Here is a 138,893-nt window from a genome sequence, read left to right on the forward strand (position 1 = left end):
ACAAACGACAGAGTCCATGAGCTCCAGAACCCACGCGCCACAACTACAGAGCCCATGATCCCTGGAGCCTGCGCGCCACAACTAGAGAAGAGAAAACCTGCACACCACAGCTAGAGAGAAGCCCAGGTGCTGCGACGAAATATCCTGCATGCCTCAATGAAGATCCCGCATGCTGCAACTAAGACCTGACGCAGCCAAAAATAAATAAATAATAATCAAATCTTTAAAAAAAACAGTGGCGATTAATTCAAAACTAAAAAATAAGACCAGATACATCTGTAGTCTGGATTTAACCAGTGGGCTGTCAGTAGCATAACCAGTGGCATAACTGACTGAATGATAATAATGACACTAGCTAACATTTATGTTCACTTGCTCTAAGGTAGGTGCTGAGAAACACTTTATGATCCTTTAATCCCCCTGCCAACCCTGTGAGGTAGATGGAGAGATTTTGTTCAATATAATTAATGTCAGACAATATAAAATACTAAAATAACACACCTGAATCTAATCAGGCTTGCAGAGCTGATGTCCAGTTTACAAGAAGCTTAGGGGATATAGGGACAAATTAAATTTGGAGGAAGAAGTACCTACCATGAGGGGAGAATTCAGACACATTCACTATGAGGACATTCCTTAGGACAACTGATCCAGTCCTTCAAAAATCACACACACACACACTCACACACAGTCATACACACGGTGTCAGGAAACAAAAGCCATTGATTAAAAGGGACTAAAAAAATCCATAATTACAAAATGCAATATGAGGGTCCTTTTTGGACCTTGATTTGAACTAAACAATGATAAAAAGACATTTTGGAGATAACTGGGGGAATTTGAATATAGACTGATGACTGTCTTCTCATCAGAAACAACAGAAGCTAGAAGACAATGGAATGCCCACATTAAAGTGCTGAAAGAAAAAAAACAACAACTGTGAATGTAAAATTCTATGTCCAGCTAAGATATCCTTCAAATACAGGAGTGAAATAAAGACTGTTTCAGACACACAGGAAAAGAGTTGAGACAATCGGTCTCCAGCAGAACTGCATGACAAGATATTCTAAAGCAAGTACTTCAGGCTGAAAGGAACGATACAAGGTGGAAACTGACATTCATGGAATGGAGAGCACCAGAAACGGTAAACACATGGCTAAATATAAAACTATCTTTAATTTCCTTAATCTCTTTAAAAGACTACTGTTTAAAACAAAAATAGTGATTTTGTATTTGGGAGTTTATAACATAGGTAGAATATAACATTGATAGTGCAAAGGAGGAGGTTAAATGGAATTATACTGTTTTAAAGTATTTACTTTTTACCTGAAGTGGTAAAGTATTTATTCTAGGTACACTCTGGAAAATCAAGAATGCATATTATAATCCCTAAAGCAATATAAAAAGGTATAGCTAAAAAACTAGTAAAAGAAATAAGATGGAATGTAAAATTCTTCAATTAGCCTAAAAGAAGTCAGGAAAAGAGCAACAAAGAAGAAGAATAAATAGAAATAGAAATAAATAGAAATAGAATAAATAGAAATAGAATAAATAGAATAAATAGAAATAGAATAAATAGAAAACAAACAGCAAGATGCTAGACTTAAACTCAACCATATCAGTAATCGCATTACATCTAAATGAATGAAATCTTCCAAGTAAAGGCCAGAGGTTATCCAATAGGATAAAAACAGCAAGACTCAGCTTTGTGCTGCTATAAGTAATACACGTCAAACATGAGGACACAAATAGTTGAAACGAAAAGGATGGAAAATTACGCCTTAGTAAGCATTATAAAGCTTGTGTGGTTGTAGTCATATGAAACAATGTATATTTTAAGACGTGGAATATTACCAGAGATAAGTAGGACAGTTCATAATGATAAAAGGGTCAATTTATTTGGAAGACATAATCCTAAATGATTATTCACCTAATAACAGAGTTTCAAAGTGCAGTGAAGCAAAAACTGACAGAACTGAAGGAAGAGGACTAAAATCTTACAGAATATGTTGTCTGACCACAAGAGAATTAAATTAGAAATCAAAACAAATAACTTATCTAGAAAAGCCCTAACTATTAGATAATTAAACACTATCCTTCTAAATAACCCATGGTCCAAAGAAGAAATCAAAAGGGAAATTAAGAGCTATTTTGCAGTGTCAGTGATAATAAAAACGAACACATCAAAACTTGTGGGATGAAGCTAAAGTAGACCTCAGAAGGAATTTTGTAGCTTTAAATGAAACGTTTAAAAATAAATATTCTATTTTTCCATCTTAAGAAGCTAGAAAAAGAAGAGCAAATTAACCCCGAAGTGGGGATTAATATAGGTCATAAAATTAACTATAAAAAGTATAACCATAACATTTCCAGAAGAAAACATAGACCTTGGCACAGGCAAAACTACTTGTAGAGATAAGCAAAGCATTAAATAGAAAAGAAAATAGATAGTTCGCATTCCACCAACAGTGAAACTTCTGCTCATTATGTCAATGAGAATGAAAATAAGAAAATGAAAAAGCAAGCCGCAGACAGGGTGATAATATTCACAATACAACCATCTAGAAAAGGACTTGTATGCAGACTATATAAGGAAATCCCAGAAATCCATGTAGAAAAACAGAACCCAAGAAAAAATGGGCAAAAGGCTTGGATGGACACCTCCCCAAAGAAGATATATGAATGCCCAGTAAGCACGTAAAAGGTGCTTAACATCGTCTCTCATCAGGACAGTGAAAATTAAACCACAGTGAAATACCACCCTTTAGAATAGCTAAAATTAAAAATATCTACTTCTCCAAATGTTGGTGAAGACTATGGCATTGGCTAAAATAAAGCTGTTTATGTTAAAGTTATTATCACCAACAGATATTAAAATAGTGTGGTATTGGTGCAAAGATGGTCAAATGGAACAAAATAGTAAGTCCAGAAATAGAGCCACATATATACAGTCACCTGATGTACAAGAGTCCCATATATTAGTCAGCTAATGTTATTTTTATTTATTTATTTATTTTGCGGTATGTGGGCCTCTCACTGTTGTGGCCTCTCCCGTTGCGGAGCACAGGCTCCGGACATGCAGGCCCAGCGGCCATGGCTCACGGGCCCAGCCACTCCATGGCATGTGGGATCTTCCAGGACCAGGGCACGAACCCGCGTCCCCTGCATCGGCAGGTGGACTCCCAACCACTGCGCCACCAGGGAAGCCCTAATGTTATTTTTTAATAGATGGTGCTGTATCAACTGGACATCCAAATGGAGAAAAAGAACCTTGACACCTGTCTTACACTATATACAGAGACCAATTCCAAGTGGACCATAGACTTACAAGTCAAGGTAAAACAATAAATCTTCGAAAAGAAAAACTAGGAGAGGATTTCATGACCTTGAAAGATTTCTCAGACAGGAGTCTAAAAACACTTTTGCATAAAGGAAAAGAGCAATAAACTGGACTACATTAAAGTTAAGATCTGCTTAGACATCATTAAGAGAGTTAAAAGGTAAACCACCACTGGTTTCCCTCGTGATGCAGTGGTTAAGAATCCGCCTGCCAATGCAGGGGATGTGGGTTTGAGCCCTGGTCCGGGAAGATCCCACATGCCGCGGAGCAACTTAAGCCCATGCGCCACAGCTACTGAGCCTACGCTCTAGAGCCCGCGAGCCACAACTGCTGAAGCCCGTGTGCCACAACTACTGAGCCTGCGCTCTAGAGCCCGTGAGCCACAACTGCTGAGCCCACGTGCCACAACTGCTGAAGCCCGTGCGCCTGGAGGCCGTGCTCCACAACAGGAGAAGCCACCAAAATGAGAGGCCCACACACCATAGCGAAGAGTAGGCCTTGCTCACCGCAGCTAGAGAAAGTCCGTGCACAGCACTGAAGACCCAACGCAGCCAAAAATAAATAAATAAAATAAATTTATATAAAAGAAAAACTACATGGAAGCATCTAATGAGGCTGGACATGTACATGTCCTATGATCCAGTATTTCCACTCCTAGGTGCATAACCAAAAAAAAGTGTGTGTATACATATGTACCAAAAGACATGGACAAGAACATCTACAGCAGAATTATAACATAAAACATCCCAAATGGGGGCTTCCCTGGTGGCGCAGTGGTTGAGAATCTGCCTGCCAATGCAAGGGACATGGGTTCGAGCCCTGGTCTGGGAAGATCCCACATGCCGCGGAGCAACTAGGCCTGTGAGCCACAACTACTGAGCCTGCGCGTCTGGAGCTTGTGCTCTGCAACAAGAGAGGCCACAACAGTGAGAGGACTGCGCACCTCGATGAAGAGTGGCCCCCGCTCGCTGCAACTAGAGAAAGCCCTCGCACAGAAATGAAGACCCAACACAGCCAAAAATAAATAAATAAATAAAAAATTTTTAAAAATTGGATCATATATTCACCTTCCTCTTTAAAAAAAAAAAAATCCCAAATGTCCGCGAACATTAGAATGGATAAATTGTGATACATTCATAAATGTAAACACAGCGAGACAGAACCACAGAACACATGACTATGTGGATGAATCTTCCCAACTTGATGCCGAAAATAAGAAGACAGGCACAAAAGAGTATACACTGGTGATTCCATTTTTATAAATTCCCCCAATAGGCAACATGAATCAATGATGACAGAAGTCAGAATGGTGATTACCCATGTCTGGGAAGGGCCATGAGAGGGACTTCAGGGTGGAGGTGGGGTGGCTGGAAATGGTCTATATCTTGATCTGATTCACTGAAAAATCCACCAAGATGGCTACTTTCTGTATGTTTCTTTCAGTAAAAGAACATTTTCTACGTGTATAATGTTTTAGCACCAACACAAGGATCAGGTGATGTATGGTAGAATGATGATGATATATTTGTGGGCATTCTTATATAGTATGTTCTCCACTTTTATGATGTTTGACATTTTTATAATAGAAAAATAATGTAACAACCATGTGACACGGTCACCAGTCAGAATTGACTCTTGGCTGTGCCAGCTGGGGGATCAGGAGCCCTGGGTATGTGCCGTCACAACCTCTATATCAGAGACAGGGAAAGTGGGGCTCAGAGAGGTTAAGTAACTTGCTCAGGGTCACACTGCTGATCGGTGATGACCAGGACAGGCTGTCTGGCTCTGGAGGCTGCCTGCTTAACACTCCAACCATGCCTCTCCTTTTGTGGCCTGAACAGTGGAAGGTGGTCAGGAGGACTGGGTCCTGGAGACCTCCATCTAGGCAGAGGGCTGTGGACGCTGATGGTTACGACTCTGGTTACAAGCGTCCCTCCCTCACTGGTCACAGCCATGGTCCATGTGACCCTGTGTGTTGTGTGTGGACACAGGATTTGACACAAAGGACATGCTTGATAGATGTTAGCTGTGGGGAACAGCCTGGATCTCTTCCTTTCCCTCCCTAGGGCTGAGCTGCCTGCTTCTCCTGGGTTCCTGAGGCCAGTCACCCCAGACAACCCTCAGCGGAAGCTCTGTGGACACTTAGGCTGGGAGAGGGAAGATAGGGGAGGTTTATAGTGGCAGTGGCCACAGGCTCATTAATAGTCATGATTGTTGTGAAAATTTCAGGCTGATCAGAAATAGAGATGACATGAGGCTCCAGCTGGCCTGTCCAATCTTCTCTCTGGACTCAAACAGCCAGGGCATTGTTCAGAAAATTGCCTTGTTTCCATGATACAACAATTAGCCAACCTTCCTCCTAGCCTGGCCCTCAGCAGCTGACACGCCTCCATCTATCATCCGTCCATCCATCCATCCATCCATCCGTCCATCCATCCATCCATCCATCCATCCATCCATCCATCCATCCATCCATCCATCTATCCTTGCAAGGTCAGGCACCTACCTTGAGCTCCAGGTGCAGCTTTCTGAGGTTCTGGCAGGAGGAATACCCACACCTGTTTATAGGGTCAAGTATAGGACTAATCTCCTGAGAGGCAGCCTGGCCCTGCTCCCTGCCTTCCTTCATATCTCACCCTCAATTCCCTCAAGTGGCCAGGGATGATGACATGCTCTGGGGATGCAGGGTCCGCTGGAGATGCTGCTACAGTATCTCCAGCAGGTGGCGCTGAAAGGCCTCTCTTCACCTGGGTGACACTGCCCGTTCCGCCCTTGCTTCGGGAAGCAGCAAGCGGGCCAGATGTGGGAACCCAGGGCAGTGGCTCAGCCCCAGGCCAGCAGACCAGGCAGGGAAACTCTCATATGAAATTTTCGTCCTTGCGTGGGCATTCCTAGAAAGTGCAGGAGGGCTTGTCTCCCTTCTGGTCTGGGATCAGCTGCGTAGCGCTCAGAGCCAAACTCACCCTGTCTCCCCTGAGAGTCATGCCCGGTGCCCTGAAAAGGCATAGAGCTTGCAGTTACACAGACCTCAGTTCAAATCCCAGCTCTGATGTTAAGGGCTGTGTGACTGTGGGCAACTTGCTTCAGCTCTCTGAGCCTCAGTTTAGTCACCAGTCAAATGGGGTAATAATGCTCAGGTTAGCGTCAGGATTAAATGCGTCAGCATACAAAAGCACCACATCGCTACAGGTCATCGGCAAGTATTGGTTCTCTCTCCATCTGCAGGCCTCGTGTGGGTGACCCTGCCGGCAGTCAGAGCCCAGCATGGGCCTGCATTTCTTACTACTCTATGCTGTCCCCTGAGCCAGTATAGAACTGGGTTCCTGCTAAGAGAGAATTGAGGGGCCAGGCAAGGAAAGTCCCAGAAACTGCTTCCTCAAGCCCACTAACAGCCACACTAGCGTCTGCTTCCACTTTGGGAGACCTGGATGCATCACCTTGATTTTCCAGTAACTCTTGTTTCTTTCACAACAGGCTGGAGGGAAAATGCTACTTCAAAAATCATTGCTTTCTAGAAAAAGCCTGGCAAGGCACACATCATAATGTTAACATGTGAAGTTAAAATATAATAAAAGATCAGGGAGTTCTTTAAAAAACAACAAAACCCAGTCCTAGAGGTGGGGATTCAGTTTAGTTCCCTTGGAAAGGCTGGGTCGGCCGCACTGGTAAACCCATGGTTCTTAGGGCATGTTTCCCAGCAGGGAGAGCAGGATGTCAGGGGTCGACCGGAGGCCCCAGCGAGGAGAGCAGGAGAGTGACGGGACCCGTGACAGACCCTCGCCCGGGGCACCGGCAGTGAGTGATTACCCTGGGGAGGAGTGGGCAGAGAGCCACGAGTCCAGAGCCAGGGAAACAGGTGTTTCTGAAGTGTTTGTGTCTTGGGCGTTCAGAGGCTGGGGCCTCTCGTATTAGTGAGTTGAGCTGGTGGGGCCCCAAGTAGCTTCTCTGGGGTCTCCTTCAGGGCACCAGAGATGCCATCTGGCCTCAAAGACAGGATTCACAGCAAACGTGTTTGCTCCTGTCTTATGGAATGGATGAGTCCAATGGAAGGCACCTGGGATCTCAGGGCTGTGGGATCCCAAGAGGCAGGCAATACCCAGCGATGTAGGACCCTCTGGAGGGCGAGGAACCAGGGCTGGTCAGACCCAGGAAACCCACGGATGGGGAGGTGGCCCTGGAAGTGAGGCAGGTCTCAGCATGGAGCCCCTGGGATTGACACTGGAATCTGCCCATCACGGACGCCCTGTCCATCACCTGACCTTCTCTTCTGCATTCCTCCAGCCAGATGGGGAGGGTGAGGGCCATCTTTGAAGCTGCAAAGATCTTCGCGTCACATGCCCCATCAGCACCTCGACAACCTTATCTCCGCCTTTAGCTCTTCTCGGGGTGCTGAGAGCAGGGAACTGGGGGCTCAGGTAACAGGGTGGGTTCAGCTGTGCAAAAGTGCAGTCACCCCCATTCCCACAGGCAGCTGCGCCCCTTCCCTCCCCACACAGCCTGCATCCCTTGGGAACCAGAGAGACCTGAGTTTGAGTCCTTCTTCTGCCACTGCCGTGTGACACTTGCCAAGTGCTTCACTCATGTGGGCCTCAGTTTCCCTAATCTGTCAGATGGACACGGCAGACCTGCCCAGTGACAATTACACAAGACAATGTACTTTGTAAACAAGAAAAGCGTAATCTCACAGCAAATGCTGCCTCCTCAGGATACGGCCTGCAGACATGTTTTGTTAGAAGCTCTCAGCAGTAAAAATAATAATAATAATAATAATAACTTTGGGCCAAGATTAAAAAATCAGGTTTTTACAGAAGATTTTGAATTTACTTCGGCATCTGACAACAGAGGTGCCCCTCTCAAGACAACGCTCAGGCAGGCTGAGCTTCTCTTTCAGACAAGTTTCTCTGGGTCCCCACAGCCCTGTGACATCCTCAACACCTAGGTCAAAGGTCAGGTCCTCTTTGTCACCTGGCTTGTTTCCCTCCTTACACTACCCAGCTGGCTCCTATAGGTGATCATTTCAAAGCTTGGCCCCTGAGTGTGGGACCCGTGACCTGGTGGGCGCTGAGCTGCCCTGCTTGAGGAGAGCCCTCTGGGTCGGGTCACCGGGAACAGGCCACCGGAACATGAGTCCCTCCACCGAGACCCATACAAGGCTGTGGGTCTGCGCTCACCAGCCCGGATCACGGGGACGCAGGGGGTTCACCTTCTCCAAGGAAGGCGCAGGGACAAGAGGGAAAACAGGGAGCTATTTCGGGAAGGTGTCGAAGGCTGGGACACTAAAATTAGACCCTTGGTTCCTAAAAAGACATTGGCGCCAACCAAGGCCTTGGAGAGGGGCTCTTCAGCGCGGAATGTGACCCCAGGAAGGGCTCCGCGGGCCTGGGCAGTGAGGTCAGCCTGTGGGACCAATGGCACCGCCCGATGGCCAGTGGTCAGGACACCTCTCCCCCAGCTGCACTGCCTGCAGAATGGAGCTGGTTCCAACCACTTCCTGTCTGCGCCCGGTGCGCGGGAAGGGAGGGGGCACAGCGCCCCAGTCCCGGCGCCGTCTGGCCCTCCAGGCTGCATTTTTCCTTTCATGACTGTCCCTTTGCCTTCTGTGCGTTCTTTCTGCTCCATTCCGGGGGGGTGTGTGTGGGACGGAGATTGGGGGGTGCTCAGAAGAAGCGACCGTCTTGGAGCTGGGGCTCCCAGGCCTGGGCTGAGAGTGTGAGCCAGTGCGGGGCCTCGGCCTCCAGGCCAGGGAAGCCCACTGCACTGGGCTTTCTTTCCTTGTCTCCTTCTTTGGTCCCTGGGCTTCCCCTCAATCTTCATGGACGTGACTGCCGAGGAAGCTGGGGGTGAGGCTTCGTGGGCCTCAGGCTCTGAGACGCCTTTTCTCGCTCCCTCCCCAGCGCCCTGGCCTGGGGTCCAGGACTTTGTCATTTGCCTTTGCTCTTGTCCCAGGTTGTTTTCTCAGGCAGGGAAGGTGGCAAATTAGATCCTGTCACCGTACCTGTCTGGATTCCTTTAACGATTGCTCGCAGCCCTTGGGTCTAAAAGGCCCACGAGGTCCAGCCCTGCCTACCTCTCACCCCACTCCTAGCCACATGGCCTCTGTCCCATTCCCTAGCTTGCCAGGTTCTTTTGATGAGGCCTGCCCACCTCTTCTTGCCCTGCTGAGCCTCGTACTCTCAATTTCAATGTCACTTCCTCAGAAAGGCTTGCCCAGACCTGACCCCAGGTCAAAGCTCCTTTCTCTCTGTGACCCTGGCCCCTGTGCTAATACTCATCAGGCCCATTGCTTGTGGCCCCACTGGGATGGGAGCCCCGTGGAAACTGAGCTACAGAGCTGCTTACTTCTGTGACCCCAGTGCCTGGCACAGAGTAGCTGCTCGAAAACACCTGTAGTCGAGCTGCCATGGAACCTGAGAGGGCAGTGCCCTGGTCTCTCTTGGACAACAGGGCTCTAGAAGTCAGGGAAGTGGCTGTGTCCTTCTGCAGGCCAGCTGCTTGGGTGAAGGAGGATGGGTGCCCCGAGGGAGGCCTGAAGGGGACGTCGGGGGAGGGCGCAGCTGGAACAGGGGCTGCAGCAGTGTCCACAGGGCTCACCCACGGCGGAGACTTGTCACTTACCGGCCAGCCCAGTTCCCCTCTGAACCCACACTGTCTCCCCCAGGCGTCTCTCAGATGTGAGGACTGGTGGCTCAGAGACTGGGGGGACCCAGAGCCTGGTTTGAGGTGTGTCCCACCCCCAGGCCTCCTGTCGCCTGCTTGGAAATACGTGAAACACTCAGAAACGATGTGTTCATTCACGGATCTCTGTTCAACTTGGTTTTAGCTGGACCTTGCTCAGGGCTCCTTCTAAAACACAGTTGTCCAGGCTGTCCGGTTGACGTCCATCACCTGGTTTAATTCCACCTGTTTCATGCGCAAAAGCATCCTGGTTTGGACCTTAGGTTACATGGTTATGCCATTAGGTCTACATATGATCATGTAGAATCATCTCTAAGATAATTTGATAATTAGTAATTGTGTAGCTTAATCATTTAAGTAAAAAAGCAGAAAAATGCAAAATGCTGGAGCACAATTAGACACAGACGTGTGCGCTCATGTATGGATGAGATATCCGCGGAAGGAGAAGGAAGAAATTGATGAAGGCGTGTCCGGGAGGGGAGTAGAAATGAGGCATGAAATCGGGAGAGATGCATCCTTTTCAAAAGTTTGATTTCCTTTTTAAAAAAATATTTATTTGTTTACTTATTTATTTTGGCTGCTCTGGGTCTTAGTTGTGGCACTTGCAATCTTTAGTTGCAGCATGTGGGCTTCTTAGTTGCGGCATGCGTGTGGGATCTGGTTCCCAAACCAGGAATCGAACCCAGGCTCTCTGCATTGGGAGCACGGAGTCTTACCCACTGGACCACCAGGGAAGTCCCTGATTTCCTTTTTATTACTGTGAACATGTGTTACTTTTTCTCAAACAGTAAAATTAAAGAAAACAGAAGGCCGGTCATCTGCTATGACCTCCTCATCCCCACTCTGTCCCCTACCCCAGCCTGTGTTCCCAGTTTTTATTCTATGGTGTGGGGACTTCTCCTTGTTTTTTTTTTCTATCACTTATTTCTGGGTTTTGGCCAGAAACTTTGCATTTAGTAACGTAGCAAAGTAAAATACAACAAAAAATGTATTGGTCTTTCCCTCTTTCTTGACTACAAATTCCTTGAAACTGGGGACATTTGGGGGGTCCCTTTTGCTCAACAGAGTGTCAGGATCATGGTCAGTGTTCATGGATGTTTGCTGAGCCCCGGGGGTGGGAGAGGACCCAGCCTGTCTCCGGAAGCAGGAGGCCCCGGAGGGTCTCTTAAGGGCACCAGGCATTGACTGTCCTCCCTACCAGGACGGCAAGTACGGTCCCTCTGGTAACAGGTTCTGGTGGGAGCAGCCTGGGCCTGGTTGGGACTCTTGCTGGGATGTGGGATGGGAGAACGATGTACCATATGGGGGCAGGTTATTCTGTGCGGGGGCAAAGCCATCCTGTGTGATGGCAGCCCAGGCTCGCATCAGACTACACACTCCCCTGGGTCCCACACAGGCTAAAGAATTCCTGGAACGTGGCAGAGCTGCTGACAGCACTTCATGCTCTGTGTGTGATCACCATGTGACTTCCTCTGGGAACCGTGTGAAGAAAAGTGTGCTGGGCGGGCCCCAGCACCTCGATCCTGAATCTCCAAGGTCTTCTTAGGCCCAGCTCTGAGAAACACGGCAGAGCACTGGGAAACAGGGCAGGGGGACCCAGAGATGAATTCAGTCATCATCAACAGCCACGTCTCTCGGTCTTCCTGGGACCATACGATAGCGTCATACTAATAGTAATAATCACGATAGCAGCGAGTTACTCAGGGAGTACGATGTGTCAAGAATTGTGCTGAGCAGTTCACAAGCATGATGTCACTCAATCATCATGAAAACTCCATAGGGCAGACACTCTTTTTACACCCATTTTATAGACTGGGAAAACCGAGGCTGGAAGATCCTGAGAGATTTGCCTAAGAGCACACTGTTGGTGGGTGGTAGAACTGGGATTTGGACCTGCGTGTGTCATTCAGACCTCCAGAGTCCAAGTTCTACTCCCAATGACTCACCTACTAGTGTTCCTACGAATCACGTGGTCCTGACGAATTATTCATTACAGTAAAAACCGTCCTGCAGCAAGCAGCCTGGGGTGGTGCTTACTTACAGTGATTGTATGTTATTTAGCAGAGTTATGTTAAAAATGTTAATGAAGGAGTTCCCTGGTGGCGCAGTGGTTAAGAATTCGCCTGCCAGTGCAGGGGACACGGGTTCGAGCCCTGGTCCGGGAAGACCCCACATGCCGCGGAGTAACTAGGCCCGCGGGCCACAACTACTGAAGCCCGTGTGCCTAGAGCCCATGCTCTGCAGCAAGAGAAGCTACCGCGACGAAAAGCCCGCGCACCTCAACGAAGAGTAGCCCCCATTCGCCGCAACTAGAGAAAGCCCGTGTACAGCAACAAAGACCCAATAAAGCAAAAAAAATAAAAATAAATTAATTAAAAAAAACACAAGAACTTATTTAAAAAAAAAGGTTAACGAGCAGCAACCCAATGAAACTTCTGGAAACTGTAGCCTTACTTCAAGGGACCTGCCGAATGCTAGGGCACCTGCCCCAGAAGAAGTAATGGAAACATGGTCAGAGGCTGCCTGCAGTTGGACAGGTCTGAGCTCCACGGTGGACCCACCCCTAGGAGCTGTGTGACTGTATTAGTCTGCTAAGGGCTGCTGTACAAAGCACCACAGACTGGGTGGCTGAAACAACAGAAGTTTCTTGTCGCACAGTTCTGGAGGCTAGAAGTCCAAGATCACGGTGTCAGCAGGGTTAATGCCTTCTGAGGGCTGCGAGGGAGGGTCTGTCGTGTCTCCCCTGGCTTCTGGTGGTCTCCTGGCAATCGCTGGCATTCCTCGCTTGTAGATGCGTCACCCTGGTCTCTGCCTTTAGGTTTGAATGTGTGCATGTCTCTGCACAAATTTTTCCTTTTTTTGAGGACGGCAATCCTATTGGATTAGGACCCACCCTAAAGACCTCATTTACATTTGATTATCTCTGTAAAGACTTCCAAATAAGGTGATTCTGAGGTACTGGGGTTTGGGACTTCAACATGACCATGACAGTGACCTTGGGTGAATCAGATATCAGCTCTGAACCTCAGTTTCCTCATGTGTAATATGGGGTTGGTAATAATCCCTCCATCGCAGAGTTGCTGTTTAGAAACACAGCCCCCAGATCATAGTCGGTGCTCAGGAAAACAGCCACTGTTATTTCTTGTGTCCTTCCTAGGATGAGATCCGCCAAGGGGCTGCTAGTCAGGCTGTACCTGAATCTGATGCCTGAGGGAAGGGCGGGGCCTGGCGCCGTGGGGAGCCAGCCCTGGGGAGATGTTGCGGTAGTTTGTTGGCCTTTCCCCGAGGCATTTCGTACCTGAGGGTAGGATCCCTGCCCTGCTCTGGTCCAGGCTCCCAGGCAGTGCGTGGACTTGGCTTTTGCATCTCTGGGTGAGGCATTTGGAGGTCCAACTTCCAGGCTTGCCCCTGTGTTGTCCAGCTCAGGGTTTCTCAGTCTCAACACTGTTGGTATTTGTGGCCAGAAAATTCTTTCTTGGGGGGCTGTCCTATACACCGTAGGGCGCTTAGCAGCGTCCCTGGCCTTTACCCACTAGAAGCAGGTAGTACCCCCTCCCTAGTTATGACGACCAGTAACGTCTTGGACATTGCCAAGTCTTTCTGGGGTCAAGACCACAGCCCTGGTCTAGCTGGCTGCCTTAGGAAGGGCCAGGATGCTTCTGCACCTCCCTGTACAATCAGAATCCCACACAGACCAGTCTGCAAGTAGGGATCTGAACAACACTGGGGACAGAATACCTCCAGCACGGAGGACCCACTCCATGTCCTGAGCAAACTGTCCTTCCTGATCCTGCGGCTGCAAGCCTGGCTCCCTGGGGTCATCTCAAGGTGACTGGGGCCTGGCCTAGGCACGGTGGCCAGGGCTTGGCTGTAAACAGGCAGCAGGAAGCCCAGAGCAGGGGTGGGCTCGCAGAGGCCGGGCCAGGAGTAGGTGTGGACACAGTGCTGACAGGCCCAACTTATCAGGACTATAAGCCCAGGCTGCAGGCGAGCGGGTCGTGAGCCTTTATCAGCCGTTAGAGTGACAGAGTTTGCAACAATTCTGCTGGCCGCAGGTGCTGACAGCCAGGAGCCCGGCCCAGCGCGGCGCAGCTCAGCCTCGGGTTCCCACTACAGGGCAGAAGGTGCACATTGCAGGGACAGGACAGGAGAGGAGAGGACGGCAAGGATAAAGAGAGATGAGCAGAGGACTTGCTTTGTTTCCTGCTTTTCTTGTCTTCAAAGACTTCAACTTGTGTGTACAGTCTCAAAGCTGATGCCTGCTTACTAAAACAAGTTAAATTAGTTTAAAAGGGGTGGGACGTGTTGGGGCGCATTAGACAGAGGCCGGAGGAGGTGAGTGAGAGAAGGGTGGGGAAGATGCCCCAGGACAAAATCCGAACCTCTTCCCCCACCCCGCCGCCTCCCTGATCTGTCCTGCAAAGCTGGGCTCTGCCCACTTCCTCCTCCCGTGAGTGAGACGCTTCCCTTTGGCGTGTAGAACTGGTCAGAGCCTGTGGGACGTGCTCAGTAAATGTTAACTAGTTCTTGGCGATTTCGGACGCGTGCAGCAGTAAGGGGCAGCGAGCAGTAGCTGGAAGCGAGACCATAGTTCCCTGACCAGGAGTCCTAACCACTAGACCACAGAGGCCAGCAGCTAGGGCCTAAATCCCCAGTTCTTGCCTGCCTTGTCAAGGAAGAATTCAGACAAGGAGGCAGAAGGTAAAGAGAAAGGTAAAAAGTTTATTGGGAAAGCAAAGTACATGCGGAAAGACGCACGGGCAAACTCAGAGAGAGAGTTTGCGCCTTTGGGAAGTTTAAATCCTTTATAAGGGGGTTGTTTTCTGGGCTAAGCCAGGGCATTTCTCTCTCCTCATGTGGCCTCAGGGCTTTTCCAGGTGGGCTTGAGACAGGCTGGGACCTGGGACCTGGGACCGTTCTGTTGCAGAGCTTGCACCTGGGCAGACGTCTCCTTGAGCAACAAAATACAGAGAAACTATAAGGGACTAAAAATAACTGCATGCATGCATAGTTGGGGCAAATTATGGACAAGATACAAAAAGACCAAAAAAAAAAAAAAAAATAACCCAACTGCCACTTCTGAAGAGCTGGGAGCAAAAATCAGGTGTCAGGAGCAAAAGCAGGGCACTGCGCATGCTCCCTGCACACACCACCACCAAAGGGGCGGGCAAAACACCCAAACCACCTCTCCAGCCCGACCCCTGGACACACCCCTACCCTCATGCCCTATAAGGAAGCAGCTGGCCCCCACCTCAGGGAGTGAGCAAGGGAAATTGTTACTCGTTTTTTCTCCTCCCTGCTGCAGCAGGGGCCTCAATAAAGCCTTGCCTGAATTTCTTGTCTGGCCTCTTATCAATTTCTATTGATTGGGGAAGGCCAAGAATTCTGATTGGTATCAGGCTAGTTTGAGCTTCCTCACAACATGGCAGGCAGTCTCGGGGCTGTCGGACTCCTTACACAGCCGCTCAGGCCTCCAGTGCAAGTGTTCTGCTGGGCAAGCAAAGCAGAAACTCCTTCAACATTTTATGACCCAGCCTGAGAAGTCACAGAGCTTTACTTCTGCCATAGTCACAAGCCTGTCCAGGTTCAAGAGGAGGGAACATGGACCCACTTTTCAATGGGAGGAAAGCATGGAGGGTGGAGGATCATGTGGCCCTCTTTTGAGATTCAATCTAGTAAGGGGAGGCACTGAAATCTGAATGCTGGCAGGCTGGCTCCTGGACCCTAAACTCTGCCTTGCTGTACTGTGTTGTCCCATTAAAGGCTAAGTCCTCCAGAGACCTAAGGCATAAACCGAAGGACGCGGGAGCCCAGACCAAAGACGCTTTGCAAATACAAGATGCCCGTGTCCTTTCTTGGGGCTGCTGCAACAAAGTATCACAAACTGGGTGGCTTAAAACAACAGAAATTCATGTTATCACAGTTCTAGAAACTGGAAGGCAGAGGTCAAGGTGTCGGCAGGGCCACGCTCTCTCCAAAGGCTCGAGGCTCTTCCAGCTTCTGGTATTTGCAGGAAATCGTTGGTGTTCCTTGGTTTGTAGACACATGACTCCAATCTCTGCCTCTGATTTTACATGGCTTTCTCCCTGCATGTCTGTCTGTATCTGTGTCTCTCCTCTTCTTATGCGGACACCAGTCACGTTGGATTTAGGGCCCATTCTAGTCCATTACGATCTCATCTTAACTAATTACATCTGCAAAGATCCTATTTCCAAATAAGGTCACATTCTGAGGTTCTGGGTGGAATGAATTTTAGGGGACACTGTTCAGCCCAGTGCAATGCCCCTTTCTGATTTTCCTGTCATACCCTGGCTGTCTTCCCGGTCTCTCTCATTGCTCTGCGCAGCCTTTTAAATGCGGGAGCATGGCTCCAGGTCCCGGCCACGCCCAGGAGGATGCAGCTAGCCCGCATGGGGATGGCCACCTTCCCTGGGGAGTAGCATCGGGAGAAGAGCCAGCCAGGGCGACATCAGTGCCCTGCCAGCGCCTCCCCTACTTCCCACAGTGGGGCTGTCACAGGGCCTGCTTCCCGCACACCCAGCCCTGCTCCTGCGTCTGACCCTGCCCAGCACAGGGTGTCCTCTCCCGGAACGGCTCTATTAATATCCCTCATGTGGACGTTCCGGGACGGCCATTCATGAGCTCGTCCTCACGTGTGGGCCCCCCCAACACCATTCATGAGTGTGACCCTCCAGGCTGGGCTGTCTCCCTCCTCCTCTCCTGTGTGCTCTCTCCGTTCTCTGCTCCTTCCCTCCCTCCCCTGATCTGTTTCCAGAGCGTCTGCAGGATCTAAGCCACCGTGTGCTTATTCTTGACAATGAGGCCACCGAGTTAGAGGCACTGTGTTTACATCTTATGCTGAATGAACAGTGTCTGCCTGTATACGTGCCCCGCGCAGCCCTTCCCAGGGGCTTCAGTGTGAAAGGCGCCCCCTGCAGGTGTGCGAGCAGCAGTGGGAAGCCACTCTTGGCCCCGTGTGCAAGGTCTGCTCTTTCACAGGTGTCCGTGAGGATCCCTGATCCCATTCTCCTGACCCTCGTGAAGAGGCCGTGAACTGCTGGAGGGCCGGCCGCTGGCTGGCATCGAGATCCATGAACAGGCTCTTAGCCTCTAACTCAGTGAATCTCATTCTTGGGCGTTTATCTTGAGTAAAATATCTAAGACCGTGGCTCTCAGTAAGGTGCAGTTTTGCCCCCAGAGGACATCTGGCAACGGCTGGAGACATTTTTGGCTGTGACAATTTGGGTAAGTGGGTAGAGACCGGGGTTGCTGCTAAGTACTCTACCACACATGGACAGTCCCCCAACCCCAACAAAGGATTATCTGGCCCCAAATGTCTATAGAACTGAGGTTGAGGAACCCTAATCTAAAAGGACAAAAAGCCTACTTAGTTAAAGACTCTTATAGCAGCATTATTGAAACTAACAAAAAAAATCTACACGCTATCAAATTAGAAAATAGTTCATTATATTCCGAATATTAAACTCAGAGAACTATAGAACAGCCAGTTAAAAAGATAACTATGACAGCTCTTTGGAAACACAGAGAAGTAAATTAAAATTATACATGAATATTATATGTAATTATATATATGAATTCCTCAAACAATTGAATGAGCATTACTGTGTGACTCACCGATTCCACTCCTAGGTATATAACTGAGAGAGGCGAAAACGTATGTCCACAAAGAAACTTGTACATGGAGGTTCATGGCAGTATTATTCATAATAGCCTAAGGGGGAGGCAACTCAAATGTTCATCTGTGGACGAATGAATGAACAAAATAAACAAAACGTGATATGTCCACACGATGGAACATTATTTGACTACAAAAAGGAGTGAAGTACTGATATATAATGCTACAACGTGGATGAACTTTGAAAACATTACGCTAAGTGAAAGAAACCTACCACAAGGGGTCACAGAGCTTATGATTCCATTCATATGAAATATTCAGAATAGGCAAATCTATGGAAACAGAAAGATTAGTGGTTGTTTAGGGCTAGAGGTGATGACGGGGCGTAGGGGATAATGGCTAAAGGGCCTGGGGTTTCTCTGAGGTGATGAAAAAGTTCTAAAATTGTCTGTGATGATGGTTGCATATGTCTGCGAATATACTTAAAGCTGTTGAATGATACACTTTAAATGGATGAATCGTATGGCATGTGAATTACATTCAAATAAAGTTGTTTAAAAAATACAGACACACATGGATTAAAAGATGTAAATGCAAAAAGAAAAGTAAACATATATATGCATCATTCAGTCGTCACGTGTCTGGCGAGGCCCCTTCCATGTGTCCAGCCCTGCACCAGCCATTCCTTGTGCACCTGACTCATATCTTGTGCAGCTCCCACCCCAGCGGGGGAATCAGACAAGCCATGGATAAGGAATTATGCTCCTGTGTGAGGAGCCTGTCCATAGAGGTCCATACCGGTCTCTGGGAGGAACAGGGTGGGAGGAAGCAAAGCTAAAGAAAGGTGAGGGGTGGGGTGTGAATGGCAGGGTCAAAGCCAGGGTCATGGTGAACATGACACCAAGCTGAGCTGTCCAAGTCATTGTGAAGGGCCCGGGGACTCAGGGCCTGTCTGTCAGTCAGTTCAAGGGAGCAGCTTGTGCTGCAGAGAAGAAAAGTGGAAAGTGAGATGGGCCAAACTGTGGAGGGACTCAGGAGACTGGGTAGGAAGTCTGGGTAAAGATGAGCAGAGAGCTGGGGGCAATAAGACCAATAGTGGGCAGTGGGGCATGGAGGGTTGTAAAGGGTTGAATGGTGGCCTCCAGAAAGGTATGTCTGTGTCCCAGCCCCTGGAACCTGCAAATGTGACCTTACTTGGGAAAAGGGTCTTGAGATGAGATCATTCTGGATATGGGGTAGGCTCTCAAGTCAATGACAGGTGTCCTTATAAAAGAAAAAGAGAAGGTGATTTGAGACTCAGAGACCCAGAGGGGAGAAGGTGATGTGAAGCCAGAGGCAGAGATTGGAGGGATGTCGCCATAAGCCAAGGAATGAACGCCTGGAGCCGCCAGAAGCTGGAAGAGGCCAGGAAGGATCCTCCCCTAGAAACTTCAGAGGGAGCGAGACCCAGCCAACACCTTGCGTTTGGACTTCTGGTTTCTAAGAATGGTGAGAGAATCGATTTCTGTTGTTTCAAGCTGAGGAATTGGTGGTACCTTATTTTGGCAGCCCTGGGAAACTCATGCTGCAGTGAACATGAGGGAAGGCGTTTTCTCTCATCACCATCAAGTCATCCTCAAAGCTAGAGATTGGGTCTTGTTCACAGTGGAAGGTCCACCATCGAGGGTACAGCCAGGGGCCAGCTGAAACTGTTGCCACTCCAGTTATTTTAACAGCAAGAATTTAACATATAAAAATGTTAATTAGGCATGAAAACCTGAAAAATTAAGAGAACACTGGGTGTCAAGGAGGGAGACAAGAAGAAGCTGTGCCCCCGGACCGGAGTAACGAAGGGTTGAAATGATTAAAACTAGAAGTTTGGAGGAGGGGCCCCATGGGGCTGGGACCCAGACCTCTGAGGAGGATGGAAAAGAAGCAGAAGAGGTCCTTGGGGCCGGCTCTTTGGAACAGGCAGGGCCACACTGAGTGTGAAATCATGAGTCGGAGAGCATCCCTCTTTGGCCTTAAACACCCCATTGGCCCCATCTTACTCGGAATAAATTTAGCCTAAGTCCTAACCAGAAGGCTCTGCTCTGTCCAGCCCTCACCACCTCTCTGAGCTCATTTCCTGTCTCTCTTTTCTCACCCACTCCACTCCCTAATGCTGGCCTCTTTGTCATTCGTGGACATTCCAACACACTGTAAGGCTGCCCGACCCACTCTTCCTGTAAATATCATTGGGGCACCCTCTTTACCTCCTTTAAGTCTTTGCTCCAATATCACCTCCCTGATGAGTTCTTCCTGAGCTTCCTGCTAACAACTCAACAACCCCTAACACAGCCGTCCCTCTTCTCTGCTTTATTTTCCTCCTTAGACTTATCACCTTCTAATATACTAAATATTTCAGTTATTTAGTTTTTTTAAAATTTATTTATTTTTATTTTTGGCTGCACGCAGGTTTTCTCTAGTTGTGGCCAGTGGGGGCTACTCTTCATTGTGGTGCATGGGCTTCTCATTGCAGTGGCTTCTCTTGTTGTGGAGCACAGGCTCTAGGCGCATGGGCTCAGTAGTTGTGGCTCGCGGGCCCTAGAGTGCAGGCTCAGTAGTTGTGGCGCCCGGGCTTAGTTGCTCTGCAGCATGTGGGATCTTCCCGGACCAGGGCTCAAACCTGTGTCCCCTGCATTGGCAGGAGGATTTTTAACCACTGTGCCACCAGGGAGGTCCATAGTTATTTGGCTGTTTTGGTCTATCTCCTTCTATTAGAACATAAGCTTCCAGGACTTCTCTGGTGGTCCAGTTGTTAAGACTCCACGCTTCCAGCGCAGGGGGCATGGGTTCAATCCCTGGTCTGGGAATTAAGATCCTACATGCTGCTTGGAGCGGCCAAAACAAAACAAAACAAACAGATAAAAACTCCCCCAAACCCCATCATCTTCCCAAAGACAAGGCTTTTGTCTGTTTTGTCCATTGCTGTATCCTCCACACCCAGAAGAAAGCAGACATTCCATGAATGTTTGTTGAATGAATGAGTGAGTGAGAACTGTGCCCAGTTTAAACGCAGCTGCTATAAAAAGAGAGCGAGTGGCTTCTCACCTCTGAATGGCCCGGCTGCCTGGCCTGCCCTTCCCGCCCTTGTCAGGAAGCCGCCTGCTGGGCTTGCTCTGTCCTGGACAGAACTTGAGACTGGCCCGTCACTCCTGACCTGCAGCAATCTAGTGCCTCCAAGCCCCCACCAGCCCCGTCCAGCAGGAAGAGAGTGTGGTTTCCTGGGAGGTGTTGGCCAGAGCCTGCCAGCCCAGGGAGGAGAGCTTGGTACAAAGTATGTGTGTCACCCGTCACCCTCTGAGTCTTCAGGTCCTAGAAACCTTGTGGGAGATGGTGGCTGAGAGCAGGTGACAGGCCAAAGGGCTGCCTTAAAATAAGTTCCTCGCAGGACCTTGTGACTGTCCTGGCTTCTTCTGCCCCATTTTCGGGCCTGGGGTGTCTTCCTCCCCGTCACACAGAGGACTCAGCTGAACCAGCCCTGACCTGGACGGGCTGTGAGACTTGTCTGAAGAGCAGGTACAGCAGCTGTAACCAGGAGGAATAAGCACCCAAGGTCAAAAACATTATGTGATGATGATGGCGATGAAGATAAAGGGTATCCGTGAGGGTGGTAGCAGAAAGCAGCCGACTTAGAATAATTCCAGGAGGTTTAATAAAGGGGGCTCTTGGGACTTCCCTGGCAGTCCAGTGGTTAAGACTCCACACTTCCAATGCAGGGGGCGTGGGTTCCATCCCTGGTCGGGAATCTAAGATCTCATATGCCACGTGCCGTGGCCAAAAAAAAAAAAAAAGGAGGGGGCAGTGTATGAAGGTGTGGACACAGAGTATAAAGGCCTGCACACAAGCACTATTTACAATAGCCAAGACATGGAAGCAAACTAAGTGTCCATCCACAGAGGAATGGATAAAGAAGAGGTGGTACATATATACAATGGAATATTAGCCATACAAAAGAATGAAATAATGCCATGTGCAGCAACATGGATGGACCCAGAGATGATCATACTAAGTGAAGTAAGTCAGAAACAGAAAGACAAATACCATATGATATCCTTTATATGTGGAATCTAAAATATGAAACAAATGAATTTATTTACAAAACAGAAATAGACTCACAGACATGGAAAAGAAATTTATGGTTACCAAAGGGGAGGGGGAGAGGGATAAATTAGGAGTTGGGGATGAACATACACACACTACTATATATTAAATGGATAACCAACAAGGACCTACTGTATAGCACAGGGAACTCTACTCAATATCTTGTAATAAACTATAATGGAAAAGAATCTATCTATATAAAACTGAATCACTTTGCTATACACCTGAAACTAACACAACATTGTAAATCAACTCTATTTCAATAAAAATTTTTTTAAAAATAGTAAATTTAAAAAAAAAAAAGGCCTGCACACAGAGGAACCACGGAGAATAGCGTCCAGGGGAAGCAGCAGTGTCTGGACCACCCCACCTAAGCTGGAAGCAGCCTGAGACCGAGAGGGGGGGAGGGGGAGGGGGGTGCCAACCCTAAGAGACGGGGCAGCTGGAGCTGGCAGACAACATACCATGGCCTCCCTCTCTAGTCTTACTCCCTGGGATATTTTGCTGCCTCCACCACCGGGTGGATCCAACATGAAGCCAGAGGGCATGTAGGCCAGTCCATAAAAGTCGGCCTCCTGGGGCACTGAGCAGAGTGAAGGATGCCGGGAAGCTCCACAGGGGCACAGTGAAGATTTCCAGCACAAAAGGCAGCTATAGTTTATCAGGAAAATGTAGCCATCAAATAGATGAACTCAGTTAATACCTCTAAAGTATACTGGCAAGCTTACCAGTGAGCGCCTGCATTCACACCCCTACACACATCCTCGCCTACGTACGTAAGGTCTACAAAGGACGCACATACAACCACACGTGACCCACTTCTTCAACATTATTAGGAGACAGAGAACTCAACAAACTGAAACTTACCTGTAAGCCCCAAACACCAAATTCCAGCAGAGCTACTTTGCCCTTGTAAATCTGTGGTTGGGGACAGCGGAGGAGGGAGGCTTAAAAGATTCAGTAAAAAGAGGAGGACAGGAAGGGGGAGGACAGCAGAGCTCATGGACAAAGTGTAGACAGAGTTGTTCCTAGAAGGAGTAAGTCCAGCTGTGTGTCCAAATACTGATCCTGGGTCTGGGACCTTGTGGTTCACGGCATCAACTACAGGGAAGGGGCTTGAAAGTGAGTAGGTCAAAGGTGGCAGCTTTGGGCTTCCCTGGTGGCGCAGTGGTTGAGAGTCCGCCTGCCGATGCAGGGGACACGGATTCGTGCCCCGGTCCAGGAAGATCCCACATGCCGCGGAGCCGCTGGGCCCATTAGCCGTGGCCACTAAGCCTGCGCGTCCGGAGCCTGTGCTCCACAACAAGAGAGGCCACAACAGTGAGAGGCCCGCGTACAGTAAAAAAAAAAAAAAAAGGTGGCAGCTTCGATAAAGCAGTGTTTTTGGGAGAGAATCCCATTAACAGACATGGTGGCTTATCTCCAAGATGCTCGCCATCAATTCCTGCCCTTCCTATAGATGCATGCCTCTCTCCCATTGTATTAGTTTGCTGGGGCTGCTGTAACAAAGTATCACAGATCAGGGGGCTTAAGCAACAGAAGTTCATTGTTTCACAGTTCTGGAGGCTGGAAGTCCAGAATCAAAGTGTTGGCAGGGTGGGTTCCCTCTGAGGCCTGTGAGGAAAGGGTCTGCTCCAGACTCTTCTTGGCTTGTATATAGGTGGCTGCAACTCTTCACCTCCTCTTCCCTCTACACGTCTCTGTGTCCAAATTTCCCCTTTTTATAAGGACACCTGTCATATTGGATTAGGGTCCCCGTGAATGATTTCATTTTAACTTGATTTTCTCTGTAAAGACCCTATTCCCAAATAGGATCACATTCTGAAGTACTGGAGATTAAATTCTGAGGCGACACAGTTCAATTCATAACCCCCACTGGGAGGTGGAATCCATTTCTCCTTACATCTGAGGGGGTCTGTGACTGTTTTAACCAATAGAAAATGATGGAGGACACACCATCCAGGCCTAGCTTGTCAGAAGACTGGCAGCTTCCACCTTGGGACCACTTGCTGTGGGGAAAACCACTACTGCTGGGAAAGCTCAAGGTGGCCACACGGGGAGGGAGATGGACTCGGCTGGCCTCCTTATGCCAGCCGCTCCAGCTCAGCTAACAGCAGTGAATGAAGTCTTCAGACCACTCATCTCAGCCATCATCTTTTTTTGTTGTTGTTGTTCCTGCTGCACGGCAGGCGGAATTTTAGTTCCCTGACTAGGGACTGGGGATCGAACCCACGCCCCCTGCCGTGGAAGCACGGAGTCTTAACCACTGGACCGCCAGGGAATTCCTGTCGCCTCAGCCATCATCTGAGGATAACCCTTTGAGGCACCTCAAGTGAGAGCAGGGAAGCGGAGCCTCATCAACCCCTAGGACCAGGAGACACAATAAAATGATGGTTATTTTAAGCCCCTATATTCTGTGGGGGGGGGGCGTTGTTATGCAGCAAAAGGTAACAAAACGATAGAGAAATGGCCCTTGGAGATGCGGCAGTGACTAGAGGGAAGTAAGGGGGTGTTAGGGTTGAACTGTGTCCCCTCAAAATTCGTATTTTGAAGTCCTAACCCCAAGTACCTCAGAATGTGACTGCATTTGGAGATAGGGTCTTTAAAGGGGTGATTAAACTAAAATGAGGTCACTCAGGTGGGACTAATCGAATAGGACTGGTATCCTTATAAGAAGAGGAAATTAGGACACAGACATGCACAGGCAAAGACCATGTGAAGATGCAGGGAGAAGACGGCCATCTACAAGCCAAAGAGGGAGGACCTCAAAAGTAACCCACCCTGAATGTAACTTGATGCAGCCACTATGGAGAACAGTATGGGGGTTCCTTAAAAAACTAAAAATAGAACTACCATATGACCCAGCAATCCCACTACTGGGCATATACCCTGAGAAAACTATAATTCAAAAAGAGTCACGTGGGCTTCCCTGGTGGCGCAGTGGTTGAGAGTCTACCTGCCAATGCAGGGGACACGAGTTCGTGTCCCGGTCCGGGAAGATCCCACATGCCGCGGAGTGGCTGGGCCCGTGGGCCATGGCCGCTGAACTTGCGCGTCCGGAGCCTGTGCTCCGCAACGGGAGGGGCCACAACAGTGAGAGGCCCACATACCGCACAAATAAAAAAAAAAGAGTCATGTACCACAATGTTCATTGCAGCACTATTTACAATAGCCAGGACATGGAAGCAACCTAAGTGTCCATCGATGAATGAATAGATAAAGAAGATGTGGCACATGTATACAGTGGAATATTAGCCATAAAAAGAAAGGAAATTGAGCTATTTGTAGTGAGATGGATGGACTTAGAATCTGTCATACAGAGTGAAGTAAGTCAGAAAGAGAAAAACAAATATGGTATGCTAACACATGTATATGGAATCTTAAAAAAACCCCAAATGGGTCTGAAGAACCTAGGGGCAGGACAGGAATAAAGACGCAGACATAGAGAATGGACTTGAGGACACGAGGAGGGGGAAGGGTAAGCTGGGACAAAGTGAAAGAGTGGCATGGACATATATACACTACCAAACATAAGGTAGATAGCTAGTGGGAAGCAGCCGCATAGCACAGGGAGATCAGCTCGGTGCTTTGTGACCACCTAGAGGGGTGGGGTAGGGAGGGTGGGAGGGAGACGCAAGAGGGAGGGGATATGGGGATATATGTATACGCATAGCTGATTCACTTTGTTATACAGCAGCAACTAACACAACAATGTAAAGTAATTATACTCCAATAAAAATGTTAAAAAAAAAAAAAAAAGAAAGAAACTCACCCTGCAGACACCGTGATCTCAGGCTTCCAGCCTCCAGAACTGGGAGAAAATAAGTTTCTGTTGTTTGAGCCACTGAGTCTATGGTACAAACATACCTCATTTTACTGTGCTTCACAGATACTGTGTTTTATATAAATTGAAGGTTTGTGGCAAACCTGTGTTGAGCAAGTCTATTGGAGCCATTTTTTCAACAGTGTTTGCTCACTTTGTGTTTCTGTGTCACTTTTTGGTAATTCTCACAATATTTCAAACTTTTTTCATTACTCTGTTATTTGTTACGGTGATATCTGATCAGTGATCTTTGATGTTACTACTCCAAGTAGATTATGACTTGCTGAAGACTCAGATGATGGTTAGCTTTTTTTTTAGTAATAAAGTATTTTTTAATTAAAGTATGTACATTTTAAAAGACATAATGCTATTGAACACTTAATAGGTGATGGTATAGTGTAAACGTAACTTTTATACGCACTGGAACACCAAAAAATCTGTGTGACTTGTTTTATTGCAATATTCGCTTTATTGCTGTGGTCTGGAACTGAACCCACAATATCTCCCAGGTCTTCCTGTACTCTGTTATGGCAGCCTGAGCAAACTAATACAGAGGGGAAATTAAGGATCTTATAGAAACTAAAGAGAAACAAGATGAGCCAACCCCTGTTCCTTCCCCCATCCCGCTACCAACATCCATTTAAAAACTGCACAATACTGACATAAAGTGTGTTTTTGAACTAAGAATCTGTCCACATAATACCCAGGAATATGAAAAATTAATCTTGCTTTATACAGACTTTAAAACCCTGCAATAAAATACAAAAACTAAGAAGAAAAATGGACACAAAACAGGATGAAATGCAGTGAAAGTTGCTTGAATTCAGGAAAGACATTGAATATAAAGACAAAATCATATTAGAAATGAAGAATAAATAACAAGATGCCCAGAAGCAGATAGATTCAAATGAATATTTTAAAAACACATTGAAGAAAGGAGAGAGAGAGAGAATGAAACAAAAAAGTAAAAAGGGAAAAAGTAGTTGAAATTGAGATGGGCAAAGAAAGTCTAACATAGAGATAATTGTAGCTCCTGAAAGTAAAAACAAAACAATGCACCATGATTAATATTTAAAACCATAATGCGAGAAAATCTTCCTGAAATAAAAGAAAACTTAGATTTCCAAAAAACTGAGAATTGACCTGAAACCATCAACTCCAAGACAGTTACTGATAAAATTATTAGAAAAAATCATCAGGTCACTCAGGCTAAAATAATACACTGAATTATTTATGAGGGTAATAAATTAGACTATGATCAGACATCCCAAGAGCAACGTACAAAGCAAGGCAACAGCAGACAGAGCGACATTTTCAAGAGACTCAAGGAAATAAAGTGTGAGTCAAGAACCTTCTGTCTAGTCAAGTTGTCCTTCACGTATAAAGGGTATTGAAGAACAGTTTTGAAATCAACGAATATAGTTAACAGGTGCCCTTTTGGAGAAATCTGCTAGACAGTTAACTTGATCCAACCAAGAGGTAATTGGGAAAACCTAGGTTGAAAAGCTGATGGTGAGCATTTAATATATTTATATGCAGAGCAAAAACTAGAACAAAGTTTGGGATATGGGTGGAAGAATAGTACCAATCAATAGAGAGGAAGTTTAATATATCAAAAGACACTATTTGTACATTTCAATGCACATTAATATGAAAACCTAGATGAATAGATAAATTATTAGGGAAATGTGGTTTTCCAAGATTAACTGCGACTGAGATAAAATGAAATTTTAAATAGACCTATTTCTATAGAAGAGGCAGAAAAACTTTTCTACAAACTACCCCTGCAAAAAACCCAAAACACCAAAAAAACAAAACAGAAAACAAACAAAAAACCAGTCCCATATTGTTTCATGGGAGAAATCCTACCACAACTTTAGAGTCAAGATAGTCCCAAGGCTCCATTCATTGTTTCAGAACACAGAAAATTAAAGGAAATTTTCCATTGTTTTTACTGATATAATTCATATCCAAAAATTTAACCATACATTTAGAATGTTCATAAGGATGTGCAACCATCATGACTAGTTCCAGAACATTCTCATCACCCTGGAAAGAAACTCTGCTCCCATTAACAACTATTCCCTGTTCACCCTCTTCTTCCAGTCTCTGGCAACCACTAATCTCCTTCTGTCTCCATGGATTTGCCTATTCTGAACATTTCATATAAATAGAATTACATAATATGCGGTCTCTTGTGTCTGCCTCTTTCATTTAGCATGATATTTTCAAGGTTCATTTATGTTGTAGCAAGTATCAGTACTTTATTCTTTTATGAGTAGATAATATTCCTGTATGGCTATGCTATGTTTTGTTTATCCATTCATCTGCTGACGGACATATGAATTGTTTCCACTTTTTAGCTATGATAAAACTGCCAGCCGCCTAGCACAGGGAGATCAACTCGGTGCTTTGTGACCGCCTAGAAGGGTGGGATAGGGCGGGTGGGAGGGAGATGCAAGAGGGAGGAGATATGGGGATATATGTATATGTATAGCTGATTCACTTTGTTATAAAGCAGAAATTAACACACCATTGTAAAGCAATTATACTCCAATAAAGATGTTAAAAATTTTTTTTCTTTGGTAGATGTTACCTAAAAAAAAAAAAAGCTGCTATAAACATTTGTATACAAGTTTTTGTATGGACATATTTTCATTTTTCCAGGGTATATGATTAGGAGTAGAATTACTGGGTCATGTGGTAACTCTATGTTAAATTTTTTGGAGAGCCACCATAGCGTTTTCCAAAGGAGCTTCATCATTTTCCATTCCCATTAGCCACGTAAGAGGGCTCTAATTTCTGCACATCGTTGTCAACCCTTTTTATTTTTCTTTTTAAAAAATTATAGGGCTTCCCTGGTGGTGCAGTGGTTAAGAATCCGCCTGCCAATGCAGGGGATACGGGTTTGAGCCCTGGTCCGGGAAGATCTCACATGCTGCGGAGCAGCTAAGCCCGTGTGCCACAACTACTGAGCCTGAGCTCTAGAGTCCACGAGCCACAACTACTGAGCCCGCATGCCACAACTACTGAAGCCTGTGTACCTAGAGCCCGTGCTCCACAACAAGAGAAGCCACCGCAATGAGAAGCCTGTGCACCACAACGAAGAGTAGCCTCTGCTTGGCGCAACTAGAGAAAAGCCCGCACACAGCAGCAAAGACCCAATGCAGCCCAAAATAAATAAATAAATAATTTAATTAAAAAAAATTATAGCCATCTTAGTGCATAAAGTGGTATCTCACTGTGGTTTTGATTTGCATAATATGTATATTGTCTTTGGGGAAATATCTATTCAAAATCCTTTGCCCATTAAAAGAAAATTGGGTTATGTGTGTTTTTATCGTTTTTTTAATTTTTTCTTTTTTAAAAAATTTATTTATTTTATTTATTTATTTTTGGCTGCATTGGGTCTTTGTTGCTGCACATGGCTTTCTCTAGTTGCGGTGAGCAGGAGCTACTCTTCATTGCAGTGCACGGGCTTCTCATTGCAGTGGCTTCTCTTGTTGCCGAGCACGGGCTCTAGGCGCCCTGGCTTCAGTAGTTGTAGCATGCAGGCTCAGTAGTTGTGGCACACAGGCTTAGTTACTCCGCGGCATGTGGAATCTTCCCAGACCAGGGATTGAACCCGTGTCCCCTGCATTGGCAGATGGATTCTTAACCAGTGCACCACCAGGGAAGCCCTGTGTTTTTATTGTTGAATTGTAAGAGTTCTTTATATATTCTGGACATTTAAATATACGATTCACAAATATTTTCACATTTTCTTGATAGTGTCCTTTGATGCATGAAATTTTAAAATTTTGATGAAGTCTAACTTATCTACTTTTTCTTCAGTTGCCTGTGTGTTAGGTGTTATATTTTACCTAACCTGGGAGAGAGAAAATAAATGTGGCAAAATATTAAATACTGGTTTTATCTGAGTAAGGGGAATGTGGGACTTCTCTGAATTATTCTTGGAACTTTTTTTTAATATATTTTTTATACAGCAGGTTCTTATTAGTTATCCATTTTTTACATATTAGTATATATATGTCAATCCCAATCTTTCTTATAAGTTGGAAATTAGCTCAAAATAAAAAGCAGCTGGCCTTAGAAAGCCTTCAGTACACTGGGAGTGTAGATGTCATGTGGTGTGATGTGTTTGTGGTATAGACAGGTCCATGCATTCCTATAGCCCCCCTGAATGGCAGATACAGGCCTTTTGCCCATCTCACAGTTGAATCACTGCCTTCCCGTGTGACCCTGGGTAGGGACCTTTATCTTTCCGGGCCTCTGTTTTCCCATCTGTAAAATGAGGAGAGGGGCCAGAGGCTACATTTTCCAGGGCAAGGGTGGAGATGCACTGGGGAGAGGAGGAAGAAGAGAGCTGGGGGGCAGTGATGGCCAGAGATTCCTTTCAGCAGCAGCAGCTCCTGTTTTTCGGGGGCTGACCTGACCCAGGGTGGGTTTTTTTTTTAAATAAGTTTATTTATTTATTTTTGGCTGTGTTGGGTCTTCACTGCTGCGCGCCGGCTTTCTCTAGTTGGGGCGAGTGGGGGCTACTCTTTGTTGCAGTACGCGGGCATCTCATTGCTGTGGCTTCTCTTGTCGCGTCACAGGCTCTAGGTGCATGGGTTTCAGTAGTTGTGGTGCACGGGCTCAGTAGTTGTGGCTCGAGGACTCTAGAGCGCAGGCTCAGTAGTTGTGGTGCACGGGCTTTGTTGCTCCGCGGCATGTGGGATCTTCCCGGACCAGGGCTGGAACCCGTGTCCCCTGCATTGGCAGGCAGATTCTTAACCACTGCCCCACCAGGGAAGTCCCCCTGGGGTGGGTTTAAGGGAGGGATGAACTTAAACTGCATCCTATTCTTTATTCCGCTCCTACCCAAACATTTCCTTTGCCCAGTGGGAGTGGAACCCTGTCCCAGGCAAGAAGGTGATGGTGAACTAAGTGTGCGGGAAAAGCAAACTCCACCCTGATCTGATGCTGAGCAGAAAGTTCTGAGAAGACATTAAGCTGTTTGACTACAGAAGTTTTCGAGAATGCTCGCTTGCAAAAGGAGCCCCTCAGGACCAAGGGCCAAACATATGCCACACGCAGTTAGTTTAATAAATGTTTGGTGGTGAAGATGTCAAGTCCTAATGTGAAAGATCTCTAGGGAGAGATTCCACAGTCTTTCTGGCAAGGACAGGATGGAGGCTCCAAGTGCCCTTATCTAAGATTGAGCTGCGGGAAGCACAGGGCGCAGAGATTAGAAAACAACCAGCAGGACTTCCCTCGTGGCACAGTGTTTAAGAATCCATCTACCAGTGCAGGGGTCACGGGTTCGATCCCTGGTCTGGGAAGATCTCACATGCTGCGGAGCAACTAAGCCCGTGCGCCACAACTACTGAGCCTGTGCACTAGAGCCCGCGAGCCACAACTACCGAAGCCCGCGTGCCTAGAGCCCATGCTCTGCGACAAGAGAAGCCACCGTAATAAGAAGCCTGAGCACCGCAACGAAGAATAGCCCCCGCCCTCCACAACTAGAGAAAGGCCGCGCGCAGTAACAAAGACCCAACACAGCCAAAAATAAATAAATTTATGTAAAAAAAAAAAAGAAAGAAACAACCAGCAGAGCAGACAGAATTTCTTAGAGCTGGTACCTGCGTGGCGCTCTCCCAAGCGCTGTATGCGGGTTAATCCCTTTGATCCTCACACAGGACCATATTGTTCCCATTTTACAGAAGGGGAAGCAGCGGCACAGAGAGGTTCGTGACTTGCTCGAGGTGGCACAGCGGTATCTCTTAGAGCCGAGGGTAGGTTGGTGCTAAACCTCACGCATCCCTCAGCCCCACCTCCGCAGGCTGGGTGCGGAGGATGAGGCCCCCGTGGGATGCGGCTTCCACAGAGCCGGAAGCTCAGTGACCAGACAGGACTCGCATCAGGGGCTGGGGTCGTGAGCCTGTGCTCTTTCCTCTGATACAGGGGGAGGGATGGGGTGGGGGGAGCCTGCGGAACGATGATGACCACGAGTAGGGGAGGTGCGTTGCAGCTGCCGCGGCCCCGTAATTAGCCGCTGGGGCTGGGGTTCGGCGCCACTGGGCACGACCCTCTTGACCCTCTGAGCCAAGGGCCGCGCTGTCCCCGCCCCGGGGGGCCGCGAGGTGGCCAAACGTGGGATGTCAGCGCCTTTGAGGGCGAGCTGCGGGGGACCCTCGCAGTGAAGGCAGGCACCGGGTACCCAAGGGCCGCCAGGTGGAACGGGGTGCGGGCGCTAATGAAATTTGGGGAATGCCCCGCTCACTCTGATTCCCACCTCCAGCACCTGCGGACAGAAGAACCCCGTGCAAGGGAGAAGCGCGCAAGCCCCACCCTCCACTCCCCGTCTAGTGCTGCCAGGCTGAGCACGTAAAAATATAGGACGCCCAGTTAAACCTGAATTTCAGACAACTAGGGACTAACCTTTTAGTGTATGTGAGCCCCAGTCTACTGGGCTGAGCTGCGCCAGCAGGGATTCCGCTTGTGGGAGAGTCCCGGAGTTGGCATCTGGCCTCAGGTAGATACTCATTAATGCTCTCTCTCCCGTCCAGTCTAGATAGGAGACGTTGAATTAGGGAGTCCCAGGCGTGGGGACAGACTCTCCCAGCTGGGCACAGGACACAAGCCTGTCCATGGTCAGCTCCTCCCTCTGAGGTCAGCTGCTTTCCCCCAGTCAGCCAGGGTGGGCCAGGGAGCATCCCTCCAGGGGCTCCCCGACATGGCTGTTCCCCCTGGAGCCCAAACCAGTCCTTTAGTTGGTGACCCACTCAAACCAGACAGGCTGAGTGAAGCCAATGCCCCCATCCCCCGCTTTGAGGTTAAGAGCGGCATCCCGGGAGGACACTGAATGCAGACCCCGTGTCTCTACTGGATTAGCAGGGTCAGAGAGCAATCTCACACCCATTTCCAGGCTCCTGGCTCTGAGCTGAGGTAGTCCTTTGTCTCTTCTCCTGCAGGAAAGAGGCGAGATTCCTGGATCAGGAGGACCTTGGGAGGGAACCGCCTCAGGAGGCAGAGGGACCACTTTCCCATGGTGTCTCTGGCTCAGCATCACAGGCTGCACAGATGTCTGCTGGTGGGTGGGAGGTCAACATGTGTCCTTAGCCCTGCTTCTTAAGGAGCCCTCTTCAGCCTGCTGAAGGGGGAGGTCTGTCTGCTCATTTAGACTGTAAGCAACTTGAAGCCAGGCTTTGGACCTTCTAATTCCTCCATCTGTCCCCACTGTGCCAGGACAGAGCTCCTGTAGGATGTGTATTCTGAAGTGTACCTCTCATCCTTCCTCCTGCATCTCTCCCACCAGCTGATCCAGCTCTGACTTTCTAGGCTTTTGGAAAGTTATTGAACATGTTTTATGTTTTCTGTCTGACTATGGGGATAAACTCACATTACAAGAGGAGAGATTTAAATTAGACAGTGCTCAGCAGTTTTGTCTGCAAAGGCTCTAGACCTTGGGCTGTTACCAAGGGCTGAGATATTTTGTTCTCAAGATACATTTCTAAAAGAAAGGCATGCCGTTTCTTTCGGGGACTGTGTCGGTTAGGAATCTTTGAGACAGAAGTGATAGAAATCTAACTTAAATTGGTCTAGGCAAAAAAGGGGGGAATATTTATAAGTTCACATAACCAAAGAGGCCAAAGCAGACTGACTTCAAGCATTGCTGAGTCCAGGGGCCCCAATGATGTCACTAGGATGTCAGCTATGGGGACAAATAATGAGTACTATACTTTTTGGAAGTGGTGGAAGGGATAAGGTGACCCTTTCAGAATTCTTTTTTCCTTATGAGGTTGTAGCAATGTGAAGGAGAGAGGAAAGAAAAGAAAAAGAGAGAGAGAGAGAGAGACACTATTACCCTGCAACACATAAGCAACCCCTCCACTCTAGTCAGATGCTTTGAATATTGCTGGTGAGGCTGCACATGAGATGGGAAGAGTTAATAGCTCTTTTCTTTCAGGCTGCCAAACTCAGAGCTTCCTCTGTTAACCATCAGTCTAGAGATTCACTTCAAGAGCAGAGAAGATCCACACACTCAGACTGGTTTCTAAAGGACCCCGAGCACGCACACACACACACACGCGCGCGCCTATCACAGCTGTGAAGGATCTGATGTCCCTCTGCAGGTGGTTTCTGGCTTTTGGAGAAGGTCTAAGGGTCACAGAAGACGGAGGTATTACTGGGGGCTGGAAGCTGGCAAGCAGACCTAACCATGAACTAGGGGCAGTTGACTATAAGAACACTTTTGTGGCTGGGAGAATTCCTTATCTAATTCCTTCTTTCTACACAGGGGAAACAGAGTGCCAGGGCAGAGAAAGGACTTGCATAAAGCCACTCAGTGAGACAGCAGTGGGCAGAGGTTGGCCACCAGCTGACTCCTGGGGCAGTGCTCCTTGCTTCCTCTTTGCTACCCCATAGCTGCCCAGGGCTGGGCTAGAGATGGGGTGAGAAGGGAAGCTGCAGTACAATTGCAGCTGGGCCATTCTACCTGACAGGCCCAATTGCCCCAAACATTTCCTTCCCTGCATCTTTCTTCTGCCAAGAGCCTAGGTGCTATAGACTGAATGTCTGTGTCCCCCACAAAATTCACATGTTGAAACCTAACCCCCAGTGTAATGGTGGAGCCCTCATGAATAGGATTAGTGCCCTTATAAATGAGACCCCAGGGAGCTCTCTCACCCCTTCTACCATGTGAGGTTACAGTGAAAAGAAAGCTTATGAATGAGGAAGGGGGCTCTCACCAGACACTGAATCTGCCAGCACCTTGATCTTATATTTCCCAGTTTCCAGAACTAAAAGAAATAAATTTTTCTTGTTTCATCCATCCAATCTACGGTAGTTATTCTATTACAGCAACCTGAATGGACTAAGACACTGGGGGCTGTAGTTGAGCAGTTAACCAGTCCCCCAGCTTTGCCCAGAACACTCCTCATCTTCCCTGTCATGGCTGATTCATTCTTATCCCTCAAAGCATTAGCCCAGAACCACCTTCTCCAGGAAGCTCTCTCCTCAACGGAGTGTTCCTGCCATGTTCCCAGAGCACCCAGGTCTCCGTGCTGGATCAGTCACCACGTCACCCTAGGGGCCTGTGACTGTGTCTGTTTCTCTCCCTACACTGTATGCTCCTCAAAGGTGGGATTTGTCTTGTCCACTCTGCATCCCCACCTCCCAGCAGAAAGCTTAATGTTTTTTTTTGTTTGTTTTTTTGCATAAGGAGTGTGCACATTTTTTTTTTTTTTTTTACAGAAGATGTTGGGGGTAGGAGTTTATTAATTAATTAATTAATTTTTGCTGTGTTGCATCTTCGTTTCTGTGCGAGGGCTTTCCCTAGTTGTGGCAAGCGGGGGCCACTCGACATCGCGGTGCGCAGGCCTCTCACTATCGCGGCCTCTCTTGTTGCGGAGCACAGGCTCCAGACGCGCAGGCTCAGTAGTTGTGGCTCACGGGCCTAGCTGCTCTGCGGCGTGTGGGATTCTCCCAGACCAGGGCTCGAACCTGTGTCCCCTGCATTAGCAGGCAGATTCTCAACCACTGCGCCACCAGGGAAGCCCAGAAAGCTTAGTTTTACCTGCACAGTCCCATTTCATCTCACAGCAACCCTATGAGGTGGACATGAAAAACCATGAGAGATGAAGCAACTTGCTTGAGTAGCAAAAGACTGAGGTGGGATTGAATCCAGGCAATTTGATCCCAGGGACTGGACTGCAGACCACTGTGAGCCCAGACCTTCAATGAAGACTTGCTGAGCGAAGTGAGGGTCTTCCTTCTTCCTTTGTAGCCAGCACGGCCAGCAGCCAGCACCCCCTACCTAGGGTCTGATGCTGGAGAGAACCAACACTGCCGCCACAGCCCCCTTTATGGGGGAGGGTCATTAAGTGTCAAGCACTGTGCTCAGGATTTTACATACGTTGTAGTAGTTTCCTATTGCTACTGAAACAAATTACCCTGAACCTAGGGGCTTCAAATAACACAAATTTATTTTCGTACAGTTCTGGAGATCTAAAGTCTAATATGTATTTCATTGGGTTAAAATCCAGGTGCTGGGGCTTCCCTGGTGGCGCAGTGGTTGAGAGTCCGCCTGCCGATGCAGGGGACACGGGTACGTGACCCGGTCTGGGAGGATCCCACATGCCGCGGAGCGGCCGGGCCCATGAGCCATGGTCGCTGAGCCTGCATGTCCGGAGCCTGTGCTCGGCAACGGGAGAGGCCACAACAGTGAGAGGCCCGCGTACAAAAAAAAAAAAAAAAAAAAAAAAGTTAAAAATCAATTTAGATGTAAAAAAGAAAAGAAAGCAGATTAATTTCTCTGAGCTCAGTTTTCTTATCTGAAAAGTGAAGAACTACAATAACAATTTTCTCACTCAATACCTGGAAGATGCTATTTTTCAGGCCAGGTTTGCTTAGAAGTCTCAGCTTCTGCCCTTTGCTGCCTCTTTCTCCACTTCCGTCATGACACATTTCCTTTCCTAAACCATGCTGCCCCCTCATCCTGCTGCTTCTCAGCACAAGTTATCTGGTAGGGGTGGTGACATCAGTCATGCACACTTTAGGGGGGATTTAATCTGCAGTGTCTCTTCCCAGGGCCATTTTTCTATGGAGGCCCTTTTGTAATCGCAGACAGGAGGCACAGACCACCTGCGAATGGGAATGAGATCATGGCCGACCAGGTGAAGGAGGCCTTGTGGAAGGCACTCCTTCACACCCTTAGTGTCCCACCAAATAGATAACCGTCTTCCAGTCATCCTTGTTTTTTCCGTTATGTTGGCTTGGTGGGAGAGAGGAGGTGTTGGCACCTGCGGGAGCTGTGATAGAAGCATTCCTGAATGACTTCATCTCTGGGCCTTGCCTCTCAAAATTCCTGTCAAATCAGCTCTACACTTTAAGGGATGGAAGAAGGGTCAGCATTCCGGAAGTTCCTTGTCATACCCAGACTTTTAATCAGGTGACACTGGAGAATTAGCATCCTAGTGCAGGAGGTTGTGAGAGGGCGGAGAGGGGTCTCAGACGTCTCTTGCCCCTGCCCCACGCTTGTCTTTCTGGCAAGACCCACGTTGAGGAGAGCGAGTCCTCTTGCGTTGTTGGCTCAGAGCGATCAGAACCACGGACAGCGGTCAGAGCGCCCGGAAGACCCGCCGCCGAGCAAGGTGCGGAGAGTTACAGGCGGGGAGGGAAGACGCGCTGCGGCGCGGGGGTGGCGGCTGGGCCTGTGATTTCTCTGAGTCACCCCGTGCGCCCGGCAGTTGCGTCGGGCCTCTGATCGCTGGGGTTCCCTCTGCCCTCTCCAGGAATGCGGGGGGGAGGAACGAGAAAAGAGACACTCTAAGGCCCCGGGGTTTTTGCAGGAAAGGGGGAAGCGAGAGACAAAGGACCTATAGCGGTGTCTACCCAACCCCGCCAACTCCCCCCCGCCGCGCGCTCCCGTTGTCGGCCAGGCCCATTTCTATACAAGGCCTGCTCTCCCCGGCCTCCACCCCTCCTCGCGGAGAGGTGCATTCCCCCGCCCTGAGCTCAGCGGGCCGGGCCGGAACGCGCCGATAAATCAGAGATAACCCAGAGGGGCAGGGCCGGCCCGGCTCTCAGGACGGGGGATAAAAGGCCGCCGTTGCCCGAGGACCCAGCGGGTGAGACGTGAACCGGGACCCAGCGCAGCGGCAGCGGCGGCAACCTCTCTCCGCCCCTCCAACGACATGGACCCCCAGACGACGCTGCCCCGGGCGCTCATGCTCCTTCTGTTTTTGCACCTGTCGCTGCCACGCTGTCGTTCCTACCCGCTAGGTGGCCCCGGCCCGGCCTCGGAACTGCGCGGGATACAGGTGAGCGCTGCCGAACTGCGTAAACCCGGCTCGCCGGGAGGGCACCGACAGCAGCAATTAACGGGTCCCTACCCCCACCCACCGTCCCAAGAGGTCCCCACCCTCCCCTGGGAATTAGTGATAAGAGAGTGAGAAAGCGGCGAGGCTGGGTGCGGGGACCCCCGTCCCCAAGGCGGTCGGTTTGCCTTGGCGCCATCGAGAGCGGCTGGGCCCAGGTGCGGGTTCCTGAGGCTCCGCCTCCCCCACCCATCGCAGGAACTGCTGGGCCGTCTACGAGGCAGGGTCTTGGAGCTGCAGGCCGAGCAGATGGACCTGGACCCCCTTCAGCAGGGCCACGGCCTCGCAGAAGCCTGGGAGACCCGGGCGGCCGCCCCCGCGGGGCTCCTCGGGCCCGGCAACAGCGTCCTCCAGGCCCTGCGGGGAATACGCAGCCCCAGGATGATGCGCGACTCCGGCTGCTTTGGGCGGAGGCTGGACCGGATCGGCTCCCTCAGCGGCCTGGGCTGCAATGGTGAGCACCCACCCCCATTCCCACCGCGTGCCGCCTTTCTGGGTTTGAAGTCTCGGGACCAAACTTTGAGCAAAGGACACCTGGATATCACTCTTTCTTGCCGTCAGTCCTCAGGGTCAAGGAGCGCCTTTCTGGAAATATTAAATTTTGACAACATTCATTACCATGCCTGTGAGTTCCCACCCACCTTCTAACCCCCTCCTGCCTCTCTTACCAAAAGGGGCAGAATCGCCTTAGGATGTAACTCGGTCATCCCATGAATTACATCCGTGTAATTCGGTCAATTGCCTTGGCAGCCCCTTCTTGGCGCAGAAAGAGTATTAAACATTTTTCCTCCTGGTTTCCCCTGAACTGTCTAGAGCTGCAAGGGCGGAGGGCAGGATCACCAGGGGGACGGCAATCCCCAGTTTACAACGAGGAAAGCAAGGTCCAGGGAGGTAGAGTATTCCAAAGCCTCAGACATCCAGATGGACTGAAGGTGGCACATGGTGAGGGGGAGCTCAGGTCCTGCCTGCCTCCCGCCCAAATGTAATCATCACTCTCTCTCTTCCCCACACAGTGCTGAGGAGGTATTAAGAGAAGGTCCTGGCGGCATCCGATTCTCCCTCAACCCCCTGCTCCCCTTTGAAGCAACTCCTATTTATTTTTACTTATTTATTTATTTATTTGGTTGTTTTATATGAGATGGTTCTTATCTTTGAGCACAAATTTTCCATGATGAAATAAAGTCAATATTATAGCTTTTTCCTTTGAAATTGATTTGTCTCAGTGTTCTAAAAAATAATCCGTCATTGAAGAACAGTCAAACCCTGTGTTTTCTTGAAGATCCCAAAGATGTCCTAATGGTGGGGCGGGGACACAGCTTCAAGGGCTGGTCAAACAGTTGGGGGGGTGGGGGGTGGTGGCTGCTTTGCTTTAAGGGCTTTTCATGCTCTGAAAGGTCTCTAAATATCTCAAGCACTTGAGGCACTTCCCAGAAACTACTTTTCAGAGGCCGGCAGTTTCTCCCTGGGAGTTGAATGGGCCCTGATGTATTCCTGTGACATGAGGGTGTGTGTCAAGGTATCTGCCCCTTGACAGTAGCCTTCCCTTTGCCTGGAATTCTGCCATTAGAGGCCCTCTCCCTGTATTTGTCATTTCCAGAAGCTCTCAGAGATTGGGGGCGCTTTGTGTGTGTGTGTGTGTGTGGTGTGTGTGTGCGTGTGTGTGTGTGTGTGAGAGAGAGAGAAAGAGAGTGAGAGAAGGAGATATGCCAGCTTATTTGCATTCCTGATGGGGGTGAGCCCTCCATCTGCCCCAAACCTCAGGTTCAAGTCTTCAATTCCTGATGTCATCCTGGAAAGGCGGCTCCTAAACCCTGAGTTTAATAGCATTTTCATTTCCTGAGCCCATAAGTTTAGAAGTGCCTGAAAGAGGCCCAGCATTTCAGGGTGCCTTCCTTCGGGGCCCCACGTCTTCACTTCCTCTCTGCCTTAGAGGGAGAAGACCTTTATTCCAAGGCAGAAAAGGAGACAAGCACTAGAATCCTACTGTGTTGCCTTAATCAGCAGGGAGTCCTGGTAGAGGTCACTGCCCTCTCCTCTCAGGGTCCTCCTTCCCCTGCATCTTGGATTCCAGGCATCCCAGGTCATGCTGCAGAGCTCTCTCCTGCTTTCAGGCTCCCAGGCTTCAGCTCATGCAGTTTCCTTTGCCTAGAATGCCTTTTACGATCCCAGCTCTGCAGGAGGACAGGACTATTATTATCCCCTCTTTATGGATGAGAAAACTGAGACCCAGAAAAGGGAAGCATCTTACCTGAAAGCATTCAGCTGCTAAGTGCCAACACTGAGGTTTGAGCAGAGATCCACGTGACTCTCTTATGGCTTTTCTGCTGTTCTCATCTGATGTTTCTTTGAGTGAGAGGGAAAGAGAAGTGGTGGGTCTTCGTGTTATTTCTCATTTTAACCCAGTGTGCATTAGACATATCTAATGAGATTCAGATTTTGAAGGTAAGGTTTTAGGACCAACTTATTTTCCAATAAAACTGTGAGCCATCTTTGCCTAATTTTTTTTTGTTTTGTTTTGTTTTTTTGGTGCTACGCGGGCCTCTCACTGCTGTGAGTTCTCCCTCTGTGGAGCACAGGCTCCAGATGCGCAGGCTCAGTGGCCATGACTCACGGGAACAGCTGCTCCACGGCATGTGGGATCTTCCTGGACTGGGGCACGAACCCGTGTCCCCTGCATTGGCAGGCGGACTCTCAACCACTGCGCCACCAGGGAAACCCTGCCTAATGTTTTTGACCCAGGACAGTAATGAGTAATTAGCACAGTTAACATTTATAAAGACCTCACTATGTACCAGGCCCAGTTCCATGAATTCATATTAATCCTTGCAACAACTATGCAGGAAGGACTCTTATTATCCTTCATTTTACAGATGGGGAAATCGAGGCACAGAGAGGTAATGTGACTTTCTCAGGTCCCGCAGTTAGTAAGTGGCAGAGCCAGGATTCAAGCCCACGCATACTGGTCCAGCAGCCAGGCCCCTAACCACTGCACAACCCAACCTTTCCCAAGCCAGTGAATTAGGCTTGCTGGTGGGTTGGAAGTTCCCCCTCTTAATGGCATCACTCAGTTCCCCATTTGGGGCTGCTGCGTATTGGCAACTTTCTCCCCCTGCTCAGGTGATGAAGACAGACCTCCTCCCAGAATGCCCACTCTACAAACCCAGCCAGCACTTCAGAATTCTTCCAGCTAAGTCCAGCTCTTCCATAAGTAGGGCCCAGGCAGTGGAGTCTGTATGTATGATACAGATATATCCTGTTACTTGAACCTTTTCCCCAAGCAAAAGTCCAGGAGAGAGGACCCCAAAACAAACTGTGAAGGAAGCAAATATGTCTTCTGGAGGATGGGGAGTGGGTGGCCTGATGTACCCAATGAAGTGACATCTCATTGAGCTCCCCCTGTGTTTGGTGTTTGGGGCAGTGCTGTGGCACATGCATCATCTATGGGTGCCCTTTAGAACCAGCCCTCTCTCACCTGTGACCCTGGCCCCTTCAGACACATCCCCATGTAGCTATAGCCATGGCCTTGTCCTCCCTGACTTTCCTATTATCAAGCTCGTCCTCCAAAGAAGCTGCCAGATTACGTGTCTCCGTGGATCCTTGTCACTGGAATCTACCCAGAAAGACATGTTGGTGGACACAGGCCCAAGGATGCCTAGCCCACGGCTTCACAGCTGGAAGGAGCTTCGGTAGAGGGTAGACCGGCTTTGCTGGGTCTCCAGTTTTGAGGTTACTGAAGTCAGGACAGTGTTGGGCCTGAACGCTACATCTCATGTCACTGATGCTGCATTCCCCTCTCCATCCCTCTCGTGGCAGCTTTGACTTTTTTTTTGGCCACGCCGTGCGCCTTGTGGGACCTGGGACCTTAGTTCCCCAACCAAGGATCGAGCCCAGGCCCTCAGCAGTGAGAGCACAGAGTCCTAACCACTGGACGGCCAAGGAATTCCCAGCTTTGACTCTTCTGAGAATGATTTGTGGCAAGAAAGAAAAGTGCATTCTTTCCTCATGCAGAACCAGGTGTAAACAAAGTCATGAACTTGGCCATTTGTCTTTGTTCGTGTTGCAGTTCTCAACCTTCTATCCCTGTCTCTGTAGGATTTTTCATGCGATCAGTGCTTTTCTACTAAGTGGCCCGTTCCTCCCGTGGGGTCAGGAGCCAGGCTCCATACAGCTGCCTGGGCATCCTGGAACATCTCAGCCATGGGACCTTGGCTCCCACCCTTGTGCCCGCAGTGTCTTGTCTCTGGCACTGCCAAGTACAGCCCCTGCCCTTGCTGCTTCAGTGCACACGAGCCCTAATTTCATCCAGCAGCACTGTACTTTCCTGCCCGAGGACTTTCTCTGGCAGCCAGAGTCCACTTCCTGCGGGCAGGCAGGAAGTGCTGGGGAATTGACACGGACCAGGAACAACACTCAGTCAACACCAAGAGAGCCCTCTGTTCACAGGTGGTGTGTATCTTTCACTGGTTACTGGATTTCTCTGTGGGGGGGCTTGGGATTAAGCTGCAACTGCCCACGGTGATCCGTGCAGCTAAACTCCTTCTCTCCCTGGTCACTTCCCCACCCTCCTGCCAGTATTTCCTGGGATTATCTCCAAAATAAACTACTTTGCTTGAATACTTGTCTCAGATTCAGGAGAACCCAAACTATGACACTCCCGAATGAGTAAACCTTCTCCCAGGGCTCCACCCTTGATGACTTCAGCCCTTGGAATCTTCCTTGACTCCGTTCTTTGGCTGGACCACCCAGGCAAGTACCATGTCCACTCCTCCTTCCTTCCCTCACCACTCATATTGGCACACCAGCTTCCTAACTGGCCTCCCTGCCCTGAACTCCTCCATCTGGTTCTTCCTGCATCGGGGGAGAGAGCAGAACCTTCATGCCTTAGCCAGCGAGTGACTCCCCCTCCCTGTGAGGCCCCTAGGGAGGGCAAGGTGCAGGGGTGGGCCCTCATGTATGTCCTTGGGTGGTATGCTGGAGGGGGTGTTTGTGAATCACGGTCATTGTGGATGTAATTAGTTGAGATGAGGTCATACTTGAGTAGGGTGGGCTCCTATTCCAATATGATTAGTGTCTTTATAAGAAGAAAAGAGAGAAACACAGAGAGGGAAGACGGTCATATGATGACAGAGACAGAGATTGGAGGGATGCATGTACAAGTCAAGGAATGCCAAAGATTGCCGACAGCTTCCAGAAGCTGCAAGAGACAAGGAAGGATCCTTCCTTACAGGTTGTGGAGGGAGCCTGGCCCTGCTGACCCCTTGATTTCAGACTCTAGCTTTCAGAACTGTGAGACAATACACTTCTGTTGTTTTAAGATACCCAGTTTATGGTACTTGGTTACAGCAGCCCTAGGGATCTAATGCAGTGCCCTCATCCTTTTCTCTCTTTGTAGACTGTTCAAAGGTGCTGGGTTCCACAGAGCTCTCTGGAGATGTGCAGCACGTCCAACCAGCTGACCAACCAACCACTAAGCTGTTTTTGCAAAGCTGTGACCAGCTTGGTAACATATCGCTTTATATTTGCTCTTTCTCTTTCCTTACCTGTGGTGGGCAGCCTCTGAGATGGCCCCCATTGATGCTCATCTCCTGGTATTCACCCCTTGGTAATCCCCTCCCTCTGAGTATGGCTGGACATTATGGCTCACTTCTAATGAACACAGTACAACAGAAATGATGGGGTACCACATCTAAGATTAGGTTACAGAGAGACGATGGCTTACATAATGTTTCCCTCTGTACCTAAAGGAAGTCAGCGGCATCTCTGTGGAGAAGTCCACGCAGTAAGGAACTGACATCTGCAGCCAACAGTCAGTGTGGACCCGAAGACCTGCCAACAGACACATGAGTGAGCTTGAAAGCAGACCCCCAGCCAAGCCTTGAGATGACCGCAGCCCCGGCCAACATCTTAACTGTAGCCTGTGTGAGCTCTGAACAAGGGGCACCCAGCTAAAGCAGAGCCAGATTCCTGGTCCACAGGAACTATTAGATAATAGATGTATAGTTGCTAAGGTTTGGGGTAATTTGTCACGCAGCAGTTGTTGACTAATACACTATCTCACTTCCCTTTGCTCCTCACTCTTACTTCCCTTGAACTAGAACCCTCATAAGCTTTAGCAAATCAACTCATCTTGGGCCTTTTTTCCTGGGGAAGCTGCCCCCAAATTCCAGTCTCAGTGACCTCCATGTTGCACCAGAGAAACAGAACATTGTTTTCAAAGTCCAAAGCAATCATTCCTAAATACGCACCAATGTCCTACCAACTTCTCCCAACTGGGGCTTCTGCTTTAGGCTATTTAGGTCTAACAGACTTGTCCCATGAATGTGATGGGTTTTTCACACCAGTTCTGCCCACATGTGACGTTGCTGGGCCCTCATGGCTCCCCGAGGTAGCCCACAGCATCCCCACGGAGAGTCATGAAACCAAACTCGGCTAGAAACTGGAGTTACCCCATTCTGGATCCTCCCACCCACCTGCAACCTTTGTTCCATCATATGACTAAGATGACTTCTTTCCAGTGATAAGGAAATAAAGCCTTTTGATTTTTCAGCTACTGCGAGAGGTGGAGGTGGAGGGTGGGCCTGGTCTTCCGTACCTTTTGCTTTTCTTCTCTCTCACTCCCACAGGCTGGCTTCTAAACATCCCATTAAATATTAACTCCTCCACACATACCCCCCGAAGTGGAACAGGGGCACGAAAATGAAGAGAAACTGTACGTCAAGGCATTTTCCATTTCAGGGACGAGTCAAAGGCTTTAAGAGGGTTGGGCGGTAAGTGTGTTTGGGGATTATCTGTTTGCCCTGGGCCCTGTTAGTGCAGGGGGTGGTGCTGGTCCTATACAAAGTCAGGGCAATAAACCTAAGTATTCTTTTTTTTGCCACCCACCTTCCACAAAAACCCCAAAACAATAGAAGAAACTCAACAAATGACACTCGTGCCCCACTCTAGTTTCACTCTGGAAGACGAAATGTAACTTTAATAAAGGGAACTGGGAAAATTCTGAAATTCTCCTTCTGGAACCTTGGACGGGATTTCCACTTTTCCTTGGGCCACCAACAGACTTCAGAAGTGGCTCAGGACGCAGGAACCGCATCAGCCCCCAGAGGCCAAGCCGTGGCAGAGGCCACCCGCCACGATGCCCTTCTGGAAGTCTTGCCTGCATCAAAGGTCTGTCTCAAAGGGTATCTCCAGGAGACAGGCTGTGTGACGCACGCAGCGCGGAGCATCAGTTCCCCCAGGGTGACTGCTCACTGAATTCTCTTTGCTAATAATAACACTGCCACCCCAGCTATTAAACTGTGAGCACATTCCAGAGACTCTTCAGGATAGAGCGGTTCTTTGCCCCCAGCGCTCCTACTCAGAATTGCGCTCATTTCAGATTTCAAGTTGAGTTTGGCCAACCCAAATCTTTTCTCCTTTAGAATAAAACCCCCCCAAACACCCCTCATGACCCCTGGCCCCGTAATGCCCGGATTTCCTGACTTTTCACTGCGTAACAGCCTCTATCTCTGATCAGCCCAGGAGTGAGCACAGTTGGGGGAGGGTCCGGCCAGGACAGAGCTGTCATTCCACCCACATTTCCTGAGCTTCTACAGGGTAGATTGAAACACGTTAGGTGTGTAAATAGGTCATGGGGCTTGGATGTGGTGCTTTCCTGAGATAGTCCGCATACTTGCAGACTTGCCAAGCACGCAAAGCTCAGTCCCAGGGCAGGGGGAAGGCGAGGAGGTGCTCAGAGGCAACCTGAGAGGCTGGGATTAGGGTGGTGTTTAATCAGGAACTGAGACTAAAGGGTTTGTTAAGGAACCTTCGTGCAAAGAAGCAGCGGGATCTGGGAAGTGGGTGGAGAGTACAGGCGTTGGCGTCAGACCTGGGGTCCGAGTCCTGGTTCTGCCGAGTGACATGGGGCAAGTGACAGATGCTCCCAGTCTCAGTTCTGTCCCTCTATGAATGGGGACAATACTACCCACCTTCTGGGGCTGGTGATGAAAAGGAAAGAATCCGTCTAAAGCTCTCAGCACGGTACCCGGCACATTCCAACCAACCAGTAAGGACAACCATTGTGAGCATCGTGCAAATATATAGCAATTCCCACTTCAAACTACGTTCACATATTAATAGCTCTTATGAGCCTCACGGATGAGGAGAACAAGGCCCCAAAGATGTATGCAGTTTGGCTTGTTTGGGGCTGCAATGCAGGGCTCTCATCCCTTCAAGTGTAGTGTTTCCCCCGGATACGTTACATTGAAGAGTGTAGAGCGTTAAGTCCAGTGCTTAGTAAGTGGAGGCCACTCATTACATGTGGACAGGCTCGCTGCCTGGTACTTCTCTTTTGGGGACCAGGAAAATGGCGGCTTCAGTGGCTCATCCCTTGCCTGGCCTTGGAGAAGGACATGGGAGGCATTAAGGGAAATTCCATGGGTCACAGCTGCATCCCACCTCGCTCCAGCAGCCAACTTCTCCACGGGAGCTTTCCCGGCGAGATGTGAGGCATTACAAGCTTCAAACCAGAGTCTGAGAAGCAGCAAACTTCTATAAATGAAAATGCTGGTATCCTCTTAGCGCCAATCTCCCCCAGCGCCTTGGGGGGAGCCGTGCGGTGAAGCGGGGGAGCTCTGCAGAGGAATGATCGCGTTCCCAAAACTTTTCTTGTGTTTCTATTTAGGAGTGGAGTTCTTGGGACAATTTGTCACATTTGGTTCTGACTTAGTATGCTAAAAAATAACTCCCTCTTCACCTGACCACTGAGAGTGACAGCCAGGTGTCAGGACAGCACTGTGGAGGGAGAGGTCTGCCCTCGCTGCCAATGAGTCAGGTACGAGGCCAGCTCGAGCATCTGGACTAATTTGTCCTGAGCTGAGCTGCCGGCTGCCTGCCATTTCCTCCCCTCCCGCCCTTATTTGGAGTCCCTGACAGCTGAGCCGCAAACCAACGGGGGAGCTGGGCGCCGGCCAACCGTCACCCTCTGCTTCCCCGCGTGGGTCCGGCTGCTGATGAGAAAGAAGCCTGAGGCATCGCTGTGAGATAACCAAGGACTCTTTTTTGCTCTTCTCACACCTTTGAAGTGGGAACCTCTTGAGGCAAATCAACAAGAATGTGGCTCCTGCAGCTGGGGGTCCTGGGCTCGTTGGAGCTGCTCAAGGCGGAGGGGCTGTGACGAGCTGGCTGGACTGATAACTTTAAAAGGGCATCTTCTGCTGGCTCCTCGCTCAGCTGCTTTATCGCTGCAAGTGACAGAATGGGGAGGGTTCCATCCCTCTTGTGCTCTCAGAGAGCCAAGGGGCTATAAAAAGAGGAGGCGCAGGGCAGCTGGGAGACGGAGACGGAGGAAGGCCACGGGTGGGAAAGCAGAGAGAAGAGTCAGCAAGCACCAGACCACCCATTGACCGACGCCAGCATGGGCTCCGCCACCATCGCCGCGAGCTTCCTCCTCTTTCTGGCGTTTCAGCTCCCAGGGCAAACCGGAGCGAACCCCGTGTATGGCTCTGTGTCCAACGCAGACCTGATGGATTTCAAGGTAGGGCCAGGAAAGGGGCACGGTCTGGGATGAGGGGGCTTTGTGATGCTGTGCCAGGCAGTGAGACGTCTCCCTTTCCCTGTTTTCCTTTTGTAAAGAACTTGCTGGACCATTTGGAGGACAAGATGCCTTTAGAAGATGAGGCTATGCCCCAACAAGTACTAAGCGATCAGAATGAGGAAGCTGGGGTCCCTCTCAGCCCCCTTTCTGAGGTGCCTCCCTGGACCGGGGAGGTCCACCCAGCCCAGAGAGATGGGGGTGCCCTTGGGCGTGGCCCCTGGGAACCCTCCGATAGATCTGCCCTCCTGAACAGCAAGCTGAGGGCGCTGCTCGCTGCCCCTCGGAGCCTGCGGAGGTCCAGCTGCTTCGGGGGCAGGATGGACAGGATTGGAGCCCAGAGCGGACTGGGCTGCAACAGCTTCCGGGTAAGAGGAACTGCGGATGGAAATGGGGTGGGCGGGAAGGAAATTGTGGTTTTGTTGAGGTTCAAACCTTGTGAAAGAATACCACCAGGGGACGCCTTCAGCAGGAAAGGGAACAGCACAGAAGCTTACTCCCTTTGAAATTTCTGTCCCAACTGGGTAGGTGCCCCATGAGTCTCAGAACCATGATACCATCCTCAGCTACAGTCTGCTGAGAAAATGCTAAGAGGAAAAGAAGTCACTGCTAGGAGCACCGGGAACTTAATATGTTCACGGGGCCAAGTCACCTGTGTACGGCTGATGGGCAGTTCATGGCCCTCGAGGAACTGTCAGATCCCGAAGGATGGGAATTTACCAGGATTGACTTTTACTAGTTTCTAATGGGCAATTTGTTTACCAGTTCGTGGAACTCAGAGGGTCGTCAAGCTGGAGCGGGGGCTGGTGGGAAGGGAGCATGGTCCTATGAAACTGACTTTCTCCAGTGGAGGCAGGTCACCAAGTCAAACATGTCTCTGCTCTCTTTGTAGTACCGAAGATAACGGCCAGGGAGGAAAAGGCGGGCCAGGCCCCCGGCAGACTTCAAGAGACCCTCACCCCCTGGGATCTCTCATTCAACTTTGTCCCATCTCGTTGCCATCAGGTTGAGTTGTGACGAGTGTCCTATTCAAACATCAGCCTCCTGTCAACATTTCTCACATTTTATGCTAAATGTAGATAAAGTGGTTTAGTTGTGGCTTCTCCACTTCTCCCACCCATGCGTTAAATTTTAATCACCTGTTACTGACATCGGTTTGAAAATGAATAAACTTCAGCACCACGGACAGAAGCTGGAGGCTTGGTGTGACTTCTTTCATTTCCTGGGGAAGGGAGGTCAGCCTGATAGTCCTTGTCATTTTACCTTTTGTCAAAGAGAATAATGCTCAGTTCTTTTCTTCCTCCTTTTTTAAAAAAATAACAAACTTATTTTGGGGAGCAGTTAGAGGTTCACAGCAAAATTGAACAGGAAGTAGAGATTTCCCACATATCCCTGTCCGTCCCACGTGTACATCCTCCTCCATTATCAACATCCCTGCCAGAGTGGGACATTTGTTACCATGGATGAACCTGCAACGACACATCATGATCACTTAACGTCCATAGTTCACATCGAGTTCACTCTTGGTGGTGTACCTTCTATGGGTTTGGACAACTTCGGCTTCCTTTCATTTCTCCCTCCGTGAGCATGGTGTGTGTGTGTGTGTGTGTGTGTGTGTGTGTGTGTGTGTGTGTGTGTGTGTGTGTGTGTGTGTGTGTGTGTGTGTGTGTGTGTGTGTGTGTAGGGGTCGGGTCTCAAACCACAGCTCTCAACTTGCTCTCACTCATACTGCAGCCTCACCATGGATCCCGAAAAAGCCCCTGGAGACCAAAAGGGCATTTATCTTTCTATTCAGATTTGCTCACATTCAGGGCACTTATTTATTGAAAAGAAAACGTACAAACATCTGGGCTTTTCTTCTGGTTACATCGAACGTAGCTTGTACTCAATATGACACTTTTTGTACACTTAGTGTTTTTTCGTTACTGTTATTATTATTAATTTTTAGAGGCACATATGTAAAATAAGGGCACTAACTCTTCTCTGACACCTTTTGAGAGGTAGTGCGCCAGCTGAGTGAATTGCACTTTTAATCTGAAGAAGAGTAGGCAGGATATTTGGGTTTAAAAGCTGAGCAAAGTGAAGAAAGAAATGTTTGCTGTGCTGACAAACTTCACGTTTATGTGACTTTGGGGCACTGAATTTAAAAATTAGCCATTGGCTTTCCCAAATTCAGGTCCAAGGTGTTTGGACTTGTAGGTTTTACTAAGGTGGGAGCCACTGGAGAAGTTTTTTTGTATCTGCTTCTGAAAAGGGTGCTGCCCAGAGCAGAAGGTACCAGGCCCTGAGTTCACCTGCAACATGAAGCAGGGCGCTGACCAATTTTCCCAGCCGTTACCCCGACACCACACTCTTCGGATCAGATTCTACGACACTCCTCCGACAACCCTCCACCTTCGCTTCCCCACGCCCTTATTCATGCTGTTCCTTCCACCTAGAATGCCCTCTGTCCAGAGCCCTTGAGACCGTTTTGCTCATTTCTCAAGGTTCACTGAGAATGCCACTTCTTCCCTGAAGCCTTCCCTGACACCACATGCCCAGGACAAATGAAGCTCTTCACTGGCAGCATTTTATAACTATCATATAGCTATTATCATAGACCACAATTTGTCTTGGTATGCAACTGCGTCTGTGTCCCTGAACTGCAAGCTCCGGGAGGGTCAATGCCCCTTCAGCAGCCCCTGCAGCACGTGGCACTTTGGGTGCTCTATAAATGTCGGTCAAATTGTCTTGGTCTGGTACAGAAATTGAGAAAAGAGGAAATAAATTAGCAACGTGCTCTTTGTAGAGGGAAGGGGAGGCCAGGAGTGAATTGATGGTTAGAGAGGGAGGTGGGGAAAGAACAGTAAGGTAACCACTTCTCATAAAGATGTTCCTTACGTGGACTCTGAACGCAGAGGGTGGAAAGCCAAGAACAGAGGACTAACAAGGACCAGGAGGGTGGAGAGCAAGGAAGAAGGGTCTGTCCAAAGCCGGCTCCTGAGGTCCGGCACTGGGGGAGTGGGAGCTGCTGAGAGGAGAGGAGTGGGGACCTGGGCTCACTGCCAAGGTGTCGCAGTGACACAGCGGGTGCTCGCCAATGGAATTCACTGAACGTGCCAAATACCTTAACGCACAAGAGACGCCCCTGGAACTTAGAGGACCCTCAGGGATGGGCGGAAGGGGGGATGGGCAGAAAGGGGGATGGGCGGAGGGACCTGAGCCGACTGAGACCGTTTGCCACTGTGGAGTGGCAACGCGAGGCAGGACAACTGGAGACCAAGAACATCACGTTTCCGGCGAAATAAAATGTGAGCAAAGAGCCGTGGCAGGTGGCAGCGACGGAAGCCGGTTGCAAGGGCTAAACGTCCTCAGGCCCAGCACCACGTCCATTTGTTCTGGTTGGACATCGGGGAAAGCTGCCTGTGGGTCAGCCTCCTAAACGCAACACCAACAGGAACCGAATGGCTTCTCCACCGACTGCTGCGGGAAGGAAAGGCTGGAAGGACAGGTGGCTTTATAGGAGGAAACGACCTGTAAACTAGGCCCAACAGCATCGATGTGAAGGGGGAACAGGAGACGGGGAACACCGGTGGTTTTTGCTAAAATCCTCAGGACTAAACAGGTTCTTATACTAAGGTGGTAAGTGGCCCCCTGCGGATGAAGAGTCCTGCTGGGAGAGCTACAGAAAAAGACCTGAGACTATAAACCCCTTCCCCAGCTGTGCAATTTTTACATATTAGAAAGAGAGAGGGAGTAAAATGAAAACCAAGTATGTGCCACTCTAAAGAGAGTGCACGGTGGAGACAAGACGATGACGGAGATGAAGACATTTTATTCTGACGTTACAGTTATAGTGAGAACTTCCAAGTTCCAAGAGTTCAAATAAGGATAGAATTTTACAAATTAAAAAAAAATACAATTTATGTACACAGTAGAATTAGCTAACATTACCACATAAACAAACAGTGCAAACAGAAAGGAAGCTGCTACTGTTGAAGTGACCAAGGTCCACGAGCCGTGGGGCAACACTGCACGTCAACACTGCAGGCCTGGGAGGGCGCTGCTGGCCTTTCCGGAGGCTTTCTTGTCCCCCCAGGGCCGTGTCAGTGCGTGATTTTGCATCAGAAATGTCATATGGTCAGCTGGGTCAAGTATACAAGTGTCCATTCCTGTCCGGAACTGTTAGTTAAACAAGGTCACAAGCAAATCGTCCCCCAGAGCACAAAGGTCCCCCAGTCGGGTGGGGACTCTTGGCCCCCTCCCCCATCACCTCGGCCAGGGAAACAGGAAACCATCTCTAGCCAACCCCAGCCCCAGCCCCCGAGGGTTTCTGTTCATCCAGGTGCCAGGTTCACCAGGAGGTGATCAGGCTGGCAACAGGCGGGATGTTGAGATGCAGATTTCTAACAGAAATCAAAGGAGGGAGGCTTACAGTTATTTTGTTACAAGTGGAGCCCCTGGAGCCCCGCTTGTCTCTGGGCTTGTCTGGAAAGGGCAAGATGCCAGGAGAGGACAGGAAATAACGTGCCTTCCCAGAGGGGCTGGGTTTGGGTCCTCCTTGGTGGCCGTCCAGTCCGTTCTGGGGGAGGGAGGCGTTTGCTCTCTGCCGTCTATCTCTGGGCTACACTGAAGGGAACAAAATATCTGGTGACTTAAACACGACGTGATGTGCAGGAGGCATAAATCCCGACACCACTCACCCGGGGTGTCCAGGAGGCCAGCAGCCTGCGACCCCGCCCTCTGGAGGTGGGAGATCCTCAAGCAGGACCTCAGTGCTACCAATTTCAGGAGAGGAAAGGAGAGGGAAGAGGAAAGCAGGTTCCTGGTATAGGCGGTCATGCCACTCGCCTGACTTGGGCATTGGTTTGCTTCTCAATAAAATAAATAATGCGGTCAAGTTCCGAATGCTGCCTTAAAATACTGGCAGCTGGTTGAACGCAATCACATTTAGAAGGGCTTGCCCTTTGGTCCTTGTGATTTCCCGAACTACTTACTGGGAGTTTCATCTGTGTTTCATAAGTCAAGTGCACCCAGGGAAGTTGAAAATTTTATAGGTCGAAGTAATCTTGGTCAAAGAGATTAAGAAAATGGAGGAATGGAGGGGCCAGAGTCATTGGCAATGATGCTGACGCAGCCCCCCGGCATAGGTGGAGTTGTTCCCTAGAGTGTGTGGAGCGCAAGACCTGAGCCAGCAAAGCCGGGCGGACACTCACTCCCCAGGCTTAAAGGCGGCAACAGAAGTCGGGAGGCTGAGGGGAGAGAACTGTGTTGCTGAGGCCTGGCACTGACGTCCTCAGGCAAATTCCATGATTAAAAACAAACAAACAAACAAACAACTAACGTAATGCAAATGAATGCCACCTTGACCCTCAGAGCACATCTGCCACATGGTTGCACGATGGGCCTAAGATGTTGCTAAACGTGTAGAGAGAGCACAAGAGGAAAGTAAGCGCAAATGCCTTCGGGTGCCCGTTCAGAGAGGACCAACCAGCCCAAAGGGAAACTAAGTCACTGAAAGGGAGGGAGGCTTCCTCCGCTTGATGTTAAAACCCCGGGGCACGTGCTGGCAGAAGCCACCTCCCTCTCCCCGCTGTTAACCCCTCCTGAAGTTTCCACTGCTGAGCCGCTCGGTAGGCTGCGGATGGCCAGCAGGAGGCCAGTGAGAAGTGCTCGCGAAGGGAAGACACCCTCTTCCTCGAATAAACATCTGCTGTACTGTCACACTCTGGCTTTTTAAGCCACATCGTGGACCTGTGAGTGGACCTGGCTCAGGATTCACTCCTTTCCATCTTCTGAACAACGGCACCATTGCCCAGAGTCAAGTGCAGCAGCTTATCTAGGGGTGCCCTGCTTTTAGGGGTGATGCCAAGATCCTCTGGGCTGGGGTTGCTTCACCAGGAAGATCCAGGTAAAACGTAAGGAAAGTTTAGTAATTCCATGGAGAAGAAAAGGACCAGGGTAAAAACGTGGCACTCGGAGACCACGGGTAATTTGGAAAATGGAGAGGAAGCCGAAATGCTGAAACCTAGGGCAGATGTGAATCTAACCCTACCGTCAGTTACTGTTCAGGAACTATTAGCGGGGTTTGAATGCTTTGTGCTTCTAGGGCTCTAGATTCACAGCACAGCGGCGAGACCAGAGCACCAGCTCACACCCAGAAGCAGAACCTCCCTCAAAATGAACTGCTCAAGATGTCAACTTCAGAGTCCCAGTGAGGGCGGGCCTCCCTGAAACAGGCATAGTTTCCTCAGGGCCCAATTCCTCAATTTAGTAATTGACTGAATTCTGCAACTGGCATTCCACCCAGTGTTTGCCTCGGTCAAGGTCCCTCCCATGATGGTTTAAGGCAACAGCTGGGTTCCCTAGGAAAGGAGCAAAGAGGTGGTGGGGAACCTGCTCCGAGCGCCCCCGCCAGTGGGTGAGGCCTGACTTCCCTTCTGGTCCTGGTGCTAGCGGGGAGGAGGGGCTGGGGCCTGTGCCAGCACTGGATGGGGGCGCGCAAGGGGCAGGAAACGGGAAGACACTGGCTGAGGTCACACAAGTCCAGACCCTGATGGCTTGACACCACCCCCAGGAGCTCTGACGGCAAAGTGTTCGATGATTGCAGGCTTTCCAAGCCAGCGGGCGACTGGGAATCTTCCTGGCCAGCCATGGCGGCGGAGCCCGAGCTGTGGCTCCCGGAGAGGACGGGCTGGCACGTGGCGGCGAGGCCGAGCCGGGCCGTCATAGGGTCTGGTAGTGCTGCCGCAGCCGTGCCTGCAGAAACTCACGTGTCAGGTTGTGCCGTGTGATGACCCCAACGATCTAGGATGAAGCAAAAACAGACCCAAGTCACCTGCAGAGTGAACCCCACTGGGACGAAAACATGAGGGACAGGAGTGGACAGAGCTTGCCCGGCCCGTCTCAATAAACGGCAGGGCCAGAATCAGGTCCTGGAAGGACGGGGACAGGCCTGACAACGTGATCAAGACACTCATTTCAAAGGCCACCTAGGGCTTCTCTGGTGGCCCAGTGGTTGAGAGTCCGCCTGCCAATGCAGGGGACACGGGTTCGAGCCCTGGTCTGGGAAGATCCCACGTGCCGCAGAGCAGCTAAGCCCGTGAGCCATGGCCGCTGAGCCTGCGCGTCTGGAGCTTGTGCTCCGCAACAAGAGAGGCCGCGACAGTGAGAGGCCCCGCGCACCACGATGAAGAGTGGCCCCGGCTCGCCGCCACTACAGAAAGCCCTCTCACAGAAACGAAGACCCAACACACCCAAAAATAAATAAATAAATAAATTTATTTTTAAAAAAAAGGCCACCTAATTTCTAGATGGGAACGAGATAGACACAACTCGCGATCGCAAGCTGGAGGCCAGTGGGATGAATTCAGCTCCCAACGGTTTTAGTTGGGCCGGCTAGAATCTGAATGTGAATGTCTTTTTAAACAGGGCCCACGCTCTCTAGCTTCTCAGCCACCACACGCAGCCTGCTTGGCGTGCCTGTGCAAGACGCAGAGCCCAGGGAAGGCTTCTGAGCGGCGGTGACCCCTGCTCCAGCTCAGAAATACCATCTTTCAGAGCCACCTGGGATTTATAATAACACATATCTGGACTTTGTCCTAGTTCCTGGCACAAAGCTCTCAAAACTCTTGGCACTTCCTAAGTGATGAGTAATAAGGGTGCCTTATTATTCCTAACAAGCCCCTTTCAACCACCCCAGCGTTTATGTTAATGAAGTAACTTTTAGAAAGCCCTTTAAGGATGGAGGCTGGTTTCCCAGGGAACCAAGTGGGTGACTAGAAGATTGGAGCTTTCATTCCCACCACCCCCTCGCTGTGGGAGGGGAGGGCTGGAGGTTGAATCGAGCACCAATGGCCAATGATGTAATCAATCATGCCTATGTCATGAAGCCTCTATTAAAATCCCTGAGCTACAGGGTCTGGAGAACGTCCAGGCTGGTGAACACGTAAGGTGCTAGGTGGTACCAGAGAGGATGCAGAGCTGGGCACCCCTTCCCATTCCCACATCCCTTGCCCGGTGTATCTCCTCCATCCGGCCGTTCCGGGGTTACTAAATTATTGTTTACTATAAAAGGATATAAGTAACTGTTTTCCGGAGTTCTGTGAGCAGGGGGTCATGGGAACCTCCTATTTACAGCCAGTCAGTCAGGAGCACAGGTGACAACCTGGACTTTCCGTTGATAACTGAAGTGGGGGGAAGGCGGATGTGATGAACAGTCTTGTGGGGCTGAGCCCTCAATCTGAGGGACCCGACGCCGCCCCCAGCAGACAGCGCCAGGGCCGAGGTGAGTTTAGGACGCCCAGCTTGTACCCAGAGAACCAGAGAACTGCTTTGTGTGGGGAACACCCGGCCTCCTCCGCCAAGCCAGTGACAGACGCACAGCAGAGCATGAGAGTCCAGAGAACCAGAGTCTTCCCTAAACGGGTATTTTCCGCAGCCATCGCAGTGACTCACAGCTGTCACTGAGGTGGGTGTCCCACACCATAAACTGCGTTAGAACTGTCAGCGCGGCTGTGTTTCAAGGAACACGATTTGACTCCCTGCCACTAAATCCGTGTAAGGACACGCCGTGCCGTCGGAGGGCCTGCTGTGACCCTCACTTTGGAGAGCCGTCACTTCCTGGAGGGCAACGAGGCGACACCCACCGAAAGCCTCAAACAGGTGACTGTTAATGGTGAAATTTAACTAGATATTGCACAACAGAGGACAACTGAATGAGAGACCGGACTGCCATGCGACGGAATGCTCCCGAGCTGTCAAAGTATCCCAAGTGAACACTTTCTGCTGTGGAAAGTCATTTCCTATAGATTAACTGAAAAATTAAGCTATTAAACAGGATAAATAGTGTTAACATCTTCACTAAACCTTGACATATAAAACCTCTATGTCTAGACACAGAGGAAAAAAACAAGATATACTTTGAAAAGTTAACATGGCTGCCTCTACAGAGATCAGGGTTTGGCATTTCTTTTTCCTGCCTACCTATATTTTCATATTTTCCTACAAACACCAATGTTTGTGGAATAAGAAAAACAATGGAGTTCTAAGAAAGAGAAAACAATGGGAAAATCTGTAGCAATAATTACTAGGTGTTTTACTTTTCAAAACTCTCCAAGTATTTTGTCTGAAACTCCCTCATTTACTGCTACAAATTCCCATAACAGGGGGGGAACTGACCCCCTCCTCAAGGAGGCGCCATCAGGTCAAGGGTGAAGAGGAAGGTTTCAGGACAGACAAGGCCCTAAGCGCTTCTGGGCCTCAGAGGGAAGACCAGTGAGACGCTGGCGACATCTGCCGGCCACACAGGAGACGGCGTAGAAGAAACACCCCGGAGGCAAAGGGGAAGGTTCCCGAAGCTACCGCAGTCTCCCCCTCCACCCCTGGGCCCCTCACCCCCGGTGGGGAGCCACAGAGCAGGTTGGGTCTGAGAAGCCTCCCTGCGGGATTCTGCTGCTCCTTCCTGGGTGAGAGGCCCCGCCTCCCCGGCAGCACTGCCCTTAGAGGGTCCCTTCCAGAAGATGCGGCCACAGGCACACGCGCACTTACGTGCCCTTACGCTCACCTCTCCCACCGCATTCACCACGGGCAAGTGCCGCAGGCCCATCGTTCTGAACAGGTTGAAAACTTGGGAGACGTGGGTGTTGGGGGAAACAGTGAAGGGCGCGGGGTTCATGTACGGGGTGACGTCCTGCAGAGGAGACAACACAGGGGACCTGTAGCCTGTCCTGCCCGGCCAGGATCAGATGCCAACCGTGCAGACGAGCAGCGGTCCACGCAAGACAGGCCCTCGGCCTCCGTGCCTGGCCCCGTCCCCAAGGGAAGCCCGTCTCACCACGATCATGCGCGGGTTCAGCAGGGTCAGGTCCAGGTCATGGATGTCAGGGTACCGCGGGTAATCCTCGGCCATCTCAGCGTAGGAGAGGCGCGGCTGGCTGGCGCTCTGCAACCCCAACAGAGACAGTCCTCGCACCGAACGCGGCAACTGGCAGGGTCACCTTTAGAGACCCCCTCCCTCTGCGTCTGAGAGCGGGGCGGGGTGGGGCGGGGCAGGGGCGGGGCCAGAACAGGTGCTGCACAGCCAGCTCTCCGCCAATTCCCAGCTGTGTCTCCCTGGGCCAGTCCCCTAATCTCTCTGAACTTCCCTTTCATCTGTAAAGCAGACCTGAGCTATTCCAGAGTTTCAACGAGAAAAGTGCTAACTAATAGTAGCTGTGTGGGGTGACTTGTGTCACCCCAAAAGATACGTCCGAGTCCTAACGCCTGGTACCTGTGAATGTGGCCTCATTGGAAACAAGGCCTTTGTGGATGGAATCAAGTTAAGATGAGGTCATATTGGAGTAGGGTGGGCTCTAAACCCAATGACTGCTGTCCTTATGAGAGAGGAGAGGACACACGGGGAGAGAGTGGGTGACGAGGAGGCAGACGTGAGTGGGGAGCCTCCAGTCGAGGCAGGCCGAGGACCGCTGGCGCCCACCACAAACGAGGAAGGCGCCTCCGGAGGAAGCACGGCCCTGCCGACACCTGCGTCTTGTCCTGTGGCCTGAGAACTCTGAAAGGATACCCTGCTGTTGTTTGAAGTCACCCAGTTTGCGGCGACTGGAAATGGCAGCCACAAGAGACTCACACGGGAGCTTCGCGACTCCTCCTGCATTCTGAGTCTTCTGGACTTTCCCTCAGCTCTCACTGCTGCTGACCGTCAGCGGGCAGCTGGGCCGCCACTACCAGCTCTCGAGCGGGGCACAGGAAGCACAGGTGCTAGTCAATGCCCTGCCCCGCTCTCCTCCCCTTAACTCCCCTCTGCACACAGCCCTCCCCGTCCACCGCAGACTCAGGCCAGCTCTGGCGGCTCCTGTGTGCAGGCCCTGTGTAGTCTGGCTCACTTAATGCCTCCAAATTCCCCGTCCCCTGTGCTCCGCACGTGACCTTTCCCCCATTCCAGCAGGGCTGGGCCTCCCCACAGGCCACACCCCCAAGCCTGAGCCTCTCCACCCATGGCCTTTTCTGTTCTGCCCATGCGAGCTTCTCTTCTGCAGGCCAGTGAGACCACGAGTGACCTCAGCTGGCTGCCCACAGGCAAGACCCAAAGCAGGAGAGTCAGTTTGGAAACTAGTCCTCTGGGTGACTTTTTCAGGCTCCATCTGAAGGGGTCAAGTGTATCCCAGGTCGCTATATGGACCACTTTGAACACAGCCCACCCACGCCTGCTATCTCGACAAAAACCAAAGAGAAAAAAGAAAACTACAGGGGAATCGATGAGAAGAAGGGTATGTCTCTGGATGACACACGTAACAAAGTTCATTCACGGCAGACATTAAAGGCAGAAACTATATTAAGAGCCCACCGGCCAGAAGGACACTCAGCCCCGGGTGAGGAGACTACGGGAAGAGGCGCCGGAGGGCAACTCACAGCTCTGCTCGGGCTCAGCGCAGGGACCCTGCCTGCAGCGGGGGCCACGCGGCCACACACACCGCTGGACGGCAGGTGCACGGACTGCTCCTGCCACCCTCGTGCCTTCCAGAATCCTGGTGGGGACAGGAAAGGAGACTCACCGACTGGCTTTCAGAGTAACAAACTCCTCGGACGAGCAGGGTGACGAGCTGCGAGCGCAGGATCAGGCCGTGGAAGGTCAGTGGGCGGAAGCGCTCCTCCATGGTCCAGTCTTCGCTTGGGGACTGGTCAGGGTATAGGTTGGGGTAGGGAGTGTATCTGTTATACAGAAACCAGACGCTGCCTAGGACACCCTCAGCAGGATCACTTCCCGTCCACGTCCCCGACCCCCTCCCCCAAACCCCCCCCCCCACCGGACAGCCCCGGCGGGCGGGCGAGGGGCTGACGGCCCCGCAGGCGGCCACGCTCCCTCACCTCCGCTCGAGCATCTGCTGCAGGAGGTCCTCCTTCTCGCCCGGGTCCTCGGAGGTCACGTGCTCGTCGCACACGTTCCGCAGCTCGCTGGATGGGTAGGACTTCATGGACTGGCTCCGTCTGCGCTGCTCACCGGCGCGGGTGAGGATGCTGCACTTCTGTGGGTGGGAGGGGCGGCGACGACGGCCAGCTAGCGCGGGCGCGCCAGCACCCACTCAGGTGAGGATGTGGGTGACAATGCGGGTCAAAAGCACAGGCCTATGCCGGAACTGCAAGAAACCTTCACAGCGGCTCAGGGGCTTGTGATTCAAAGGAGCCTGTTGGAGCCCAAGGTTTTTGCCAGCCCAACACCCCTACTCCTTTGATCTGGGGACAGCATCTCAATGCTGCTACGTCACGTCTTGGCGGTCCTATCAACTGACGTGCCCCCCAGCCTCCGAAGCCAAGGGTGGGCACGTGACCCAAGTGAGGCAGTGGGACTCTCCCTCAGCACAGGTGCCTCCTGGTACCTGCAGAGGGGCCACCAGCCACCTGCTCGCCCAGAGTGCACTGCTCCTGGTGCTTCAGCTTTCCTGTCCATCCTGCAGTTCCCAATGGACTTTTTTCTTTCTTAAGTAGGTCAGAGTCCATTGTTGGCAACTCAGAACCCTCCCCGATACAACCTGCACCGAATACTCAAGACTGATGTTTAAAACAACAATCTATCCACGTGCTTGCTGCAGTGGGAATGAACACACGTCCTGACGGCCTAACACAGTCCTTACTCACTGCGTAGTCTATACTATACTAACTGTCCAGTCCACACTCACTGTCGCGTGCAATGAAAAGAGTGCTGACTTTCACAAGAGCCAACCAGGGCCACCCCATCTACGGGGTGTGACAAGCACGGCATCACTGTGGGCAGCAGGGAACCACTTGTCCATCGCCCACCTCCCCTCCGGGGCCGTTTCCTTTACCTTGTATTTGATGTTGTTACTGATGAGCTGGTTGCCCTTCATGAACTCCTTCTCATTGCCCCGGTTCTCCGTGACCACTGGGAAGGCGTGGTGGACAGTGGTGCGCAGGATGCTGACCAGAGACTGGATGCGGGTGTGCGGGTAGACGTAGGTCAGGTTGGGCTCCATGATGTCGCTGGCTCGCAGTCTGGGGGAAGGAGGGAAGCGGTCCGCACTCGTGACAGAGTCCACGGCACCGGGAGCAAGCCATGACGGAGCTGCGCTGCCTCTCCTGCACTGCCTGGACCACCTGGGCCCCTTTTCTGAACCATCTCTAGCAGTTCCTGGAACACACCCGTTCCTTGGTGTGTTCCGTCCCCTTCGCACATGCTGTTCCCTGTGCCTGGAATGCCCTTCCTTGCTCTGTCAGACGTGTGGGCCAAGACCCTCAGCTCAATATGAATGTCCCCCCTCCACAAACCTCATCCAGTTGCTCAGGGGTTTGGCCATCGCTCCTCAGCACCCCATGGCACATGCCAGTATCACCACTGAACTGCTAATTATACTGGAATTACAATGTTTGGGCGTCCCTTTAGACCAGGGATGGCAACTGTCACCCACAGGTCCAATCTGGTCACGCTCGCTCGTTTACATGTTGTCTGTGGCTGCTTCTACACTAAAGCGGCAGGACAGAGAGCACATGGCCTGCAAATATTTACTATCTGGCCCTTTCCAGAAGTTGGCTGACCCCTACGTTAGACTTTAAGCACCTTGCACGATCCCAGACACGGAGGCCTGAACTATCTGTCGGCTGATGGATAAGCTGGTGATTATGCCCAGAGGAATCACTGCTGATAGGACGACACCTCGCTGGGCACACACGAGGCAGCTAGTTCTCACTCACAGGGCTTGGAGCCTAAATTTAAACACTCAATCATAACACTTCCTATTTAACCAGAATGCCACAGCGGCCGAACCATCCACAAAGCGGCCCTGCCCGCCCCAGTGCCCAGCTGCACGGGGCCGCTCCACCATCCCGAACACACTTGGGTACAGACGTGCTTGCTGTTGGAAGGACCTTGCTGTTGTTACTTACCTTCTTCCAACCCAAGAATCTGAATTACCGTTTCCTACCTAATACAAACATTCCTGGGCCCTAAAGTCTGTAAATTCTGGAACTAGGACATGAAGAGAAATCCTGGCCTTACTTGTCCATTTCCACCTCCGTCTCCCATTCTAGAAGCGGCACGCCTCGCAGGCCCACGTGGATGTCATAAATGCCCTTATTGAAAAAGTCCCCTGTCCATTTGGCCACCTGAAACACAAAGCAAAGACTTGAAAAGAGGCTGCTGTGGGGGAACGTGGCCCCGAACCTGAAGGAGGCCTGGACGGGGGGCGTGCTCACCATCAGGGTGACCATGATGGGGAGGCCGTACGTGATCTCGCTGGTGGACTCAATCAGGATGACCGTGAGACTGATGCTCATACGGACGACCCCGCCCAAGAAAGCCGCAGCACCGATCAGGGCAAAGGTTCCCGAATAGATATGGCCCAATCCAATGTAGCTGGGGAAGAAAGAAACCAAGAACACGCCTTAGAATCACACTGGGGGTGCGGGAGGGAGTTATGATTTGCACACTTGTGCATATGTACTCAAGTGCACGCTCAGGCGCATGCACACACACACACACACACACACACACACACACACACACACGCGGTACCTTTTGAGAACGTTGGCAACTAAACGTCCAAAAGCAGCTCCACATAGCAGGGAAGGCACAAAAAGGCCGCTTGGAACAGAAATGCCGTAAGTCCAACATGCAAGCACGAAATAGAGGACGAAGAACAACGCCAAAGTGATGGGGCTAAAAGTACCTGCAAAGCCAGAACAGACCGACCTGAGTCCCGCTAAGATGCCTGCCAAGGCCCACCAGACTGCGTTGGCTCCCACCAGGTCCTTCTGCGCGCTGACCGGTTCACCTCCAGCACCGGAGGCAGACACCCCAATCTTGTCTGGGTTGGCATTACCAACGAAAAGCCCTGTTCTCGCTTAGAATGAAGGGCAAGCCTGGCTCTGTCTCACAGAGGAGTAACCATTTGTTTCCTGCCCCAAACCCCGCCCTCCTGGATACTCACTATCCTGGTGGAAAAGCTGAAGGATGCCAGACTCCTGGGAGTTGAAAAACAGTGTGGCCATGTCATTGTAGGTCTCATTGGGACAAAAAAAGGTCTTGATGCTGGAATTCACTTCATCTGATGTGACCTAAGAAAAAGGAATCAGAAAGTCAAATAAGGGCCCCTGAGGAGGGCATCTGAGACTTCAAATGGGATGTCTCCAGCGAGGTCGAAAGAGTCTGGTTTGCAAGCTTTACCCGTAAATTAAACAGGCAGCAGAAAAAAGATCGATCCCCAAGAGCAGCCAACCGTGATACGGTATATTCCTTGCGTTTTGAGAAAGAAAGAATCAGGAGGAGGGCCCTGTTCATGCACATTCACAATAAAAACGTAACTACACTTAGGGTTCACCATGGTCTGGCTCTGCCTCCTCTCCCAGGGCTAATTTTGTCAGTGGTACTGCGGAAAGCCTGGCCCCAGAGCACCATGGATGGTGGAGGACGAGGCAGGGGACCGACAAGTGGCCGGGAGTGGACAGGCGTCTGCGGAGGAGAGTCCAGGGCACGGCCTGACCTAACGCCCCAACTTTGTCCCAAATGGAAAAAGCCTCCACCCGAGTTTGCTGCAGAAGAAAACCCATGTACATGAGGCCCGATGCAGACACCGCGCTCCTGGCTGCACAAAGCCCAAGCTGGGAGGAGAGATTACTTCTCCACATCCCAGCCCTCTCATTCTCTTCACCGTTTTGTGTGAGCAGATGAGCTCCGGGCACTGCTGGACTCGTTATAGGGCGAGGGTATCTGTTTTCTGGTTGGCGATGTACAAGGAGCACAGGGGGCAGACCTCACACCTCTCACTGGGCAAACAATTAGAGAGTGCTTCTGGCAAAGTTAACTAAGCAGACTTTTCCTGGATTCCATTCTATCGATATTAATGACACGGTAAAGATGCCCTTATGTGGACCCTGTAACAATACCAGGTGATGGGTTTGTATAACCCTACCAGGTGGACCTGGCTGGGCAACACGGCCGGATGAAGGCTGCTGTAGGAGACAGGAGAGCGCCCCCTATCGGCAGAACCTGGCAGGGAGGAGCTGGCAAAGGAGACGCGTGTGCGGAACAGTGAAGGGGGGACAAGCTGAGGCGACAGCTTAGTCACCAGCACATGCAGTGTTTCCCAAACTATGCCTGGAGGAACCTAGTCCTGAAGGTGCTCTGGAAAGAGTCCTGTGGTCAAACGCATACAGAAGGATCACAGCACTTGCTGGAAATCGGTGGATCTGTGAAAAGCAGAGAACAGGCTCCATGATCAGGTGGATTTGACTCTCACACTGCCACCCTCTAGTGACCTTGGGAAAGGTCTTTAATTTTGTGAAGCTTCCGTTTCCTCATCTATGAAATGGGAATAATACCCACCTCATGCTATATATTACTAGCTGGGTGATCTCGGGCAAGGCCTCAGTTTGCCTCAGTTTTTTCATCTGTAAAATGGGGACAATACTAGCCAACGTGGCAATGGTAAGGACTAAATGAGGTCATGTATGTACAGTGCTTAGTAGAACACCTGGCACACTACGAACATTCCAAACATTCCTAACACTTACTGGAACTTTAAAGGCCCTGAGAAATCCTGTATTAAAGAAACCTACTCAGCTCTGGTTAACCCATCTGACCACAGAATCCTTTTCCATTTGTTTGCTCTTGAATCACGTGTATCAATGTTCCTTAGAACACACTTTGGAAAATATTGGTCTGGTAAGAGGTGGCCTTGGGGAATAGCCAGTAACAGGGATCAACAAACATTTCCTGTGAAGAGCCAGACAGTTAATATTTTAGGCTGTGCAGGTCACATACAGTCTCTGTCACACGTCCTTCTTTTTTTTTTTTTCCCCAACGCTTTAAAAATGTAAAAACCATGGACCGCAGTTTGCTGACCTCTGACCTCTGACCTAGTACATTCCAGCCGTTCACTGACTGTTCCTGGGGACAAGGAAGAGGCAGCCACTCAAGACAAAAGCCCAAAGGGGCTCAGAGGGACTCGAGTGGCTCCCCGGAGGCAACAAGACATGTACTTAGAGAACCTCCAGCCTCCACCCTAGAGACCGGCTCTCAGACCCACCGGACTGGACTGAAAAACACAGGGTACAGTAAGCTCCAATGCCTACCTCACTCAACCGGCTCTTTCGGGGAAAGGTGCTAGAAAACGTCACATACTCCTAGGAAAGGAAAAGGAGAAAAATGCAAAGAGGAGGCATGCCAGTAAATGGCCTAAAGCCAGAACAACTGGAAGACGCAGGACGAGCCAGGACCACCGTGTGCCCTGAGGCAGGCACTCCTTTCTCCCGTCTGAGGGGTGCCTCTTACATCCCGAGGGTGAGGCTGGCGTGCACCTTTCAGGGGTGGGGGGGGGGTCAAAGAGTAAACTGAGGCTCGGAGGAGAAGCAGACAGTCAGCATCCTGAACGTCTGTTTCCAATTAGTTTTGTTCAACAAAGAGAGAGAGGGAGGGAAGGAAGGACGGGGGTCGGGGGGGGGGGGGGGCGGGGGGGAAGGGCGGACGGAGGGGGCCGGGTGGGGATGGAGTGGGAGAGGAGTTCCCTCTATGAGAGCCAGGACTGTTCACAAAAGTGAGAAAGAGAAAGTTTGGTGCACATCCTCTCTTAGGTAACAAGACTACTACAACGCCCGCCCCACCCCGGGCAATCTGAATCAGGTGTGGAACAATGAACCCAACACGTCTATTAGCTCTGAACTGAGGCAAGCCATACATTTCCGGATTCTTCTGTTTCGCGTGTGTAGGACAAAGGTAGCAGGTGCACCAGGGTTACCTGGAGTGCGAAGGAGTCATTACCAACTTGACTTGCGGAAGACATCTGTCGGCATTCTCCTAACACCATGGAGGCCACAAACACCACCACGGTGGTCACCAGAGACACCAAGAGGCTCTCCAAGACTCTAGGAGGCAAAGCGCAGCCGTTACTGTGGATAAAAAGTCACCTGGTCCTGGGACCTCAAAAACTGCCTACCTCCAGCCCTCCTTTCCCCCAAGAGCACGCACAGCAGCCCCTGCTGTTAGCACGTGAGCAGAATTTATCAGTGACTCGCTGCATTCCAGCAATTTCCACGTAAAAAGTGGGCAGCCAGTAACGTGGGCTGCTGCGGCCACATCATCTCTCTCCGAGGAATGAACGGCCTTCCGTTTTAAGTCCTGGGGCGAGAGTCTAGTGAGAGTGCACCCCTCGCAGGGCCAATACTGACTTTGCCATGCGTCCTGGCGGCCAAGTCCAGAGAGGCTGGGAGTGAGCCAGTGGCTCTGATATAAATTAAGCTCAGCCTCAGTCTTTTGGCCCATCTGACAAACAGGTTTCCATTTTCAGTCTTAGACATGACATGAAAGCTGGTGTGGGAAGTGGGGTCCATTCCCCGGGAGAGATGGCCTGGTCTACACAGGGCCTGGGGGCCACGGCAGGAGGGGAGGTGACTGCGTGGGTACCTGACGAGCTTAGGTTTCGGGTGCACGTTTCGCATACGGTACTTCGCAAGCCTCTTGTTCAGACAGTTGAATGTGGCTCCCAGGAGGCCCCCAACGACCCCCATCACGACGAAGAAACCCAAGTCCATAGCTGTCCAGAGATGACATTTTTTATCAGAGTCAGAGCACTGAGAGAAGGGGCAAGGGAGGGAGAGAGAAAAACCAGAGTGCCCATGAGAACAGGAAGGGACAGGAGCAGAAAAAGACAGAGACGAGAAGCGATCCTGCCTTCTCCCTACGAGAGCCAAAGCAGTGCTGGAATCCCGCCCACACTGAGCACAGGGCATGCGGGAGACGACAGGGGCAGGGACGCACCTACCCTTCTGACAGCTTCTCTCTGGCACTTAAGAGCAATTTTCACGGGTCAAGAAAGAAATTTGGGGGGCAAGGACAAAACGTACCTTAAACTCGCCAAAGTTCAGCAATCCAGGGAGCTGGAAGGAACCCCAACTTCCAAACTGAATCCCAGAACGGAAGAAGTTGAGGGTGAAGGTGGCAGACATGGAGCAAAAGAGCTAGGGGATAGGTGAAAAAACAAGAACACTCGATAGCGACAGGTCCTGCCTCCTCCCAGACGTGTCCCCACCAACCTCCTGCTCTGCACAGAGACCGGCCAACTCCAGGTCTGGACACAGGGCCCTGGTGACCACGGCAGTAGATACACCACAAGTGTGAGAAGTTGGAAATCAGGCTATTAGGAGTTTTCATTCAGCCTTTTGTGAAGGACTATTCATTTACAGCCTACTATGCACCAGACCCTGTGCCAAAAAAGGAACAGTAAACACCAGAGGAAGAACGTGCTCCCCTGAGGCAGGAGACGGGGGTTCACATCGGGACCACAGCCGGTCTCACCTATCGGGTCGGATGGTTCATCAGGAGAGAAGAGCAGCAGCTTGACTAAGGATGGGAAGGGTGCTAATATGGGAAGTACAGAAAAGTCCACAGTTTGGAGGTTATGGGTGTCTAGAGCAAAGGAGTTTCCAGTAACGTCAACTCTCTTGGTCTCATCAGAAGCACAGGTTAACTAAAACTATCGATTAAATCGAGCCTTTTATCACCGTGAAACGTCCCTCATTCACTTTGGTAATTCCCCTTGTCTCAAAGTCTCCTTTAACGTTAAGAAACTACTACACCAGCCTTATTTTGGTTAGTGTTTGCATGGTATACCTTTTCTGCTCCAGACATTTGTAACTGTATTTAAAGTATGACTCTGGTAAACAGTAAAAGAGGAAAAAAAAAACTACTGGTAAATGTAACGGGTAAGAGGTGTCCAGTTTAAATCTGGGGGGTGTGGTTAAGCTCAGGGGAAGGTCTTCCTCACCACTTTCCACGTGAGCCCTTGGTTCCAGAAGGATGAGCCCTCCTCCAGACTGAACAAGGTACCCCCAATGGGGGCCCCGAAAGCTGCAGCGACTCCAGCGGCCGCCCCTGCTGATACGAAATCCCGCTTGTCTCTGAGGACAGAAAAGAGAGACGGTTTATCTGAGAAACAGCCCTCAGGCTGCGAAAGGCAAGTTTTCACTTCCTTATGCACTGACATTTTAACACCTCGAGACCCACGAACAGTCAGGGCTCATGAAGGGCAGGTCTCTGGGGAGGCAACTCGGCAGCCAAAGCAGTTCACCTATGAGCCAAACGCTCTCCCCAGAGGAGCTCCGCCAGGTGGGGGGACTCCCTGACGTCCGTTGACTCTCAACATGGATTCTCAGGAGGCAGGCTGGAGGGTTCTGGTGGCACCGCTGAGCCACTGGCTCATCAGACCTTCCTTCCAGAAAGCTCAGCACCAGAGAAAATGTACAAGTGTGGCTGTGAGCAGAGGGGCAGGTGACAGTGACCGGCAGGAACGCCGAGGCGAGAAGGCGGACCGCAAGCCGGCCCCTGGGCCCCTGACTGCAAGGGCCTTGCCAGGTGTGCAGGTCAGTAACACACGCAAATCCCACGGGCTGAAGAGTGCCCAGAAGCAGCCTTCCAAACCCGAGACGTGGCTGACCAAGCAAATAAACTCCATCCTTGATAATATGCCTGTGGACTTCCCTGGTCGTATGTTCGATCTTGGACCACATTCTTCGTTGTCTGAGATGCTTCTAGAGGCCCTACGTTACGACAAAATGGAAGCCATGATGCCTGCTTGGCCCTTGTGCTCCTAACCTTCAGAAGAATAATTCAAAGCCCACCTCCTTCTGGATGGTCGGGTTCTGCACGCAGCCCGCCCAGCAGGGGAGAGTGTGAGCCGGACTAGAGCAAGTGTAGGGTCTCAGTGGCAGTAAATGAACGGCTCGTTTTTTCCAAAAAACACCCCAATTTCCAACCTTTCCATACCTGTCACTTCGAAAATAGGGGAAGTTAAACTGGATCTTCCGTAAAGAGAGGCTCTGAAACTAGAACAAGAGAAAACAAAGTCAGAGAGGGGCCCGAAGCTGCAGGCATCCACAGCGCCGGGGAGTCCCTGTAGCCTGAGCGTGCCTGGGCAGGGACTGCGAGAAGGAGTCCGGGGCAGCAGATGGGAAGAGAGGCGGCTTTGGGGAGGAACTGCTTTTCCTGCCCCCCAATTTCTAGGCCCCTCAGAAACTGCATTTTGTCCATAGCGAGTCCAATAGGAAAAGGGGAAATTGCTGAGCGAAGGGTTAGGCGGAACTGAAAGCTGCTGCAGACGTCATGGGGCAGAGTCACCGAGGAAGGGCCAAGGGGGCCAACTCGTAACCTGCTCGACAAAATCTCAGGCCGCCGCACAGCAACTCCCTCCCCTTAGAACATGAGATGTAAACGTCCCTAAGCGACAGTTCATAGGGAACTGAGACTTCTCCACGTGGACCAGCCCGTGAGCACGGGAGCCTGGGGTCCTGAGCGAGCTCCTTGGCCTCCCTAAACCTCAGCTCCTCATCTCAGAAAGAAGATGATAAGGGCAACTCCACCCTTGAGGTGGCTTTAAAGGAGCCAGTATATGAGAGTCTGGCCCGGACAGCACCTAACACTAATGAACAGCAGCTGCTACTCCCGCATTGCTTCCAAAGGAATCAGCATAGACCTGCGCCTGAGACCATCTCAGCCAAGGCTTCCAGCCTCTCCCGAAACGCTCCACAAAGCCACCCTGCGTGGATGTGCTTGGCAAAGGCTGTGGGAGCACCGGGTGACTTTCATTTGAACAGACTTTCTCTCTGTCCCATTCCTGCTCCTAGGACTCAGCAGGGCCTCGTCAAAGCCTCGAGGTACCAGCTACCTGCTCTCCTGGGAGTCAGACCATATCGTTTTCTCGTCAACCCAAAGTGACAGCAGATTCCGAAGCCGTGTTGGGATGCTCCCGATGGATTTTTTCCAAATTCAACCACAGACACGCCCCTGTGCAGGAGGCCCACTCGCAGGGGTAACCCGCCCCCGCAGACCATCAACCCTTACCTGCGGGAGGCCAGCCCCTACCACTGCTCCACTGTGGATCATGGGGCCTTCCTTCCCCACGAAGAGCCCTGGAACAGGTGGAAAAGGGGGAGGCCATCAGTGAGCACAGAACGGTCTGGGTCAGGAGACCTTTGTTACATAGACCTTTCTCTTGACAACTATAAAACAAAGATGATCCTATGACTTTGTAAGAGAAAGGGTGAGTCAAATTCCCATCAAACAGGAGAAAATAATCTTGAAATTCTACATCGGGGGTCAGCAAACCATAGCCTGTGGGCCAAGACGGCCTTGCTGCCTGTTTTTATACAGCCTGAGAGAGCTCAGAATGGTCTTTACATTCTCACATGGATACATTTTAAGCGGTCATGTAAGTTTAAGCACCTACCTAACAGCTTCTTTTCTTGCCTCTTGGCCCACGAAGTATAAAATATTTATTATCTGGCACAAAAACTTGCTGACTTTGCTAAAAGCCAACTCCACAAACCAATTAGACATTCATTCTACTTCAAGACTCAGTGGTGTGCTGGTCAGATATCTCTGAATGGTAACTAATTCAGAGCATCTGTATTTAAAAAATAACCCATCAACAAACAGTGCAGAAACCTGTTTGAGGCCGGGGCCTTCAAATCCGAACCTACTCAGTGTACACACATGATGCTTCTTGTCATCTTCGTCCCCTGAACGCTTCAAGGATAAAGGTCAGAAAAGACCCTCCTTACCTCCAGCCACACTGAACAGCACTCCAAAGACTTTGCAGAGCAGGGTCCGGAGACGCACGATTCCGGGCACCTTCACACCATTCAGATAGCATTTGATCTCGGGTATCCCAGAACCCGCTGCCACTGGCTGATGGGGAGAGCAGGTACACCCAGAAACTCAGACTCCACTGGGTCTACGGTTCACCCTAGACAGCCTCACCAAAGAGGGCGAACTGACCCTCTTCACCAGAGCAGCACCCACCCCCCTGCCCCCCATGGGCCTGTGAAACCAGAGGCTGCCCCTGCCCCCCGGGCTTCTGACTCAGTAGGTCTGATGCATTTCTAGCAAGTTCCTGGCGATTCAGCATCACCTGGGGGGCCTTTCAACAATCGATGCCCTCCTTCACTACCGGAGAGTCTTACCTCATTCGTCTAAGCTGGGTATCAGTCACTTTTAAAGTTAAAGTCTTTTGAAGTTTAAAGCATTTAAGTTTGAAGTATTTTAAAGTTATTTAAAGTCATTTTTACCGTTCCCCAGGTTATTTCTAACGTGCTACCAAGGTCGAAAACCAACCTTCTCGTCTAGATTGTTCCTCTTTAATCTCACCAGAGGCTGAAACCACTTTCAGAAAACATCTCTAAGTGAACGAGAGACCACTTTTTCTACGGGAATCTATATTCGAAGTCTAAATCAGTTTCTTGACATTTCGAAAATGGAGATGGAGAAAATGAGAGCAAAACCTCATGAGCAAAAAGGCGACACCCCACCACCTCACCTCAATTAGGACAAGAAGGCTCGCGAAGAAGACAAAAGTCAAGTTGAAACCCAAGAGTTCAAGGAGGGACAGGGCGAGGCAGCCTTTCTGGCTGCACTCCTCCACCGCTACAGACATGGGGTTAAGGAAACCGTGCCCGCTAGCTGGGGCGGTCCTACCGTCACTTGAAGTGAGGCAGCTTCTCCTCTTCTGAAGCACGGTGGCTGCTTACTGCACACCCTCCTGTTCTCCGTATATAAACTTAAAAAAAACACAACTGCCTGAGATGTCTCCTACATTAGGAACCATTTTTAAACTATGAAATACTTCAAACATTATGAGAGGTAAGGTACAGGCACCTGTACTCCCACAGCCCACGCCTTGACAAATCTCAGTGTTACGCCACATTTGCTCCAGGTATTTTTTTTAAATGAAAACATCAGACACCATTAAAAACAACGACGACAACAACAAAACCCTTTCTGTTTCCCTCCCTCTCTCCTGGAAGAAACCACTAAGCTGAAACTCTTGCGCATCCTCCCCTGCAAGTTTCCATGTGCGTCCACATTGTTCTAGGTGCTTCTAAAATTAAAACAATGGCATTGCACTTGATGCACATTCTACAGCTGCCTTTTTCGTCTCCCTCAACGCTTTCTGAGAATTAGTCATGTTGATGGAAAAGCTCTGGTTCATTTACTTTGACTTCTACATAAAACTATATCATGTGAACATCAATTTTCCCACTCTCCCATTTGGTGGGATTTCAATCCTTTGCCATCACAGAGCTGCAATGAACATCTCTGTGCATGTCTGAGGGCCACATTTAGAACAGAAACTCAGGAGTTAGGAAGGTGCACCTTCCTATGTATTTGATTTTCATTTCCCTGCTGGTGGTGAGGTGAGCACTTTTCCACAGGTTTACTTATCGGCTAATTTTCCTCTTCTGAGAATTGCCTGTTCACATCCTTTGCTTGCTCTTCTATTGGGCTGTTTGGGCTTTTTTCTTACTGAGCTGCAGTTCTCCCTCTATTCTGGATACTAATTATTTGTCTCTTAAATGCACGGGAACAACCTCTCCTAGGCTGTAAACTTGTTTTTTAGTTATGGTGTTTTATTGTTGTTTGGGGTTTTTTTGTGTGTGTATAAATAGAATATTTACTTTGATGTGGTCAAGTTTATTGATCTTTTCCCCTTCACTCTGTGCCTCCTGGAGTCCTTAGAAATTATTCTGTACTCTCAACATTACATCGTCTCTTCAAGTTTTGTTTCGCCTATTGACATCTTCAGTCCATCTGGAATTAATTTATAGTACAAAGAATCTAATTTTGTATTTTTCCAGGTGGATAACTGATGTCCCAGCATCTTTTATTAACTAATCCATTGACTAACTCTGTCAGTCACCACATCTCTATATGTGTGTGGGCCAGTTTCTGCTTCTCTATTATTTCCCACTGGTCTAATTGGGTATTCCCGCACCAATATGATACTGTTTCAATGACTGTATCTTAAATTATATGTCTTGACATTTAGCATGGCTATTCCCCTGTCTGTTGTTCAAAACTGTCTCAGCTACTTTGGGCTCTTTACTATTCCACACAAATTTAGGAAGAGACTTTTTGAGTTCCAGCAACAATCTACTGGAATTTCCATTGGAACTACAACGAATTCATAGATCGATCAGGGAAAATAGGCATCTGTGCTTCAGGTCTTACTAACCATGAACATGAGCACCTTTCTATTAAAGTCTTCCTCTCATGTCCTTCGATGATAATGAAAAACCTCAAACCCAAGTGGCTAATACGGAGCTCTTCAAAGATCACGTCTGCTGTTAAACTCACTTCTAGACAGGAAAGCAGAGTCAGCAACTGCTGACGTCCGGAAACACCAAGACCCGTGAAAAGGATACACGCCTGCACCACTCCGAACTTGAGCTGGGTGAAGAGCCGTACAAAGAAGTCCACAAAGAGACCCACCTGTGAAGAGCACGTGGGCGGTCACCCAGGTCTCCCCGCTGTCACAGGCACTCCCCTTGAGGCACCGCCCCTTCCCCCCACTGCCTGTTCTCGCTGGTCACCTGCACCAATGTTACCAACAGGCCACGCGTGAACAGGCTTTCCTTAGTCACTGTGGCTACAGGAGGGTCCCACCTGAGCCTGGCGCCACGGCCCCTCCAAGCACAAAAGAAAGGGGTGCAGCTAAGTTGTCAGAAGGAGGGTTAAAGCACAGAGGGAAAAGGATGGTAAAAAAGATCGGAGACCAAGGAAGACCACTGGTGCTTGGAGAGGAACAGTACAGACGTGTGTGAGGGCCTGCTCCACTCTTTCCAAACGCAGTTTCAAAAAGCCTTTGCGTGCTTTAAAGGGCATCAGAGTTGCGTGGCAAGAGAAGTATGAAAAAGTGTCAGGATTATGATTTTAAAAAAAGGAGTTGGGGGGGGGGGTAAGGCAGTCTCTGTTATAAAAACGAACTTATTCGCCGGCTGGAGCTTGCCCTCTGACCCCCTCCGCCCCTTGGCCCATCGTCTCCCCACGCCCCGCCTGCTCACCAGCCCTGTGCAGACTCCAATGGCAAACACCATCATCCACTTCACCGCCTCATACCTGCGACCTTTCTGTTCACAAAGGAAAGAAATGATTCCGTTTATTGCAGGCTTATGATGACAGCAGGGAGGGAATACATCTCAGCCAACCAGTTTTAGACTAAATTCCATATGGACAGCAAGCACGGTGATGATGTCTGGGGTGGCAGGTGCTTTACAATGCAAGAATGAAGAACGCTAAGGGCCGGGCCAGGAGCACTGACAGCGGGCACTCTGGTTGGCAGGTTGAACGACTAAGTAATAAATGCAGATATCTCATGAAAAGGGTTAAGAGGCCAAGGGGTAAAGAAATTTACTTGAGTATTTAGAACAGAAAAAGAAGCTGTCCTAAGACCTACTTGGTCCCAAGAGATCAATAAAGGACTCACCTTATTATCCATGGTCTCCAAAACCTCCAGGTAAGGGTCATTGATACAGCGATCATAATCCAAACTCTGAAAGAGGGACGTGTGAGTTAAAAAAAAAAAGTCCCAAGCCAATAGGAAGAATTACCAAAACCTGGAAAGGGATAAAACTCCCAGTTCCTGCCACTCAAAGCACAGGTGGGCACAGCAGCACCCAGGAGGAGCTTGTTAGAAACACACACCCTCAGCCCCGTCAGACCTGCAGTATCGCAATCTGCTTTATACGGACATTTCAGCAGCACCGCTTTAGGTGTATACTTCACGCTTTAGGAAGTCTTTTGCTTAATTTTTAATTAAATTAAATTAATCAATTAATTAATTTTTGGCTGTGTTGAGTCTTTGTTGCTGCGCACGGGCTTTCTTTAGTTACGTCGAGTGGGGGCTACTCTTCCTTGCGATGCGCAGGCTTCTCATTGCGGTGGCTTCCCTTGTTGCGGAGCACGGGCTCTAGGCGCATGGGCGTCAGTAGTTGTGGCTCACGGGCTCTAGAGCTCAGGCTCAGTAGTCGTGGCACACGGGCTTAGCTGCTCCGTGGCATGTGGGATCTTCCCGGACCAGGGCTCAAACCCGTGTCTCCTGCATTGGCAAGCAGATTCTTAACCACTGAGCCACCAGGAAGTCCCAAGAAGTTTTAAACTACATATTTTTAAGTGTCCTGTTTCTGCCAAACATTAAAAGACCTTCAGCTGTCACTAGTGTTACCCAACTTACTCTATTAGATGAACAAATATTCCAATTAACCAAAACCAAATTAATTTAGAAAGTCTAATTTTAAGTACCTTCTGCAGTTTGTGTCTGTGAAAAAGAGGTTAGTCACGAGACAAACGTGGAGACTGTTTTCCTTAAACTTCGCAGAACACAGCTGTTCTGCAAACGCTTTGCAGGTGAGCCAGAGTCATTTCAAGAAACAATTCAAAGTAAATAATTTTATTTCTACATCTTGCATGAGAAGCAGCAGTTTGGCACCAAAGGAAAACAGTCTTCTGTGTGCTCTCTCCCCATAACCTGTTGCTACCTACATGTCAGCTAGTGAACAAACTGGACACTGGCCCGGCGGCCACACTCCCAGACAGGAGTTGAGTCAGCCAAACAAACACAGGTGTGACACGTGACAGTTTTTTCCATTTATATGACTACCCAAAGTCCAAATTCCTTTTGTTAAAGGGTCCTGGAGTAACAAGAGCCGACTGATTAAATCAGTTATCATCCACCCAGATACAGAAGACTATATAGCTATAAAATAATTCTGACAGGTCTACAAAGACAGATGGGGAAAATGTGCAAAAATTAAGTGAAAAAGGCAAGATGCAAAATAAATAAAGGCAGATGCAGAATAAAATGTATAATATAATCGTATTTTGATTAAATAAAATTAAGATTTGTATGTCAGCATACAATGCAAAACATTTGGGAAAACTGTTAACAGTGGTTATCTCTGGTGTTTTAGGAGGCATTCACATCTGGATATGATTTAAAATTCTCCCAGCAAACATGGTGTGCTTTTTATATTAGAAACAAAATTGTTTTCCTGATTACGAAACAACAAAAACTCGATCTGTAAACTATACTTCTGCTGGGAAACTAGACCCATCCGTGAATGACTAAATATATATATGTATTTAATGATTATACATATATACACATACAGATCCTACACATATACGTACATATAGTAGACACTTGAACAACGTAGGGGTTAGGGGAAGCGACTTCCCACACAGTCGAAAATCCGAATTTTGCTATTTCTGCCTCAAAAATGAAGAAACTGATAAATGACTCACCCAAGGGCAAGAAGCTGAAACAGTTTGGATACTAGCTCTTTCGATTCCACATATTGTGATCTCTAATGGAACACAAAGTTTTCCCCACACTTAGTTAATTTAAATATCTGTAAAATGAAAATACAGGCACTGTATTTATTGGAAAAAACCTGCATATAAGTGGACCTGAGCAGTTTAAACCTGTGTTGTTCAGGGTCAGCCGTATGTATACACACACATACGTTTGTGCATATATACACACACGTATATATTTTTTAATCAATTAAGTGACATCACATTCTAGGAACCAACAGAAAAAAACTGACATGTTGAAAATATGACTATCCTTCATACCAAATATGTATAAAAATCACTGGCAATTAACTATTTGCTTGATGGTTCTAATAACACTGTGACTCCATAAACATTGAAAACGCTTGCAGATGTCCAGAATAGGCAAAGGTATAAAGATAGGAAGTAGATTAGTGGTTGCCTACGGTCAGGGGCAAGAAGAATGGGCAGTGACTGCTAACAGGTGCATGGTTTCTTTCCGGGTGATGAAAATGTTCTGAAATTCCTTCGATGATTGCACAACTCTGTGAATATACTAAAAAAACATTGCACTGTACATTTTAAATGGGTAAATTGTATAGCATGTGAATTATGGCTCAATAAAGCTGTTAAAAGGGACATTTAGAAACAACTGCAACACCAGAACACCAATCTTTTTTTCTTTTTTTTAAATAAATTAGCTGAAAGTTTGACACTTGGTAAACGGGTACCAATGAACTATATGATCTGTTATTAAAATCTGATATTGTCTGGGCTTCCCTGGTGGCGCAATGGTTGAGAGTCCGCCTGCTGATGCAGGGGACGCGGGTTCGCGCCCCGGTCTGGGAGGATCCCACATGCCTGTGCTCCGCAACAGGAGAGGCCACAACAGTGAGAGGCCCGTGTACCGCAAAAAAAAAAAAAAAAAATTTATAAAATAAAAAAAAACTACAAACCTCAATTAAAAAAAAAAAAAGCAACAGGGACTAACATCTTGTAAGACCCCCAGCTTATCAAAGAGTCAAGTATGTGCAATGAACTCTTTCTAAGGCAAGAAAGAACACATTTTAGAAAGAGCTTCAAAAGAAGGGTTTTCTAGTTGATCCCTCATAAATAAAATCTGGGCAGGCTTTTCTGATCACGTGCCTAGCTAAGTTTGCTCTTACACATAGCAAATGCTCTCAAGAAGCTCATATGCAGAGATGGTTAACTGAGAAATATTAATGACTCACACAAAAGAACATTAGCCCATAAAATTCACATAAATATGCATATCAGCTGAAAGTAAATGCATTACAAATATGAGTGCAATATAGTGAAAGGAGTGAAGGAGCCGGGGATACAGTAGGTGAATGGAGCACAGATGCCGTAGTGAGCTCCCAGGAGTAGAATGAAAGCTGAGACAGTGCCAGTCATAGCAACAGTCAGGATGATATCACCAGGCTCAGGCTCAATGAGGGAATGCAAGATGACAGCACAATATGGACTGTCTTATACTTATTCCTGCAAGTCTCTCAACTATGTACAAGCAAACAAATATTTAAGAAATATGAGACAATACATCAGTGGATACAGTGCTTTTTGATTGATTAAATGCACTCAGAGCAGCACATTACACTATACCACTGTGGTACAGTTGGCACGTTCTAGACTCCTGAAGTTATTTTAAGTCAACTGCAAGGGGAAAAAAAAAGATGAAGGTGGAATCTACTTCATCTTAAACCTACTTGACTTAAAAGACATATCACACAAATGCAATGTGAGGACTTCATCTGGAACCTGATTCAAACAAACTATTAAAAAGTACATATGACGTTTATAAGACAACTGGAAAATCTGAACACTGGTTATTTGATATCAAGGAATTATCGTGAATTTCTTAGGTATGAAGATGGTATTGGGTTATGCTAAAAAAAAGTCTTCATATACTAGAGATACGCACTGAATTACTTACGGGTGCAATGATGTGATGTATAGCATTTCTTTCAGAACAATATGGGAAGGGGGAAGTGGATGGGAGCCTACATGAAACAAGGTTAGGCATGAGCTGAATGACTGCTGAAGCTGTGTGATGAGTACAGGGGGTTTCAATGTACTATTCTGCCTATTTTTGTCTATGTTTGAAATTCTTTATAATAAAAGTTTTTTAAAAAATTCCATGCGAAGCTGTAAATCATAATAGTTACACTAAATTCTACAGCCAGAGTAAGATAAAATATTAGAAAGAAAATTAGTCTGGGTATGTTATTGCTCTAGGATGTTGATTTTTTTAAGTCTACCTGACATTTTCTTTAAAGCATTAAACATAGACATGACTAAGCCCACTTCTTGGAATTGATCCTAAGAAAGCAATTAAGGATGAACAAGAAAGGATGGTCACAACGATGCAGTTCATAATATAGAGAAGGCAGATTCAAGAAACGGTGGCACAATGAAATGCTATTCCCCTATTTAGAAAGATATTACAGAAAAGTATCTATTGCTACAAAAATTCTTATCAACTGGGAGGGGAAAACATGTTAAAATAGTGTATTTAGTAGAGTCTCACTTTGTTACTTAAGAAAAAAACATGGAAAAGGACGTTTAGTAAAGTGAATAATCATCTTTTAACGAGCAGTGTTATGGGTTTTTCCCTAGCTTCTTTTTATAAATCATTTACGAATCCTCTATCACAACCATGGCTTGTTTTTGCCATTTCAAAAATCATAGAAAAAAAAAAAAAAGAAAAAAAAATCATAGAAATGTCATCATAAACTGATTAAATGATAAAGGCACTCCCTCAGCACTGGCCTTAACACACACACACACACACACACACACACACACACACACACACTTTCAGAGTCCCATGCTTGAAATCTGGAACTATAACCAAGCACTGACAATTCTGAGAGAAGCTGTTTGGGCAGGAAACAATCATCTGAAAACCCAGTTCTCTTAGAAGAGAACTGGCCCACACCTGTTACTAGCAAACACTGTCAGTGGCTTTGACTCTGGGTCTCTACAAGTTGTAAAAAAGCAAACAGTCTAATGGCAAACACATGCTCTATCCAGGTTAAGGTGCCACAGATCTATGAGAGCCTGGAGACACACCCAGACCCTGCTTTGGGGCTGAGGTGAGAAAAGCGCTTCTTAAACAGGCCCCTTCCCACAAAGAAGTTACATCTTACCCACTCACTCCCCGGGAGAGAAGGTCAAAGAGCATCTCTGGCTGGAATCCTAATGCTTCGCTCTGAAGTGAGGTCACTCACTACTTACGTTACCCAAGACAGCATCTAAGAAACTTACCTCATAGTCTTTCCTTGGAAGGATCTCATCCTCCTCCTCCTGTGTTTCTCCAAGGATGGTCTAGAAAAACAGATCCAGAGAAGGAAGACCTTTTTAATGGTTTTAAAAGTGGAAAGAGGCAGAAGTATTTACTGAAACCAGCTACTAGTTTCTAAATCATCTGGAGCCATTATCATCAAATGGGAAAAAGACCTAAAAAAAAAAAAAAAAACCTTTTGGGATGGGGGTAGTGTGGTGGGGATCCACAGTCGTCAGGTGACCGCTTCATTCCTACTTATACATTCTCCAAATAACCTCTCATCGTCAGGACACTTCAAAGATGTCACTTGCCAGTTTAAGGGGGAAAGAGTTCAGGTTCCGTCTGATAACATGCCGAGTCTGAAATCAGGAGGGACTTGTCAACTCTGGGGACACAACTCAAGTTTTCCCAGGGTGCTTTGCAGAGGGACGCTGGATTATCAGTGACCCAGAAAGGGTGAGGGATAGAGTGAGAAAGGGCTGGAGAAACTAAGCCAGCTGCATGATATGCACAAAGTCCAGCGAGGGGGCTCACTCCGAAAACGCTCGTTTCATTCAAAACTCCATTCAGATGGAAATAAAAAAATATAAGGATGGGATTAACTGAAGCTGGCCTGGGTTCTCCCTCAGATTCCAGGGAGGGGTTCTGAGAAATGACCCAAGACTTGGGCACGTGAAGCCGGGCAGATGCTTCGAGAGCCCAGGCTGCGGTCCCCAGGCCCCACCCGGGCTACCTGCGGGCCCAGCTCGGCCCGGCCCCACCCCCGGCAACGCCTCTCGCCGTCCCTTAGCAACCGCCCCCTCCCCAGCCCGGCTCCACCCGCTTCTTACCAGCTCCTCTGGGGTGCGGGTCTCACGCTCACCGCAGCAGCAGCACCACCTGCAGCAGCAGCACAGGGACCCCCTGCACCCCGCCATCTTCCTCCTTTACTGCCACTCTGGACCCCTCCGCCAACCCCCTCCCACCCAGGATCCGCGCCTCACGTGACTGGCCTCGGGAGTGTCACGTGGCCCTCTCGAGCTTGGGACGGAGACTGGGAGTGGCTGCAGACGGGTGAGGCGAGGGCTCGCGTCACATGACGGTGGAGGGACGGCTTCCAACGAGACTTCTGGGCGCCGCCATGTTGGGGGCGGGGTTTCCGGGCGCCCGCAAGGGTGGTTTCCACCCTCTGGCCCCGCCTTCCTAAGCAACCTGACACCGGCGCCGCGCCCCCACCCGAGCCACGCCGCGTCTGCTGGCAACTCCTTATCGGCCACGCAGCTGCGACGGGCGCGCGCTCTGAGTCATCCGCGACCAGAGGGTGAGTGACACCGAGGCTTGTGGTCGCCGGGGAGGGAGACCAGGACCTTGGGAGCCTTGGGGGCCACCTACCCGGGGGCGGGCTCTGGACGGGGGGCGGGGAGCGGTGGTGGCCGGTCGGCCCGCCCCCTCTGCGTGCACGCCCCCCCCCGCGATCCTCAACCGTGAAGCGGAGACTTACTTTCGGCCCCCGGCCTGGACTGAAGGACCTGAGCTGGGGGTGGACTTGGGCCTTCGCTTCCGCCCCCGCCCGTGACCTAGTGACCCGGTGACTAGATTCGTGGCCCTCGAGCCCCCGGCGCCAGAGGCATCTCTCCGGCTCCCTGCCGAGCACCTGGAGAAGAGCCGTGGGCCGCTGGCACTGCTGTCCCCGACGCCCACTGCATCGGGCGGCTCACAGGTGCACACCGGGACCCCTCTGGGAGTGGTGGGCTCCGTATTCCCCCACTGCTCGGTGCCTGGCACCGATTAAGTGCTCATCAAATGGCAGAGGGTTGCTTTGAGGACGGGATGACAGCGCCTGGCCCGTCGGCGCTCAGTGAGTGCTGGCTGTTACCGGGTGCCAGCGCGGAGATACCATAGGCAGAATACCCGGCCCTGGTCTCAGGGAACTGGGAAGAGGGAGCGGAGACAAATATGTGAAGCCACAGTTGCAACCCAGGGTGCTATGGGATCCTAGCTTAAAATGGGTTAAGTGGTAGCACGTGAGAAATGTTGGAAGAAGGCTAATGCCTGGCACATACTAGGAATGCAGTAAGTCTTAACGAACAGATGAAAGAGGATTTAGTTTGTGGGTGGTTCAGCCTCCTCTCCCCTCTTGGTTTTGTTCCAGCAGGCAATTAATGAGGCACTCTCTGGAATTCGGAAGAAAGGCCAGACTAGGCTGATCTTGACACTCTCCCCTTTCTTAGTCGTTCATCCCCACAGAGAAACTGGAATTTTAGGTCAGAATCAAAATGGGCATCCCTGGCGGTGGTCTGGTCTCAACTCTTTGATGTTGGGTGTACCAGGGTATGTTACGTGCACTTGTGTGTGTTTGAGGGGAGAGGAGCATTGGATCTCATCAGTTTCTCAAGAGTCTAGGACCCCCAAAATGGTTAAGAACACGGGCTTAGCAGTGGACATTCCCTGAAAGACGTGAACTCGGCCTGGTTGCTCCTCCAATGCTCCAGGTCAGCACACCCTGGATTTTCACTACTGTGTGTTTGCATCTTGCTGTGCAAGAGTAGTGTTTTGTTTTAGTTTTTGTCTTATTTTCCCCACCAAACTGCCCAACGGCGCTGTGCCCTCTCGTCGGCCAGCCTGTGGTTGCCATGGTTCAGGGCTTCCACCGTGGTGGCTTTGCAGTCGCTGTAATCGCTTGAACTGACTTCACTGGTGTGTGTAAGGAGAACAGCCTGGAAGGCAGGCACAGACTTAAGCCTTTGTTCTGAGTTGGACATAAATTCATGCTCTTATTGAATTGGGGTTTGGCTGTTTTTGGAACCCAGCCAATGTCAAGTTCTAACCCATGACATGGTCTTTTCAGAGAAGCACAAACTCGGGAGAAATCAGGCTGCTTTGTCAAGCCCTCACCCCTTACAGCTTGCATGCGTACAAACTGTTCCAAGTAACAGGAGATGTTTCCATGGCTGAGCCGTTCCTTCCTTGGCATGTGATCCAGTCACCCTGAACATCTGTTGGCCTCATCACACCCAAACCCTGCAGTCTGCAGCCCCACGTCCCCCTCCTTCCATCCGCCTTCGGCCTCTAGAGCCTCAGCCCTCCCTCTCGCGGGGAAGCCTTGCCCCCGCCCCTTCGCTCCGGCCCCAGCTGCTGCTCTCAGCTCTTCCTTTGTCACAGCTCCGCCCAGTTGGACACACCCGCTGGGGAAGTTTCCTCCATTTCTTCCCCAGTGGTCTGGGGTCTGAGTTTACACTGGCAGAAATGGACCGTCCAAAACCCAAGGTCCTCCCGGCGGGGCACTGCTGCCCCTCCCTGGGAATGCGAGCCTGGGAGGCCGGCAGCGCGAGGTTCTCAGTGACACCCTCCATCAGGTAGCGGTCACGGAGGATCCACGGGCTGAAGGAGCATGTTTCTGTGCTGGGTGGGGGCTGTCATATGCGGAATCAGGCAGCAGCGGAGGGCAAAGCTTGGAGCGAGGCAGCGCAGAGAGTCGTAACTGGCGTGTGGAGCCACTGGGTGGGCGCGTTGTCACCCGTACCCTCACCGGCCTTCCTCGTGCGTGGAAATGCAGCATCTCTCGCTTGATCCTGCCTTGCTGGGGCTCGGCTGGCTGCCTGCCTGCCGTCTCACGCCCCCGCCTCACCCCATGCAGCAGGAGCTCAGCCATGGTGAACGAACCCAGAGGGCATGGCGGCCCCAGCCCCCGCTGGGAGGGCAGCAGCAGTGGCAGCGAGAGCTCCAAGGATAGTTCAAGGTGTTCCACACCGGTGCTGGACCCTGAACGACACGAGAGGCTCAGGGAGAAGATGAAGCGGAGGATGGAATCTGGTGACAAGTGGTTCTCCCTAGAATTCTTCCCTCCTCGAACTGCTGAGGGAGCTGTCAATCTCATCTCAAGGTGAGTCAATGTAAGATAAGGAGTAGGGCCAGACTGGGGGATGGGGGCAGGGGGAAAAGATGAACTGTCAGCCCCGAGGCTGGGCTGCACTTTGACCCAGCAGGAAAAGGCAGCCACAGGGGGTGGAAAAAAGCAAAGCCAGGGTAGATCCTTTGATACGCAGCTCCTGTTGTCTGTAAAAGCCCCTCCGAGCACCTGGAATGTTTAGACGCTCTCTTCCGTGTGCTGAAAATGTTGATTCTCTCAGACTAAATTCTTTGGCGGAACTTGGGGCTGGATCCGTGAGGAGAGTTTAGGAAGTTACAAAACGGCGGCTTGGAGAACATTTTCAGCAAGTTAGGAATTTGGATTATGCATCTTGAAATCTAGAAATGCCAACCGGATTATGTTAGCACTTGATGAATCACAGTTCCTTTTTTAAAGTTTATACTTTTTATCGCTTGCACTTCTTATGTGTCACTCCCAAGGCTGTGAAGTTTGAAGGCACAAAGATGTTTCAATGCACCACGTTATAGCTTGTAACACAGCGCATGCGCGCACGTATAGCTCTCGATTCTAGTTATGGAAATGTGGCCGTGCTCTGCAGGACTCCTGGCTGCTGCGCCGGAACTAGGGGGCGGCAGGAAAGAGACTTGTGTCTGCTGACCCTCTTTGTCCCTAGAACGAGGCCCTGCTTTTGCCACTCTGAGGGGTCCCCGAACCCTTGACCATTGAAATGTCTTAACTCACCAGAGATAATAAACGTGCAAGCACTTTGCAAGGCCAAAGTGCTGCTCTCACACAAACTGGTTTCATTGTCATTATATATTATCTCCACAATAAGAGTAATCGTAATGATAGCACATTGATTGCGTGTTTGCCGTGTACCCAGCGCTGTTTTAAGAGCTGTGGAGCCATCTGTCATGATATCCTCAGAGTATTATTATGAAGTAGGCACTGCCCTCTGCCACATTATAGAAATCAGGAAACTGAGGCTCAGAGAGATCAAGTAATTCTCCCAAGATCACACAGCCAGTGAGTAGCAAAGCCAGGATATGAATGCAGGTCGGTCTGATTCCAGCCTGCATATGATGCTTCTCTAACTCCCAGACCCCATGGGAAGGTGGTGAAGGGTGGTGTACCCCCAGGAGCCCCTCTTCAGAAAGAAATTCCCCACAGGTTTGACCGGATGGGGGCAGGTGGTCCCCTCTTCATAGATGTGACCTGGCATCCAGCAGGGGACCCTGGCTCAGACAAGGAGACTTCGTCCATGGTGATCGCCAGCACCGCCGTGAACTACTGTGGCCTGGAGACCATCCTGCACATGACCTGCTGCCATCAGAGCCGGGAAGAGATCACGGGCCACCTGCACAAGGCCAAGCGTCTGGGCCTGAAGAACATCCTGGCGCTGAGGGGAGGTGTGGAGTCAGCACTCTGCTCTCTGGGGTCTTGCTTTCCCGAAGACTTCTGTCCCCAGAACGGTCCTTTCCTTTTCTCCAGGTCCCACACTGAGTACACTCAGGGTCCCGCCCCTGCCAGTAGCGTCGAAGGGCAGTGTGGGTCAGGAGGCCACGGGCGACACACAGATGTGTGGAGTCGCTTCCTGACCTCGCAGTAGGAGTTCAGCTGGGCCTGCGGCCGGGGCCTGACAACCCTCTGTCCCGATGTACACGATCAGTTGATTAATCAAGCAATTAATCAATCCCTGGCTGCACCTGGCCATTGGCCCAGTCAGAGTTCAGCTCTGGCATGTGTCCTAGGAGTGAGAGTAGCTGGCTACGCCTCTGGCACGCACTGTCACTGGGCCACACAAGTGTGGGAAGCGGGAGCCTGATGGGTGGGCACTTGTGGCCTCACGCTCACCACCCGAAAGACCACTTCTCACCTGAGATGAGTGGAAGATTCTCCCGGGAGGTGAGGGTTCCGAGGGAGTGGGAGAACGAGCCGTGGGCTTGGGTGAGGGTGTGTGGACACACCCAGGTGTGAGTAGGGAAGGGATCGCCGATGCTCCAGGCTGAACGCAGAGCTGCAGCTGCTCCCTGTCTGCTGCTGCCAGCATGGGGCCCTCGGAGTTGGTGCTCAGTGACTGATGGGTTGGCTGCTGTCTTCCCTCCCACTGTTTACCAAGTGCTACGCTAGAAAGTGGAGACACCAACTTGAGTAATAGGAAGGCTCTGCCTTCGACGTGCTCACGGTCCTGGGCGTGGGGGGAGAAGGAACAGAGAGGCTACCTGGAGGTTTGGTGAGACCCAGCACTGTGACCTCCAACCCTGCAGACCCCATAGGTGACCAGTGGGAAGAGGAGGACGGAGGCTTCAACTACGCCGTAGACTTGGTGAAGCACATCCGAAGCGAGTTTGGTGACTACTTCGATGTCTGTGTGGCAGGTGAGAGGCTGGGGTATCCCAGTGGGTGGGACCGGAGAGGGGAAGGAAGGAGAGGCACAGGGAGCCCCTTCGGCATTCAGGTCAGGACCCGCTAGCTCAGCGCACCGCCGGCCTGCCTGCGCCAGGTGACAGAGGTGCAGGGATGAATCGAGCAGCGTCTGCGCTCTCATCATTCTGTCATCTGCTGCCCACCCAGGCGTGCCACCACCCTTAAGTTTTTGTTCCTCTGCCTTTTCTTTTTATTATTTATTTATTTTTCTTTTCTTTCTTATTTTAGGCTGCGTCCGGTCTTTGTCGCGGCACGCGGGCTCTTCATTGTGGTGTGCAGGCTTCTCTCTAGCTGCGGCTTGTGGGTTTTCGCTCTCTAGTTGTGGCGCACAGGCTCCAGGGCGCGTGGGCTCTGTAGTTGCGGCGCGTGGGCTCCGTAGTTGGCGGCACGCGGGCTCTGGTTGAGGCGTGCGAGCTCAGTAGTTGTGGCTCGCGGGCTTAGTTGCCCCGCGGCATGTGGGATCTTAGACGTTGCGAGGCATCCGGATTCTTTACCACTGGACCACCAGGGAAGTCCCTTCCTCTGCCTTTTCTTGCTCTTAGCCTGCTTCCCAGCCCTATTCTTCTTTAAACAAAAGAGGTATATTTATTAAGATTCCGGGGGCAGGGAATCTCAGAACAAGGTCAGGAAATGGCATCAGACCTCATTAAGCGCTGGAACCAGGAGGCAGGCAGAATCCAAGGCCCTCCCTCGTTCTCTCTGCCCCCCCCCCCCCCCCGCTGCTTCATGCCTCATCCAGTAGACCTGATATGTACAGTACACATGTGACCCGCCGCCTGCTCCTGGCTCGCCCAGACTGATTGACAGGTCTCAGCATCAGTTCCAAATCCTCAGGAGAGAGAACTGCGTCGGCTCAACTCTAGTTTCTTTAGCTACAGCCAGGAGGCAAGGTTCACCTGCTGGAAACAGATGGCGTGGCCTTCCCTCTTGCCCCGACTCATGGGGTCTGGGCCTTCAGCTTCTCAAACGGGGGCTTGGGTGTGGTGAGGCAGTGTGTGCCAGGGACACAGGAAGTCCGGGGATTAATCTGACACATCACCTTGGCATGACAATTTTTCTCAAATATTTTGGGCAAAATCATATCATTCTTATTAACATGGCTACGTTATGGAGTAGCAGATCAAAGTGATCTGAATTTAAAAATACAAGCCACGTGGCTTCAAGGAAATTACTTGTTGTGGGGACTTTGGGCTGCGTCCCCAGGCCCCCATGTACACGTCCGCTGTTCTTAGTGTTGAGAAGAGGGCGTTGAGGTGAATGAGTCTAGGAGGCCCCGATGAGGAGGTAGGAATTGAAGTGTCGTTGGTCGTGCGGCCACGAGACAGTCGGTTGATTGGGGAATGTGCCCACGTGTGGTGGGCATTGGACGGTCACCAAGGGAAACCAGCAGAGCTGTGAGCACACAGTTGCTGAACGGTTTGGTGCTTTGCTTATGGTAAAGTGATGAAAAAGAGGGCCGGTGGATTAGAAGGCACCCAGCTGGCCGTGACAGAACAAGAATATAGTAAAACAGCAAAATCCAGATGTGGGCAATTGCTGGATTTGTTGGGTGCCGCTGAGGTTTTATAGAGCTGCAGCTATTAAAACCTCTGTTTCTGAAATGTCTGCTGGAAAAGTAGTATAAAGTATAAAAGCATAGTATAGTATAGTATAAAAGTATAAAGCTCTAGTGTTTAATCCTCCCACGCCCATCCCCAAAACAGTCGTTTTTATATCCAGTTTTGATGATTCAGGGTTTCTTAAGAACGAAACTGCATTATCACAGCAAAGCAGCCCGGCTACCCAACAGTGTGGGTTCAGGCTTGCCCCTTCCTGGCTTGGGGTCCTGCCCTGGCCTCAGGCTGAGGAAGCTGGCACTCTGCTTGCAGTTCATGAAGGCCTGTGGTCTCTCCTGTGCAGGCAGAGCCGCTAGTAAGTTCAGTCGTGTAGGGAAGGGAGCGCACCGTTCCTGGAGCTAGTCGGGAACCTAGGGGACGTCTGGCCCCGCCTCCCAGGCATCCCCGGCACAGGGTCATCGCCCTGCCGCGTTGTTTTCACACACTGGGAGTCCATTCCTTTGTGGGGTTGCTCGTTCCGCTGTCAGGCAGCTCTCTGAAGCTGATCCTACTTCTGCCATCAGAAGCAGCACAGAATATGAAGAATAAGGAACTCGACTAAGGTGACTCCTTTTTCCCAGTGACAGACTTGTGGGCGTCTAGAAATAGTTACCATATTCTTTGCGTTCTTTTCTTCAAGCAGAACATCTCTACTCTCTTCATTTATTCCTTGTGTAACGTGGTTTCTGATTTTGCACTGTCTGGGACCCCTGAGTCATTTTAATGTGAAATTCCGAGCACTGTTGTAATCCAGTACCTAGAGTCAAGCCCATTACCCCAAGGCTGGCTGGCTGGTGTGAACGTAGCATTTCCTCTCTTCCGTGGCCACAAAGTGCAGGCCAGATTGGCCTAGCTGATGGCAGGACAGCGTGGGTGTTTGGGGGCAATCCATCCCCACTCTTGGGAGGGTGGCTCTAAGGCAGCGTTCACCGAGGGTCACCTCCAGGGTGAGGGGCACATCAGACGAGCCCAGCCATCACTGCTTCAGCCTGTCCGTGCCGTGGGGTTGGAAGGTATGGATCCGGAGCTCTCCGTCCCCAGCTCTCTGGTTGCTTCATCACTCCCCTCGAGCAGGTGGAGCCAGTCTCTCTCTACTGTCATCCCTGTTGGCAGGTTACCCCAAAGGCCACCCCGACGCAGAGAGCTTTGAGGCTGGCCTGAAGCACCTGAAGGAGAAGGTGGCCGCGGGAGCCGACTTCATCATCACCCAGCTCTTCTTTGAGGCCGACACTTTCTTCCGCTTTGTTAAGGCTTGCTCCGAGATAGGCATTACTTGCCCCATCCTCCCCGGAATCTTCCCTATTCAGGTGAGGGTCCCAAGAGGGCTCATGGACTCCCACCGCCCCCGTCCTAGCACAGGCCAGGGCCTTGGTTCAGGCCAAAGTGAACCTGAAGTGCCGCGTTCAGGCCAAAGTTCTTCTTTGACGCTCATTAGATTTTCGTCAGACAGGTGCTCGGTCCTTACAAAATGTTGTCTTGCCCCCCTCTTTTGATTACCTCTTATGTCTCCCCAAAACAGCAACGGTAACTGTCAGAGGGGCTTATTGATAAGTGTCAGTAAAAGAGATTATTACTCTCATTATAAATTTGGGTTAAATCAGTGTTTCCCAAACTTGGCTGTCACCAGAATCATTTAGTAAGCTCTTTTAAAACGTGGATTTCCAGATCCCATGCCTAGAAGTTCTGACGTAATAGATCTGAGGTGGGACCTGGGAATCTGTACGTTTCTGAAGTTTGGCAGGCGATTCTGGTCACTGGTCAGGCCTGGGAACCACTGGCTTAGGTGACCACCATTTATCAATAGGTACATCTGGGGGCCAGAGGGCTGGCTCAGACCAATGGCAGCAATGCTGTGGGCGGCTGCTGCAGCCTGCAGAGTACAAAAAGTGCTGCTACAAGATGGTCTGACTTTCCTGGGTCAGTCTGTGTCGCACTGCAGAGCCAGGAGGCCTGGTGGGGGGATAAGTATTTGGGGTGAGAGACGGGCAGGGAGATGGGACCCACAGCCCCCTGTGTCTTGGGCAGGGCTACCACTCCCTCCGGCAGCTTGTAAAGCTGTCCAAGCTGGAGGTGCCGCAGCAGATCAAGGACGTGATCGAGCCAATCAAAGACAACGATGACGCCATCCGTAACTATGGCATCGAGCAGGCGCTGAGCCTGTGCCGGGAGCTTCTGGCGAGCGGCTCGGTGCCGGGCCTGCACTTCTACACCCTCAACCGCGAGGTGGCCACCACAGAGGTGCTGAAGCGCTTGGGCATGTGGATCGAGGACCCCAGGTGAGGCCAGCGGCCCCGAATTCAGGCCCTGGAGCCACAGAGGAGAGTCGGGTGGGCAGGGAGGTCAGAGAGAAGTCACAGAAGGAGTGCGCCCTAGCTGGCAGTGCTGGCTGCCAAGGGGGCACAGAGGGGATGTCTGTGCCGCGGCTAGTGGCACCCTTAGGGCTCCGGTCTCAGCGGGAATGCCATCCGGCTTGACGTTTACGAGTCAAGGTGGGAGAACCCAGGTTCAGTGGTGCCCCCTCCCTCTGGCCAAGCCCTGACCCTTTCTGTCTCCATTCTCACCCAGACGTCCCCTGCCCTGGGCCATCAGTGCCCACCCCAAGCGCCGGGAGGAAGATGTCCGTCCCATCTTCTGGGCCTCCAGACCAAAGAGTTACATTTATCGCACCCAGGAGTGGGATGAGTTCCCCAACGGCCGCTGGTGAGCCATTGCAAATGAACTGTTTCTTGGGAGGAGGGAGACCAATCATGGTGGAGCCCTCGGGACAGGATTCACAGGAATACCCCCCCCACCCCCCACCCCAGGGCAGGTGGATGCTACTGTCTGGAGCCCAAGGTCAGGGGTGTGCCTTGACCTCCCGGCACCTCCTCCGCCAGGGGCAATTCCTCCTCTCCGGCCTTCGGGGAGCTGAAGGACTACTACCTCTTCTACCTGAAGAGCAAGTCCCCAAAGGAAGAGCTGCTGAAGATGTGGGGGGAGGAGCTGACCAGTGAAGAAAGTGTCTTTGAAGTCTTTGTCCACTACCTCTCGGGAGAGCCGAACCAGAACGGCTATAAAGTGAGTGCTGCTGGGATGGGATCCCTGGGTACCTGCCCTCGCCCCATGGGCCAGATGCGGGCGTGACTGCCCCACCCTGAGCCTCATCGCTGTGCCTGGAGGTGGCACCTCAGCAAAGGGAGAAGGTGAGTTGGGGGGGTCCCCACGTGGGGTGCCTGGAAGGGGCTTACGGAAGCAGAGACAGGCTGGGCCTCTGATGGGGACCGTGACAGGGAGGGACCCATCCCGGCTTACCCTCCCCAGGTGACTTGCCTGCCCTGGAATGATGAGCCCCTAGCGGCCGAGACCAGCCTGATGAAGGAGGAGCTGCTGCGAGTGAACCGGCGGGGCATCCTCACCATCAACTCCCAGCCCAACATCAACGGGAAGCCGTCCTCCGACCCCATCGTGGGCTGGGGCCCTGGTGGGGGCTATGTCTTCCAGAAGGTGTGGCAGGGACGCACAGGGCTACCCTCCCTTGACCTGCCTGCAGGGGTTCCCCAGAGCTGGGGAAAGAGGTCTTCATCTCAGGGGCTTTTTGTTCTGAGCGGCCGGGGATCAGATGCGATCTCAGGCTCGGAGTGAGACAGACCTGGGTAGCTGGTCACTTGACCACTCTGGGCCTCAGCTTTCCCTTCTGTAAAATGGGGATATGTCACGTCGTGCTCTGGGGATGAAACGTGACAAAGCACATAAAGCGCTTAGCACGTGGGAAGCATCCCCTAACTGGGAGCTGTTATTACTCTTCCTTGTGGACCCCTTTCTCCTGGGGCTGCTGGAGTTAAAATTACATTCTAAACTAAAGCCTGAGGGCTCTGGGAAGTGAATTTAAATAAGCCCAGCTTAATCCCTGGTGGCCAGGTGGTGCTGGAGAAGCCCTCCCCGCAGCAGACAGGGGGATGGGGTGTGTCACGCCTCCCTTGCCTTACTTGCCAAACTGGGCCCCCTGTACAGCTTCTGGAGCGACTTTTCCATGGAACCTTTCCCAACTGGACGAAGGGTTGGCAGACGTCCCTCAGACCTGTGCAGACCGAGAAACCTCACGTACCTGCTCCCCTCCCTTTGCTTATGGGTTCAACTCCCAACTAGTGGCCACCGCTAGTCCCGACGCCTTAAGTGTCCTCGTGGATGCCTCCCTGGGACGGTCAGGAGGGCAGGCGTCTGGTGTTTCAGAGCACATGGCCCACTCAGCAGCGCCCAGCGAAGACATCCAGCAAGGACTGGGGGTTACGCGATGGCACCTGTCTCCCTCCCGCAGGCCTACCTAGAGTTCTTCACTTCCCGAGAGACAGTGGAGGCGCTTTTGCAGGTGCTGAAGAAGTACGAGCTCCGGGTGAATTACCACATCGTGGATGTGAAGGTGGGCCGGCCCCGGGTCAAAGGGCGCTCAGCAGGGCCGGGGTGAGGGCACCAAGGTTACTCCACCATTCAGCAGTCACGGAGCGCCCAGTGGGGCCACGCATCGTGCCAGATGGATATGCAGACAGAGCCAGGCCCCTGCCCTCCGAGAGCTCCCGGCCTGGCGAGGGCAGCCGTCAGTGAATAATTATGCACGGGTGAAAAGCAGTTGCACTGTATAACAGTGAAGTTCAGCGTAGGAAGAAGCTGGGGATCCGAGGGAGGGAAGTCCAGCTCGAGAGATCGGGGGAGGTGTTTGGAGGGTTCCTGTGTGGCCTGAATCTTTAAGGATGGGGAGTGAAAGGGCATCCCAGGGACAGGGCCGAGGGCGTGCGGAGGCTTTGCTGCCAAATGGGGTGAGTGAGGCTGAAGCGTTGAGCCGGCCGGCTCCTCAGGGGTCTCAGTTGTCCTGCCTGGAACTTGGGTTTTACCGTATAGGCAAGAGGGAGCCTTGGCTCCATGTTTTATTTTGGGCAGGTCCCAGGGGACAGCTGTGTGGCTAACAGGGCCAGGGGAGACTAGAGTCAGCAGCCCTGGTGTTCTGAGTAGCAAAGAGAGGCCTGGCCAGGCTGGACACGAGAGGAAGTGAGCAGTACCAGTGGGTGTGGAGCTGATTGGAGCGTAGGAGGAGGAAGGAAAAGCCCCGGGTGACGTCTGGGTTTCAGGCTCCTGGCCGTCACAGAGCTGCAGAGGCGGGGCAGGGGTGGGGCGGTGACGGCGGGAGGAGGGGCGGAGCACACCCCCGGGGAGAGAGGGCTGGAGCTGTCTGCACCCCAAGTCTGCCCCTACTCACTGCGCCACCCCCCCGCCCCGCAGGGTGACAACATCACCAACGCCCCCGAGCTGCAGCCCAACGCCGTCACTTGGGGCATCTTCCCTGGGCGAGAGATCATCCAGCCCACAGTGGTGGACCCAGTCAGCTTCATGTTCTGGAAGGTAAGGGGGGGGCCGGGAGCAGGCCTGCCCTGCCCACCTCCAGAGCCTTGGGCGGGTGGGTGGGGCGGCTGGGGGCCGCACCCCCAGGGCTGGCAGCGTCCTGACTCTGACTCATGGTGTTTACTTCTGGGCTGGGAAGCAGGGGTGGCACTGGCAGTGGGCCAAGTTCTATTCTTGGAAACGTCTTGTCGGGCGGCAGCAGAGGCCCTTGGGGTGCTGAGTGTGGAGGCCTGGCCCTAGGGCAGCCCTGTTAACCTGGCCGGCGTGTCTGTATGTGGGACCGCACACGTACCTGTGTCTTTCTGTCTGTGTGTGTGCTGGTGTCTCCGTGTGTGTGCGCGTGCGCGTGCCTGTGCGTGCGTGCAGGACGAGGCCTTCGCCCTGTGGGTCGAGCAGTGGGGCAAGCTGTATGAGGAGGGGTCCCCGTCCCGCACAATCATCCAGCACATCCACGACAACTACTTCCTGGTCAACCTGGTGGACAACGAGTTCCCGCTGGACAGCTGTCTGTGGCAGGTGGTGGAAGACACGTTTGAGCTTCTCAGCGGGCCCCCCCAGAGCAAGAGGGAGACGGAAGCGCCGTGACCCTGAGCCCTGACAGCCTTAGCTTGAGGCCACTGTGTCCCGCCTTCCTCCTCTCCGTCCTGGTTCTCTGGGAGACCCCCGTTCTCCTTTGCTTCCCCCCACCCCCTGACACGATGATGGCAGCTAGACTGGTGTGAGGATTCCAGGCTCTGGCTGGACCGGAGTCCGCCCCACACGGGAGCCAGGTGTTCCCTGCTTAGCTGAGAGTCTGTGCTCCGGTGGGAAGCAGCCCCATCCCCCAGAGGAGCACGTGGGCAGAACGCATCCTCCCTGAGAAGGGTTGTCATTGACGGAGCCCCTAGGAGCCAGCCTGGGACTGCCAGTGACCTTGCTCTTGGGGCCTATGGAGGACAAGCAAAGCGAACATGGCAGTGGGCTCTGTGGGATTGCAGAGGAGACATGGCGAGGTCAAGGCGCTGCAGCCTTCCACCTCCAAGGCGTTGGCAGCCAGGCACGACCCACTCGGGAATGAAGGGGTGGCCCACTGCCCTGCCAGGCCCTGGCCCCTGGATGGGCCTTGGCCTGAAACCTAATAGTTGTCGCCTCCTAGCCGAGAGCTCAGCTGAGTTTCTCCCTTTTATACAGCGCTGGTTTTTGTTTTGTTTTGTTTTGTTTTGTTTTTTACATCTTTATTGGAGTATAATTGCTTTACAATGGTGTGTTAGTTTCTGCTTTATAACAAAGTGAATCAGTTATACATATACATATGTTCCCATAGCTCTTTCCTCTTGCATCTCCCTCCCTCCCACCCTCCCTATCCCACCCCTCTAGGTGGTCACAAAGCACCGAGCTGATCTCCCTGTGCTATGTGGCTGTTTCCCACTAGCTGTCTACCTTACGTTTGGTAGTGTATATATGTCCATGCCTCTCTCTTGCTTTGTCGCAGCTTACCCTCAGTTGTCTCCTCACATGCTCTAGAGAGAAAGTGCCTCTTAAGGGATAAAGGTGTCTGAACCTTTGTGCATGGTGGAGCCCTTGGCCTTCCCTTGTCTCCCCTGGCTCTGAGGGGTGAAGGGATGCCCTGCCTGTTACCATGGAGGGCGAAAGTGAGGTTGGCCCGAGCAGGACTGACTTCTTCCTGGCTTATTTTTCGGGCAGGACCTCCTTCTGCCTGCCGCTCCCTCCCCTCCATGCACCCTGTCCTGGAAGCTGTCTGTCTGGCACTGCTCCCCAGGCATCAGCCCTCAGGCCCCACCGCCCAGGGGCTGTGACTGACACGTGCACGCAGGCTGTTCCCTGTCCCAGCCCCTGCTTGCGGGGCTTCACCGGCTCCGGGGGGGGGGGGGAGGGGGCCGGTTGTCCACAGGGCGGCCTGACGGCAGAGGAAGCAGGTCAGAGGGGCTGGTTGGGTGGGGCAGGGGGCAGCCTTTAGGAGAGACAGAGAGAAGCAGCCGGGGCCAAGGAGGGTGTTTTTATTGTCCTTCAGAGCTCTTGGCCTGAGCGCCTTGTGCCTGAGCCTGTACTCCTCAGGTGGGTGGGGCTCCGATCTGCTTTCCTTTCCAGGGGAACGGGTCACAGCTGCTGCTGGGCCCCCTGCTTCACCCCAAGTCCACCAAGCACAGGGGCTCTGGTGGCTTCCTGCCTGCTCCGAGGCCTCCCACTGCTGCTGGCTCTGCCCCTCAGGCCCCTGGCTGCCAGACGCTGGTGCCGTGTTTCAAAGGCCTGGAATCAGGGAGCAGGAAACTCTTTGGCTCCCTCCTGGGTGTGTGCTGTCAGTGCTGGAGGAACTCCGGGGGCCCAGCTCCTTCTGCCCCTGAGGGAAGAGGAGGCCCTTCCCTCTGCCCTGGGCCAGATGCACAGGCCTGCGATCAGGGAAGCTGGGTTCTGAGTGCACATCACGGGGCGGCGCTCAGCGACCCACACCCAACACAGGCGGTGTGAGTGGCAGCTGTGCCACAGGCCAAGCCCGTCTCCGGACCAGTGACGGCCACGACTGTGCTCAGCACGCGGTCACCAGCTGGATTAAGGGCTCTGGAATCCAGGCTGCTTTCTCTAACTGAACTGATCCCTCCCCTGGAAAAGAAGGGGTTCTGGGGGCACCAAGCAGGGAGGGCCGCAGCTCAGGAATGTGCAGGCGTGGCATGGCTAGGAAGGGCCTGCTGGGGGCCGGGGCCGCCCCCTCTCCCCCAGTACCTGGGAATGGACCCAGCGTCTTGTTGTTGCTGTAATCGCTGAGACACCTGCAGCCGCAAGGCCCACCGTCACCAGGCCCGCCTCAGGTGCCACTGCCTGAGCTATGGGGACAGTCACGAGGAGACCCCGAGCTGGGCCCACCACTGTCCCCGGCCCGGCAGCCCCCAGCCCCTCTGCTGCCTCTCCCTGCCTGCAACTCTGTGGCACCAGGAGGAAGGGGATGTGACGAGGAGGTGTCACCTGAGGTGTGTTAACAATGCAGATTCCTGCACCTGTTCCCGAGGTTTCAGGCTTGGTAGGTCCAGAGTCCTGAACTTACTTTCAGAGACTGCGTTTCCATGGGTTAGGGCTGGGAATGGGACGTGATGGGAGGTCAGCGTGAGGGTGGGGAGGGGCCGCCCCACTCGCCAGTGTGGGCGCCAGCTGCTCCGTCCCCTGAGCATCTACCCAGCGCTGCCATGCAGCTGCCCGGGCCTGGCCTGCAGGGAACCCCGGAGCCGGCGAAGCAGTGCCTCAAGGCGCCAGCGCTGCAGGTACTTCCTCCTGAGGGGAGAGGCCCTGGTGTGTGTCCTGACAGCAAAGGGCATCACGACCCCTTCATGGCCAGGAAAGAGGGCAGAGCCACGGGCCTAGGCCTGGTCCGCAGAATGCTGCGGGACGAGCACCGGCCAGAGAGGGCCCAGGTCAGGCAAGGCCCTCAGCCCAGCCCACACCCTCCCTCTCCACCCCTGCTCTCAGCCCTCCCTCTCCACCCCTGCTCTCAGCCCTCCCTCTCCACCCCTGCCCTCAGCCCTCCCTCTCCACCCCTGCCCTCAGCCCTCCCTCTCCACCCCTGCCCTCAGCCCTCCCTCTCCACCCCTGCTCTCAGCCCTCCCTCTCCACCCCTGCTCTCAGCCCTCCCTCTCCACGCACACACTCTGCTCCCACCCCAGACACCTTTGCTCGGCCTCGCCTTTGCCCTCGAGGTCTTTGGTCTCAGAGCTGGGTCCCCTTCTGGCCCCGTAGGGCGCTGACCCTCGCCCCAGCAGCTGGAGCTGGGAGGCAGGGCCGAGGGGAGGCTCTCTGTCACCTGGCAAAGGGGCGTCAGAAGAGGTTAACACATCATTCAGGGGAGTAAGCTCTCCCCCGGTACTTCTGGAAGCTGAGCCCTAGGAAGAGAGTTAACGAGAAATGGTGTTGAGCCTGTGTCCCTGCTGCCACCACCTGTGCCCAAGCCTCCTGCAAAGGCTTGGGCTGTGGCCCCAAAGGGTGGGCCAGGAGAAATTGTAATTGTTTTCTCAAAATTGTGAAATATTCCAGAAGAGGAGATGGGTGGGGAAAAACAGTAAATACATAAGACAGATTCGCCAAGAGTTCAAAGCTGATTTCCAGGCCCGTGAGGGCTGGTGACGGTCTCATCCCTGCACTTCAGACATTGTTTACTCCCTGAGGGAGTCCGGGACGTTCCTCTCTGCTTCCTCTGTCCACTGGGGCTGTGGTGCTTGGGGCTGGGCAGGCCAGGCCCTGTGGCCTGTGGCCTGCAGCTGCAGGCCTGAGGGAACAAAGAGGAAACCCTGAACCAATGGGCTTGGACATCTAGGGGCCCAAGTGACCTGGCAGGACTCCTTTCCCGACCAGTAACAGGGCCTCGTATTTACGTGCACACAAGTGGGACGGATTCTCCCGCGAGCCCTGAGGCTCCCAGAGGAGACAGGAAAGGCCCGAGAGTAGTGTGGCCATCAGTACACGCCACTGCCTCTTTCCCCACGCTCCCACATGGCTCGAGACTCAGGAAGGTGAGTGGACCAAAAATGGCTACCAATCAGAGCTTACCTGTGCCAGGTACACCCTGTGAGGTAGACATTACTCTCCCCACTCAGCCTCATAAAGTCAAATTACTTGTCTGAGGCCTCACCTCTCCGGAGTGGTCTGACTCCAGGGCCCGAGCCCCCAGCGACTGCACTCTACAGACACCAGGGGCTCTCTAAGGGAGTCTGTGCCACCGTGAGGTGGCATAAAACCCGCCCCCGTCGTTAGGTGAGGGCTGCCTGGGCGCGCGTGTGCGTGCGGTAGAAAGAGGGGGGCCTGGAATTCAGCCCCCTAGTTACCATTGACCATTCCTGACATTCACTTTGTTTCTACAAGTCTCAGTTTCTCCATCAGTAAACGGGATCCCTGCCTGCCTTTGCTGACAGAAATGGAATGGAAGTGTTTATAAACATACTCTGAAAATAAAATTCTCTTGAAACACAGATCTAGAAATAAAATACCCTGAGACCCCAGAATCTGCTGTCGCCATAGCCCCACATAGGTAAATATGTGGATTCTGCAAATAACCAAAGCCAGTCCGTTTCAATTCCATTGAAAACAAACCACTTTAATCTTTTTTCTTAGAAACTTTTCTAGAGTCTATGACATATTTTGTTTGAATCCTGAAACAGGATTCTTGATGATACCAGTTCATCTTGAGGAACACTCTGTGGCCTGCCGGTAACTCTGGGGCTATGTGTCCCGCAATGACGTGTCCCGCAATGGACTGCCATGCAGCGTCACTCTTTGTGCCCGGATTTCCCTGTGGCCTCTTCCCTCGTGCTAGGCCACCCAGCTCTTTGTCACCCTTTGCAGGTATCAGAACTAATGCTTCTGGTCTGGAGACGGACTGGCAGTCATCTCTGGGTAGAGAGAGTCATGAAAGAATATTTTTTCATTTATATTTTCTGGGTTTTCTATAATGAGCATGTTTCATTTACTAATTTAAAAAAAAAATGACAAAAAATTGCTACTGACCCCAATTACCTCTTTTGATCCTAGACTGTACCAGGACTTATAATGAGTTTAGGTGTCTGTCTCCCTAACAGATGCAACCCAGGGTGCTTCTTTGTAGCAGACCAGCACTGGGCTGGCGCTCAGTGGGTGCTCAGTAAGTGCTGATGGACCCGTAATTGGGTGGCTGCCCGGCCGGGAGGCTGTTGAGAACCCATAGGGGTGGTGTCCACAAGGCCGCTGGGGTCCTGGAAAAGCATGCAACCACCCTCACCATCGGGGCTGAATCAAGCTGACTCTGAGGCCAGTAGCCCCGAGGTCATTTTGGACCTCCCGCCTGACCTGCGGCGGGCCTCACCTGCCTCCGCAGGGCTGGAGCGCTCCTCAGCAGAGGTGCCCTCTGGCGGCCAGCCTAGGCCAGTGCCTGAGGCTGGCTCTGGGCCTGGGGTGGGCTGTGCTGGCCTCCTGGGCCTCCGCCTGTGGTTCCAGCCACACTCTGAGCAGCGCTGTCCGCCACTGGGCCCAGTGGGTTCCCAGGAGGCGCCTGGGCCCAGCCCGCTGGAACTGGGCGATGGCAGCTCACTGGACACGGCCCCTGGTAGCTGACTGGGCGCAGGCCTCTAGGACCCTGGCAGCGAGGGAGGAGCCCACACCGAGGCCATCAGGGCCAGGACTCTACAGCGGGCTGTAGGGAGCCCTCCTCTGCCCCCGCCAGTGCACCGCAGGAGGGGGACCTCCAGGCAAAGCCCCATGCCTGTGTTCCTCGTCCCCCATCGCTCTTCTGGGGAAATCACGTTCAAATGGGCACAGAGAGCAGCAGAATTATCTGTCACACGACGGGGACAGGCATCCTGTTTAGGGGACACAGAGAAAGCAGTCCTGCCAACTCCTCCTTCCCTCCCATCCCGCCACGAGCACTGATTTATATCATCCAGGACCTGGTGTGTGTCTGGCCCGAGCTGAGCGGAGAACTTGCACACGTTATTTCTTATCCTAATCCCCGGGGCCACCCTGCAAGGCAGGCCTGTAATCTTCCTTGGACCTTCGAAGTTAGACTTGCCCAAAGAGGGGTGGCATAGCTGGAAAGTGCAGAGCTGGAATTTGACCCCAGGGACCAGGACCTCCTCTCCCCATCACCCCGAGCCCCCTGAGACCTGCCACCAGCCGTCAAATACCCTCTACCCTGGCCCCACACGAGCTCAAGGCCTAAGCTGGAAGCACAGTGCGGGGCCGCCCTCAGGCCATGGGCACCCACCTGGCGCTCAGCTTCGGGGCAGCAGCCAGCACAGGGCCTGGGCCTGGGTTCTCTCTCCTGCCTGCTGGCGGGCCTCACAGCACTGGCCCGGGGCCACTTGCCTTGCAACGCAGGCCGGCTGGGCCCGGCCCTCCTCAGCTTGCTGTCCACCTGGTGTCCCTGTTCTTGGCTTCTCCAGCAGGAGAAGGAGGCCTGGGCCACGCGCTGCTCCTGAGGCCGGGCTGCAGCTTCTGGGGCTTCACTGGCAAATGTGGCCCCTGGTGCCCATCTCCTCAGGCCATCCTGGAAGGCTGGACCCTTGGCCCGGGGCATCCCTGTGCCTCTCACTACTCCACACCAGGCCTGGAAGCGGCTGCAGAACAGGTGCAGAGAAGGGGCCCAGCCGACTTCCCAGTCAAAAGTCACATCAATTCAAAATTACACCTGAAAATTCCCCACAAACCATCACGGGTTCTTCACAGTTTTGGCTACACAGCCCTGTGCCTTAAGAACGTATGGATCGATGTATAACAGGTGAGAGCTCTGGCTTTCGCTTAGGGGCCTTGGCACGCACTCACCCCCGCTCCGGGGGCAGGTGCTGCCCGGGAGGGTGTGGGAACCTGGCAGTTGTGGGTTCAGGTCCCCCTCCACCAAGAGAGCATCCACACCCTGCTTGCCCTCACAAGGCCGCTGTGGGCCAGGAGGTCAGTGAGGAGAATGTGGTCCCCCGCTCCCAGATGGACCAAGAAAACATCAGCCACTCTGCGGTGAATGGTTCAATGGCCCCGTGGGGACGCTGTGAATGCGTGTGAGTTTGTACAGAGCCAACCGTGGGAGAAGGTGTCGTCTGTCCCCTCTGCTTTTAAACATGCACCCATGAACGGTATATGTGTGTCACTAGAACATCTCTATTTCAGATTTCGCTCTCTTTGTGGTGGCTCTTTGAGGAGTTGACTTCCCCATCCTTTTCTTTTTTTTTTTTTTTTTGGCCTCAAGGCACGTGGGATCTTAGTTCCCTGACCAGGGATCGAACCCATCCCCCCTGCAGTGGAAGCGCAGAGTCTTAACCACTGGACCGCCGGGGAAGTCCCTGATTTCCTCATCTTAACTGTGAGCTCTGAAACCAAAGGACTGACCTGGCCAGGAGGTGGAGACCTGGGGCTTGTCAGGGCATTGGGTGGGGTTAGGGGCTTGCCATCCTGCACCTCCCAAACAATTCATATAATGGAAGCTTGGTGGTTTTGACTCCAGGCTGCGGTCTCCCTTCACGCCCATGATGCCCGGGTCCCAGGCCTCCAGCCTGACCTGCCCCTAGAGCTGCAGAGGCCACCCAGCTTCCCATCCCTGGGCTCTCTCCCTGCTTTTCCCGGGGTGGGGGTGACCCTCGCTCTCCCACCCCCAGGCCCGGCCACCTCTGCAGTAGGAGCTGCTCTGGACCGGCCACCGTGGGTCTCTGACAAGCTGCTGCCTCCTGCCAGCCCCGGAACACGGCCCTGCGCAGGCCCTGGAGGCGGGCCCGCACACACCGCTGGTACTTTTCACGCAGGAGCTGCTGTCCTGTGGCCAGAGAGATGCTGAGGTGCCCCTAGGCGCTCATTGCAGCCTCAGCCTGGGCCCCAAGGAACCGTGGGCCCCTGCTCTGCCAGCTTCTGCCCTCTACCCAAGTGGGAACCAAGGAGGCCACCTAACTGTCTGGGTTAAGATGCTCCCATTACAGGCGTCCTACTGGTGACCAGGACTACCAACTCAGAGTTTTGTTTTGTTTTGTTTCTTTTAATTTCTCGACGATGTTTAGGAGTCAGGAGAATTCACATAAAAATACAGATTTCCAGCTTTTCTGTAAAAACAGAGGTCTGGCAACACTGGGTCAATGTTCCTAGGCAACGATTAGGCTGGGGAAGCAGCTGTCCCCAGTGGACAGGACACGAACTTTCCAGAACAACCAAATCCCCACCTGCCAGCCCACTGATATGATAGCAGTGGAGTGAGAAGCCTCTAAAATTGCCCCCAGTGATCCCCGCCTTCTGTGCTGGGCTCCTGAAGGCCAGGTGAGGATGCCAAGGATGAAGATGAAGGTGGTGATGATGATGGTAGCACCCACGAGGAGCGGGGTTCTGAGCCAAGCCCTTAGTGTGGATTGTCTCACAGAATTCTCACAATCACTCTAGCGGGGGCGGGGGTGGGGTGTACCACTGTTATCCCCATTTTACGGATGAGTAAGCTGAGGTTAAGTAGCACACTTAAAGTCCACACAGCCAGGGAATGGAAGAGCGGGGAACGTTAACCCGAGCCTACAGCGTCCACGCCCCCCGGTCCTGCTCTGCCACCCAGACCTGGGGTGGGGGCGTGGGGGGTTGTGGGAGTGTCCCATCACTGGACTCTGTACTAGAGGACCAGAATCTTGGGTGTCCCTGACGGACCTGGGCCCCCCCTCAGCCCCGGTGCCCCGTCCCAGTGCCCGACTCACTCTGCCAGCAGCAGTGCCAGTGGCCCAGTGCACGTCGCTGCTGTCCCCATCCCACTCCCGGGCCCACTGTTCCGTCTCCTGCTGGTGCACCAGCTGCTGCCGCCACAGGCCCAGCACGGCCCTGCAGCTCTGATTCCAGGCCCGGCAGGCAGCCAGCTCTCTCCTGGCCCCCTGGGCTGTTGCCCAGTGGCTCCAGCCAAGGAGGATGTTGGGAAGGGGAGTGTCCACCCTCAGGTGGTCACTGCCACCCTGGGCCAGCCCGGCCCTCCCCTCCCCTCCCCTCAGAAGCAGGGAGGGCTTGGGGTGACTCTTCTCCCTCCATCCATCATGGGGGAGGGTGGGTTGCTGGGGGCTGGAGGGCTTAAATGCTGCTCCAAGGGTCACAATAACAGGTGGTCGGGATACAGTGGGACCCCAGACCCCCGATGCCAAGTGCTATGCTCAGCTCCTAGTGAGGAACATTGCCACGGGCTGAGTGTTTACTAACGCCAGGCACTGTGCTAGGGGATGTGCGTGCCCCTCCCTAGCTGATTCCCATTGGAGTGAGTCCTATTATTACCCCCATACGAACGGAGAGATAGAGGCAGAGGGAGGTTAAGCAACTTGCCCAAGATCACACAGCCAGTGAGGGACAAAGCTGGGATTACCACAGCTGTGAAATTTCTGGGAGAAATGAATACTTCACACCTCTCAGCAGGGCAGGGTAGGAGGGCAGGAGGCTCTGAGAGGATCTGAGTCTGGGGTGTGAGGGGAGCCCTCTGGGATGCAGACCCCAAGGGGGTGCGGTGGGAAGGGCAAGGATTGATGGGAAACAGTAAATCCAAGGGTGGTGGGCAGCATGGCTCCCCCGTCCTGGGGAGGGGTCCCTACCGCCTCTGAAGGGTGCGCTGATGCCACCTTGCCACGCCCCGGGACTGCTGGGCTTGCGCCTGCCAGAGCAGAAGGTGCCGCCCCTGCTGCTGCCGCCCAGCTGCCCACAGAAAGCTCACCCGGAACACCTCCAGGAGGGCGGGGGCCCGGGAAGCCTGGGGAAGGAGCTGTGGAGTCCTGGGTGCCCTGGGTGCTGCTACCCCTCCCCCCTCCCCTCCCCTTCCCAGCCCTCCCCACCCTCTCCCCCTCACCTGCTCCAGGGAGCTGCGGGGTGTCCTGCAGCCCGGCAGGGCCTTTCCTCCCAGGACACCGCCCAGAACCGCTGGGGCCAAGGTGGTCCTGGCGCTGCCCGGATCCCACGCCCTCAGGCGCCAACCCCTCAGGCTGTGACGCAGCGCCCGCTGCTGCACGCCCTCGAAGAAGGAGCTACTGGAGGGGGCAGGTGAGTGCCGGGGCCCCCCGTCACCCCTGGCTGGGGGTGCTGGAAGGGTGCCACCGTGAGCCAAACGCTGGGCCAGAGCTGGGCAACCCCACCTCCCACACGGGCCGCCCACTAGGACCACCGGGGGCTCTAAGAAATACCGATGCTCACTGGGGCCCCAGCCCCGGAGATTCTGATGTAATGGTCTGGGTGCGGCTTGGGCTCCCCAACTTTTCCAAAGCCCCCACGGTGACCCCCGTGAGCAGCTGAGGCCGAGACCACAGCTCTACTTGCCCTGATCACCTGGCTGATCCTCGCCACACTCCCTGGGTGCATGGGGGCCACGCAGTTGATGGGGAGTGGAGCCGAGCCCAGGCCCAGCGACCCAGGACTCAAGAGCCCACACCAGTATTTCTGCCTCCACTCGGTTATAAAGGTAGGGAAGCTGAGGCCTGGGGGGAAGGTCATTTCCCCAAACTCCAAACAGCAGCAGACCTGGGATCCAAGCGCTCATCTCAGGCTACAGGGCAGCCTCAGATATGTTGCAGGGAGCTATGGACTGTGACCCGGTACCCAAAGGCCAGAGGATAGACTGGGGGAGGGAGGGCTACATTCTGAAGGATCATGGTGAACTGAGTTTCCTTAGAGGTCCAGGGACGCATTAAAAGAGACTGAGGGTCCAAGTGGACCAAGTGGGTGTGGGGCTGATGGATGCCAGGTGTATAGCTTTTTTTGGTTTGTTTTTATTTTTTTCTTGTTTTGTTCTTTTTTGTTTGTTATTTTGGGTTTTTGTTTGTTTCTTTACAATCCCTTGTGTTGAGGGCTGACTTTCAATAGATCGCAGTGTGGGAGCTCCTCTGCTAGGTGCATAGCTTTTAAGGACAGAATTCTTAACCCTGCAGCTGCTGGCTTACATTCCTGCTGACATTCCGTCAGTGAAGCTGGCCCCTCCTGACCTCCACTGGCTCTCTCACCCATAACCATCAGCCTGGGCTCTGAGTCCCAGCATCCCATCTTGTATAAAAGCATCGCAAGGTCTCACTATAGGTCTCACTTCTTGCTCCTGATTCAGCGTGATTTAGAGCAAGCTGCTTGACCCCTCTGAGCCTCAGCTTCTCCAGCTGTGTAATAAGGCAAATGGGGGCAGGGGAAAAAGTGGCTCCTTCACTGATTCATTTACGGTATTTGTTCTGGGCCTTCGGCAGCCTGGGCATCTGCAAGACGCTAGGAGACAGTGGTGAGGAGACATACAGGGTTTCTGCCACCAGGGGGCTCCCCCTTAGCCAGGAGATGGGTGAGAGGTGGGTCCAGATTCTGGGGAGGGAGAAGAGCATTAAACCAACCTCCCCGTCAGGTTCCAGCCACCTTGGCAGGACTCCGTGTCTGTGCCCCTGACCACTCCCTGTCCCCCACAGCTCTCTGCTCTATCACTGACAGCGTCCCTAGGCTACCTCCCCCGGCCCCATGCCTGCTGGGCACCACAGGGTGCCAGGCCCCATGCTGGGGCCACAGAGAGGAGTAGGATGTGGCCCATTCCCTATGGGACACTCCATCCAGTGCTGAGGACCGCTCACCTTCCCACTCCATGTCCTCCAGGCCCAACCCCAGGTCACAAACTCACGGACACCTGCTCCGCCCGCTGGCGCTGGGAGAGCTGCGTCCTCCAGAGCAGCAGCGCCCGGTGGTGAGCAGCGCCCAGCTTCCGGCCAGCTTCCTGCAAGGAGCGCCGGCCTTGCTCCCGGGGCAGCGCCTGGGCCTGGGCCACCCCCCCAGGCCGTGGGCTGTGGCCCCCCCAGGGGCTGAGCTGGGGAGGGCCATGTTCCCTGAGAAGCAGACAAGAGATGAATCAGTGAGCACCCTCTGCTCAAAGCCATTGGTGGACGCTGCCTCGGGCCCCTTAGGACCTCTCCCCTTGTGGCTACTGCCCCCTCCCACCACCCCCAAACCCTCCCCACCGGGACACCTGGAAGATCCCATGTTCCTCTGTCACGTTTTTGTCGGTCGGGGGCAGGAGTTGTGCATCCCCCTAAGACCAGAAGCTTCCCAGAAGCAGGGACTCCATCTCTTCCAGGTGGAAGATTGAACAGGTCTCTCGCCTAGAGGAGCTCATGATGGAGGTCAGGATGGGGCCCACCAAAGCCTGCTGCTCCAGGGACCCCTCCGGACCCTCCCAGGCCTGCCAGGCTGCATCCCCGAGAAAACTCCCGATCCCATCACCTCCCACCACGAGCATACATAAATCAACTGGGCGACTGCAGAAGGAGCTTAAGTGACGCTGTTTGCTGGGGTGGGAGAGAGAGGGAGCCCCTCGGCCCGCCACTCGCTCACCTGCCTCCCGCCAACAAAGGGACAGCTGGGTCACCTTCGCCCCATCTGAGGCCTGGAGCTGCTTCGTCTGCACCCACTGCTGCAGGCACATCCTCAGGGTCCCTGCCCGCGGTTGGCCATGTGGTCCCGGTACCGGGTCCCCCCTTGTGCGAACCGCTGCCAGGCCCCAAAGCACCTGGAGAGCCAAGAGAAAGTGCAGGTGCTCATTGTAATGACTGCAGCTACAGCCTCCCGCCATGTGCCAGACACACCACTGAGGCCTTGGGCAAGCCACTCACCGCTCTGAGCCTCAGCTTTCTTGTCTGTAAAATGGGGCTGCTGTGGGATGGTGCAGCATGCCATCTGCTCAGGCCACACCGTCACTTCTGGGTGCCCAGATGGCCTCAGCAACCTCCTACCTGCCCTCCTGCATCCACTGTTGCCCCCGCCCCTCCAGTCAGTGCCTACACAGTAACCAGAGTGATATTTTTCAAATCTCAAATCAAATTATCTTACTCTCTTGCTAAAATACGCCAGGAGCAGTCCCCTTGCTCTGATGATCAAATTTCGACTCCTCCCCACTGACAACAAGGCACTCTCTGCATGGTCTGTCCCCCACCCACCATTACACACCTTTCCAACTTCATCTCAAAGCACCCCAGCCCCCAACCCCATACTAACAGGGCTCCGACTGGACTGCCGTTCTTTGCATTTTCCATGTTCCTCTCCCTGTCAGAGGTCTTTGCACATGCTGTTCCGTTCCCTCTGCCTGGCACTCCTGTCTGCTGTCCCTCCACCAGTCAGCCATGCACCCTTCCCATCTCTGCTGAACCCTGGTCGAGGTCAGCTCCCTTTGTCAAAAGTTCTCATAGAAAACTCTATCGGGGACTTCCCTGGTGGTGCAGTAGTTAAGAATCCACCTACCAATGCAGGGAACACGGGTTCGATCCCTGGTCCGGGAAGATCCCACATGCCGTGGAGCAACTAAGCCTGCGAGCTGCAACTACTGAGCCGTTGTGCCACAACAGCTGAAGCCCACGCGCCTAGAGCCTGCGCTCCGCAACAAAGAGAAGCCACTGCAATGAGAAGCCCATGCACCGCAACAAAGAGTAGCCCTCGCTTGCTGCAGCTAGGGAAAGCCTGCGCGCAGCAACGAAGACCCAACACAGACAATAAATAAATAAATAAATTTATGAAAAAGAAAACTCTATCGGGGGATGCAATCAGCAAAATGCAGACAGTAGGAAACTTTACCTGACAAGCAGCCTGGTTTCTTCAACAGATAACTTGCAAGGAAACAAAGAAACAAACAAAAACAACAGAGGGGAGTCCCTAGATTAAAAAGAGCTTAAGGACCCCTCAACAAATGACAGCAAGTGGGCCTTATTTAGGTCCCAATACAAACTAACTATAACAACAAGGACTTCCCTGGTGGTCCAGTGGGTAATACTCTGTGCTCCCAATGCAGGGGTCCTGGGTTCGATCCCTGGTTGGGGAACTAGATCCCGCGTGCCGCAACTAAGAGTCTGCATGCCACAACAAAGATCCTGCGTGCCGCAACTAAGACCCAGTGCAGACAAAATAAATAAATAAATACCAAACCCCAAAAACCCAAAAAACTATAACAACATATTTGCTTATAAAACAATTGGAAATTTGAATGCTGACCAGATATTTGTTGGTGTTAAGGAATTATTCATTTTTTAGGTGTGATCCTGGCCTGGTGGTTCTGTTGTTTAAAAGGCACTTTATGTTTTAGAGATGCTACAGAAATATTTACAGATGAAATGGTAGGATGCATGGGATTTGCCTCAAAATTATGTACTGGGGGAAGTAGCCAGGGTACAGATTAAACACATTTTCTCAGGAGGTGATTTTCGTGAAACTGGATGATGGGTACACTGAGGGTGATTATCCTATTTCCCCTACTTCTATGTAAGATTAAAAGTCCCATAATAAAATAGTTAACAAGGAAAAAAACAACTTCATGTAGATCTGTGTTTCTTCCCTTCACAGCACTTAACTTTGGTGGTATTCACACACACACACCCTTTGTGATTGTTAATTTCCTGCCTGTCTCCACACTGGGCCATGGGTTCCATGAGGGCCAGTGACAGCGGGCATTAAGCTTTGCTTATAACTAAATCCCAGCCCCTGGGTGGTGTCTGCCAGGTCTTAGCATCTCAGTAAATGGCACATGTATTCATTTCTTATTTTCATCATTTCAACACTAGGAGTCAAGAACTGACTTAAAGTGCATCTCCCAGCTGCATCTCACCCTCTGCCTCAGGGGAGGCGGTCCCCATTCCCACCTCCCCGTACCTGCAGAGCCAGGCCCTCTGGCACCAGGTGTCCAGTGGGGACACCCAGGCTGCATCTGCAGCAGGAGAGCACCAGGCCTGGGGGGGGGGGGCCTCTCCATCCTCTGAGCCCTCAGCACGGCCCCGGAGGCCTCTCCCTGGACCCCCTTCTCCTGCCCGTTCCTTCTGACGGCACCACAGGAGGAAGACTACAGGGAACGAAGAGAGGGGGAAGAGAGAGTGAAGGGAGGGGAAGTCAGGGCCAGGAGGGACCACTGACTCCTGGGACCCCAGGCCGTGTGGCCTCTGGCCAGTCCCTCTCCATCTCTGGGCCTCAGTTTCCCCACGAGTGAGTCATGTCTAAGGACTTGCCAATTCTAACACTCAAGCTTCTGTCCGGCCTGTGCCAGCGTCCATGGCACACAAACACAGGATGCGCGCCTCTCATACCCTGTGTCTTTGAGCTGGTCACTTCATGTCTCTGTGCCTCAGTTCCCCATCAGTAAAATGGGCACAATGCCTTGCTGAGGTCCCCACGAGAGAATCAAGTGAGATCTTGTCTGGGAAGTTGCCAGAGTAGATACTCGATAAACACTCATTCACTCACTGAGGACCCCCTGCCCGACCTGGCTCCATCTCCCCCGTTTCCCAGCGCCCCACATCTTACCAGCCAGCTGTTGCACAGCCTGCAGGATCTGGACTCCCCTGTCTCCTCCATCTGGCCTCGGCCCAGGACACAATGGAATCGGCTGGGCTCCCGCCTCCTCCCTCCGACTCCTTGGACTGAGAGTAAAATTGACCAAAGAGAAACGGATGCCAAGGCAGAGGGCGGGCACCTGGTCCCAACCCATCCACCCCAGTCCTGCAGTGCCGCCTGCCTGCAGGAGCAAAGGTGCGCTGAGCCACTCCCTGTTCTGTTCCAGACAGTACGTTCCACTCCTGATTATGTAAGTGATCTGGGGGGAGGGTTCTGCTTTTGCTGAATTCTCATCAATACTATTAGGGTTTTTTACAGCACACATGCATTAAAAGAAATATTACTTAAATAATTATTTTAAACACATTTGTTTCATTTAAAGATAGGAACAAAAACAATACATCACTGGAATGGAAAATTGAGGAAAAGAAAATAACCACCTTTAATCTCACCACTCCAGAGATGACCACCATTTTAGCATTTTTGGGGGGGGGATGGGAGATGACATTTATTTATTTGTATTTTTAATAGTGGTAAAATACACGTAATATAAAATTTACCATGTTAACCATTTTTTTTAAGGAATGCTGATATGATTATTGTGACTTTCTTTTTTTACTTTTTGAATTTTTTTATACATCTTTATTGGGGTATAATTGCTTTACAATGTTGTGTTAGTTTCTGTTGTACAACCAAGTCAATCAGTTATATGTATACATATATCCCCATATCCCCTCCCTCTTTTTTTTTTTTTTTTTTTTTTTTTTTTTTGCGGTTCGCGGGCTTCTCACTGCTGTGACCTCTCCCGTTGCGGAGCACAGGCTCCGGACGCACAGGCTCAGCGGCCATGGCTCACGGGCCCAGCTGCTCCGCGGCACGTGGGATCTTCCCGGACCGGGGCACGAACCCGTGTCCCCTGCATCAGCAGGCAGACTCTCACCCACTGCGCCACCAGGGAAGCCCTCCCCTCCCTCTTGAGCCTCCCTCCCGCCCTCCAGGTCATCACAAAGCACCAAGCTGCTCTCGCTGTGCTATGCAGCAGCTCCCCACTAGCTCTCTGTTCTACATTTGGGAGTGTATATATGACAGTGCCACGCTCTCACTACGTCTCAGCCTCCCCTTCCCCCACTGTGTCAAGTCCGTTCTCTACATATACGTCTTTATTTCTGCCCTGGCACTAGGTCCATCAGTACCATTTTTCTAGATTCCACATATATGCGTTAGCAGACGGTATTTGTTTTTCTCTTTCTGACTTACTTCACTCTGTATGACACACTCTAAATCTATCCACCTCATTACGAATAACTCAGTTTTGTTCCTTTTTATGGCTGAGTAATATTCCATTGTATATATGTGCCACATCTTCTTTATCCATTCATCTGTTAATGGACATTTAGGTTGCTTCCATGTCCTGGCTATTGTAAATAGTGCTGCAATGAACATTGTGGTACATGACTCTTTTTTTTTTTTTTTAATTTATTCTTGGCTGCGTTGGGTCTTTGTTGGTGCGCGCAGGCTTTCTCTGGTTGCAGCGAGCGGGGGCTACTCTGTTGCAGTGTGCGGGCTTCTCATTGCGGTGGCTTCTCTTGTTGTGGAGCATGGGCTCTAGGTGCCTGGGCTTCAGGAGTTGTGGCTCACGGGCTCTGGAGCGCAGGCTCAGTAGTTGTGGCACATGGGCTTAGTTGCTCCGCGGCATGTGGGATCTTCCCAGACCAGGGATCGAACCCATGTCCCTTTCATTGGCAGGTGGATTCTTAACCACTGCACCACCATGGAAGCCTCACATGACTCTTTCTGAATTACGGTTTTCTCCGGGTATATGCCCAGTAGTGGGATTGCTGGGTTATATGGTAGTTGTATTTTTAGATTTTTAAGGAACCTCCATACTGTTCTCCATAGTGGCTGTATCAATTTACATTCCCACCAACAGTGCAAGAGGGTTCCCTTTTCTCCACACCCTCTCCAGCATTTGTTGTTTGTAGATTTTCTGAGGATACCCATTCTAACCCATTTTTAAATTAATTAATTAATTTATTTTTGGCTGTGTTGGGTCTTGGTTGCTATGCACGGGCTTTCTCTAGTTGCAGTGAGCAGGGGCTACTCTTTGCTGAGGTGCTGCGGGGCACCTGCTCTAGGCACTTGGGCTTCAGCAGTTGTGGCACTCGGGCTCAGTAGTTGTGGCGCACGGGCTTAGTTGCTCCACAGCGTGTGGGATCCTCCCGGAGCAGGGCTTGAACCCGTGTCCCCTGCATTGGCAGGCAGACTCCCAGCCACTGCGCCACCAGGCAAGTCCCCATCTTAACCATTTTTAAGTGAGCAGTTCAGTGGTATTAAGTAATTCACATTGTTATGCAACATTTCAGTATTTTTGCTTCTGGTTTTTTTTTCTATGCACTGTTTTACATTCATAGGAAAAAATATTTTAGGTACTATTTTTGTATTCTCTTTTTGTTTTTCATTGAACATTGCCATAACCCTTTTCCTTCTCATTAAAAATTCTATGCAAATGCCCATAAACCTACTTCCAGGAAGGGGAATAATATACGTAAGGAGGGAGGTGAAACTTTCAAATTGATTGAAATACTTCCATCTATCTCGAATGTTTTTTCAAATCAAACATGCATTACTGTTATGATTAGAAAGAACACCAGTAAAGCTACCGAAACAAAAAATAAAGAAAAAAAGAGTGGGGAGGAATTTTAAAAATCTCAATAAGCATCATATTGAACTGTTGCCAAATGTTTATCACATGGTTAAACTACAATTTTCTCTCTCGCTGTTAGGTATTAGGCTGTTTCGAAGTTTTCACGAAGTATAAATAACACCATGATGGACATCCTTTTGCACAAATCTTGGTCCACATGGGCTGGCTTTATCCTCATTCTCTTGTGGGGGAGGGGAAACGGGGGACAAGGAGGGAGGGAGGGCCACCAGCACTTCCCAGGTCACACTGACTGACCTGGGGTGTCCCAGACCACCTGCTTCTCCAGGCGGTGTCCACCACCGGCTTCCTTCCTGAGGGGTCTTGGTCCTGGCCTCCCCCAGAGGATGGGGGTCCTGGCCCAGCCTGGATGTGAAGCCGCCCTTGTTTCTGCTGCTGAATCAAGTTTCTCCACTGGGACAAGAGAGAAGGGGAAGAGGGACGTTGGCTGTAGCCTCAAGTGTACCCTGAGCAGCGGCGGGGGCGGGGGGGGGGGGGCGGGCACCAGGAAGGGTGGGGACACGAGTCAGACCTTGTGGTTTTAACCATACCATTAGACTCCCCTGCCTCTTTGGGAATGAATGAATGAATGAATGAATGGAAAGATAGAGCCCAAGAGGCAGGGTTTTCCTTGGGAGACAAAACCTAGAGCTGGGTCCTCCTAAAGCACTTTTCCCAAGGAGGGAAGAATATAGAAGTTCTCTCCTAGTCCTGGCTGGCAAACCGCTAGTAAAAAATAACAACCAGGGCTTCCCTGGCGGTCCAGTGGTTAAGACTCTGCGCTTCCACTGCAGGGGGCATGGATTCGATCCCTGGTTGGGCAACTAGGATCCCGCATGACACACAGTGAAACCAAACAGAAACAAAAAGCAAAACAAACAAAAAGTAGCAACCACTAAAACGGTAGAGTGCTTGCTATGTGCTAGGCAGGGTTCTGAGTTCCTTGTATTTATTAATTTAACCTCACAACAACCCTGAGAGGTATGTACTACTATGATCCCTTTTTTTTTTAATCAATTTATTTATTTATTTATTTACGGCTGCGTTGGGTCTTCGTTACTGCATGCAGGCTTTCTCTCTAGTTGCCGCCAGCGGGGGCCACTGTTCATTGCGGTGCGCGGGCTTCTCATCACCTTGGTTTCTCCTGTTGTGGAGCCGGGCTCTAGGTGCACGGGCTTTACTAGTTGTAGCACGCTCATTCAGTACTTGTGGCTCGCAGGTTCTAGAGCGCAGGTTCAGTAGCTGTGGCGCACGGGCCCAGCTGCTCCACGGCATGTGGGATCCTCCCGGACCAGGGCTTGAACCCGTGTCCCCTGCATTGGCAGGCGGGCTCCCAACCACTGCGCCACCAGAGGAGTCCCTATGATCCCATTTTAAAGCTAAAGAGACGAAGGCACAGAGAGGTTAAGTAACTTGCCCAAGCTCACACAGTGAGAAAATGTGGGGAAAAGGAAAGTGACGGAGACAGGATTTGAATTCAGGCAGAGCTCGGTCATGTCTGGGCTGACACTGCCTCCCCCCTACTGCCAATCACTCAGGAGGAACAACCTGCGCCCCAGGAGAGCCTCCTCCCCAGACACACGGGCACTTCATCACCCCCCCACGGTCCAACCTGGAGGCCCCTAACCTTTTGGAAGGTCCGCGCCAGCAGGGCCTGCGTGTGTTGTCCCCACGCCGCCGCCAGCTGGGCCTCCCGGAGCCACAGTGTCCACCGCGGCGCCCGTAGGCCCCTGCGCAACAGCTGCCGGCAGCCCAGCGCCATGGCCGCTGCCACTGGCCGCCGCCTCTGCACCCAGTGCCGCCACGCTCTGAAACATCTGGACAGCCACTGCCGGCTGGGGACAGACCAGGCTGACCAGGGGATGGGCCCGGTCCCCAGTCCCAGGGAGAGCTGGGGGCTCAGCAGCACCCGCGTCGCCTTTCCAGCATGGAGGGTGATGCTCCACGCTGCGGCAGGAGAGCTGGCTGCACCCCGGGAGAACTTCCCTCTATGGAGGGCTAGCCTTGGAAATCCCAGACAGGAGAGCTCCTGGGGGCAGGGGAATGAATGCAGGACAGCCTCACAGGTTTAGGATTCCCGGGAGCGGCAGTCCCCGCGTTCCTGTCCTTGGGGCCTTCCCTGCCCCTGAAATTCTGCAAGGATCTGCCATCCGGGCCTTATCTCCATCAGGCCCGAGTCTGCAGGCAAATGGGAGAGGAGGCGTCCCAGGAGCATGGCCCCGGCTCCCACCCCCAGCCCATGACCTCACCGGCCTATCTCAGACTCCAGGCTCACAGTGTTTCTGGCTGCGTTCTTGGAAAACAAAGGGACATGACACAGCACTCAGGCCAAGAAGCAAGCAGGACTGGACACCCCCTGCTAAGCCTGCCTGCCCACGGCCTCCCTTTCTGAGGGAGGGTGACAGAGGAGTGACAGCCAGCTTGGAGCGAGAATTCCTGGGAGGCAGCCCTCCTCCCCCAACCCTGAGTCCCCCAGTTCCCATCTCAGACCCCTCTGGCCTCTCCCTGCAGGGCACTTCTCGCGGGGGCCGTGTCTGGCAGACCGGAAGCCGGCCTCTCTTCTTCGCTGCCGACCTGCTCCCACGGGGTCCTGTCCCCTCCTTGCTGCCCAGGGAGGATGCCCCGGGCTGAACTGGACGAGGCTGAAGAGCAGAGTCTGGCCTCCCTGCTGCCCGCCCTTGAGGGAGCAGGGGTCCTCCCTCTGTCCCCTGCCGTATGTAGTCCCTGGGGAGCACTTCTCTCCTCGTCTTACAGGGTGGGCAGGAAGGACCCCTTGCTCAGGGTCAAGGGCAACCCCGGGAAGCATCTCCAAAGCAGTCTCCAGTGATGCAGACTTGCTGCTTGCCTGAGAGTCTGAGAGACCATCCTGGACCCCCGGTGCTTCCGGGAAACCTGCAGTTTCCCTGAAACCTTGGGTATGTTTCCTCCTCTCATCCCAGGAAGCAAGAACAGGCTGGCTGGGCTGGGGGTGAGCAGGGAGTATCTGGCCAGCTCTGGTCCAGGACTCCTGCTGCACAGGGCCTGGGGGTTCCCAGGATGCCTGGCACCTGAGACGGACTGCCTCACGCTCCAGGCGTTGCACAGAGGCCAGCAGCTGGTGAATAGCAACTTGGGACGGAGCCCGAGTCCGGCTCTGGGCAGGGGCAGCCAGGTCCTGCAGGATGAGGGGTTCCCCCATCCTGGGAACCAGGCCACACTGGGATCTGGGGTCCGGCCGTGTGTGCCCTTTGAGCGGGCCCAGGCCTGCAGCGGGCCCAATGTCTGGGCAGGGGGTATTGGTGGACAGCAGCTGGGACCACCTCGGGTGGGAGGCTGGGGAAGCCAGTGGCCCTCGGGGTAGAGGGCTTCCCCCGGGCATCCTGTGCGGCCAGAAGCTTTCCTGAGCCCCGACCAGAGGCGACGTCCCCACTCAGCCACGCTCGTCTCCCTGACACTCAAGTCGCTCTGCTGGATGGCAAACGCCTGGGGTCTTCCTTGGGGCCTCCCGGCCAGGGGCTGAGAGTTGCTCTGCTGTCGGAAGCTTGAGTTGGTCAGCTGCCAGGCGTGTCCCTCAGGGCGAGGCCCAGGCTGGGGCTGGTCAGGTTGCTCTGGACTCGGCAGGGCTCCTGGCACAGCGCTGCCCCCGGGGATGGTGTGGTGGCAGCCCCCCTGCTCTCGGCCTGGCCCACGGGCACCCACCGGCCATGTGTACTGGCCAGGCTCTTCCGGAGTCTCCATTGCTCTAAAAAGAGGACAGACAGTTATGTCCTGGGGGAGAACTTGGTGGTCAGTGCTGGGGAGGGACAGGGCGCCACACGGGAGGGAGCCCAGCTCCAGAGGTCTGCGTCAGCTCTGTCATCCCAGGTGGACCAACGGATGCACCCGGGGGTCTTGAGCCAGAGCAGCGACCTGGTGACCGTGCAGGGACTCAGAGCAGGGACAGGGCAGGGGCAGGGAGGAGGGCAGAGGGAAGCAGGGAGATAGTTGGGAGGCTGCTGAGGGGTCCCAGGCGAGAGACGATGGGGCTGGCATGGGGGCGGCAGGAGGGTGGAGAGAAGGAGACAGATCAGCTCTGCTGAGAAGGCCTAGAAGAGGGTGAAGGGAAGAGAAGTGTCGCTGACGGCTCCCTGGTGTCCAGCTTGAGCAAAGAGGTGCTGGGGCGTCCGCAGCTGGGGTGAAAGCAAGACTCAACATATCAAACAGCTAACCGTGGGCTGCTCTGGCCCCGAGGTGGTGGCGCTCCCTCCCTGCCGGTCTCTCCAGCCCCCAGGCCATTCTGCAGCTGGGAGACAAGGCCTCTTGGGGGCGGGTGAGATGCCTGGGAGGGCCTGGCAGGTAGTGTGGGCATGAAAGTTTGTAGATAGGAACTAAAGGTCAGAGAAGTTAAGCGCCTTGCCCCACGGCCACACAGCTAGAACACAGAGAACCCGGCAAGTAAACAGGAATCTGAATTTGTTCTTGGGCTACTCCCACTCCTGGCTGCACCAGCTCGGTGGCCTTCCGGAAGCCCCAGGAACCTGAGCAGGGAGGTTCCCAGCCCACCAGTGCTGCCAGAAGACCGCCCTGTGAGGGCCCCTTCTCTGCCAGGGGCCCCAGACAGGCCCCCTCCTGCGCCTCCCTCCTCACCTCGTGTCCTGACTTCCTGACCCTCCCTCGCGCCCCAGGCTGGAAGACTTTGTCCTGGCCCGGCTGGCCCTGAACAGCTAATCTCTGGAATTAGCAAGGCCCTGGGCTGGCCTGTCTGGGAAAGGGCCGCTGGGCTGCTACCCGAGGGGACTTCACTCCTGCCACCTCTGACCCAGATCCCCTGAGCCTCTTGCCTGGCCTCAGGGGGGTGGCCGGCCTGGGGGGCACATTCTCCTTGTGGCTGGTGTCAGGTCTCAGCTCCATGGGTTCCAGGGCAAAGCCAGGGTGGCAGTGACCTTGGTCCACACCGCAGCCAGTCCTGTTTGATTAGGGGGACTCTGAGGGGTGAGGATAGGGTGCCCGCCTCCTACCCAGCCACGCCCAGCCCTGGTCCCCACTCCCACGCTTCCCCAGCATCCCTGGTTGCCCTGAGGTCCAGCCCCGGCTGTCCTGTTCAGGGCCCCTTGGGGTCTCCTCTCCCCAACCCCTGTACCACCCCTTTCCCTTGTAATTTTCTCATGTCTTCCGGCACCCACCCTTAACACTGATGACAGATCCCTGTGGACCCTGCTTCCTGAGCAGCCCTGTCAGGTGAGGGCTCTTTCTCTCAGACCTCTAGGCAGGAGGGGGGGCCCTCTTTGCTTCCAGTCGCCCCTTCCCGACCATTCTCCCTCTCTCCTCTCTAAAATGCTCTGGTTCGAAGTTCCAGGCAGGCCAGGAAGGAAGTCCTCGTCATTTATTCCTTGACGATTTCAGCTCCCAGCTCACTGTCACTTTCTGCAGCACACGCCTAACTTCTGGGTGGTTTCACCCTGCACGTGGGCAATCCCTCCAACTCCTGGTCTGCGAGTCCTTGACCTTCTAACCTCCCACCATCCTGTCCTTCACCCAACCTCAGTCACCTGCTCCCAGGGTCCCCCCAGACTTTGTCATCCTCAGAAACTGCACCTCCCCCGTAGTTTCAGTTTCAGAGCCCACACCCATCTTTCCAGCTCCCTCCCTCTGGTGCCCCATCCTTCCTTCCATGAGACCCGACCCTCTGCCCCTACCACCCTTCGTCCTCCGACCCACCGGACCCACCGTGATGTCTCTCTCCCGCCTCCTGCAGTTTAACCATCCGGCGTTATAACCATCCCCTTTGCACACCCCCGGCTCCCTCTCTCTGCCACTCATGCAGCAAAATCACAACATAGGTTAAAGTGACTAAAGGAAACCCTACAACTGCACTGGTGGCCTCGCTCCGAAATTACCACCTTCAACCTCAAGCGGCCCCCAAGGCTGCTGGAGAATCAGACTCTAGTCCCCTCCTCCCCACCCTCTTAGAAGCTATTTCACGCTTTCTCTGCTATCCTCAAGCCTCTGTCGCCTCTTCTCCTCTCACCCCCTGCAGCAGACCTTGTTCCTGTTTCACCCACCAAAGAGGGCCGTCAGAAGACAATAGCCACAAGTGTCCCTGCCCACCAGCTTCATGTCCACAGCCTCTCCCGCCCCCCCTATCCTGTGCGGTACCACCCCCAGCCTGACCCTCCTCTGTGCCCTGGGGGCCATCCCATCTCCCCTGCCCAAGGTCAGCACCCAGGGCCACCACCGGCCTCCGATGTCCCATTCTGTGAATCAGGAAAAGAACCGTCGATCCCCACAGCTGACTCAGCCCCCCACGCCCACCGGGGCACAGAGCGGGGTGGGGGGTGGGTGGGACACAGGCTATGATGTGTCCGGGCCCTGTCCCTGCTCCCAAAGTCACTTCCCCATCGTCAACACTTCCCCTTGTCTGACGGATTCATTCCCATCAGCACTTCAACAAGCGGTTATTTTTTTCCATCTTTAAAAACAAAAAGCAAGGGCTTCCCTGGTGGCGCAGTGGTTGGGAACCCACCTGCCAATGCAGGGGACACAGGTTCGAGCCCTGGTCCGGGAAGATCCCACGTGCCGTGGAGCAACTAAGCCCGTGAGCCACAACTACTGAGGCTGCGCTCTGGTGCCCATGAGCCACGGCTACTGAGCCCACGCGCCACAACTACTGAAGCCCACGCACCTAGAGCCCGTGCTCCGCAACAAGAGAGGCCACCGCAATAAGACCGCACACTGCGGCCAAGAGTGGCCCCCGCTCGCCGCAACTAGAGAAAGCACAGCAACAAAGACCCAACGCAACCAAAAATAAATAATAAATAAATTAAAAAAAAAAAAAAAGCAAAACACCAAAAAAAACCCCACTCCTCTCTTGAGCCTCCAGGAAGGACTCAGGCCATTTCTCCCCTTCTCATCACCCCCAAATCCCAATTCCTCCCCCACCTCCATCTCTGCTGACCTCAGTGCAGTTGGGCTCCCCTCACCCCAAAGCGCCTTTCCTCCAGGTGATCTCCGCTGTGCCAAGCCTCTGGCTAGTTCTCAGCCTTTGGCATGTTGCAGGATCTTAGTTCCCTGACCAGGGATTGAACCCGGGCCCTCGGCAGTGAAAGCGCAGGGTCCTGACCACTGGACCGCTGGGGAAGTCCCAGCCCTCAGTTTTCTTGGGGCAGCAAAGGCTGCAGGACAGTGATCGCTCAGCCTCCTCGGAGTCCCTGCCTCCCTGCCTCCAGGCTGCCACCTCTCAGTACCCCTCCCTCCCTCCTGCCTGCCCGCTCTTTCCAGCGTCTTCTGCTGGTTCCTGTTCTCCACGCTCATCCCTGGGACCCCCACTTCCCTGATGCTCGCACCCCAGGTGACCCCAGCTTCAGATGGTTCTCACGCAGACTCCCATCCCGCTCTTCTGGACATCCTGACTCCTCCCTCCCTCCCATCACATGCAGTCCATCAGCTAATCCCATCTGTTCCACCTTCCAGACACCCAGAATCTGCCCCGGCTCACCACCTCATCCTTACCTCCCTGGGTCAAGCCACCCCCTCCTCTTGCCTCCTAACTGGTCTCCCCTCTTCTGCCCTGTCTCCACATCCAACAGCCTCCTCCCAACAGAGGGCAGAGTGGCCCTGCGGACACTGAGATCAGGGTGTGTCCTGACTCACCTCAAACACCCCCAAAGACTCCCCAGCCCACTCAATCCTCAACCAAGGCTTCGAAGCCCTCTCTCAGGGACCTTATTATTATGTACAAAGTGACGTCGGAACACAGCCTCATCTCTCTGGTTATGCCTGTCTATGGCTACACACATTTCCCCTCTGGCCTTTAAGAAAGCTGGCTGACCCCTGCTCCATGCTATCTGCTCCCCACCCTTACCTAACCCACCGTCCCCCTCTACTCCCTCCCCTTTTGCTCTCTCTGCTCTGAACACACTAGCCTCCTCACCGTTCTTCCAAAATGCTGTGCATGTTCCCACCTCAGGGCCTTTGCACTTGCTGTCCCCTCCGCCCAGAACCCTCTCTCCCTCTCTCCCTCATTCCTTCCAATCCTGCTCAGACTTCACAGGGAGCCCTTCCCTGACCACTCAGCCCACGCCCACCCTCAGCACTCCTGCCTCTTTTTACCCTGCATGATTTTTCTCCATGACTTATCACCACCTGATAGGCTGCAGAAATTAGTGTTTGCTGTTCTCTCTGCAGTGAACTGTGAGCCACTGTCTCTTTTTCCCTGCTGTATTCACAGCACATAGAATAAATAGTATGTGGCACACAGTAGGGGCTTATACGTTGTGCTAAAGGTGTGGCTGGGTCGCGTTAAGCATCACGCAGCCTTTAGGACGTGTCCTGTCATTTAACCTGCACCGCAGCCCTAAGAAGTAGGCTGCTCGTTTTAGAGATGAGCTTAAAGAGACTACCCGCCCAGCCCAAGGCCTTATAGCCGGTTAGCAGTGGCAGAGGGCTACCCCGGGAGCTAACTCCGCAGCGCATGCTCCTAACCAGGACCGCCCCGAACCCCACCTCTTTCCAAAGGAGACTTGAGACAGCTCAAGCCGCAGTCTCCCTTCCTACCCCTAATTCCCTTCATCCCACGCCTGGGCTCATCGGCCCATCTATCTGCTCTTCAACCCCCACCCCGTCTGCCCCCCCCGCCACTCCACCCTCATCCTCGTCCAGTTAAGGTGATAAGAGTCTCTCTTCTCTTCCCACTAGGACTCAGTTTTCTGCCCTCCTGGACCTGCCCTCCCGCGCCTCTATCTTCCTCTGGTCCACCTTCACCCAGTCGAATTTGAACCTGGAGGGGATCTCAGGCGGGACGGCTAACGATCCAGGCAGGTGGAGGCAGGGGAGCGGGGGCGGAGACATTAAAGATCGCGCCTGCCCAGTGCGGGGCTGCCGCGTGGAGGGTGCCCCCTGTGCCTCCACGCGAGCTGAGAACTTGGCGGCAGGAGTCTGTGCGCGTGCGCGCTCGGGGATGCGGGTGGCCGTGGGGTGGGTGAGGCTCGCGGTCCTCGGGTTCTGGCCGCACGAGGTGTGCCCGGAGGCAAGGCAGGTGGGCCTCGTGCAAACTTCTCCACGTGCAAGACAGAACTCTGCCTGCCTTCGGCTCCCTCCGAAACGGGCTGGACTCCGCCGTAACCACTCCCCTCCGCGCTGTGTCCTTGGCGCAATCATACTTTTCTCCGGGCATTTTCTACCTGCCAAACCTCTTTGCCCATGCTGTTCCCCACCCAGACCTGCCGTGCTCTTTACTTTACGTTTTCTCTTTTCTAAACAGGGAGAGCACTGGGCCTGGAGTCAGAAGACCTGTGATCAAGATCAGTTCCCTTGCCCTGTGACCTCAGGCAAGCCCCTAAATTCTCTGAGCCACAGGCTCCTCCTCCGTAAAAGGGGAGTGGTGACACCTACTGTACTATCTCATGGGTTTGATGGGAGAATCAGACGTTTAATAAATAAATGCCAAAGAGCCTTTAAACTCTAAGGCAGTTCTTGAAGGAGGGGATGATTATTACTTCCTCTTAAGTCCTCTTTTATGTCTAGTAATACTTTTTGCCTTAGAGTCAAGCCGATCTGATATTAATTTAGCTATACCAGCTCTATTTCAGTCCTTATTTGCCTGGCTTAACTTTTTCATTGATTTCCTTTCAGCCTTCCTGTGTCTGTATATTTTAGGTGTGTCTCTTAAAACACAATGTGGCTGGAAGTTTTTCGGTTTTTGTTTTTTGCGGTACGCGGGCCTCTCACTGTTGTGGCCTCTCCCGTTGCGGAGCACAGGCTCCGGACGCGCAGGCCCAGCGGCCATGGCTCACGGGCCCAGCCGCTCCGCGGCACGTGGGATCCTCCCGGACCGGGGCACGAACCCGCGTCCCCTGCATCAGCAGGCGGACTCTCAACCACTGCGCCACCAGGGAAGCTCCTAAGATGTCTTTTGAACAAAGTGTTTGAAATAAAACAGACTTTGCAAGTCGCTGGGCTGGGGAGCTCTAAGCTCCCTTCAAGTTCAAATCTGTTATTCTGACTTTAGATCTCTGATACAATGTTTTATAACAATCTGTTGACCTCTGTCTCCTGACAAATTTTTCAATCTTTTGAAAACTCGTAGAATGCATTCAATAAATGTTATAGAATTAATAATAAACAAATAGATAAATGGTCAGACATGCTACCCCCAAATATGGCACCTTGGCATACTGAATACTTTAAGCTGAAGTTTTTTAAAAACTATTAATTAATTAATTTATTTTTGGCTGACGTGGGTCTTCACTGCTGCACATGTGCTTTCTCTAGTGGCGGCGAGCAGGGGCTACTCTTCGTTGCGGTGTGTGGCCTTCTCACTGCAGTGGCTTCTCTTGTTGCGGAGCACGGGCTCTAGAGTGCAGGCTCAGTACTTGTGGCACACGGGCTTAGTTGCTCCGCGGCATGTGGGATCTTCTCGGACCAGGGCTCGAACCTGTGTCCCCTGCATTGGCAGGCGGATTCTAAACCATTGCGCCACCAGGGAAGTCCCTGAAGGAGTTTTTGAGAAAGCAGCAGAAGCAGGAAGGCCCCTCTGACCTTCCCCCACCGCCCTGCCCTTCTTCCCTGAAACAGGTCATAAAATTCCCATGTGCAAGGAACACCCCCTGTATCAGGAGAAAAGAAGACATTCTTATCACCAGAGACAGGGAATTTCTGGCCAAAAAATTCTGTAAAAACAGACCTTGTTAAACCCTTATCTTCCTAGTTACTTCTTTACCACTTACAGCCCCAAGCCCAAACACCTTTGTCTTATCAACTCTTCACAAATTTCTTGTTTTTCTTTGTCTAAAAGCTTCCTGCTCTGGTCACGTCTTTGGGTCTCCATTCTCTTGTATACATAAAAATTCAAAACCTTTGTATGCTTTTCTCCTGTTAATCTCTGTCAGTTTAGGGACTTCCCTGGCGGTTCAGTGGTTAGGACTCTGCACTTTCACTGCCAAGAGCGTGGGTCAGGGAACTAAGATCCTGAAAGCGTAGCCAAAAAAAAAACCAAAAAATAAAAAACTGTCCGTTTAATTTTCAGACCCAGCGGGGACCCTAGGAGGGTTGAGAAGAACTTTTTCCTCCCTACATTGGCCATCCCTTCCTCTGAATAATTAACACAGGCAATGAGATGTACCGTTTATTTTACCTAACTGAGGCTCAGTGAAGCTAAGAGGCCATCCGGTCACTCACACCGCCAGTCAGAGGCTGCATTTAGGATTAAATCCAAGGCTCGCTGGCCCCAGAGCTGGTTTGGAGAGTTGGAATTTCCAGACTGATTTGAAGACTCTGAGGACGTGCCTGGCGGGCCCCCGCTCTGGTCCAGTTTTGGCCAAGGGGAAAAGACACTGACTCCTCTGGCTCCTTCATCTGGAAGGCTCAGTTTTGTGAAGACAAGAGATACAAGATTTGCAGACAAGATAAGTGACTTTAGCCCTGGCCAGCAGGAGACCAGAGACAAGAGGAATTTGCTTCCTGTGGTTGACAGTTTCTAGAATGTGAGAAAACCCTATAGACTAAAATATGGACTCTTTCCAAATCCCTTTAGAAACTGGCCTTTTAAAGAGAACGTGTGGGAGTTCCCTGGAGGTCCCGTGGTTACTGCTGTGGGCCCTGGTTGGATGCCTGGTTGGGGAACTAAGATCCCGCAAGCCACACGGCGTGGCCAAAAAAATAAATAAATAAATAAAAAGAACACAGTAATGAGAATGTCTGGCCGGAAAGCCCTGTTACCTCAAGTGCGGCCCACTGGAGACTTGAGTTCCTGGCCTTGCCCATGCTGAAAACTCAGCCTCTGTGCACCGGGGCCAAGTCATATCTCGGAGACAGTTTTGGGCGAAGTAGAAAAGAATAGCTTTATTGCTCTGCCAGGCAAACGGGGCCACACGCATCACTGCCCCAAACCTGACCTCCCTGTCTCCTCTTGGTGAGTGGCAGCTCCAGCCTCCAGTTGCTTGAGCCCCAAACCTTGCAATCTTGATCTCCTCTTTTTCTCCTACATCCAGTCCATGAGTGAAGCCTGCTGCTCTGCCTTCAAAACAGATCCGAGAGCTGCCACGTTGGGAGAGGTCATCTCCGTCACATGGCCTTTCCACCCTGCCTGGCCTGGGACACTTCCTCACCGAGAGACAACGAGCCCACACAGCCCAGCTGAGCTCGGCGCCTGGCGTGGGAGCATCTTTCCCTGTTTCAGGCCCAGCGTGTGCTCTTTTGTTCTGCTTAAACCCGTGTGTCATATGGCACCCGGCCAGCCCCACTGCTCTATCTGTCCTCTTCGGGGAGGGGATGGGGTCCTTCCACTGCGCCCTGAGAGGGCCGAGCACAAGCAAACTGCCTGTCAGCTGCCGGGAGGGACCCGCTGGTCCCTGGAAGACCGACGCCACTACTGAAGCCGATCTTGCTGTCTCTTCTCAGCGTGAGTCCAGCGCCGTCCATCAGTGCTTGAGCGTCTGATGTTTTCCTTGACGCCTCCAATACCAAGCTGCCGTGGGCAGAAGTGCCTGGAGGACTCCCTTGGATTGAGAACCGGTGCCCGGTGCTCTGCCTGACCTGACCACGCGTCACCACCTCCACCTCTCCATCCAACACTGTCCTTTTAATGTTAAGTCAGACCACGTCGGACTCTGCCCAAAGCCCTCCAGTGGCTCCCATCTCACACTCAACCAAAGTCCTTGAAATGACCTTCTGACCCATCTGCCCCTGCTGCCTCCCTGACGTCATTGCTTCTTCCCATCCTCGGCTGCAGCCACTCTGGCCTCCTGACCGTGCCCCCAAACAGACTGGTCAGGCACACGCCCGCTCAGCCCTTCCTCCGAGCTGTGCCCTGCCTGAAACCTCCCAAGCAAAATGGAATCTCCCAGGTACTAGGGGCTTTTCCCCTCACTGGGGTATCCCCAGCATCTAGAACACGGCCCAGCTCCCGTCAGCTCTTGACTGCTTTTTGAATGAATGTTAGACACTCTCCCTTATGAGACCTGCTGTGTGGAAAGGGGCAGCCACCCTGGTGGCCCTCACTGTTCCCATGTGCCTCTGATGGCCTCTCCTTGCAGGATGGCCCTTGGCTTCCTGGGGCCACCTTGCCCGCATGGGCAGGGAGCCAGAGCAGCCTGAAAGTTTAAGTCACTGTCCCCCAACCCTGGAGTAGCTTTGGCAGATGACCAAGAAAGCCCAGCTCCCCTGTTTTGCAACACATCACACGCTTCCTTTCAGGGTCTGCTCCTGGGGAGCTCCACCTCAGACAGGGGCCTTCCTCTGCCCTCTCCCCAAAGATCCGCTCAACTTGGGGGTCTGGGGCTATAAGGAACTGGGGTCTCTGAATATACTCTCTGTTTGACACAGCCTCTCCTATCTGTACCCCCCCACCCCGCCTCTTCCTTCCTTGAGAAATCTGACGCGCTCAGGATCCAGATGCAGGAGTATATACGCTGCGAGCCTCCCACGTGCCAGGAACCGGTACAAGCGAGAGAACTGGAACTTGAGTGTTAGCCTGTTAGCCTCCTCTCCCCCACCCAAGGCCACAACCATGCGCTTGACACGGGTCCTTCTACCTGGTGCTTTTACATCTTACCACATGTACGCCACAAACAACACAGGGTATTGCTGAGAGGTTTTAAAATTCACACTAACGCTCTCATATCACGTGTGCCATTCTGCAACCAACGTTCGGGGGGAACCAACATTGATAGAAATAGGCCTGGTTTATTCATTTGAACTGCTAAACAGCATTCCTTAGAATGAACGGACCACGGCTTATCTGTCCGCCCCCATCTGACTATGAGGCTGTTCCCGGTTTTCCACAGCTTCAGCCACCCAGCATCCCTTGGCCCCAGAGCACAAGCCCCTTCCCCGGAGGCCCATGTTCCTTCTTCCAGGGCTCTCGCCACCTGACAGAGGACTCCTAATGCCTGTTCCCCCCCGAGAGCAGGACCTGAGTTCACCCCTGTAGCTCCAGCATGTGGCAGGCACCCAGCTTCTTTGGATGGACGGATACAGAAGAATGGGGGGAGGGGACTGTGCACCAGGCCTCGACCTCTTTGTGCCGGGGACGAGCCAGGATGGCCTGAAAGAGCCCAGGTACCTGGGGCCCAGTGGTCAGTGCCATCCCAGGGGAGTGGGGGGGGGGCCCTGGCCATGGGATCCTTGGAGCTTCTGGACAGGTGTCCCCATCTGCTCTGAGGCCAAGACACAGGGTCTGCCAGGAGCAGACCGCCCCGGCCCACTCACCCAACAGCATCATGGGCTCAAGGAACAGCCCCGCCGACAACCTTGCTGTCACGCAGGGAGCCCTCCCGAGGGCCAGGCACCGTCCATTTCAGCTGCATCATCGCTCTCTGGGCAGGCATTAGCCCTCCTCCAGCAGACACGGGGGTCTGAGGGGCACACAGTCAGGGGCAGGGCAGGATTCAAACCAATACCTGAGCCATCTGAATTCGGAGAAATGGACACCCACTTGCCGCAATGAACAGTGCCCTCCTCTGCTGGGGCCTCGGCTGTGCTGGAGCTGAGCACAGAGCAGGCCCAGCTGGTCGTGAGCCCCTGCTTCCTCCTGCCACGAGAGAATGGGCACCTAAGGCCTGGTGCCCTGGGGATTCGCCGGAATCTTCCCAGGAATGGCAAGTCCAGGCTCCAGCCCTGACGGGAGATTAAACGTGGCTCAAAACACACTCAGCTAGAGGATTCCCTGAACTTTAATGCCATGGCTCTGAGAAGGGCAGCTGGAGGCTGTGGCGGACCTCTGAGGCTGCAGACACCACCAGCCTCCAGTGATGGGGTCCTGGGCCCCAAGTGACTAGGCAGTGAGAAGCCGTGGGGTCTCACCCCTGCACTCCTGGGGCTTAGTGTGACCAGAAGCTCTCAGAGCTCCTGCGGGAGGGCTTGGCCAACTTCGGGAGAGGCGTGGGGTAGGGGCATCACTGGCTCTTAGAGGCCTGACCCCGCCAGGCTCAGGCACGGCTCGACCCAGCGCCTGCACGGAGCAGCTAAGGGTGGAGGTGACAAAAGCGACCACAGTTCCCAGCCTGGCACCAGTGAGATGCCTGGGAGCGAGGAGAGGCCTCGAGGAGTTTGGGACAGGTGTGCACAGGGGCTCCTGGCCTCTCAGGGCACTTGATTCAGGCAACCCCTGAGATGGGGAACCGGAAGGCACATCCCACATTAGTTCTGAGAAAGGTGGGGGGACGGGAGCGCCCCGAGGATGACATCCAAGGCACCAAGAAGGTGATGCAGCCTCCTCCCACCCCTCCCCACAGTTTGTCAAACTGGCCCCTAGGCTGGGGCCAGGTGCAGCAGGGCTGGCTTCAGTATCCTTGGGGGACGTGAGCCCTGCTCTCCAGGTCGGCAGGGGCTTCTGGAGAGTCAATCGTCTGGTAGGCACTGTGATCCTGTGAAGGTCCGAGGAAAGCTAGGGGGCGGGGGAGATGGGGGGAAAGAAAAACTGAAGGGTGAGGACTTAGGACATTCCACAAGGCCAAACCAACATCCCCCTACCCCTTGACCAGAAAGGCCAGAGCTGGGCATCCCAGCACCCAGGAGTGACAGTGGCAGCAGCCCCAGGCATCAAGCCTTTAGCATATATTATTTATTCAATCCTCCTGTAACCCTACAGAGGTTTTTTATTGTCCCCACTTTACAGATGAGGAAACTGAGGGTCACAGAGATGAACTGACTCGCCTGAGATTATAAAGCTTGAAGCAGAGGACACCAGGGTTCAGACCTAAGCAGCACGACCCCAAGGACAGGGCTCGTAGCCATTATGCCTCAGTGGTTCTCTGAGCAGCACATGCTCAGGAATCTGGCCAAGGGACGCCCAGCCCTGGGCCCACGGGCTCCTCTCCGGCTCCTCTCCCGGACAGAGCGGATATAGCGTGACTGTTTCCAGAAGGCCCCAGAGCTGGCACAGTTGCAGAGCCCAGAGGGTGCAAGGCAGGCGGTAGGGCTCTCAGTGCCACACCCCTCACTCCCATCTGCACTCTGCACAACTGTCCTGAGCTCCTGAACGGGCCCCAAGGGCCCTGGGCCTCAGTTTCTTCATCTGTCTAATGGAGGAACGTCACTGGCTCCTCCCCGCCCCCGGGCAGGCCTGGGCAGTGCTGAGGTTGCCCAGGGTGGGCGGCCCCGGGCCATTCCGGCCCTTAGCCCAGCAGCTCTCCCAGCGGGTCACGGGCCACTCTGGACCTCTCTTCTCAGAAGTGAAAGGTGGAAGACCACACCTCTCTCCACTTCTCTCAGAGAGAGAGAAAGGAGGTGAGAATGTGCATCAGAGAGGGCAGGGGAAGGGCCACCACGAGAAGGGGTACAGCTCAGAGAGGCCGTGGGAGCGGGCAGCAGGTCTGGGCTAAGGGAAAGCACCTGCAGTTCAGGGCTGGCTTTGGCCGGGGCCCCCACGGCCTAGGCCACAGCACCACCCCTCCCTTGGCCACCCAGACCCTGTATGTGGCAGGAGATGGGGGTTCCAGCAATGGGGCTGGAGGGAGCTGAGAGGGGAAGCTGGCCCTGCAGGTGCCTACAAGCCTCGGGCCACAGACTGCCCAGAACCGCCTGGGGCACTGGATCACGCCCAAAGCTGCACCCATGTCTGAGCTGACAGGGGAACCTGGCACTGTAGTCTGGTGCCAGGGAAAGGTCATAACAGGTGGGGCCGGCCAGGGGGACCCCTGGGCTCCTGCAGCAGAGACCAGAAACTTGCACACGGTCCAGCCTGGCTCCCAGAGCCCACGCCAAGCCCCGCCCTGCACCTCGAGCCCTTCTCTCAGGGGGCAAGGTTGGCTCCCTGGGGCCGGGGGCTGGGGGGCGGGCAAGGTGGAGACCAGGGAGAGGTGGGGAGATGGCAGCGTGCCAGCACCTGGGCCAGCGAGAGGGGAGTCGGGGAGCTGGCGGGAGGCGCTGGCCTCACCAGTGTGGAGGAGGTGCTCACCCCCGCGCTCCCGGTGCATTTGGTAGACGAAGCAGCAGGAGACCGGCTTGAGGAGCGCGCTGACGATGGCCATGCCAGCGCTGAAGCGCTCTGTGTCCGAGACGCTGGTCCTTGGGTAGAAGATGCTGATGTGGATGATGTCCAGGAAGATGGTGACCACCAAGCCACCCAGAAACTGCAAGACAGGCCGGGCGCAGGGCCCAGGGGCAACCACGTGTCATCCGGGTTTACGAGCCCGCTGCCCCCCTGTCCCACCCCCTCACTCTCCCACCGTATACACCAGGCCGGAAGCTCCACTTGTGCCCTACTGTGTCCTTGGGGTTTGCTGGACAACAGATCAAGCCAGCAGGCAGGACTCTGTGGATGAGATGCCCGACTGGGGGCTGTGAGGCCGCGAGCAGTGGTGTGGGGCCAGAGCACCTTCCCCCACCTCCTCTCATGCTGAGGCCACGACGAGGTACAAGACTTGGGTCCAGAGCCTCTGAGATGGAAGGTCCCTCAGAATTCACTTGCTCCATCTTCACCACCAGAGAAATCCCTTCTCAGCCATCCCGAGAGGCCGGTCGGGTGCTCACAGCCATCTGGGTCTGAGCGGGTGTCGGGAAGCTCCCCCGGGGGACAGTTCAGCCAGACGGTGTCCGCTCTGACCTCACAAGGTGGTGGAGTTCCCTCTCCACAGGCCTCCCGGCCACATCCCTCCCTATTAGGAGGGCCCTAGAGGTGGGTTACTGGCGTGTGCTCCACTGCCCTCGGGGAAGGGCCAGTCTGGGACACCGGTGGGAGCCCACGCCATGCCCCTCTTGGGGAAAAAATGAGCAGACTCCGGGCTCTCTGAGCCAGGCAGGCAGGGAAGCAGGCCAGACTAGTGAAGGTGCACGTGGGCTGGTAGCCTGGGTGGGCTTACTTAGCAGAAAGTGGAAAATGGGGAAAAAAGAAGGGAGAGGAGATTGGACGAGTGAAGGGGAAGACGGAGCCGGGCCCACGATCACCCTCAAGCCAGTTCTCCCCCAGCTCACCATACTTATGGCGTCGATGGAGTCCCGCTGCGCGACGGCCCACACGCCCAAAGCCAGGATGGTGAAGTTGGACCACGCGTAGGCGCCCGGGAACACCATGCAGCCCCTGCGGGAGAAGGAGGCATCTGAGTCAAGTCAGGAGGTGGCCGCCGCACAGGCGCCCACCCCTCCCACAGGTCACCTCCTAAGGCTCTCAGGTCTCAGGGCCCCTACGAGCAGAGGCCACAGTCCATGGCCTTGTTCCTTCCCCCCACGCCCCCGTGCTCCAGAAATGTCAGCACTCTGCCTCCGCTCTGCCTCCGCGGAGGCAAATGCCACCGCTCTGCCTCCCAAACGGATCCGGAATCTGACCACGTCCCTCCAGGTCCAAACCACCATCCTCTCCTACTAGCCTCTCCCCACTGGTCTCCGTACTTCCACTCCTGCCCGCTCCTGGCCATTCATAAACAGCAACCAGTTAGGTAAATCGGGGACGTCACTCTGCTAAAAGTTCTCCAACAGTTCTCTTGGAATAAAATTCAGATTCTTGACCATGGCCTATGGGGCCCTGTGGGATCTGGTGACACAGCCCAGCCTATACCTCCCATTCATTGCCTTGCTGTCCCCTCTACCCTGAACACTCGGTCCCTTTTTGTCATTTTAGCCTCACCTCAACTGTTAACTCCGAGACTCCTTCTCTGACTGCCCCATTTCAAGTACCACCTCACCGCTTTCTAACACAATGCCCACCCTCTTTTATTTTGTAGGGTATTGCTACTAACTCAACTGTTTACTTGTTTGTTAACTCAAAGAAAATAATAGTTAACCCAGAGCCCTTACTAGCACCTGGCAGAGTTATAAGTGCTTTAAATTCGCTCATTTATGTGCATTTGTCTTAACAACCCCGGTAAGGAGGCACTATTGCTATCCTCATTTTACAGATGAGGAGAGAGAGGCACAGAGAGGTCAAGTAACTTGCTGAAGGTCACACAGCTGCTAAGTGGCAAAGCTGGGATTTAAACCCAGGCAGTCTGGCTCAAGAGGCTGCGCTCTTATCCACCGTATTCGCTCAGCTTGGATGGCCCCAGCACGCAGTGGGGTGCCTCACGAATTTAAATGGCGTTCCCTGAAGTGTACCGTACAGAAAACATGTGCAAAGCACTTGAGCGAAGGGCACAACGAGGCTTACTCAGAATAAGTAATCTCATTTTTTGGTTCTGGAAAGCAGGCCTCACCAGCTCAATCTTGGGGAGCGTCACTGAGAAATCTGGATTTTGACTCTGCTCCTCGAGGTCATTAACCATGATTATCACTGTTCCCATTATTCACACCCGTTAACGTGTGCACTGCACTTCCACAGCTGCAAAACGCACACGTGAGCTCAATGGTCTCCAGTCTCGGTTTGGCAGACAAATCTCCCCAGAAACTCAACAGCTAAAGCAGACGGTCATGATGAAAATCAATCCTGAGTCCTCAGGCCTCCCTTGGGCAGGCCTGGGCAGTGTCCGGTGAGCAGAGCATCGCCATGCTTCTCTCTCACAGCTCCTGAGTGGTGTGCTTCCTTGTACCCATTTTACAGATGGAAACCAAGGTCCCAAGAAGTGGAGTCACTTGGTCAAGGTGACCTGGCTGGAATATAGCAGAGCCAGGACCTGAACAGGGTCAGTCTGAATCCTGAGCCTGCCGTCTCTGGGCAGGGGGTGTGAAGTAAGAGTGAGGGTCCACCCTTGAGCAAGTGACCTCACCCCTGTGTCAGGCGTCTACTTGCTGAGCCGCTGAGCTAACCCCCAGAAGGCGACCAGCCTGGCAGCTGGGCTCTGGACACCCTCAATGGAGGTTAGCAGTTTTACAGTTTCAGAAGTTACGCTTTCACCTTCCGATGACCTTACAGGACAAGTGGGAGGGTCAGTAATGCTCTCACTTTATAGGTGAGAAAATGACTTAGGGGGTTTAAGTGACTCACCCAAGGTCACAGACACACAGAGCTCTACCTGACATCCACCCCAGCACTGTATAAGAGACCGGCCCCCAGGCTTCAGCACCTCAGACCCCCCAGATGTGAAGGCCTCGGGGAAGAACTAGAGGGGTGACAAGCCCAAAGGGCTCGGGCAGTGTCTGGAGGAAGGTTGAGCGGTTGGTACTGCCCTGGGCTGTTGCCTCCCTGAGGATGAGGGCTCGAAGCTCCTAGGGCAGTGACGGCAAAGGCCTCTGGGTACTGCCTGCCCCTCTGACATCCTTGGAACATGGGGAGCTTGCTGGTGATGTTCCTGACAAGGTGCTATTCAGTCTTGGAACGGGCTGGGAGACGTGGACAAGGCCCGTGAGACACATGGATGCAGACCCAGGACACACATGGACAAGACCCCAAGGAGACACGTGGACCCAGATCCTGGGAGACAGGTGGACACAGAACAGGACACTCAGAGAGTCACTCACCAGATCGCCAGCAGCCAGTGAACCAGGAGGATCGCCTGTGACACACAAAGAAGAGGGAGTGGGTGGAGAGGAGATCTGTGAATGTGACCACCATGGCGGCAGGGGGGTGGGCAAGAAAGCTTATGGAGCCAGAAAACACCGGAAGCCCCCGCCTAGCCCCTAAGAGGGCTTCAGCAGTGTCTGTTGAAATGAAACACCACCAACAGTGACAGAAGAGAAGGTAGAGAAGGAGGAAGAGCACAGGCCAGGCGACGCTGCCACGTTGCCCTCCCCACTCCCTCGGGGCAGCTGACACCTACAGGCCTTCCTGCTTCCAAAGGCGGGAGGCTCCTTTGGGGAACCTGGGAATCTGCTCTGGAATCAGAGGAGCCTCAATGGGAAACTGGGGTGGGGGGGAGCTCAAATGAGGCTGATTTCTTAGGACACTGGAGCTGGGGTGCCGTGTGGGGACGGGGGGATGCCGGGTGCGTCCAGGGAATGGGAGAGCAGCCCAGTGGCAGAAGACCAGAGGGGAGAGGTGGGCCTTGAGGGCCTCCGCAAGGAGCATGGATTTCAGCCCAAGTGCACTGAGGGCTTTTCTGCAGGAAGGTAACACGCTATGATTTGTTAAGAAAAGAAATCCCCCTGGCCTTTTTCTAGAGTTCTGCGCTATCCCACCCTTTTTGTTGCCCCATATGTCCTTCAAAGACAGCCCTCTTTACTGTCTTTGTAGAGCTGGTCTCTATTCCTGGTAATCCAAAGGGCCCTGATTGCAAAGCAAGTAAAGAAGGAAGGAACAGATGCTACAGGGAGGACAGGGCAGCTGCCAGCTAGAGCTTCCAAAGAAGCAGGGAACTCGGAGCTGGTGCTAAAGGGGACGCAGGGACCAGCCAGGCAAAGGAGAGGGAGAGCGGGGCGTCCCAAAGTGGACACCCGGAAGCACAGGCAGGGACGCGGGACCCAGAGCCCCGAGGGGGGGGGGGGCGCTGAGGCTGCGGGAGGCCAAGAGCCCCAAGTCGGGAGCTTCAGTGGGGCCTGGTGGTCGGTGGGGGCCCTTGAGGGGGTTTGCTTCCGGCACTGAGCAGTCAAGTTGGGAAGGGGAAGCCAAGAGCCGGGGGCGGGGACGGCATGCTGGGCCCAGAGAGCAAGGGCGCACGGCCAGGATTGCAGTGGTTTCTGGTCTGGTGCAGTGGTTTCTGGTCTGGTGCAAGGGGCTCTGGCTGCATTTCTAGAAGGGTTACTATTTATGGCACATTCCAGGTCCTGGGCCCAGCGCCCCACGTGACCTTCTCTGGGCCTCACAACAGCCTCTGGAGCAGATACTAGAATCATTCCCATTTTACAGTCAAGGAAACTAGGCTCAGAGGTAAATTAAGTTGATCGTGATTCCACTGATGGCAAGACTCAAATGAAACTGTAAGTATGACTCCAGAACCAGGGCTCCTCGCCTTCACGCCGGGGGCACGGCCTTCAGCGGAGGGGAGCTATTTGGGCTTGAGACAGACGCAGACGTTTTCCACATGGGGGGCAGGTGACATCCGGGGCAGACGCCCGGGATACCCCACCTTCACCCCCAGTGCTCAGTGAAGTGAACAAAGCCCAGAGTACGGTCCACGGCGCCCGAAGAATCCCTCTTCCGGCTACAGAGGACTAGATCGATTCTGTAAGGACCAACGCACCTGGCCTTACACAGGTCTTGAGACTCCGAAAAAGTTGAGTCTACATGACAGCAGGCTAGCTCTGGAAGGAATCTTTGCCATCACCTTCCCTCGTTTATGACCGAGTGCCTCCCACGCGTCAGGCAGCATTCTGAGATTTTTGTGCATAGGAACGCATTTCATCCTTAGAGTCCTCTGAGGTACAATTTTCCCCATTTTACAGTTGAGAAAACTGAGGCTCAGAGGTAAGTAACTTGCCCCAGGTCGCACAGCTGAGCCACGTTTCAAACCTGACTTAGCCAGGTGTTGTCCGACCCAGGGCCTGGGCAGATGTGCCCTCCCGTTACAAAGATGGGGAAACTGAGGCAGAGGAGGCCTAATCTTCTGAGGGTTTCTCTTCCCAGGGGCTGAAGGGGAGGGATCACACAGCGCTAAGTTTCTGAAACACGTACAGTTTAAGCCGGCATCGCTGGCACCTGCTTGGCCTCCACCCTGGGGATTCAAAGGCGAGCGAGGCAGATGCAACACTGGGCTGCCCTCCCAGACCTGACACCTAGGGTGGGCGGGAAACTGTGAACTAGGCCATCACCTTAGGAGTGTGGATTTCCAATGAGACAGCCTGCTGTGAAGGAAGTTACAGCAAAGGAGAAGGAACCTCACCCTGCGTCAAGGGAGAGGCGCTTAGGAGGCTTCTCTGAGGGACGAAGGGGGTGAGCAGGGGTTAACCAGGGGCAGAGGGGAAAGAAGAGCATTTCAAGCAGAAGGGACAGCACCTGCAAAGGCTCTGTGGCAGAAGGGAGCATGGAACATTCTGGAAACGGAAAAGAAGCCAGTGTGGCTGGAGTGGAAGAGGAGAGTGGAGAGGAGGGACAGGAAGCTGGGGGTGGGGCAGGGCTGGGCCTGGAGGGTGTGGGGAGAAATCCTGATCTTTATCTTAAGAGCAAAACACTGTCCCCCTCTGTCTAATAGGAAACCCTGCCCGCAGAGAGGAAGGGACCTGTCAGAGGCCATAACACGCGGCCAGCCACGGTGGTCCTGGTGTCGGGTTTTTAACTAAGACAAGACACCAAGGAAGGAGCCACAGGGGAGGCAGCTCACGTTGCCACTCCGGAAAATCAACACCAAATCCAGCCCTCCCTTGACTTCTATTTCAGAAACGGCCTTCATTTCCAAGGACTCTGGTTCCCACCTCTAGACTGTGCACACTGCAGGTCTTTAATAAAGGGGTGCTCTTGGCCTGCAGAGCCCAGCTTTACCATGGTAAGAGGAAAGGCTGAGACCCAGGGAAGCCTGTGGGGAAACCATTCTGTTTAACCTGTGGGATAAAGTTTTTCCTGGAGCCAGAAAAGCTTGTACTATGGAGTGAGCACCTGCTAAGGTCCAAAACTAGGCCCTCTCTTTTGGGCAGAACAGAGTATAATCTGGAAATCCTGCAGACCTTTAGCAGACAGACATCCCCTCGGTGTGACATCACTTTTGTTTTCTAAATATTTAGGAAACATAGCATTAGTGGATCACTTCTCTTCAGCCCTGGGAAAAGAAACCCACAAAGACGAAGCCTCCTCTGCCTCAGTTTCCCCACCTTTGTAATGGGCGGGCGCACCCACCCAGGCCCAGAGGGGTCTAATGTGCAGGAAAACTCCAACAAGAAACCCAGCCAAGATTCTAAAAAAGAGTGGCTATATGTGTATGTATAACTGATTCACTTTGCTGTACACCTGAAACTAACGCAACACTGTAAATCAACTATATGCCAATAAAAATAAAGAAAAGAAAAAGAAACCCAGCCAAGCTGGCTCTGCCCTTCCTGACAGCCCTCATCTCAGCACAAAAGAACTGTCTGCTGACTCTGGGGGAGGTTTCTGGTAACCAAGGGGATACTGGGGATACCCAGGTACTGCCATAGAGAATGAGGGAGGGAGGGGCCTGAGAATGTGCCTGGGCAGCCTGACCGTTCTGACTGGGCAAGAGGAAACAGACTTGAGCTCCTGGACTCTTCCTATAGACTCGGCCCAGGGGGGCTGCCCCGCCCTTTCCACCGCAGAGACAGGCATCTGACGGTCACTGGATGTACCTACTTACTAACCGTAAGTACTGTTATGGAACAGACATCCAGAAACAGTGTCAACCACATCAATCCCTGCTACTGAGGAAGATCTGCCTGTCACGTGTCTACACTACCCTGAACACTCGGCCCACGTCATCCTTATAACCGTCTGGCGTAGAGTTTTAATCCTGTTTTACTTATGAAGAAACTGAAGCTGTGAGAGATTAAGTAAATTGGCCCAAACGGTAATGCTTATAAACAAGAGAGCCCAGATGCTAATCTCAGGTCTATCTGGTCTGAGTTTTCCTGCTAATAAAAATGTGATGAAGGGGCTTCCCTGGTGGCGCAGTGGTTGAGAGTCCACCTGCCGATGCAGGGGACACAGGTTCGTGCCCTGGTCCGGGAAGATCCCACATGCCGTGGAGCGGCTGGGCCCGTGAGCCATGGCCGCTGAGCCTGCGCGTCCGGAGCCTGTGCTCCGCAACGGGAGAGGCCGCAACAGTGAGAGGCCCGCGTAACGCAAAAAAAAAAAAAAAAAAAAGTGATGCTACACCACCTCCAGGACCACTAGATCCTCCCCTTATCACCCTAGAAGGTAGGGTCTAATTTTATGCTCTTTTTATGGTGAGGAAACTGATACTCAGAGAGGTTTAGAAATCTGCTCCAGGTCACACAGCTAGTAAGCAGCAGAGTCTGGCTTTGGACAGAAATCTCTCTGGCCCCAAAGCCTGTGCTCTATCCACTGTGCTGGAAGAGCAAGGGAAGGGTGGATGGAAATGAGGAGGTTTGACCTTGAGAAGAGAAGGCTAAGGGGGAAACCGCAGGGTCCTGCGGACCAGGACTTAGACCCTTCGTTTGCCACTAGAGGGCCCACGGGGGTGGGGGTGGGACTTCCCAGACGGGTGGTAGACAGACCTGAGGTCACCGTACAGTTTTGTATTTTTTCAGCTTGCAGGATTGAACCTGTGCCCTGGGCAGTGAAAGCACTGGGTCCTAATCACTGGACCGCCAGGGAATTCCCAGGAAAAATATATTCTCTATATTAATCTGTATGGAGGGAATTCCCTGGCGGTCCAGTGGTTAGGACTCTGCACTTTCACTGCCGAGGGCGCGGGTTCAATCCCTGGTAAGGGAACTAAGATCCCACAAACCGCACGGCACGACCAAAAAAAACCATAAACAAACAAAAACAAAAACACCCAGAATATATTTTCCTGGTCCTGTGCAAACACTCGGTGGCCTGTTGCATGAGGCAGCAAGATCCCCGAGGACCCCCGAGGGCTGAGGCTAGGGGACAGCACTCAGGGCTGCTGGACAGCAGAGGCAGAGGTGGGCAGTGGTTAATGGTGTGGGCATTGCAGCCAAATATGTGGATTGGACCCCAGCTCTGTGACTTAGAGCTGTGTGACCTTGGGCCGGTCACCTGAGCTCTCAGAACTGCTGCTTGCTCTTCTATAAAGTGGGACTATAATGTTTCACAGGGGTGTTGTGTGGCTACAGAGAGGTGGAGGGATGTGCGAAACATTCAATGCAATGCCTGCCAGGTAGTCAGCCCCCCAGACGTGGCCATCCTCATTACTACTACACAGTCAGCTTCCAGAGTTCTTAACCCTCATGCTACACTACCCCCTGCACCCTCCTCCAAAGGGCCTTTCTCCCAAGACCTCACGAACCCTAGCCTATTGCCTTCGAAACTTGTCACAGTGACATTCCTCCAGCTCAGGACTTGCCTCACGGTTGGGGCTGGGTTAGCGACTGCCCAGAGGGCCTGGGGCACTTGCTTCTGCTCACCTGGCACCACTGCCCACTCCAGCTGGGCTGGGCACAAGCAGGCATTGAGCCAATGCCCAAGGAATGTGTGAAATAAGGGAGGGGGTAGTGCAGGGCCACAGGGGTGCATTGCCCCCGCTCCCAAGGGGCTCTGGTCTCAGAACACCCCACTCAGACGGCGGTGAACAAGCACCAACAGCTCTCTCCACAGGGTGGCCAGGTTTAACAGCAAAAACACAGAGCACCCAGTTAGTTTTCAATTTCAGATAATGAATAATTTGCTAGAATGTCCCAAACATTGCCTGGGATATACTTATACTAAAAAATTATTTATTGTTGATATGAAATTCAAATTCAACTGGATGTCCTGTATGTTACCTAGCAACCCTAGCTGCTCAGGCCCTCCCAGCACTTAGTTGTCTCTGATTGGTATCAGTTAAGACCCTCTGAGATATGATGTTTTATTTCCCAAGTCAAGGGAAGGACCAGACATTTCATTCCGGGCACCCAAAGCCAGCACAGCTCACACCTGGGGTCGTGTGTGGCCTGTCCCACCCATGAAGTTGCTCCCAAAAAAGCCCCAAACAGACTAAGCCCTCCCCGTGGACAGAAAATGTCAAGGCAGAAGTCAGTCCTAACTAATTGGTGGCCAGGAAAGGACACAGCTTTGAAGTCTGACCCTGATGGATTCAAACCCTGACTCTGCCACTAAATCTCTGTGGGACCTTGGCAAGTTACTTACCTGGTCTGAGCTGAAGTTTGCTCATCTGTCAAAATCTCAGAAGGTTGATGTGATTAAATAAATAACCTGGCACCCCACAGATGCCCCCCAAATGCGGGCTCTCTCCCCTCTCAATTCCTGTGGCTCTGTCCCTCATTTCATTCCCTCTTAGCAATTATTTTAGGCAAATCTCTAATTAGAGAAAAGGCGGTCAACATTAACCCCACACAGGCTGGAACAGAGTATCGACACCAACAAACCTTAGTTGCCCTCATGTAAATTTCTTCCCAGCTAAACCTTCAATCCAAGTCCATTCCCTTGTTCCAGCCATCTCTCCGCCTAGCCGTTGACTGAAAGCTTCGGGGAGGTTTACTGAAGCAAGTATTAAGGAAAGTATCAAGGGACGTCTTCCCATATGAAGTCACAGCACAGACGGTGTCTAATAATCCAAATATGGATAATGTATTGTGCTGTAGTCATCTCTTAGATTCCTTCAGTACCAGACACCACGGGTGCTAAATTCTTTGTCATGCGTGAGTAAAAGGCCATTCCTGGATACTACAGTCTCGAAGGAAACTGCACTGAGACCCAAAATGGCAGGTTTGGTCCAAGGTTCATACGTTCCTGACCAAAGTTAAAGGCTTCAGCCTCTCAGTGGCAAACAGAGCCAAGAAGCACTGGGCTGGTGGGGCGGGGAGGAAAAAAAAGAACAGCCGCTGGCATCCTGACAGCTGAGGACACGGCTCAGGAAATGAAGACACCCCAGGAAGCTCCAGTGTTTCCCTAAATGCGCAAAGTTGGCGTTCTCTGCTTTTAAGTAACTTCTATTGGTGTCTGTGCTGCTTACGAAATAAAGACGTTGAATTCATAAACTTTGAAAAACCACTCGTCCAGGATCACAGCTTCGTCTGCCAACAAAGGAGGCTACCAGGTTGGTGTCCGGGGTGCAGGTGAAAGGTTTAGCCCCTCTCTCGGTGAAAGGGAGGTGGGCCGCCTCTAAGTCCCCCTCGGGCTCTCGGTGGGCCCCCCGCCCCGCGCCCTCCTCTTTCCCCAGGGGAATTCTGGGCGCGCAGGCCAAAGCGAGCTTCGGGGGCCCGGCGCTCCCAGCTGGGCCGGTCTGACTCCGGGAAGAGGGGGCCTCTTCCCTCCCTTCCCTCCTCCAGTTTCCTCTCGGTCTTTCCTGCTGGCCTTCTGTATCCCTCTCCTTGCTACGGTCTATCCACCCACCTCCTTCTCAGCTGGACTCTGTACGTTCTCTTTCTCCCTACCACCCCTCTTTCCCCAAACGCTCGGTCCTCTCACCTCTAAATTCCTACTTTAAAAGCGCAAACGCCCAGCACGCTCGGGGAGACCCGCCCCGCGCCCGCCCGCCAGCCCGCCAGCCCGCCAACCCCAGCGGCTGGGCCACCCCCGCCCCGCCCCGCCTATTGCCACCTTCAGGTTCACGGCGGGCAGCTCCATCTCGACGAAGCTGGAGGGAACCTGCGCGACAACCGCGGGGGCTCCTGGTCTACGAACTCGGGAAACAAACTTGCCCGGCTCCGCCCCGCCCGCGGCCCCGGCTCCAACCCCCCCGGGGGGGATGGGCACGTGGGTTGGGTCACGTGACTGTTGCCCGGTTGCTAGGCGACGGCGTCCGGCTGCTAGCGCCTTAGTCCCGCAACTGCCCAGGTAGTTCCCGGCACCGCTGGAGAACATTCAGATTTGCGTCGCAAAGGGCACAATATCTCGCCGAGTTGAAGTTCCTGCAAGTGGGCTGATGGGAGAACTTGGGAGAACGTCCAGGTACAAACTGCAGATGCGGCAACAGCTGTGTCTCATCCCAGAGGGCACCCTCTCTCCTCCCTCCTTCTCCGGTGAAAGTGGAGACAGTTGCGGACCTCAGAGGATCCTTGTGAGGATAAATGAACTAATTCATGTTGAAGAAAAAATGATTCTGACACTTGCTAAAATGGTAAGGAAAACTTATTCAAGACTACTGGGGCAGGGGTTCCACAATAGGGAAGGGAGAGATCAAGCCCAACTCGGAGAACCCCAAGGATAAGTGGGGGTTTATAGGCAAGCAGCAGAGTGAAGGGTCAGTGGATGGCAAAAGTATTACTACGAAGAAACATCAAGGCTAGGGTGATTCTTGCTAACCTGACCTAACAGGATTCTTGCTAAAGGTAGGCCAAAGACAGACCTCAAAAGTGGGGAATGGGGAACTTGATCAGATATGGAGGGTGATCAGATATCAAGGGTCGGAGGGATTCTTGCTAAACTGACTTAGCAGGATTCTTGCTAAAACTGGGCTGTGCAGGATGCAGAAGGC

The 138,893-nt window shown here is 52.5% G+C and overlaps 6 protein-coding genes and 1 long non-coding RNA gene across 35 annotated transcripts in view; 4 read left to right on the forward strand and 3 right to left on the reverse strand.

The window, feature by feature from the left end:
* The first annotated feature begins 36,634 nt into the window (after positions 1-36,634).
* On the forward strand, positions 36,635-38,662 carry NPPB (natriuretic peptide B). Its single transcript, XM_004311696.4, has 3 exons — positions 36,635-37,403; positions 37,659-37,914; positions 38,474-38,662. Exons 1-3 carry the CDS (start codon positions 37,278-37,280, stop codon positions 38,488-38,490), a joined length of 399 nt encoding a protein of 132 aa, XP_004311744.1. The 5' UTR covers positions 36,635-37,277; the 3' UTR covers positions 38,491-38,662.
* An 8,192-nt stretch (positions 38,663-46,854) lies between these two features.
* Positions 46,855-48,209, forward strand: NPPA (natriuretic peptide A). The gene is made up of 3 exons (XM_004311697.3): positions 46,855-46,974; positions 47,073-47,399; positions 47,924-48,209. The coding sequence occupies exons 1-3, from the start codon at positions 46,855-46,857 to the stop codon at positions 47,933-47,935; spliced, it is 459 nt and encodes a 152-aa protein (XP_004311745.1). The 3' UTR covers positions 47,936-48,209.
* Positions 48,210-50,825: 2,616 nt separating this feature from the next.
* CLCN6 (chloride voltage-gated channel 6) lies at positions 50,826-79,500 on the reverse strand. 17 transcript variants are annotated; one of them, XR_012328005.1, is made up of 25 exons: positions 79,256-79,492; positions 78,407-78,466; positions 73,272-73,337; positions 72,850-72,915; positions 72,211-72,277; positions 70,326-70,432; positions 69,571-69,697; positions 68,852-68,919; positions 67,778-67,836; positions 66,780-66,912; positions 65,860-65,973; positions 65,420-65,586; positions 64,755-64,881; positions 64,093-64,143; positions 61,950-62,076; positions 61,535-61,688; positions 61,216-61,375; positions 61,019-61,125; positions 59,832-60,018; positions 58,876-59,033; positions 58,563-58,719; positions 56,846-56,953; positions 56,576-56,701; positions 55,099-55,196; positions 50,826-53,817 (listed from the first exon to the last, which is right to left on the reverse strand). XR_012328005.1 is itself a non-coding variant. In XM_019930863.3 (24 exons), exons 1-24 carry the CDS (start codon positions 79,340-79,342, stop codon positions 53,737-53,739), a joined length of 2,664 nt encoding a protein of 887 aa, XP_019786422.1. In that variant the 5' UTR covers positions 79,343-79,486; the 3' UTR covers positions 50,826-53,736. The 17 variants fall into 17 exon arrangements, 11 of the variants coding, with proteins under 11 accessions (XP_019786422.1, XP_033699096.1, XP_073652005.1 ...); XM_019930863.3 differs by lacking the exon at positions 55,099-55,196 and having other exon boundaries at positions 79,256-79,486; XM_033843205.2 differs by lacking the exons at positions 55,099-55,196; positions 79,256-79,492 and adding an exon at positions 78,619-78,930.
* A 108-nt stretch (positions 79,501-79,608) lies between these two features.
* On the forward strand, positions 79,609-92,955 carry MTHFR (methylenetetrahydrofolate reductase). 7 transcript variants are annotated; one of them, XM_073795984.1, is made up of 13 exons: positions 79,708-79,725; positions 80,001-80,124; positions 82,042-82,287; positions 83,446-83,684; positions 84,543-84,653; positions 87,411-87,604; positions 88,323-88,573; positions 88,863-88,997; positions 89,174-89,354; positions 89,598-89,780; positions 90,592-90,693; positions 91,548-91,667; positions 92,034-92,955. In XM_073795984.1, exons 3-13 carry the CDS (start codon positions 82,055-82,057, stop codon positions 92,250-92,252), a joined length of 1,968 nt encoding a protein of 655 aa, XP_073652085.1. In that variant the 5' UTR covers positions 79,708-79,725; positions 80,001-80,124; positions 82,042-82,054; the 3' UTR covers positions 92,253-92,955. The 7 variants fall into 7 exon arrangements, with proteins under 7 accessions (XP_004311751.1, XP_073652082.1, XP_073652085.1 ...); XM_004311703.4 differs by lacking the exon at positions 80,001-80,124 and having other exon boundaries at positions 79,609-79,725; XM_073795981.1 differs by lacking the exon at positions 80,001-80,124 and having other exon boundaries at positions 79,706-79,725; positions 82,045-82,287.
* A 699-nt stretch (positions 92,956-93,654) lies between these two features.
* On the reverse strand, positions 93,655-115,640 carry C1H1orf167 (chromosome 1 C1orf167 homolog). Its single transcript, XM_073805043.1, is given in 21 exon segments — positions 93,655-93,922; positions 94,833-94,859; positions 94,862-94,980; positions 95,322-95,454; positions 98,484-98,734; positions 99,774-99,918; positions 100,829-100,882; positions 100,885-101,057; positions 101,699-101,853; positions 101,950-102,124; positions 103,516-103,619; positions 103,741-103,875; positions 104,254-104,558; positions 104,561-104,727; positions 106,749-106,803; positions 111,673-112,192; positions 112,615-112,813; positions 112,815-113,503; positions 113,542-113,660; positions 113,663-113,861; positions 114,841-115,640. Coding segments are annotated over 21 exon segments (4,035 nt in total). The 5' UTR covers positions 114,994-115,640; the 3' UTR covers positions 93,655-93,764.
* An 8,102-nt stretch (positions 115,641-123,742) lies between these two features.
* AGTRAP (angiotensin II receptor associated protein) lies at positions 123,743-138,111 on the reverse strand. 3 transcript variants are annotated; one of them, XM_033843251.2, is made up of 5 exons: positions 138,017-138,111; positions 130,408-130,442; positions 127,993-128,098; positions 126,977-127,151; positions 123,743-125,464 (listed from the first exon to the last, which is right to left on the reverse strand). In XM_033843251.2, exons 1-5 carry the CDS (start codon positions 138,041-138,043, stop codon positions 125,361-125,363), a joined length of 447 nt encoding a protein of 148 aa, XP_033699142.1. In that variant the 5' UTR covers positions 138,044-138,111; the 3' UTR covers positions 123,743-125,360. The 3 variants fall into 3 exon arrangements, with proteins under 3 accessions (XP_033699142.1, XP_033699147.1, XP_073652097.1); XM_033843256.2 differs by lacking the exon at positions 138,017-138,111 and adding an exon at positions 136,843-137,147; XM_073795996.1 differs by lacking the exons at positions 130,408-130,442; positions 138,017-138,111 and adding an exon at positions 136,843-137,147.
* LOC109549255 (uncharacterized) overlaps positions 137,158-138,893 on the forward strand; it is a 6,421-nt gene continuing 4,685 nt past the window's right edge. For 3 of the 5 annotated variants that reach the window (XR_004522914.2, XR_012328029.1, XR_012328032.1), the window contains exon 1: positions 138,129-138,536. This is a non-coding gene — a long non-coding RNA (uncharacterized lncRNA). Of the gene's footprint in view, positions 137,514-138,128; positions 138,537-138,893 lie in introns of those variants that run through there. The other 2 variants (XR_002175492.3, XR_004522917.2) reach the window with 2 other exon arrangements.

This window comes from Tursiops truncatus, chromosome 1, assembly GCF_011762595.2.
Source record: "Tursiops truncatus isolate mTurTru1 chromosome 1, mTurTru1.mat.Y, whole genome shotgun sequence".
Taxonomy (NCBI): domain Eukaryota; kingdom Metazoa; phylum Chordata; class Mammalia; order Artiodactyla; family Delphinidae; genus Tursiops; species Tursiops truncatus.

Bases quoted from the DNA above. Each gene is read 5' to 3' on its own strand.
- NPPB (XM_004311696.4), top strand. From the start codon at position 37,278: ATGGACCCCCAGACGACGCTGCCCCGGGCGCTCATGCTCCTTCTGTTT. The intron at 37,404-37,658 runs GTGAGCGCTGCC...CACCCATCGCAG, and splicing joins CGGAACTGCGCGGGATACAG to GAACTGCTGGGCCGTCTACG.
- NPPA (XM_004311697.3), top strand. From the start codon at position 46,855: ATGGGCTCCGCCACCATCGCCGCGAGCTTCCTCCTCTTTCTGGCGTTT. The intron at 46,975-47,072 runs GTAGGGCCAGGA...CCTTTTGTAAAG, and splicing joins CAGACCTGATGGATTTCAAG to AACTTGCTGGACCATTTGGA.
- MTHFR (XM_004311701.4), top strand. From the start codon at position 81,651: ATGGACCGTCCAAAACCCAAGGTCCTCCCGGCGGGGCACTGCTGCCCC. The intron at 87,605-88,322 runs GTGAGGGTCCCA...TGTCTTGGGCAG, and splicing joins CCGGAATCTTCCCTATTCAG to GGCTACCACTCCCTCCGGCA. The intron at 88,574-88,862 runs GTGAGGCCAGCG...ATTCTCACCCAG, and splicing joins ATGTGGATCGAGGACCCCAG to ACGTCCCCTGCCCTGGGCCA.
- CLCN6 (XM_019930863.3), bottom strand. From the start codon at position 79,342: ATGGCGGGGTGCAGGGGGTCCCTGTGCTGCTGCTGCAGGTGGTGCTGC. The intron at 72,278-72,849 runs GTGAGCAGGCGG...TGCTCTTCACAG, and splicing joins TTGGAGTCTGCACAGGGCTG to GTGGGTCTCTTTGTGGACTT. The intron at 65,587-65,859 runs GTACGTTTTGTC...CCCTTCTCTCAG, and splicing joins TGAACTTTGGCGAGTTTAAG to TGCTCTGACTCTGATAAAAA.
- AGTRAP (XM_033843251.2), bottom strand. From the start codon at position 138,043: ATGGAGCTGCCCGCCGTGAACCTGAAG. The intron at 130,443-138,016 runs GTGGCAATAGGC...TGTGTGTCACAG, and splicing joins TGCCCGCCGTGAACCTGAAG to GCGATCCTCCTGGTTCACTG. The intron at 128,099-130,407 runs GTGAGTGACTCT...CTTCTCCCGCAG, and splicing joins CACTGGCTGCTGGCGATCTG to GGGCTGCATGGTGTTCCCGG.